This window comes from Nothobranchius furzeri, chromosome 14, assembly GCF_043380555.1.
Source record: "Nothobranchius furzeri strain GRZ-AD chromosome 14, NfurGRZ-RIMD1, whole genome shotgun sequence".
NCBI classification, from domain to species: domain Eukaryota; kingdom Metazoa; phylum Chordata; class Actinopteri; order Cyprinodontiformes; family Nothobranchiidae; genus Nothobranchius; species Nothobranchius furzeri.
In genome coordinates this window covers 18,054,761-18,158,208 of record NC_091754.1, presented here as the reverse complement: position 1 = coordinate 18,158,208, position 103,448 = coordinate 18,054,761, and the positions used below count along the sequence as shown (strand labels likewise).

The following is a 103,448-nucleotide window of genomic DNA, read 5'->3' as shown; positions in this document are numbered from 1 at the left end:
TCACTCAGGTCAGGACTCCTTAACACCCTGATGTCTAATAGTGGACGAGTCTGGCTTTAGCTTGCATGGTGAACATTCCACCTCAGCCCCACCATCATATCGGTCTGCTGGAGATGGTTTGATTACATAAAGACCCCCGTCTGTGTGCTGGTGCAAGAACAGTGGATGCTATTGATCCAGACTGGGTTATATCATCAAAGCAGCAGCTGCTTGTTGGGAATCTGTAGCCTGCTAAATTCAACCACATTCAATTTCAGAGCAAAAAGGTTACCCAACAAAAATATTGCTAAAGATTTCAGCTGAATTTTTCTTGTTCAATTTGCATAATAAACTGATTAAATACAAAAAGGATCATATTCAACCTAAGACTAGCATAAAATCAGCTAATCTACTCATGTATATACGGTGTACAGTGATGTGAATTTCACTAATAAAACTATCTTTGCTTATTCATCCCCCATGGGGTCAGCGGGAACACAACCGGGAGGCTAAAACAAATTAAATCTGATGTTATTCAGGTAAGAGAAGACAAAAACAACATATTGAAATAAAAATGGAATGGCACCATCAAACAGAAGTGATCTAATCTTTATCGAATCTCTCCGGCAGACAGCATCACATTAAGGTGTAAACACGGTCGATGACAAATAACGGTGGAGCGTTTATTAAATTACATGGAGCAGCACAGAGGCATTACTCACACCTCCATCGGGAATCTTTATTGTTGTTATGAGAAAGCATGAGCAGGAATTAAGGGACACATACGTATTCTATGTGATAACAAGCAGATTATAACTGATTTTGTCCTGCTTTTGTTTTCTGTTTGTCCTGGTAAGGATGCACAAACACACAAATCCTCTAACACATGCAGTTTTATAGATTCATTGATTGTGTTATTCCACTGCAGCACATTATAGATGTAATCTGGAGTTTTCCCCCTTTCAGGAATTATGTAGAATTTTTTAGAAACCTGTAATAGTCTCACTCTGTACTGTGATATGATAAAATCAATAGGTCAAACTTTTTTACTAAGCCCCACATCCCGTAGCGCCCCGTGCAATTTGAATTGAGCAGCGCTCAGCATTCGCCAACAGTGTTAGACATCTGCTTACGTACAGATGTCAATCACAGAGCAAGTGCAAGCGTTTGCAGAAAAACCTAGACAGCTGCCGAGTGGGCGACATTTCGCATGGATAATAACTTTTTTTTGGTTCGTTTAATTAAAGCTACAATGGCAAATTTGGAAAATATATTAGATTAAAACTATTTTTTGTCCATGCATCCTAACAACGTTCTAGTATAGTATAGCTATAAATATATTGCGAGGGAAGAAAACGAATAAAGTGGTTCTCTTGCATTTGTCTGCAAACCTCTGCCATTAACATGTTTTGAACCAAAAGCAACCACTGGACCATCCGGTGGTTGGTCTCACTGCAGTTCCCTGGGTCCTCCATTCATTACGCACTTGCATGTCTAGCAACAGAACACCAATGGTGTGAGAGGTTCTCTGCTCAATAACGTCAGAGGAGAAATAGCCGGCTGCTACCACTTCAACTTTAGGACAAACTACCTGAGTCCCAAAAAGAAAAACACAATTTGAAGTCACAGACTAGAAAAGACGTCTGGACCTAGAAAATGGTGACTGGTGTTTAGCACTTTCTCAGATCTTCTGGCAATGTGAATGCCAGTATCAGGCGAATGTGGGCTGGAGATGAAAGCCGATGGGAATGGTGAGAGTTCCGTGACAGTGTAACGATTAAATTTACTTGTTATTTGATGATCCATATGATGTGAGATTCCATTGGAAATATGAAATCAATCTTATGGATCTTTGGATAGTTTAAACCAGAAGATAGGAACTTTTTATTGCAGGGATTACGTAACCACTTCGTATTAACTCAGAGACAAAAGAAAGAGAGTCAAGTTTAAAAAGTTTAAAGATTTATTGCTAAACAAATTAAAACTAGACTAACTTTAACACTAAACGTATGGTGTAACTAAGGTGAAGTAAGACTGATGATGGTGTATGTGTGAGATGTTCAGAACCAGCAAATCTGGAGAAACAGTTAGTTCTGATGGGAGTGAAGATGATGTTTCGCGCTAAGCTTTTGGTTTGGAGATTCATAACACACATTGAGACGCCATTCTGTCGGTCTACGTACCCAGCGGAAGTCCCCGTCTAGATCAGGAGGTGTAGAGGTCCAGCTTGGACCTTTCTGGAGCCGAAGCCTGTAGCCCAGCCGCGGCCGCCAAACAGTCCAGTCTTGAGATACTTCCGGGTCATGACAGTTTTATTGGCATCTAGCAAGACCCAAAAAACGGGTCGATGGTTCAGCTTTTATTCTGAAAGGAACCGTTGCAGCAGGTGGAACAGCAACAGATTTTATCCAGCTTGTCCTTGGTTCTTTCGGCTGAAGAGGAAAGTTACGGATTGGCCACTCCGACAACTTCTCTAGAAAGCTTTGAACTGGAGTTAAAGATGACGTGGGCATAGTTTTATAATTTGGATGTTTTGATTTACGGTTGAATCAAAAAAGGACAGCTTTACCAAGCACCAACAAAACACGCCTCGCATCAGATCTGGAAGGCTCTGATTGGATCAGAAAAAGGAAATGTGTCATGTGATTCTTAACATTACGTGTGATCAGTCTCTAGTGGAAACATTTAAAGTTATGTTACTTATTTTAACTTACTGATCATAAACATTGTCATTTCACAGATTGGTTCACATTTTACTATTGGACTAACACTTTGTTTGATTAGCTTTATTAAAATAGAGTTCTTCTGATTTATAAAAAGAAAGAGTCCTTTGTCTTCAGTCTTCTCTTGAGCTGGAAAGGAAACTGTTTAGGAGCAGAGCATAAGTTCTTGAGCACTATCTCACGCAGATTAGGTTTGTGTCAGAGACTTCTGGTTTGCTTTGAGAAGAGAAAAACGGAGCATTGCCTTTAAGGTCAGAAATGGACAATTCATCACGCTACAACAGTGTTTGCGTTAAAAGGGATACTAGGCACCCCCCTAGTGTCCGTCATTAATTCACTGTGGTTAAACTGAAAATGAAACTTAATTCCTCACCGTGACTTTGTCTTTTAACGCCTTCATCTAACGCTGGAATGTCTCCTCGGACTTCATTAGTTTCTAGAGGAGTGGTTCATCACTAAATCAAACTGTGTTCACCATCAGTAACATGCAGGAGCTATGTTAGAAGCGGACTCCAGCTCCCCCCACCAGCAGGGACCGGAACGGCAACTCTGAAGTTGCAAGTCTGGAGTTGTATTCTGGCCCCAGGAGCCAGTGGGGTCTGAGTGACATTTCATTATCCCTGTAAATGGTCATTTTAGCACATACTGACTCAACAAAATGATTTAAAAATATTAAAACGTTTCATAGCATCTCTTTGAAAGCTAGCTTGCTTTGCAGATTTGCTATTACAGCTTTAAAGATGCAATACATTTTTCTGTCTCTAGATGATGCTCTCTGACAAAAAAAAAACCCTCCAAATGTCTGCATATAGGTAACAGAGAGCAGTTTCCTGCCCCTCCAATCTACTGGTTGAATGTGGAATTACAACTACTGTAAACAATCCTGCAGCAGCCTGCTATAGTTAGCACTACCAACACGCTAAAACTGACATGAGCTAAATTTTACTAAATAAGCCACAAATCAGAAAGCTTCACAGTGTTGGACAAACACTTATTACTCACAAAGTAGCTCAGGAGGTAGAGCGGGTTGTCCTGTAATCTGAAGGTTCGATTCCAGCTCTCACCAGACAATGCTGCTGTTGTGTTCTTGAGCAATACACTTAACCCTGCTGGTGGTGGTCGGAGGGACCAGTGCCGCCTGTGTATGGCAGGCCTTGCCTCTGTCAGTTTCCCAGGGCAACTGTGGCTACATCGTAGCTCATTCCCATCAGCGTGTGAATGTGTGTGTGAATGGGTGAATGACTGATTGTGTTGTGAAGTGTCTTGGGGGGTTGTAGAATCCTAACAAGGCGCTACACAAATACAGGTCATTTACAAGTCCAGTAGCAACAAGGCTAGGCCACCGTCAGCCCACGATTTTAAGGCCTTTTTCAGCTTCTTCAAACTTGTGTAGGCTGCGCTGAAAATAGCTAACAGCCACAATGCAGGTATAACCCCGGGTTTCCACGGGAGCCGTCAGCAGCACGTTACTGCAGCAGCACGTCTTGCTTGCGTAAGCTGCTGCTTGGCCCTTCCCATGAGACGCGAAGCAGCAGGGGAGCAGCTGTCACCGACCGAGCACGAAGTCACACGAGTGACTTCGTCAGTAAACACAACAACAAGCAGGAGAAAATTACAACATGGTTTGTGTTTTATGTTCTGTCCGTTTTATAATCGCCAATACGGACCTGAAAAACAAAGGAGACCGCTAGCTAGGTGATAACTTCTCACGGGGACGCACAGTTAGTAACGTTTTATAAAAGTAAAGCAACCGGAAAGCAGTGCGTTCTTTATTCTGAAAATCTCTGGAGCTTCTCTCCATTTCCGCGTCCAATTTCCTGTCTTTCCTTCCCCAAAAATGTCGAACTTGACCCGTTTCAGAGGCGTCGCGCGTAGAAAATAGAACCAGCGCGTAAAGGCCGCGACATGCTGCTCCTGAGACGCGGCCGACTCGCGCTGCTGACGGCTGCTGACGGCTCCGGTGGAAAAGGTTCTGTTGACCACAGCCGTTCCTATCAGCAGCTATGACGTGCTGCTGCAGTAACATGCTGCTGACGGCTCTCGTGGAAAGCCGGGGTAAGAGTGCACCCTATAATCCCTATCCGCCCCACAGAACTGTTAAGTCCAGAATCTGGCCAGCAGAGGGCTGCAGAGTGGTGTCAAATAAATCTGGTCAAGTTTCTAACTCAACAATCACTGAGATCAACGTTAAAGCTCTAGCTTGAAGTTTAAAAACTATTTAGTGTTACTTTAACAGAAAGCAAACACACTTAGATCAGCATATGAGGTCTAAGGCCTTAAAATCAAAGGGATCAGGCCCATCTTTACATCATGTGATGTGTTTAGCATAAAAGATCTTTTCATCAGCTGTGATCAGCCTCTTTGGACTCAGTGGAATTAAAAGTCCAACCACCAGACTGTCACAAGAAATCACACCACAACTAGTTCAGTTCAGACTGACTCCTCAAAGGCTTATGTGCCTTCTTTTAATTCCAAACAACCAGAGCCACACTCTTCCCATGCTCCCCCACGCTGTCAGCTTCCTGTTTGCTTATTAGGCTTCATATTACAAAACTCCCGTACTCGGATTACATGCTGTTCCCTGTCTGCTCACATTGATTACTTTAAGAAAAAGAAAAAAAAAAACACCCTAAGGACACAAACACAACCAACGTCAACCATTTATGTGGTGAAAAACACACAACCTAAAAATGTTTTCTGTTTAGTTTCTCGTTCCTTTCAGATTCCACGGCATTAGGGATTGGGGCCGACAGTGACTCACTGATCATTCACAGGGGAAAGGTACATTCCTCTGTGTATCCGGAGATCAGGAACGATATGGATTTTGTCAGGAATTCCCCATTTCTATCACTTGCAAAATGATTCAACGATGAGTCTTGTGCTTGTTGCATAGTGTCTCAATGGGATGGCTCATTATTGATAAATAAAAAACTTTCAAAAGTTTCAAACCAGAATTTGTAGTCTAAAGTTTCATTAATGCTCTGTTGGTAGAATTATGTTCTTTGCTATAGTTGGTGGTAATATGAACTACTGCATGGTCTACTGCAGGCGTGTCCTAAATGTAAAGCCTGGGCGGGCATTTGCAGCTCTTGGAGGGATTTTGTGCACCCCCTGCATTTCTAGAGTGATTCATTTGGTCTCTCCAGGCTGTTGATGTAGAAAGATACTTTCTAACATCGTTATGGTCAGATTTGAACTATATTGCGCATTTTAGACATATTTTGATGAGTAAACATGAGAAAAAAGACCACCATAAAAAAATCCCAGGGAAAGATGTTGCGGGATATTGATAGATGGATCGGTGCTGCGTCTGCAGTGATGGGGAGTTGTACCGATCTGTCGTAGTGAAGAGAGAGCTGAGCCGGAAGGCAAAGCTCTACATTTACCAGTCGATTTTCCTTCCTACCCTCATCTATGATCACGAGCTTTGGGTAGTGACTGAAAGAACGAGTCTCTCTGCGTAAGCTGCTGCCACCACAACCTGAAATAGATGAGTGGACATTTTTTGGCCTGCCAGGACTAGTAAATTTGTCTTGAAAAGTTTGAGCATGGCAATAACTTTACGTTTCCTACAGGAATTAAAAAAGGTAAGTGCTAAGTCCTTTATAAAATCAAGAATGTTGTTACAACAATCTAACTTCGGTCTAGGCCTTGCTTGGACAACCCCTTTTCTTATTGTCTTGTTTGGAATTAAATACCATCTCTCCATTCTGAAGCTTTTAACAGAACAATCTGCACCAAAACATTAATTATTCATGGCTTTGTTTACAGACGTCCACCAAGATCTGAGCCATCCCTTTCAGGTACGTGCCTTTTTCATGAGGTAAGCTGAGGGGTTTTATGGTCTTCCAGCCTGTACTATGAGATCTCTTCAAATGATCCCGAATGCAGAAGATTTGGTCTTCAATCAGCTTAAAATATCACATGTCACACCTCTGTTCACTGAGCTCCACTGGCGACCGCTAGCTGCACACATCAAATTCAAATCGCCAGCACTAGCATACAAAGAAAGTCCTGGATGGTTCGGCTCCCATCTACCTGAATTCTCTTGTAAAGGCTTACGTCACGGCTCGGCCGCTACGGTCATCAAGGGATCGTCGGCTAGCAGTGCCTACACCACACTCAGGACAATCCAGACTCTTTTCATGTTTAACTCCACAGATGTGGAATGACCTACCAAGCACTGCCAGAAGAGGGACGTCCTTGTCGATTTTCAAGAAACTCCCAAAGACCCAGCTCTTCAGAGAGCATCTGCTAAACTAGGACCCTCCCTGCAGCTGTCCCCCACACTACTGTCCACTCCTTGTTCACTTCCCTTTATGATTCATTTGGTTGCCTCACTGCCACCTAGGACTGACTGATTCGTGTTTTGTTAGCCTCAAAGGCAACCTGCTTGCTTCATTATCACTAGTAAGTTGCTTTGGACGAAAGCGCCTGCTAATTACGTAAACATGTAAATAAGTATTTCTGTAGAACCAATGGAGATCAACTCCCCTGACTGTGCTTGTGAAAGGTGGGAGTATTCAGTGTGTGAGTACACCTGCTTCCACCAGATACAACAAAGGGGGTCTCACTCTGGGGGGTGGGTGGGACTGAGGGTATGGTCCAATCTAATTACAGACTCCTGGGAAATGACTTCACTGAGTGGACGCCCAACCCACATCTCCTTCAGTAGTAATAAGAAACTAGACTGCTTTGTTTAAGCCAAATAGAGTTTTATTTTATTTCCTTAAGTCGTTGACTCTTCAGCATGAAGAGATAATCAGTCTCTATTTTATCTTTTCTTCAGATCTTCGTGTCTCCTGTAGTCTCTGTAATTGCTGCAGTGCATTAGTCACTGGCATTTCTCTTTTTTTGTGGCTTGAACATCCGTTTCCCTCAAACTCAAGACAAGCTTTAAAGATGAGATCCAGACAAGCACCATCGTGCTCATAACCAAATTAGAAACCAGCATATACCACTGCTCCTCTCATTCCCAGGACATTAAACTGCATCAACAGGCCTCTAATGAGCCACAAAACCAGTGCATTTGCCCTATCTGCACTGGAGATCTCGTCATTAGCCAGTGTGAGCACTCTGACTGAATTCTTTCTGACGTTTTATACTAATGAATGAAGATGCAGAAAGTGGCATTAGAGGTTAGAAATGTGCATCTGTGTGTGTACGAATAGAATAGAAAGTTGCTATATGCAACCATTATGAGTCCTAATGAAAGAGATATGCTAATTCTCTTGTTGCAAACTTCAGAGCTTTCAATAACCACAACCTACATGCAGTAAGGATCACTTCCTGTTCAAAAATAAACTCAAATTCAGAAAACAAATGCAAAAAAGACCCTTGCAAAATAGTCACTATTAGACAAGTGGTTCAGCTATTGCTCTCTGATAGTATTAAAGCGCCATCTAGTGTCTAGCAAAAGGCATGGTATTAAAACTACTTGTTTAAACTTTATATTTTTAAACAAAAACTATGTATTCTTTGCCTAAACATCACAATTATGCCCAACAATTATATTTTAAACCAGAAAAAATTCTTATATGTGTTTTATCAAAGGCAAAAAATAAAAAAAAATGTTAAAGGGTTGGTTAACATGAATTCAAACACTTGTTTTTTGTTTTGTTTTTAAAGGCAGTAACAAAATAATGTCTAAAGCTACAATGACGCAGCCTGTTCCTGAAACGTCAGCTTTGTCATTTTTGCCTTTTCAAACACAAAGGGAATGTAAAGCATGACAGCATGTTGGGTTGTTACCTCTGAGTCATGTACTTTGTGTAATTATCAGTATTAAACCACTACATATGTTGACCTGTCTTGATAAAACCCAAGAAAGTAGCTGGAATAAAGGTTTTAGGCTCTTTAATCTGAAATAATGTGCTTTAAAAAAAGCAGGTTGCATATTTTCTTCTAAAACAAGGAGAATTTTAAATGGAACTTTCCCCTTTATTGTTTGTTTAATTATTTTTGTTGACAAAAAATGTAATAAAGCAGAAATTAAAGTGGAAATATAAATGTAAAATCAGTGTCATGCAAAAATTTTTTAAATAGATATTTCACTAGAAGATGGTGTAGCACAATCCTAATTCTCAATGCTAAATTTTTGTTTTTATTATTAGTAAATTTTATTTATACATTTAGTGTAAATGTTTTTAAAACAGGAGGAAGTGGAGCTAAATATGACGGCCTTTAGGACCCTGCTGCTGCCCAGCTCTGAGAATCACATGATGAGAGCTTCTGAAACAGGCTGGACGCTGAAATGCTGCCTTAGAAAGGTGGAAGCCTCAATCCTACTAAAATAAGAATAATTTATGTCATTAATGTCTGAGCTGTAGATTAAACTCCTCATAAGAGGCAGTGGACATGGCTGCTGCTGCTCTTTTATTGCTTTTTGCAGTGAGCTTTGCCTTTTCATCTGAAAATCTGGTAAGAATGTTCTGTGATTCTTTGAAGTTTAACTACCAGACAATATTTCTATGATCTCAGAATAACACAGAGAGAATTTCCCCAGCAACCTCTCATAAATCTGTTTATGGAAACACGTTTTTAAAGGCAGGATTTCCATGCTTGTCATAATTTTCTGGTAGGTTTCTGCAGAAAGATCTTTTTGCATCGACTACAAAAACAACTGCTTCCTGAAAGATGGGAAGCCTTTTCAGTACATCTCAGGAAGTATCCACTACTCCAGAGTCCCACGCTACTACTGGAAGGACCGTCTTGTGAAGATGTACATGGCTGGACTCAATGCAGTCCAAGTGTAAGCTCATCTGTTGTGATTGATTCTGTTGGTCAAAAGTGATTTCTCTTTAATATAACAAAACTTTCTCCACCGACTGATTAGATATGTGCCTTGGAACTTCCATGAACCGGTTCATGGAGTCTACAACTTCACAGGAGACAGAGACTTGGAGTATTTTTTAAGCTTGGCCAACCAGACAGGCCTTCTGGTGATTCTGCGCCCAGGACCATACATCTGTGCAGAATGGGAAATGGTGAATAAAAAATAACATACATTTTTGTCGCTGTAGAAATAAAGCAGAAATGGGTAAGATGTGGGCATGACCAGATCCAGCTATAGTATTTTTTAAAGAGATAATGTGTAGTTTTTACTGTTAATCTCTGGAAATATCCATTGAAAGAGTGAAAAATAATGGCAGCTTCATAACATATAAACATAGAAATCAGGTATAAAATACATTGCTTTTCAGTATCTTGTGTGGCCCCCACGAGCTTGTGTGCATGCTTGACAACGTCGGGGCATGCTCCTAATGAGACAACGGATGGTGTCTTGTGGCATTTCCTCCCAGATCTGTGAGGGCATACCTGAGCTCTTGTACAGTCTGAGGAGCAACCCGCACTGCCAAGTGGACCGACACATAATGTCCCACAGATGTTCTATTGGGTTTAAGTCAGGGGATCGTGAAGGCCATTCAATTTTTTCAATTCCTTCATCCTCAAGGTACTGCTTGCATACTCTTGCCACACGAGGCCGGGCATTGTTGTGCATTAGGAGAAAACCAGGACCTGCTGCATCAGCGTAGGGTCTGACAGAGGGTTCAAGGATTTCGTCTCGATACCTTATGGCAGTCAGAGCACCATTTCCTAGGAAGTAGAGATCTGTGCGTCCCTCCATGGATATGCCTCCCCAGACCATCACTGACCCACCACCAAACCCGTCATGTTGAACGACGTTGCAGGCAGCATAACGGTCGAGCAGTGCTCAGCCTGTTCCGCCTTGCACAAAGGAGCAGGTATCGGTCCTGCTGATGAGTTTTGAACCTTCTACGGCCCTGTCCAGCTCTCCTAGAATAACCGCCAGTCTCCTGAAATCTCCATGTTCTGGAGATTGTGCTGAGAGACACATTAAACCTTCTTGCTGCAGCACGTGTGGATGTGCCATCCTGGAGAAGTTGGACCACCTGTGCAACTTCTGTAGGGTTAAGGAATTGCCTCGTACTGCCAGTAGAGAGCCAAAACTAGCACGAGTGGAAAACCAGCCGACAAAGATCCAGAGGGAGAAACTTGAAATGACCTCTACATGTTAAACCAGTCCTGTTTTGAGGGTTTTGTTATTGTTGCCACTTTAGTGCACCTGTCGTTAAGTCCATGAACACCAATACAGCTGAAAGTGATTAACAATGCCCTCAGCTGCTTAATCAACCAGGAAATTATCAGACAGGTTTAATTGATTTCATGCCAGGCCCAATAAAAAAAGTGTTCCTTATAAATGTATAATCATTGCTGCTTTGTCTAAAAGTTTCAGAGCATCAGCTAATCGTCCAAAAATGAACTGCTTTCATTAGAAAATACATATTTTCAGAAAAGGCACTTGAGACTTTTCTCTCGCAGCGATGGATTGTGGTTAAGCCATTGCTTCACCCAAGTCTGCATCGCTGCGGACTTGGGTGAAGTGCGGATCAAGGGTGCAAATGGGCGTGACCAACTTCTGCATTTGAGAATCGAGGCACCCAGTGCACTCACACCCCTGGTCAGGATTGCACAATTGAAGGGTGTAAGTGTGAGTATTGGGATTGGGCCCAAGTCTCTGGGTGATGCCATATTAGACGCAATGTTTTCTTCTACGGGAGCCTGTGAGGACAAAACGCGTTTACTGATTTGTAACAAGAGGTCACAAAATTTCGCCATTCATAAACATTGCTGTTTGCACATTTACCTCTTCGCTTGCTCGGGACGAAAGGGGGTCTGATGTGCTTGTGAATTTGCTGGAGGTTGAATGATCTGACGAAGTACTCGTTTGAAAATTGTGCTCCCAGGGATTTTGGACCCTAATGGCCATCAGTTGGTACGGTCTTGTACTGCCCCCTATTGGCAGGAAAAATACACTCTATCACTTTAAAGTGACAAAGCCCTGAAACAGCTGATTCTTGAAGGCACTGAAACGGTCAAGCACAAAACTGTTTAAACCACTTCATGTGAGAGGGATTTAATGAAGAACTGAGAAAACATGTTTTGTTCGATCAACCACATAACTATTTTCACTTCAGAAGATAAGTCATAATACATCTTTTTAAATGTGTCACTATGGAAAAGCTTTTTGAATATGTTGAACCCTTGATTATTACACCTTTAGGTTGTTTATTATAAGGTGATGATGAGATGTTTTTTCTTGACCTTAGTCCATCTTGTATAGAAATCACATGAATTATTTCTGCATTTATTTACATTGTAGGGTGGATTACCAGCATGGCTCCTCCAAAAACCAAACATCGTACTTCGCTCAGCAGACACAGGTAATTCCTGCATGTATTTGTCTGTTTTTTTAATTGGTTTTATTTCCTTCCATTTTCTTTTCACCAGATTACTTGGAAGCAGTCAACAACTGGCTAGCTATTCTCCTCCCCAAAATCAAGCCATGGCTCTACATCAATGGGGGTAACATCATTACCGTCCAGGTAAAGTAATGAGACGGTAATAATTTAGAGCGTGATTACTGGTCTTAATGCAATCCGCTTATTCTTAGGTTGAAAACGAATATGGAAGTTACTTTGCTTGCGACTACAACTACATGCGTCACCTTCGAACAATGTTTCGCTTCTTTTTGGGTGAGGACGTCATCCTGTTCACCACTGATGGAAACACAGACAAGGAAATGACATGCGGGACACTGGACGGATTATATGCCACCGTGGACTTCGGCACAGGTTGGTTTTCTGTGACATTTTAATGAGAAAGCAGCATTTATTTGTAACTGATCTCTATTCTTTTTCAAGACACCAACATAAGTGACGCCTTTAACCGCCAGAGACGATATGAACCTAGAGGACCTTTGGTTTGTTGCACACATATCTCTCTGTCATCAATTAAACATGCAGTGATAATAAATTAAACATGTTTGAATGGCGTTGCAGGTAAACTCTGAGTTCTACACCGGCTGGTTGGACCACTGGGGGGATCGGCATGCTGTGGTTGATGCTCAGAAGGTCAGCAGAGTGCTGGGAGAAATGCTAGCCATGGGGGCCAACGTCAACATGTATGTCTCCCCGAACCCTCTATGTTTGATAGACAATGCTTAAAGTTGGAAACTTTAGTTTTTAGCTCATAATAACAACGCACAAATTTATGGCTTTAGTGAGACGTTACGAGAAAGTCAGAAAATAAATAATTGTCTCTTTTTTTTAAATCCCAGGTACATGTTTGAAGGAGGGACGAATTTTGGCTACTGGAATGGTAAAAAAAAAAGTATCCTCCAGTTACAAGTACCTTCTGTTCTGTTCATAACTTTTATGGACAGGATTTCTAGGCGCAGCCAAGGTGTTGAGGGGTTCTGCTTTGGTAGCCCAAGGATCAGGTCTCTGCTTTTTGCAGATGATGTGGTCCTGTTGGCTTCATCAGACAGTGATCTCCTGCTGGAGCGTTTCGCAGCTGAGTGTGAAGCGGCTGGGATGAGAATCGGCTCCTCTAAATCCGAGACCATGGTCTTGATTCAGAAAAGGGTAGAATGCCTTCTCCGGGTCAGGGATGAGGTCCTGCCCCAAGTGGAGGAGTTGAAGTATCTCGGGGTCTTGTTCACGAGTGAGGGAAAGATGAAGCATGATATCGATAGGTGAATTGGTGCTGCATCTTCAGTGATGCGGGCGTTGTACCGGTCTGTCGTGGTGAAGAGAGAGCTGAGCCAGAAGGCAAAGCTCTTGATTTACCGGTCGATCTACGTTCCTACCCTCACCTATGGTCATGAGCTTTGGGTAGTGACCGAAAGAACGAGGTCGAGGACACAAGTGGCCGAATGAGTTTTCTCCGCAGGGTGTCTGGGCTCTCCCTTAGGGATAGGGTGAGAAGCTCCGTCATCCGGGAGGGGCTTGGAGTAGACCTGCTGCTCCTCCACGTCGAGAAGAAACCAGTCGAGGTGGCTCGGGTCTCTGGTCAGAATGCCTCCTGGACGCCTCCCTGGCGAAGTTTTCTTGGCACGTCCAACTGGGAGACCCTAGGGAAGACCCAGGACACGCTGAAAGGACTATGCCTCTCGGCTGGCCAGGGAACACCTTGGGATTCCCCCGGAGGAGCTGGCCCAAATAGCTGAGGAGAGGCAAGCCTGGGCCTCTCTGCTTAGGCTGCTGCCCCTGCGAACCGACTCCGGATAAGTGGTTGAAAATGGATGGATGGACATATAACTTCATTTATTTTGATCTCAAATAGATCAGATAGCGGCATGCTATTGATCTGTAACCTCTCTCATGAAGGTGCGGATCACGACACCAGGTTCCGCTCAGTGATAACAAGTTATGACTACGACGCCCCGCTGACCGAAGCAGGAGACCCCACAGAGAAGCTGCTGGCCATGAGAGATGTCATAAAGCTGGTACAAATAGTTGATAGGCCACAAACTTACACGGATATCTTGATTGTGAGTAATTAATCATGAGTCCTCTTCAGTTTAGAGAAGTCCCCTCCGGCCCCATGCCACCAGCAACTCCCAAGTTTGCTTATGGCTTTGTCACACTGAAAAAGGTGAGAGAACTTCAGGAAACTTGACATTTTCTTATAAGTGTCTAATCCAGACACATTTTTACAGGTTGGAAACATTAACGGTGTGTTGGACACAATTTCTCCTCTGGGTCCGGTCACATCCAAGTATCCGCTGATGTTCGAAGAGATGAAACAGGTACGATATTGGCCTGATGGCAACGACACAGAAGAGCCTGACCACAGGAAGCCCCTTAAAAACATGGAAACCTTCTAGGCTGTTGTGTCTGCAACCTGTCATGTGTTTTGTGCTCAGTACTATGGTTTCATGCTGTATCGGACTACGCTGCCCCAGGACCTCTCAGAGCCCACGCCACTTATATCTCCACTGAATGGAGTTCATGACCGTGCATATGTGTCTGTCAATGGGGTAAGGGGACCTTTGTCTCACCAGCCAATCAGATTCACTGGTGGTGGTGGTGGGGGGGGGGGGGGGCAGGTAAAGCTGTCCTGTCAACCGTAGGTTATCATGGAATATTTTAAAGTTTATAACTGAATGTGAGTATCTACAAACAGGTTTATCAAGGCCTGCTGGAAAGAGACGCTGTTCTTGTGATGAATGTTACTGGACAGCAGGGGGACATACTGGACATCCTGGTTGAAAACATGGGGAGGGTTAATTTTGGCAGCAAGATAAATGATTACAAGGTAAGGAAAGAACACAAAACTATCCTAGATAACAAACACCTGGTGTTTCAGGTACTGTAAACCAGAAAACTAACATATCAACGACGTTTGGGCATTCCAGGGCCTGATGAGCAACTTGATCTTGGGTAAAGACGCACTGACTGACTGGAAGATCTACCCTTTGGACATTGACGGAGCCATTTCTAGTGGATGGCCTCATTCAAATCAAAAGTCTGTCTCGTCTAAGCAAGCAGCGCTTTCAGCTGGACCAGCTGTCTACATGGGGACCCTACAACCCAATGGCCTGGCATGGGACACCTTCCTCAAGCTAAAAGAATGGACAAAGGTAAGGACTCCAGTGTGGGAATAAAACGTGTTTCCAGGGCAAATTGAATGGCTCACATGTGTGGTTTTGTTATTTGTGATCAGGGCCAGGTTTGGATTAATGGAGTGAATTTGGGACGGTACTGGCCAGCCAGGGGGCCCCAGCAGACCCTGTATGTCCCTGGGCCCCTGCTCAGCACCAGTCTTCCCAACAACATCACACTGCTGGAGCTGGAGGCAGCACCGGCACACCTGAGGGTTATTTTTATGGATTGGCCTCAGCTCAACATCACAGCTGGAAAATCTTGACATTTAACTTTTTGATAAATATACAAAAGAACGATTGTCAAAAAAAAAAAAAACCATTCTTATAGCTTTCGTTCTTAACAGCATGCTGAAGATTTCTTGTAAACTTGTTTTATTGCATTTTGATACATAATTCATCCAAAATGCTGCAGAAAATACAACAAAAATAATTTTGAAATATACTTTTTCCGACCTAAAATCAAGAGCTTCAAACCGCCAAAATGCTGCAGTAGTTTTAATGAGCGAGTCTCCTTCCAATCAGAAGCTTTTTTAAGTGTCAGGTTTTGCCCGAGGGAACGTTTGCTTTTCGATGCGCTTGAACGCAGCGCGGGGAGCAGAATGCATACTCGAGACAGTGAAACGGGATCTTCCCAAGTAGAGACTCACCACACATCCAACACCTCCTGTTGATGAAAGCAACCCCAAAGCATGAAGAGAAGAGAATAACACCAAATTAAAGCACAAAGCTGGAACAATTTGGCTAATTTCAATATGCATCACGATGGAGCCCAGGTAAATGAGTCCTTCTGGGGAACTTACTTGACGTTAGAGAGACCGACTCCTGTTGCAGCTGCTTGCTCTGCCAGCCTCCTTTCTGCTGCCAAAGCTCTCTAAGCAAAACAGAAATGATCAACATACTCGCATATTTAAAAGAAATAAAATCATACACCAGATACATGTTTACCCACCTTTTCTCGATCCGTCAGTGATGCAAATCTCCTTCTTTCTTCTTCTTCCTCTAACTCCTGCTTTTTCTTCTCTTTTTGCTCTTTTTCACGCAGTTTCCTCTGAGCCTTTTGGGCTTTTTTCTTTTCAGCTTTCTTGGATTCGATCTCTTCCATTAGTGGACCCGGGATCTGAGGAGCAGTGTTAAAATATAATCTCCCTGCTTCCGTTTAACACAAGAAACCGGAGAAACGATGCGGCTGAGCTTTACCTGAGCCCTGCTGTAGTCGTACTTATCAGGATTCTCACCCATGTATTTACGGAAGATGTTCCTCGTTTCCTTATCGGGGGTGACAGTGTATGGTGTCTGGCCTTTCTTGTCCCTGTAAGGAGATTAGGTTACTTGTTTAAAATTTTAATTAAAAATAAAAAAATCACAAAGGTTGCACGACCCGATACCTGCAGGCTGGGTCTGCTCCTGCATCTAGAAGCAGCCTGACAACAGCTTTTTGTGCAGCTGCTGCAGCGACGTGCAGCAAGGTGAACCCAGATGAGTCTACTGGCTTGGTCAGGAGGCTTACAGGATGCAGAACCAGAGAAGGGTTGCTCTCCAGCTCTTCACAACTATCTGGCATTTCCTGAGGCAGCTGGAGGAGACTAGACAGAGCACCCACATCGCCAACTTTGCACGCTGTAAACAGTGCATCCCTCAGCCCATATTCGCGTGACTCAACGTCTAGAAAAGCAGAAAGCTAAATGATGAGTTTCATCGTGCTTTTAGAGCTTTACAGCAATGAAATGGTCTTGTCACATCAGTACTAACCATCTTGTTTTTTACTCTGTGCTTTCGTCTTCCTCTTTGTTGAGGATTGAGTGTTTTCTTCTACGGTTGTCGCCTCGTGCTCTTCCTTCTCCTGATTTTCTGCTTCCGTGTTACTTTTTTCTGTTCCAGATGAGGACAGGCTTAACAGTGTTTGTATAATAATCATCCATATGAGTTATTGATCTAAATTAACCTTCTTTTAGCTGTTTTCCCTCCTTCTTTCTCCTCTTCCTCTTCCTGTGCCTGGAGGGATAGATCTCATTCTCCCTGAGGTCCAGAGTTCCTAGAGTGAGCTCCACCATTTCCAACTGGATCTCCCCTCCGTCGTCTGAGCTTTCAGGACCTTCTTCTGGTGGAGGCTGCAGTAAATCTGTATTCAAAAATAAAATGTAGATTTACACATAATCCACCACAGACATTTGACAGCTTTGTTCAACACACCTGCCTCCTGCTCTGGGATTTTTTGGGCTGCAGGTTTCACAGTTCTTTTCCACACCCTCTTATTCGACGGACTCACCACAGAAGACATGTCTGTTTCTTTCCCTGCAGAATGACCATTCTGATTATTCAATAATTACACCCCAGCTGTGCCGAAACGAGCAGACACGCTGTTCATCCCAAATGTGTCATTAAACGTACCATACACGTGAACGGTGGAGAGGACCTGGTGTATGCGCTGCACCTCTCGGAACGTGGCTCTGCGCGTGGCGAAAGGGATGGAACGAATTCGGGGATCTTTTTTCCCCAAAGGAGCTCCACGACCACCGAAGAAGATGGTCTTGTTGTAGCTAGGGGCTCGCACAAATATTGCAGAAGCCTTGTCCAGGTGTTCAGCCCAGGTAACCAGAAGATCTTGAATGTCCTGTAAAAAACGATCAGTAGAGAGAAATTATTGCTTTTATTTCAAGGTGAAGAGGAAATGTGTTCTTACCTTAACGAGGGCGGCTTCGTTGTACCGCCGCAGAGTTGCTCCTGCAGATTTTGCCGTCACGCGGCTCTGAGAATCTCTGAGACCTTGAGTCGTGCCTCTCTTTGCTCGGACCGTGTATCGGTGGAAAGTCTTGTGATGAAGGACTTCTTTTCTGAAATCAATTCAAGGTTTATGTAGTGCTTCACACAGCCAAATAAGACGAACAAAGTGCTTCCCAGCAAAAGACTAGCAATGGGTATTGGCAAGAATCTAGTGATTCGATATATATATTGCAATAGACGTTACGATATGTCACGATACTAAAAGTCAGACAATATTTGCATTTTTTAGACTAAATTTTAGGGATGTGAATCTTAGAGCAACTCACGATTTGATTCGATTCCGATTCTCGGGGTGCCGATTCGATTCAGAATCGATTCTCAATTTATATCGATTCACAATCAGTATTATTAACAAAGTGTGTCAGCTCCAGGATGAACTACTTTGTCGTACAAGTCATTTAAAGCTATGGGACATTTTTATTTGACTTTAAACCGGTCATGCTCCAAAAATGCAAATTTACAAGGTAAAATAAAGTGATTCTAAAACTGTAAACAGAAGCAATCTTTTGACCAAAAGGCAACATTTATTTTTGCTTACCTTGTAAAATATAACAAATCTGTAGTTACCCAACAGTAGCTTTGAAAGTAATACGGTCAAATACTTTTCAAGTATGTGTAGAAACAAGTTACATGAGTAATCCTGAGTACTCATTTATCAACTTAGAAAATAAATATGAGAATATCTCAAATTTCTGAGTATGGAAAAAATTACATTCAAGTGTCCTCTTATCAGCAGATTCAAACACAAACCATCTCAATTTATGGGACCACAAAAGTAAACGGAGTACTGACTCTCCTAGCAAAGATCAAAAAAGTGCATCTCAAACCTGTAACATGCCAAATATTTGAGTTCTTGGAATTGATTCCGAATCTTTATAAATAAGAATCCCGATTCAGACTTGAATCGATTTTTTAAGCAACTCTACTAAATTTAATTTGAAAGCTCAGGCCAGACTCTCCCAAGACATCCCGAGTTACCCTAAGATCTTACTGCTCCATCAGAGTGAAGGTGGTAAAGTCTCCTGCCACCTAGCAGTCGGAGTTTGAATTGCACCACACCAAATTAATTCAGAAAATATGAGCATTTAAATTTCTGATAAAAAAAATATAAATCTACACACGGATTTGAAAAATCGATTTGGTATCATATCATGAAACATTGCGATATTTCAGTGAATGGATATTTTCTAAAATTTTCTTACCAGAAATAAAATGGGAATAGAAACAAAACCTGATTGAACCATAAATGTAACAGAATGCAAATCATATCAGCTTGATGCTAACTGATCATTTACCCGTCTGTCGTGCTTACAAATACATACATGATCAGATAATTACCCTTCAAACACAGCACCAGCAAAGTGTCCTCCCCCAGTCACAAGAATGACCCACACAGTCTTCTGACTTATGGACTTCATGGAGAAAACTGCATCTACCTCTTCTTTTGTCTGAAATATCATAATATTGTATATAACCAGAATAAAAACAATGAGTGATTTAATCTGTATTTGTAATCCTGGTCCTACCTTTCCCATCAATGCTGCTTGATAGACCATTAGATACGCTCCTGCAGAGTTCTGGAACACCACCTTGCTGGAGAGTCGACCAGTCATCGCTGAGCTCTCGTCATCTGTGCCGACATCATTATTCCTTGTTTCCCCACTTTTGCAGGCAAAGTCCTCTTCCTCCGAATCAGACTCTGAGCCTGAGATACTTGACAAATCTCCTGTGAAGCATCAAAAATCATTTAGCCCTCCATCATTCCCACTAAATATAATATCTTCATTTCCTCACCAGCTCCAGTCTTCTTCTCAAACTCCTCGGCCGTGAGGGGATTTAATCCTGACACTTTTTGCCTCAAGTTAAACCGATGCCAGTCAAGCTTGTAGTGCTCCTTCTGCAACACACACACCTCAGCTAGTGTTAATCTATCTTAACACGTTTATTTCTCAAAACAACTGTGTTTAAGGCAACATATCACCTCACCTGTTCCTCACGGTTGACAAAGGCACATCTGCAGGCTGAGCAGACCATTTTGTCTGACACCTCTCTGAGCAAATGGACATCCTCTGGGCTTTTATCCTCCAAACCTGCACGTAAAAAAGCCGATTTAATTGGGTATTATTTGATATGACTCAAACATCTCCACTTATACATACAGTCGGTTCTGAAAGACTCCTTGAAGTCGTGGTTCACCTCTTTCAGGCCAAAAATCTCTTCCTTTGAGCTTAAATCAAAGATGGAGCAGAACTCGGCACAAGTTGTCATTGTGTTTTTGCCTGTTTAGACAAATAAAACGTGACATCAACAAAACATTGTGTTTGGTAAGCATTTGTGACACTGGGTTGTCTAAAATAATTTAATATTTTTATTTAAACACGAAAATAAAAATCATTAAACCTTAAAAGTGCCACCCAGTTATTTTTGACTGAAGTTGGACTTGAGACAGGCACGTGTCCTAAAAATATCGCATTTCCTTTTTACGTTTTTTTGTTCGAAAAGAATATTTTGGTTTCTATCGCAGCCAACATAAATGACAAGTGAATGGTTAAAAATAAAAAATAGCTCACCTTAAAAGGACGAGAGAGCTGGGAGGAAAACGTAAACCTTTCTTCTGACTCATACGGAACGGAAGCCCAGGAAGGACATAAAAGCTTGACTGACGTTTTATAAGTCTGCTGCCGCACCGCACACAGACCAAAGGTCGTAATAGAATTCACAGAATGTTCCACAGCTCGTATCACTAAACTCACAAATAGGAATCGTAGCCATATACACTATGATGTCTCTATGTTTACTATTTATGTCAGAAAGACAGAACGGGTGATGTTCATCTGCGGTTTCCACCCGGACCCTTTTATATGTCACACACAGTAAGTTTTTTTTTTTTTGCAAACAACTTTTGGTTTATTAGTTCCTAGTCAGTTTTTTTTAAAGAACTTTTATTGAACCTTTGTAAAACGAACAAAAACGACTACATTTCAAAAATTGTTAGCAGAATGACATTACAGAGTAGCTCCAAAGTTCGTGTTCATCTTAACTTTCATTTTGTACCTACAATTCAATTTGGTATAGTAAAAAGACAATAAACAAAAACAACAACAAAAAAAAAAAAAACAAAAAACAAAAATAGAACATGAAAGGATACAAATAAGACAGCATGAAAAAACAAATTATGTGAATATAAATAAAGTTTTACAAGGGGGAAGTTAAAGAGCAAACAAGGTCAATTGTTTATATCATCCAAAAAGCAGTTAGAGATTAGTGTTCATAATGAAATCATAAAGCTTTATAGCATTGGGGGTGGACATTTTACCTATGGATCTCAACAGCAGTTTAATTTCATTTTTGAGATTATTCCACATAGGTGGATTTTTGAGATATCGGCATTTGTGTATGAAAAATTTTGTTAAGATTATGAGATTATTAATTAGAAATTCATTATTTTTATCTTTTAGTATAATGCCAAATAAGATATCTTCAACTGTGAAATTGTTTATATAAATTTGATTGGAGTTCAGCCAATCGTGGAGTGATTTCCACATCATTAAAATTTGATCACATTCATAGAAAAGATGTTTAGTCGATTCATCGTTTTGTTTGCATAAGTAACATTTTTCCACATTGAATTTAAATCTAGTTTGTATAAAATGGTTAGATGAGTGAATATCATTCAAGATTTTAAAATGGACTTCTTTATACTTTGGGGGTAAAGAGAATTTTAGATAGTTGGCTCTCAAAACTTTAATTTCTCCTTTTGAAAAGTTGTGTAGTAACGAGAATCGGAGTATTGGGTTTGGATAAAAGGTTTTGTTTAATTTGTTTCTCAGGAAAATATTATTACATTTTTTATTGAAAATTTCTATCCCATCAACTGCTAATATTTTGAGTCTAGGGTTAAATATATAACCGATAGAAGCTTTAACTAGATGAACCAGAGCACTTGGGATATTTTTAATCACCTTATTATATTCATTTTCAGAAATGTCAACATCATATTTGAGATTGAAATTCTTAAGTGAAAGGGTATTTCCATTTTCGTCTAAAATATGTGTCACTGACCAAATTCCTCTGTCCATCCAACTTTTTACAAATATGGTTTTGTTTCTATCCAAAATAGTTCTATTATTCCATATCGGAACATCATGTGGGCTGAAGTTATGTTTGAAAACCATTTTTCCAAAAAAGAGGACTTGTCTGTGGAATTCAGAAAGTTTGAGAGGCAACTTCGGGATTTCAAAATCACATCTTAATAGGAATTCCATTCCTCCAACTTTTTCAAATATAAATTTCGGAATTGTATGCCAAATTTCCTCTCTATTTATTAAGAAGGATTTAAGCCATTTAATTTTTAATACTCCATTCAAATTTTCAAAATCTATAGCTTTTATACCACCATCTTCATAATTCTTAATTAAATCGCTTTTTCGAATGTAGTGATTTTTGTTCTTTCATATAAAATCAAGATTCATTTTATTTATTTCTTTAATAATTTTAGGAGATATGGCCAATGATTGAGCAGGGTATATCAGTCTAGAAATGGATTCCATCTTTGTTAGAAGAGTTCTTCCAAATACTGTCAGATCTCTTTGAAGCCAACTATTTAAAATTTTTTTGTTTTTTTCTACTGTGTTCAGAAAGTTCTTCTGGTTTCTATCACTTGGAACATTTCACACACAGTAAGTAAATGATAGCAAACAAATGATGGAATTTAAAAAAATGTGCACGGGGGATTTTCTTTCAAGTAAATAAACTGAAATGCTGCATAACTTTTGGCTGTTTCGCTAAAGTGATAAATTCTGCAGTATGTTATTTATGTTGTGCTCTTGTCTGTGGCTAATGTTCAACAATTATGCCACAAGAACTCACATTTAACATTATGATCAAAGGGGAACATAGTTTATCTCCTCCATTTCTCTCCTTATTCCTGCTCTGAGTCCCATCTTCCCTTATTACAAGCTTTACTGTTGGAAAGCTGATCCATAATTACGGTAAACAATATTTCTGCTCAAATTTATTTCAGGAACAGCAAAAAGTAAATGAAAAACAGTCTCTGGTATGAAATGAAAATAACTTTATTGATCGTAACACAATATATACACATTTACTGTAATAATTAAAGACGCGTCTAAAAGTGCATGCTAGTAGCCTACAAAAAGAATGCCAAATTATTGTTTCTTTTTCTTCTTTTCTTTGGATTTTCTGGCTGGTATTGGGCTTGCAGCTTGTGCTGTAGATAAACAAATACAGTGTGATGATTCAGATCCAACTTTATCATTGGATAAACAGCTTTCCATACCTGGCTTTTGATTAACCTTGATCTCTGCCAGATGTTCTTTCACCTTCTGGATTTCAGCAGCAAGGCTCCTTGCCTTATCTGCAGCGGTCTTGCTTCTGTCTTCCAAAATACTCATTTGAACTCTTAAAATAGATGTACAAGGTCAATTTGTGCACGTATGATTTTCTTTGAACTGCAAATGGCCTTCCATATTACCTGTCTGATGCAGCCTGATCATTCAGTAGCTCTGAGAGATGAGCTTCCTCTTGCAGAAGACAACCCAGCTGATGTAATGCATCGACCACTTCACCATGCCCCATCATCAGCTCCACTCTTTGTTCAGCTTCACTCCTACTACAATTGAGACAGAACTCATAAGTTGGCTGGCTACGCAAATTTCAAATATTAATTTACCTCGTTATGCAAAGGTAAGCCTTATTTCCTCAACCCAAATGAACACATATACATATACATGCACACACATATATATACACACATGTATGTACACATACATACATACAGTATGTGTGTTAGCAGACGTGCTAATTTGCAACACTTGTCCATAGAACCTTTCTAAAAAGTAGAGTACATTTAAATAAAACACAAAGAGATCAACAATAAATCAAACAGAAAACAGATTAAAATTGCAAACAATTTTCAATAAAAAAGAGTAAAAGAATAAAACAAGGCAATTTGAGCAGCAATGTAAGACTTTGCACACAAGAAAGTCGGTTGCCTGTCTGAACTTCTAACTAGTAAAGAATGACCTCATTACTTTTGTTCACATTCATTGTAATGTTGTGATTGTCAATAAAGTTTTTCCAAATGAAAAAAACTTTATTCAAAACTTAAAAATTATTTATCTTAAAACAACGAAAAGAACCAAAGGACGGGTCTACTTACGTAATTTATTCTTGTTTTTATAAGAAAGAGTTGCTAAAATTTTGTAACACAGACCTGCACTTTGACGTTAGAGGACGTAAAGTCGGGGGGTGGGGGTGTGTGATTGTTTGTTTGACTGGACTGAATTAAAATCTCCACACGAAAATATAAACGGTCATATAAGGTCAGTACCTGTCATTTATCTCCTTTTCAACAACCTGTCTTTTCTGCTGCACTTCATTTAGTTGACGGATGTTTTCTTGGATTTCATGCTGAAGCGCTTCAACCTGCCAAAAAAGTTTTTCTTTAATGGAATCTTAACGACTTTTTTTGTCTGCTCATTACAAGCAGAGAGGTTACGTACCGTGTTATTTTCGTCTGTCGTGTGCGGTTTTTCGAAAGAAGTGGTCATGTTGGATCTAACGTGCAGACATACGCTGCACGCGCTAACATTTTTTGGTTTATGACGGTTACTTCCGCTTCGTCTGTCAGAGCCCGGATAGCTCAGTCGGTAGAGCATCAGACTTTTAATCTGAGGGTCCAGGGTTCAAGTCCCTGTTCGGGCGTCAAAATTTTTCCGTTTTTCTTGCAATGCTATGGAGAATTTTTTGTATCAATATTCATAACTCTGGTTTAAAAAAGTGAAATATTTTAAATAACTTTAATATTTATTTTTGTCTTCTCTGAGCCTTTTAAATGCACTCACAAACGGAATGGAAAACAAAATTATTAATACCGTTCAGACCTATAAGTAAATGCATGTTAGAGGACGATTTAGCTTTCCTTTCCTTTGCAGGGTTGTGGGGAACTGGTCCCTTTACCCAGCAGGTAACAAGTGGCAGCGGACACCCTGGACAGGTGGCAAGGCAGCTTTGTTTGAATGGCACATGTCATACACAGAGGCAATTCAGTGTGCTTTCCATTAGCGAGAATAGCATGAACATTAAAGTAACTTGACTGCACAACTCAAGTACACAGTTCAAATTCAGTTTAAAAAAGACAAAGCTGAAGGGTGAGCAGTTACAGTGCAGACGGTGCAGCACACGACACTTTCATTCAAAGCCTGACAAATACATGAAAGTTTTTGATTTTGATCTAAATGTTACTAAAGTTTGGGTAAATTTGCTGTCATAAGGAAGCTGATTCCATTTGTGTGCAGCATAGTAGCTGAAAGCAGCTTCACCCTGTTTGGTTTTGACTCGACATGTCAGCAGTTCATCACTGTTCCACCAGGACATACAGCTACCGATATTTACTTAAGTCACTCACACATTGGGACAACTTAGCGTCATCGATTTTACCTAACATGCCTGTTTTTGGCTCTTGGGAAGAAACCCAGAGGAAACCCATCCATGTAAGGGGAGAAGATGCAAACTCCATGCAGAAAGACCACAGCCAGGATTCAAACCTGTGACCTTCTTGCTGCAGTGGTGGAAGAAGTACTTGAAATTTTTACTTAAAAGTACAGATAAAGAAGTAAAAAAAAGTACTTAAGTAAAAGTGGAAGTGTCCAAGATTTGGAGTTAAGTAAAGTTTTAAAGTATGCATTTTCAAATGTACTTTAAAGTAAAAAAGTAATAGTATTCAACTAACATTTAATTATGCGTTGTTTGCATACAAGTGTGCTGTCTGACCAGGGGGTTGGACAAAATGCAAATTAAAGTACTTTTACTTTTGAAACTTTGTAGAAAATGTAGTGGAGTATAAGTACAGATAATATTTTTTAAATGTACTGGAATGAAAGTAAAAAGTAGGCCTCAAGAAAATAGAACATTTAATGTTAAAATGGTTGGCGTTTGAATTGCACCAAACGAAACAAATGTTTGCATGTAAATTCTTCCAAAAATTTGACACAGCTTTTGAATATCGATATAATTTTCCAGGAAAAAAAATCACGATATATTGCTGTATTGATATTTTCTTACGTCCCTAATATAAAAAATCATAAAACATTGCTCTTTTTGTTGCTTTACAGATACAGTTTATTAAAACTGGGTTTTAATTATTGAAAATGTAACAATTTAAAGTAGAGATGGACCAATACTGGTGTACAGATACAGATAACGGCAAAACAGATATTGCTGATATGTGCTACAAGTTTCAGATATCTAGATGTTTCCCACCTTATTTGCATGCTAAAAAGTCCCTAATAACAACAGTTGATGTGCATCGTTTCTACACCTCATCAGTTCTGGAACAATGAATGTCAGCAATGGCTGAATCTTAATTTCGTGCTCTGCTCAGTATTAAAATCAAACATTTAACCAAATGTAATTAAAAAATAAATCAATAAGTTGACCAAATAGTAAGTAAAAAAAACTGAAATTATAAAGAAATGTAATGCTGTTTAAAGAATTTATTAAGCAGGAATTTAAATGTACATCTAAATAAAATTCTCCAGAAGTACCGGGCTGGCCACGGATATGCCTGACTTTAAATCTGCTCACCAAAGAGGTATAGTGACAGGTGAAGAAACATTAAAAAAAAGGTAAATATCATCCCAATATATCAGTAGGCAGATATAATAATCTAACTCTAATTTAAGGTTCTACAACTCCATTTTCCAATTAAACTGCTTTATTTTGATCACCTAATTTTTTGTTTTGTTTAATTCTGCACTGATTCTGAATTTCTAACACTGTTTAAACAAAAAAACTGGTGTTTGGTCAGAGCTAAAGTGTAATCCTGTTTGTGGCCAGCCATGCATTTCCAGAGAAACATGAGGCATCTGAGGAATTAGAGAACGTGGATAAGAACATGTTATGATCTGAAATTAGCTGCACAACAGAGCATGTGGACCATGGGTAAGCTTGGATTGAGTAGAAAGAAAACAGCACTCTTAGTAAATGTACACGCCATAGAAATCCCCAAATTGTACCGATCTGGTGCCAAACATTAAACCATTTATTTTAAAGCTACTCATTGAATTTGAGCTGTTATTAAACACAGTAGGACCTCACATTATGCTCCCGTTGGAGATGTTGTTTTTAAAAAAAAACTCATACTAATTAGAGGATTAAAGTCACTCACAAACAAATAACAACATCCCTGTAATTTAGCTGAGATAATCATGGGTATTATGTCTGAACAGCGACTGGGAGCACCTATAAAACCGGGTGTTAGTGTAGGTCCAAATGGCAACACAGGGGACAAACCTGACTGGAGAAGATGGAGCAGATGGCCCTCCTGTGTGTGCTTTCGACTTGCTTCTCAGCTGTGCAAGCTCAGGTAAACACGCAGCGAGAGTCGGTCTCAGGTAGGATTCTTGCATGAACAAAACTCGCTTTTGCTTTTCTTGCAGAATTATTTGCTGAGTCCAAAATGGGTCCCTGTTGGCTTTAGAGGTGAAAACATTTGCTCTTTTTTTTGGGTACAACTTTGGCTCCGTGTGCACACTGACAAACCCTGCTGTTTTTAGAGCGTGAAGAGCGAGGCGATGCAACAGCGATGGATAAAATAATCCAAGCGAATGAGTTCCACGGTGAGTTTTGCCCACACTCTTCCTGTTTGTTTGCAGTTAGGAATGAGTGACAAATAGCTTGTGTTGGTTTAATTTCTGCTGATTTCAGCCACCAGAATCATTGATGGCACTACCACTCTCCGAGAAGGAGACATTGCTGTCTCCTCTGGAAGACGCTCCAAAGTCTGCTTTGCTCGAAGCTGCTTGTGGTCAAAGTCAGTGGATGGACATGTCTATGTCGCATACATGCTCTCCCCTGAATACAGTATGTAAAGTAATTTAATATGCTCAAATAAATGTTGCGATTGATCAGTTATATTCTGTTTTCTGTGCGTTTTTTAATTAATAATTAAAAACAGCTGAAATTGAGGAAAAGCTGATAAAGAAGGGGATGGACAACATCGAGGATGGTACCTGCATCCGTTTTGTTCCTCGTACTCACCAGAGAGACTACCTTGACATCCAATCAAAGTCTGGGTGAGTGATGAAAGGTGTGATTCAACCATCTTGTTGTTTTTAAGGTAATTTAGCAAAACGTTTTGTGTGCAAACGTGCTTCCCAACTTTTTATTTCATATTCTGCGCAATGGTGAATCAAGGTGTTGGTCCTACCTTGGCTCTCGTGGTGGAAGACAGACCGTGTCTCTGCAGAACCCTGACTGCATGCAGGTTGGCGTGATCTCCCATGAATTTATGCACGCCCTGGGCTTCGTGCACGAGCAGTCCCGCTTTGACCGAGACAACTACATCACCATCATGTGGCCAAACATTTGGAGAGGTAATAAAAAATAAAACACACCTACAGTGACATTTAAAAGAAAAAGTTAAAACTATTGTTTTCTATTTGCGTTGCCGCAGCGACTTTAATAGAAAACTATTTTAAAAGCCATGTTTAATTCATTTAAAATAAAGTGCTTTTCTTGATGGTTTTCTAACAGATCGGTTTAGAAACTTTGAGAAGTTCAAAACCGAGAATCTGGACCTTCCTTATGACTACAGCTCCATCATGCACTTTGGGATGTACGTATTGTTGTTTTTTTTTTATCTCTGCACACCGTGACTTTGTTCTTGCATGCTTTACAACACGTGTTCACGCTTAGGTATGCATATTCGATGGACGGAGAACCAACCATCGTTCCGAAGACCAACAGGAACATTAAGCTCGGCCAGGCGTCCTCTCTCAGCCACGTTGACAAGCTGAAAATCAACAGACTGTATCAGTGTGGTCCGTACTAATCGTATACTTAAGTCCGCCTAAAACGCGGTGGAAAATGTTTGACTTTTCTTTGTTTCTCTCTCTGCAGCTGTAAAAGACGATTAGCAACCGACCCAAACTGAACCCGAAAATGAATCCTCTGAGAGCAAATCGAGAATACAAACTTCTGCGACATCCTGCAACGATCCATTCAAGCTTTCTATCAGCGCTAACTTTGTTTAATTCAATTTATCTGTTTAAACAAATCGTGCTGAACGAGTAAGGAGAACAACTTCCTGTGAAACTGGATTAAAGCTTAGTCTTGTCATCTTTATGTTTCCACTCACTTCCTGTAATAAAAAATCATGAATCAAACCCTGCTTGCTTATGTGTTATGTTTTAAAAAGCTCTATAATAGAACAAACGGATAACTAATGATGCAATAATATGAATTAAAGTCACTATTTTATATCTGATAAACCACACCAGATTGTTTAATGAGCAGACGTGTTTAAAACCTTTGAATACAGATATTTCTGTGATAACATAACTGATTTCATAACCGTCACTCTTCCCTGAGTGCTCTTCCTTCATAATTGCCCCTTAATCAAAATAGAAATAGTATTTGGAGAGGGATAAAGTCCTGTTTGTATATATTTACCCACGTGACAAAGTGATTGTTGTTGTTATCTGATAGTATGTCACAAAATCACTGGTTACCAGTTCGCTCATACTCAAAATTGCTGGTCTGACTGGGTGGACAGTCGCGCCAATGATAGCAGCTGCTGAGCTGCAGCACATCCAGCTGCAAAACACCTCTAAGTGTCTCTTTTCTGAAAGTGCTGAGTAATGAAGGTCAGCATGTGGACCACCTGTTGCGGATCAGTAGTGGACTTGAGGAAATTACACCCACTGGATGATGAGAGGTCTTGTGCCGTGCTTCATCACAGAAGAGGGGTCCAATCAGTAGAAAGCTGCAGAGGAGAAGTGGGTATATAGATTCAGTGGAGGTGGCGACTTTTACGTTGCTTCTGCACTGGAAGACGACAAATTCAGACTCAAACATGCAATCTCTGATCCTTCTTCTGGGCGTCTTGTTCGGCTTTCCAGCCCAGGTGGATATGCTACCCGTTAAGGTGAGTAACCTGTGTTTTAAACGCATTTCTCTGCAAACTGGATGTGTTTACGTTTCGTTTTGTGTGACAGAATTCCACTGATGTTCTGGAGGGCAAGCCAAGACCAAAGAGGAAGTACTCTGGTGAGTTTTCTCTCATATACCAGTTATAATATTCTACACTTTTATTGTAATTCAGTCTTCAGAAAGATGAAAAGGAAGCGTTTCTTTGTTTTTCCTTCAGATGAAATTCCAGACTTTGATGACATGACTGCAATGGATCAAATCCTTGTAGTCAACAGCAGTAAGTTTTCACAAACTGATGCCGATCGAGGCTTTTGGGGTGTGTTCTGAACTTTTTGTTTTTAAATCAGGACTGCGAGTGCCCAGAGGACTGTCCTTCAGGGAGGGAGATATTGCCTACTCTTATGCACGGAGTGCCATAAACTGCCCTGACAACACCTGTCTGTGGCCTAAATCCATTGATGGATTTGTTTATGTGCCCTACATCCTCTCGCCCTTATATGGTATCAGCTTTCTAAGGTGTTTCGAAGATGGTTTGGAATCATTAGGTGTTCCAATCAAAGTTTTCCCTTTTCTTATGTAGATGACATGGACAGAATCACCATAGAAACCGGGATGCAGGACATTTCTGCCGGATCATGCGTTAAATTTGTTCCTCGCACTCATGAGGCTAACTTCCTTGACGTCCAGCCTCGATATGGGTGAGAAACGCTCCTTGTTAATTGATTTTTTTGTGTGTTTACGATGATTCGCATAGTACACTATGCTCTCTGTTCCAAGATGCTGGTCGTTTCTGGGACAGACTGGAGGAAGTCAGGTCTTGTCACTGCAGAGTCCTGGGTGCATGTGGGCAGGGATCGCTGCTCATGAGTTCATGCACGCGCTCGGATTTGTACACGAGCAGTCCCGCTCAGACAGAGACCACTACGTCACAATTGTATGGAAAAACATCATGCCAGGTTTGGATTCGGGACAACTTCCCAACAATACATCAACTGCACTAATTTAGGAACTCATTTTAGGTACATTTGATCTAAATTAAACTAATATTTTTGCTTGTTTGATTGTTTTAACAGAACATATCCATAACTTCAGAAAACAGGCAACGAACAATCTCAACAGCCCATACGACTACAGCTCTGTCATGCATTATGGACGGTGAGCTGCTGCTTCATAGCCTAGTGAACTAGACCAAATTCTTGCTTTGCAAAGAATGGTCTAGGCATGCTCCATTGGAACCTCAGCAGCTCCTACCAGGACTCTGGCTAGCCAATCACAGCTCTCTAGAGGGGTTTCAAACACATAAAGAGCTGTGATTGGTCCATAATGGTGGGCCAATCATAGTGCTCTATCTGCTTAGTGAACAAATCACAGAGCTTTATTCGCTTTGTGGGCCAATCAGGGCACTCTATATGCCTGGTGGGTGGGATGATGCAACAGAGTGAAACAAGAGTATGTCACATTCATTGTCCAGTGGAATGCGGAGATCATTTGAAAGACAACGGTAGAACCCGCCCCACAACCGAGAGCCGTCAATGGAGCGTGGCCAGACTAAATAATACATTTATTTAGTCTGGCTTGCCAGGTCTGGCTAGCTGCTTCAGGCAACATAATCATATGTCTTCTGAGATTTTTCGGTGGCATCATTTTATGCATCTCTGATTCAGATACGCCTTCTCTGAAGACGGTGGACCAACAATCATTCCCAGACCAGATCCTTACATTCCAATTGGCCAGCGAGACGGACCAAGTGCTCTGGATCTTCATAAAATTAACACCCTGTATGACTGTGGTAGGTATAATGACACAAAACAACTTTATTATTTAATTATACTCATAATCGCTGATCTCTTATAGATTTTTTTATTTGATTTTCTCTCCAGGTCCTAATGAGTAACTAAATCTCTGTGGAAATCTCTGCTCTAAAGTCCTGCCGAATGTGGAAAATAGTTTATTATCATTCAGGCTAATTCATTTTTAATAGGCAGAATTTTTTTTTGTGTGTGTTTGTGTTTTTAGTTTGTGTCGGCTTTTAGATTGTGTCCACTCATCTTTGGGTACAAATCCATTGATTGCCATCAAACTATTGGATATATCAACTAAAATATGAATTCTATGAATATTCAGCCTCCCCTGTGACAAAGCTTTGTAGATAATAATTTTGTACAATCGTCTGCTCTTTTTGCTTTTGCTTTTTGATTCCTAATAAATAAAATGCAACAGAAAAAAGTTGTGGTCACTTTTACATATGAATCATCTGTGTTTTTCAGCAATAAATGAACAAATCAATTAAATTCTATTATGCTGTATTATTTTTCGCACAAGATCTTAAGAAAATCTTGTACTTTCCCGTTGACATGCCAAATCATCACACATGCATGTGAACAAAATGTATATTTAGACAGGTTTGATTAGGCTTCTATCAATTATTCATTTCTTACAAAAATGCATTTTTTGTGACTTAATGGTGTGTTATTTGTGCCTTTCTCATGTAGCTTTGATACACATTAAATTTACTTATTTTTACATAAACTGGAGGACATCAAAGGAGGAGCATTAGATTTAATGATGAATTCTCATATTTAATTGTATTAGGTAAATTACTTACTGTGAGTATTTCCCATTATTATTATTATTATTATTAGTAGTAGTAGTAGTAGTGTTGTTGTTTGATTATTTTCTTCTAATTGAATCCAGCCCTCTAATGCAAATATATATATATAATTCTACAGATGTTTTTCCATTGACATAGTTTTATTTTGTAGCTCTGCGCTACTTTTGAAAAAGAAAACTGGTTTCCGCTGAAGGGCTGAGCGCGTTTGAGTGACGTCATTTTGATTTCCAGGCTGTTTGTCAGTCTTTTCTAGCTCAATGGAACACAACAGTAACCCTCCATCTAGAATAATCACTATCAATAAAATGAGTGACAAAGAGCAGGTATGTGTGAACTTTTTTTTTATTTAGCTTTTTTTTATTATTTTCAATTCGTTCATGATTAAAAAGTGATTCTCTTCCGAGCACCGCGTTGTGTTTTTCGGCTAATGCTCTTTCTGTTTGCTAACTCGTGTTTTTGGTCAAATGTATCATGTTTATTTACTCCACGAAGCATAACAGTGTTAAATCGGTCGTTTTTTCCCTACGAGAAAGCATGTAGGATGAAAATTATATTATTTAGCTTCTGTGAATTAAGCTAGCTGGCTAAGGCTAACGTGTAGCTAGGCCTCAACTTCTGATTACTTTTGTTGCGATATTGGCAAAGGTCTACCACAACCCGCAAAGAAATACATTAATTTTTAAACCATTCAAGCATTTTTAGAGGTAGCTGTTGCAACTTGAACACATTTTTAGCTGAAATGCTAATTATGCTAATGGAACATGCTAGAAGGAAGTAGACGCTAGGGCTTTTTAAGCCATAAAAATTATCGATGAAAGGCTATAATTTAATCATTTGTAGTGCTTTATTCATGTTAACTGTGTGTTTGGCTGCAACTTCGTGTTTGGGTGATTTGCATTTGGTGAAACGGTCAACGTGTTATTGCATTTATCAGCGCAGAAATGTAAAAATAGAAACTCAAAAGGCCTCAAGATGTTTCCTCTTTCATTTACCTGTCAAAGACGAAGGTGGCACTACACTGACTCGATCCGATCAGACTAGAGGCTGTTTTAAATGCTAATTGTTTTTCAGAACCTATTGGGAAATTGTAATATTTAAGGAGATTATTGAGATAATCTTCAAATATCTATTTCTATAAATTAATTAGCTAAAATAAGGATTGTATGTTTACACCCAGAAATAGTCGGGGTTGAAAATCTCTGTAATGGTTATTTTTTAAATCAGAAGCTGAAATTTGGTAACTTCTAAATGTTCTGATGATGCAAATTTATTTGTCTACTTCTCATTTAGTGACTTGCACAAACATCTTGTGATTGATTGGATATTTGATATATTATTTGGGGAATAAGAATAACTTGTGCCTCGTTTGTTTTAAACTTTTTTCTTAAAATCACACTGAAGATCTTTCGAGTGCTGATGATGGGAAAAAAGTACAAACGAGAGGTGTTTGCATCTTGTGGTCATTTTTGTCTGACCTTGCAGTTATTATTTGTAAAGGGTAAAGGACAAATAAGTGGGTTTATTCTGAAATGTAGCTTATTCACATTCAGTGGTTTGAAATGACGGTGAACCATTCATTTTTATAATTTTTTTATGGATGAATAAAACTCCATTGTTGTGTTTTTTTCTGGTGCGACACGTCTCATGCTTTTGTTACGTTCAGGTTGATAAACTAATTGTGTTTATAATTCTCACTTTTCAGGTTGAGCAGTGATTTTTTAAAGATCCCTGCACCCTCCTTCACTTGCTCGTTTTAAAAAACGCGTTGTAAATTGTTAAACAAAATGTGCCAGTAGGGCGTAGAACCACTGAAAGTGAATTATCTTAAAAAAAAAAAAAAAACTGAACATTTGTAATCTTTCTATTTGTGCTAAAAGATCCTGATAACACATGACTGATAACACATGACAAAGTTGAATGAGCGTGCCCTGTTAACTGTAGTCATATATTCTTCATCTTCTTTTTCATTAAGGTTAAGGTTGGACGAAGAAAATGCAGAAGAAGTCTCATGTCCACTTTATTTTCAGTAATATGAAGCTGAGATGTGTGAAGCTGAATTGTTGAATGCATGCTAAAACATGAGGAGGGAAGAACTATGAGCAGTGTGTGTGAAGGGAGAAGTCAGAAGATTTAAGACAATTGAAGAAAGAAGAATAATGTGAAGTAATGAAGTTACAGAAATGAAGTTAAGGAAGTAATCTGGATAAGGTCACTGCGCTAAGTAATTTTCTGGTCTACTTGTCAAATGCGTGCATGTTTTATTTTGTTGAATACAACACAAATTAAATTTTACAATTGAAAAATTTATTTGAATTGTAATTAAGTTAATGTAATCATTGTTGCTATTATAACCTTGGTTGTACAAAGTAACATTAAACATTTATATTTACAAATCAATTTTTTCTACAAATTAACAGGATATATTTAATTCCTATCTCTTTAGAGACTTTTTAAAAAAATGTTCAATATCACATCTGTGATGATAACTGTGTGTGTGTGTGTGTGTGTGTGTGTGTGTGTGTGTGTGTGTGTGTGTGTGTGTGTGTGTGTGTGTGTGTGTGTGTGTTCAGAAGTCTCGCTCTGCTTCCAGGAGCGTGAGCGCACATGGTTCTGGGAAGTCGGCTAGTCGCTCCCGCTCTAAATCCTGGTCTCGCTCCAGGTCCAGGTCTGGGTGAGTTACGAAGCAGCGCTCAGGTGGACTGGACTGAAACGGCCTTGAACTCGTGTGAGGGTGGAAACATTGTCTCTGTCTCTGCAGATCACATTCCCACCGTGGCTCCCGCAGACATTACAGCCGCTCTCGGTCCCGCTCCAAGTCCTATCACCGCAGATCTCGCAGTCGGTCCCACAGCGGGGAACGTCGGCGCAGAAGCCATAGTCACTCCCCTATGTCCAATCGCCGCAGGCACATTGGCAACCGTGTATGTCCTCATTGTTTAGATACATTTCTTTGAATCTGCTCAGCATGAAATTTATAAGCAGATAAACCTATTATTGACCTAATCTTAATATTGCAACAGGCTAATCCAGATCCAAACGGTTGCCTGGGAGTGTTTGGCTTGAGCCTGTACACCACAGAGAGGGACCTAAGGGACGTCTTCTCTAAATATGGACCCCTGGCAGATGTTAGCATCGTGTACGACCAGCAGTCAAGACGCTCCAGGGGCTTCGCCTTTGTTTACTTTGAGAACACAAACGATGCTAAAGAGGTAAAATAATATTTGTTGATTTAAAGAGAAAAAAAATACCTTTCAGATCTATTATTAAAAAAAATTCCATTGAAGGCTGTGTTGATTTTTGCAGCCAGGAGAGAGCAGAATGCATCTCTGCTAGTAGAATTTAACTGTTAGCATTAGCAACTTCACAACATGGCAGAAGTCCTTCAATCTTATTTGTGAAGATTACACATCAGTGTTGCAGAGCAAACAGAGGCAGTTTAAGAGTCGTTTCTGCCCCTCACTCATCCATCTAACTTCTACTTCTGAAAACAGGAGCGCCAGAGCTTTTTTTCCCCTGAAAATGACTCAAAACATTCATTCTGCAGACCACAACAAATGTATTGATGTGTTGTCTTTTTATGCTGTCAGGCGAAGGAGCGTGCGAACGGCATGGAGCTGGATGGTCGCAGAATCAGGGTGGATTTCTCCATCACGAAAAGACCTCACACCCCAACCCCAGGGATCTACATGGGACGACCCACGTAGTAAGTCAACACAAACATAATATTTACAGCAAATAAGAGAAATATTAATGCTTTCACATCCGTTTTTAGTGGTGGAGGCGGTCCCGGTGGGCCACGGCGCAACTCACGTGACTATGATCGTGGATATGATCGTGGTTACGACAGAGGCGGCTACGATCGCTATGACGACAGAGAATACTACAAGTCGTACAGGTGACAGTCCCTGTCTGTCGGCTTTAGTCAGGATGATTTCATTAGAACATTGATCCTTTTTTTAGGCTCTTATTAAAAGTTTTTTTTTGTGTTTTTAAAGACGCCGCTCTCCATCGCCGTATTACAGAGGAACATACAGGTCTCGGTCAAGATCACGATCATATTCCCCGCGTGAGTGCTCAGAAATCGTCACCTCTTATTGAAACCATCATAGTTGGGATTATTCTAATGAACTTGTTCTCTCTCTCTCTTGCAGGTCGATATTGAGCTGTTCCAAGCGGCTTTAATTCCCTCTCCTCCCATGAACAGGAATTTTTCTGAGAAATATCTTTAACTTTGTACTTTTTTTCTTCTTTAAGGGATAGTTGGGTTTCTTAAACTTAGGAACGTGTGTCTTCAGTCAGTTGAATGTGGCAGAATTTGTTCCAGTTGATCAGTTCTTGTTTATTGTTTTAATTGATGTTTTTTTTAAGTTTTTGAACCCGATGGACCTCATACTCCCATGTTCTGGTCGTTTGGCTTTGAAGACTCCTCACACGTGGCCTGTTGGCGATCGCCAATAGCAACAGTGTGAAATGACGGTATCTGTAATACAGCCTAGTAATGGTGAAGAAACCACTTTATCCCATTAAGATTACAGCTTATACATAATCACAGGAAGTGGTGAAGCAGTCCTCTTATTGTTGTACATTTTAAATGTGAAGGAAAGATTCGTAGTTCTAAATGTGATAATTTATGGTTCACAAACTGAGTGACATCTCATTCTTGAACAAATAAAGAGGGAGTATGTTTTTTTTTTCACCTTGACCTGGTTTTTTAAAATTTATTTATGGCCTTGAGCAGTTAAAAATAACTAAGAATTTAGTAAAGCTTTGTAGTTTACAGTGATGGAATAAAGAAAAAGCTGAGTCTCTAATGTTCTCAATGTTTTTTCACCATATTTAATTATTGGACTCAGTTTATAACAAAGCTCATAAAACTGGTTCAACAACTACCCCTGCTGGTCTACGAGAGCCTCTGAGAAGTCCTAAATCTGCGTCTACTGCATAAATCACTCATTTAAATTAATGAAAGGGCACGATTGTTGACACAGACTTAAATGATTATTTTATTTAACGGTTTATATGCTTCCCTTAAAATTTTAGAATCAACATTTTTTATTGCAAATTGGCAGAATTAAATTAGGGAGAATTATGATTGAAAATAATCACTAGTGTGGTTGTCTAAATCAGGCTAAACATTCAATTTGGGCAAAAATTTCTGTTTTATTTAGTATTAAAATTAAAATGTAATTTATTTCTAGTTTGATTTATGTTATGTTTTTCATGGTTCTCATGTAAGGTAAAAACATGATATTTACTAGGATGCATGTTTATGTCCTTGGCTCAGGTAATTAACTAATATTCTTTATTTTCTAGTTGCAAACAAACTGAGTTAGGCACATTAGGTTACAGCACGCCTGCTGAAAAAGCTGATATTAATTTATTTGAAATGACAGTTGATTTGAAAAAAAAAACCTAATTTTATTATAATAAAAAAATGGATGAATTCCTGAAGTGGGAGCAGAGAGAAGACAAACCAGTAGAGGACCACACCTTGGAAACTGCCTATTTCCATGTTCTACCACATATGTGTGCGTTGCTACACTCGTTCTCTCCAAATGTCACATCCCTTCCACTTGCTGTTCGTTTTCCTTTCAGAGTGGAAACTTTTATGCCTGATTTGATGACATGTTGACCTATTTGGGCAAAAGTTTGAATATCCAGCTCAACAGAAACAAAAAAGCAATCGGCTAATAAGATAAATGAATAATTTCTGTTTAAAAATACGCTTTTTAAAATAAAACTCATACATCAATAGCATTTTTACAATTTGAGATGTCTTTTCCCACTTCCTTGGATGGCACAAAGTGTGTAAGAAGGGCATGCCATCAGGGAAGTAACCCAAGAGCTTTTATTTTTTTGTAAATAAGCCAGTTTGGACATTCCTCTGGCAACTGATGGAAACAGGGCGGGAAGGAATGGTCACTCCGGCTGCTGCTGCTGCTCTCAGCACCACAGTGGGGTGGCAGTAATGCTCCAAACCCTCAGAAAAAAAGAAAACAAAATTAGTCACATGTAAGTCAACAAAGCTCCGCCCCTTTGTAGGCACAAAACTACAACATCCATGTGTGAGCAGCTGCAGCTGCCGCCTTAAGCATGCTTCCCTCCCAAACACACCCATTTACACAACCAGCTCTGCAAATAAAAATGTGCATGGGATCAATGTCTACGAAAGAAGGAAAGACTCCATTTAATAAGCTACAACATTAATCATTTTTATGTACAGTACTGGCCAAAACCTTGGAAACATCTTCTAATTCAATGTGTTGTCTTTATTTTCATGACCATTTACATCGGTAGATTCTCACTGAAGGCCTCAAAACTATGAATGAACACGTGGAGTTGTGTACTTAACCAAAAAAGGTGAAATAACTGAAAACATGTTTTATATTCTATTTTCTTCAAAATAGCCACCCTTTGCTCGGATTACTGCTTTTCACAATTTTGGCACGATGAGCTTCAAGAGGTAGTGCCCTGAAATGTTTTTCCAACAGTCTTGAAGGAGTTCCCAGAGGTATTTAGCACTTGTTGGCCCCTTTGTAAATGGTCATGGTCATGAAAATAAAGAAAACACATTGAATGAGAAGGTGTGTCCAAACTTTTGGCCTGTACTGTATGTGAAATGGATCAAAAACATCAGGAGACAATCCCCTAATTATCATTGTTCAGTGTTTATTCTATAGCATCAAATATTTCAAGTAAGTAGGTACAAAAACTTTATTACCATAAGTAGAAATTCTGGGTATCCGAATGTCAGTGGTGTCATTTCCACACACTTACCTGTATTTTTTACTTCTTACATTCTAAAAACATCACGGCTACAACTATTTTATGTTGGCTTGTCATAAAAAAACCACAAGGACAAAAAGTCCTAATAGTGAATTTGACTGTGGTTGGATAATTGTAAACATCCACCATTACGACACCTTTTTGGTTTTTAACATCCACATGTGGGTCTTTAATGTTTGCATCCCACTAAACTGTGTTCATTTTCAATGAGCATATGTGGTTAATACATGTAGCTTAGTGTTGCCCAAATTTGTCAACGTTAACATTTTTATATGCCATTATATTCAATAAAGCCTTTAAAAAATAAAAAAGTTTTTGAGAGGTGTGGTAGCGTTATAACACGGCTTAAGATTTCACCCTGGATTTAAAAAAAACTTACTTTACTTTTACTTTTATACTTTAAAGCCAAAATTCTGTGTTTTTTCTTTTCTTTTTTTGGTTTTTGTCAGAGGGCACCATCCAGAGGTGGAAAAAATGCTCGCACCTTAATATAGCAATAGCAAATTTGGAAAACAAATTAGCTTAAAAACTTTGTTTTCATGCCTCTTAACAATGTTCTAACAGTATAGCTATAAATATATTGTGAAGGTAAAAAAAATGGTTATTTTGCATTTGTCTAAAAACCTCGGCTAATAACACCTTTTGGACCTAAAGTAACTATTGGACCATCTTGTTGTCGTTTTTGCCGAATCGCCGAACTTCCCTGGGTCCTCCATTCATTACACACTCTCGTCTTTTGCAACAGAACACCACCGGTGTGAGAGATTCTCCACTCTCTAATAGCAGAGAAGGAGAAACAACCAACTGCTACCACTTCAACTTAAGGACAAACTACCAGAGTCCCAAAAAGACAAAAGTGTTTAGATCTCTTTTGTTTTCACTGGTAAGGAGATGTTAAGACTGTCACTTTTTCAAATTTCTAAAAAGAAATCATACATAAATCCTGAAAGGGGGAGGGGGCTCTGGATTGCTGCTTTAATTGGATCACTTTTCTTTTTATACATTTACGTACTTTTGAAACCAGTAGGGGTTGTATTAACTAGCTGGCTAGTCAACTTCACTGCTCTGTACTGACTTTTTATGACTTTCATAGACTAGTCGCTGTCACGTGATAATGACCGACAAGATGGAGTCCTCCAAAAAGACAGCAGGTGATGAGCCCCTGAGCGTCGGGAGGCGACGCATTGTGCCATAGTGTCGGTATCTGACGCCTGCGGTAAAACGGACATTTGACCGAATTGTGACCTTTACCCTCTTGCATTTTAACCTTCCCCTCACCCCCATCCTAACCTTAACCAGCTTGCGCATGCAAAGCTCTGTTTCGCGTTTCATCGTTCCTCTCAAACACGCTTCACGGAAGATTTAGACTGGCATACTGGGTAAAGGTTAGGGTGGGGGTGAGGGGAAGGTTAAATAGCAAGAGGGTAAAGCTCACAATTCGGTGAAATCTCTGTTTTACCGCGGGCGTCAAAAAGTGACGCGCTGTGCCAGAGCGTCACCTCCCGATGTGCGTCGGAAAAAAATACGCTTGGTCACCCATCGTCAGTTTTAGCTGCTTCAGGTGTATGACATCATCAATGAATAGTCAAAGTCAACTGGATTTTCATTACTTGACTGTCAACTTAAAAAAAATTAAGTCATGCAGCCCCTAGAAATCACTACTTTTTACTTTCATTCAAGTAAAAAGCTTGAATTGATACTGCAGCTCCCACAGAAGTGTTTGTAAACCATCTAAACTTACCTGAGTAAAGAATGTAAATATGTTTGACACCCCTGCTAACATCATAATAAAAGTCTTGAGTAATTTAAAGTGGCCCCCTTTCCCCCCAGCCCTCTTTAAAAACTTTCTGAACGCACCCCTGCTCCTAAAATATTACAAATTTTACTCAGTATTCATGTTTTTCCTATATAATAACCCCAAATAAAGATTAAGATTATCAAAAGAAGTCATTTAAACTGGCTAATGATATCCACATGGTACAACAGCTGTGTGGTTTCACTTTCTTTTCTGGGATTTTGCGCACAAAATACAACAAGATCCTCTTTAAAAGATGCTTTAATCACCTGGAACAGGTGCTCGCTGCTGAATGAACCCCGTAAATTCATATTGCGTCACCCATAAATAAATAAATAAAACAAGGATGGGGTCAGTGATAAGTACAGTGACAACGATTTGATTTTCCACACAGTAGCTCCTATTCACACACACAACACCTCCCCCCAGCCTGTAGGGACCCACGAAGGCACGGCCCTTATTATGATTTGATGAAATAACCCCTGTGCCTCCTTCTTTAAGCCCATCCCTTTGCTGAATGCACCCAGTGATCATCATGCCACTTTCATACGCTGCACTTTCCACGCAGGACGCGCAGCAGCCATCCCACATGCACCTCCAAACATTTTTTCTCGTGATTTTTAAGGGAGATTTTATTTAGAGGCGGCGCTTGTTCCGGAGCAGCGTCGCAGCGACACTTTTTTCTCTCTCTTTCCTCCCCCCTCCACCTCCCCCCAATCCCTGTTGAAAGAGTTTGACCAGGGCCAGAGTTTGGTACTGGGGGTCGCTCATTTAGCTCAGTAATAACCTGAAGGGTGATTGCTGTGCTTTTTTTAACCCAGCATTTTTTTTAAATTTATTTTGTATTTAATTTATTTTTTTAAACTCTTGACTATCCTATTAAGATCTGGCAGCCTTTCGAGATTTTTCCTTTCAGATCATGAACAAACTATATGTTGGGAATTTGAGTCCTTCGGTCACTGTCGAGGACTTGAAGCAGCTCTTCGAGGAGAAGACGCTGCCAGCGCCCGAGCAGGTCCTGCTGAAACCCGGCTATGCTTTTGTAGACTTCCCCGATCAAAACTCGGCCATAAAGGCTATTGAGACTCTATCCGGTAAGTGTGCGATGGATTTGATAAGTGATGCTGCAGAGTGACAGGGGGACATAAAACCACATTTAAAAGAAAAAAGGAGAGCACAATAGGGCTAGGGTGCCCGAAATGTGAATTATGCATCACTGATTGTTGTTTTTATTGTTTTGCATGGGACAGTGTTTGCGATCTGTGCCATCAGAGTTGTGGTGAACGCTGTAGTCATGCACGCTCCACGAGCAATTGGATAAATGATCGATCCCAGAACACACGGTGGATTTAGAGCCCGTTTGCTACAAGAAAACACCGTCGTTACGCAATTTACGCGCACAATGACCTTTATTTTTCACCAAGGGGAGAGATTCCGATAGTGCGAGGCTACTTTTTTCCTCTAATTTGAAAATGAGGAGAGAGAAAAAAATCACCCGCTGGAATGTATGGGATGGTCTGGCGGTTCGGGGGTAGGCATAATTATTTTTCACTTATTTTCCATCCTGATTTTATTGAGGTGCGCAGAGCAACGCGAGCGCGGAAAACTTGTCGGAACCGTGTTCCTGTGATGTCTGGCTATGTTTTTACGAGGTGTCTTGGAGGTGGGTCACGGGGGTCCGGAGGAAAGAGCTCAAAAACACGTAGCTGAGGGGGACAAGGTGAGACGCTAATTCCGTGTGCTGCTGCTGCTGCGCCAGGCCACTCGTGTACACGCCGTGTTGGTGAAGCCTCTTCAAAAGGAGCGCTCCAACAAACATGACCCCTCAATACACACTACACAGTGGCTGGAAATTAATAAAAAATCACCTTCCTAACAACACAAACCCAACAAGTCCCTTTAAACCTCCCCCCTTTGGAGCAGAAACAACACAACCTCACTGCTGGGTGTTGTGGGAGTGGAAAGCATGGCTGCCCATCGCTCCCCCCCCAAATATACTACTATATATAAATATACTATTAGCTGCTTCTTTTTTTAAGAGTGGCCCCAATAACATCAACTGTCATTTAAAAATGTCACATTTTAGTTGTTTTATTGTAAATATAAGAGTTAGTCTGCTGCACGCGCGTGGATAGCCACTTCTGCACGCGCTGGTGACGTGATCAAAGTGCTTATGACATATATGATCCATTTCCACCTTCGCAGGTAAAGTTGAATTACACGGAAAGGTGATAGAAGTAGACTACTCTGTTCCCAAAAAGCTAAGGTAGGCCCCACGAGCTCACACACACACACACACACACACACCACACACACACACACACACACACACACACACACACACACACACACACACACACACACACACACACACACACACACACACACACACACACACACACACACACACACACACACACTGTGCCTTGGCCCCATGGCAGAGTGTGACCTGTAGGCTTCCGCTGTGGAATATAGCAAGCTGATTTGCCCGTTTTCTCAAAGTGCTGCGTGATATTTTCTCAGCCTGCTGATGTTTTTGTTGCTTGGTGAGGAAAGCTAATTGTGTGGTGGCAAAACAAATGATTAGAGACAGAAAAAGGGAAGAGTTTGGGTCCCAACATCCGTAGAGAACACATCACAACACAGTGGCTGCTGCCATGTTGCTTGATGTGTGCAGCGAGGCCTGTCCCTCTGAAACACGGACACACACTGCATACATGCAGCTGAATACTGATTAATATTTGCCAATCAAAGCCTTCAACTGCTTCCATTTTCTCCTTTTTTGCTTTTGTGGACGGAAGATTTCTCTTTTTAAGCTCCTGAATATTTATTTTATTAAAAAAAACATAATTCATGCTTCAGTTTTAGATTTTCCACATCTACAAACGCCAGAAACCGTCACGTTTCATTTGAATGTTTGAAAAAACAAGTATTGTCTTGCGTGCATAATGCGTTTAAAGCCCCGTGATCTTTGGCACATTACGCAACCTATTTTACCCAGATATAAAAAAACGCATTTCTATAGGGGAAAAGAGTACATTGCGTGACAAAAAGGTAAATATTCAACCCCCTTGTGGAGGAACACGTGACGTGGTGTGCTCCCAGTGTAGTCCTCCCCCTCCAGTGCACGCCACACTTTTACTGCATTACTGTCCCTTTTTTCTCTCCGCTCTCCTTTTTACAGAATATTAAATGTGTAAAATGCGCATTCATCGAGCTTCCGTGCCCTTTTCTCGATTTATGCGCGTTTATTTATTTATTTATTGAGCTGCAGAAAAAAAGAAGGCGCAACACGGTGTCAAATCGTGCGCCACTCCCCTCAGTTAATGTGCACGTAGGCCATGAAAATGCTGGAGCCCTCATAATGGCTGCCATGGCGGACTCAAGACAGAGCAAAATGTCCATACGGTGCATGTGACTGCCATGTGTCCAATCTGCAGTTTGTGCAGCTGCTGGCTGGACCTGCGAGCGTCCTCTGAAAAGGCCTGAAAGCGAAAAAAATTAAACACATATTCGCCGTGTCGGTGAGCTGCTCAGCAGTGCGGCGTGCGTGCCTTACGTACAGGTGTTGATTTTAAAAATGCACCTCCGTGACTGGATCTACGAGGGCCGCGCTGTCACATCACATCGATTCAAAAATTATTTTTACCACGTAAAACGGTTTAAATGTAAAAACTCGTCTTCATTTCTAACGAGCGTCCGAAGGCGTCAACAACGCAAAGTGGTTTGTGAATCTAGAGTCTAAAGTGAATTAACGTAGTTTATAAAAGTAGTTAGGACATTTAATGCCAATTTATTCTCACACACGCTTTAAACGCACCATGGGTATATTTAGAATAACTATACATTTTAATTTGTGATAATTTAAAAAATACATAAATTGTATAAAATTTTATTTTCATAAAAGTATTGTGTATTTATTGTCTTGTGGGTTTAAAAGAGTGACTGAAAATGACATTTTAGGATGACGGAAGCAGTGTGAACTTGTGAGTTTTCATCACACCTGTAGTCTCTACTGTGTTTGCTGTTGGTTTATTTATTTTGTTTTGTTTAATATTTACCTGTCTCGTAAACATGGACATAAAGTGATGAACAAATAAAATACGTCTGCATTAGCGATGAAAACATTTTTATTTGAGGGACTGGGCCTTTAAATTATGCTGTTTGTAGTTTTTCTTTATATTTTGATGTTTTTTATGTTCTGAATGAGATAACTTCTTTATAACTTTAAAAAATGTTTCTGAGGAAAAAGCAGAATAAGTAGTAGTATTAGTGTTTTAGCAGGTATTCAGTTGTTTTGAACACTTCTTGCATTATATTATTAATGTGAGATCTTTTATAAAAAGGCCAAAACAAATTTGTAGATTAAAAACCTTTTAAATTCTCAAAATCATGCCTTTTGGTCATTTTTAATGTCATGTGAGTGATGTGGTGGCTGAAAATAACTCAAAGTTATTAAATTATTGTTATCAGTAAATTTGATTCAAAAGAGGATTATCACAACATAGGAGAATAATATCCTGCTGAGCCTTTTTGATTTTCTGCATGTTTTTAATTGTGGCTCATTATAAAAAAAATATGAAATATACAAATAATGTGTTATTAATATAAAGCGATGCACACATAGAACTGTGGAGCTATAAATTTGTTTATTTGTTCAACAGCTGACGTAGTAAAAACACCTTTCTCTGCTAATTACGTCTCAGCCTTGACTTTAAATGAAAACAAGATTCATGAATTAAAGCGGTGAACTCAAAAATGAGGGCAAACTTTTCGTTTTACACACATACAAATAACCCATTTGTTCATTTCTTTTGACAAAGGCATAAAAACTAAGACCTGGGTGTAAACATCTGCATTGCACCGTGCAGTGTTGCCCGTGCAGATGTGTGTGTTGGCTTGTCAGCGCCCTCTAAGTCAAAACAGCGAAACACGATAGCCATCAGTTGATCCACTCTGAATCCATTAATACTCCCTAGTTGATCCCGGTTGAAGGGGAGGCTCTCCGGTTAGTCCGCATCCTCATGCCTCCTCCTCCTCACCTGTCCATCAGGAGGAATAAATGATCAGTTTATGGGGAGCAAATTGTTTCTTCTCATCACTTTTTGCCTCCAAACAGATTCACGACCAATTTGTCAGCATGGATTTCTAACATCCACTTTGCAATAAATTCAGGGCTAAGCTTTGATGTAAAAGAAGCAAAGAGAGAACCAGGACCATCAGAAATGTCAAAGAAACTAGCAGCTGCTCATTAGGGGTCACCATGGTAACCACACCCCCAGGAATGCGGTTCAAAAACTGAGCAAACAGACAAACAACTGGAAGTCACACGGAAACATGTCTTCAACTTTAAGGAGCGTAAGAATTTGATGGTCACACATTTGAACTTTTATGTTTCTAAAGTGATTTATGACATCACTTCCTGCTTGGAAGAGAATATTGGTACAGGGAGATCGATGCATGCTGTGCAGTCTGAGGGGATCTGATAGGAAACTAGTTTCGGTAGCAGCGAGAGATGCGCTGAGTGGAAGGAGACAAAATATGTTGACATTTTGATGTATAATTTGATGATTATGCATAAATAAAAATAAAAGACAAAAATTGACAGGTCAAAAGTTTGTGTCAGCTGTCAACAATTCTATGAAAATCATAAAACTTAAAAAGTTCACCTTTCTGTGACACATTTAAACTTGAAATAATGCTTCTGCTGCGAGCTACGCCTGAGCTAGAGGTCTCTGAAGCGGGTGGGGTTTCCTCTCCTGCTTTTGTCAAAATCACCTTGTTGTTTATTGGAATATTTCTGGCAGTTTTTTGCAGATTTTTCATCACAAAATCAAACGAGGACACTTCTCTCATTTGAGCTGCTGGATCTAATGCATGCTATGTTTTTTCCTCAAAAGCTACAAGAAAAGAGTAATTATAGCAATCAGTGTGCATCAGTTATGCATCGAAACCCTTACTGGTGTTTTATTTGTTGTAAATCAACCTGCAGCTTTTGTTTTTGCGGCATTTAGGTTGCTGCTTTTGGAATTAAACACCCTTTAAAAGCTGTAAAGCAGTTCTCTTTTTCTAGAAAGTAGAGTTTCTCTCCTAAAGCGATAACAGATCTGCGTGCACACAGCTTAAGGGAGAAGTTCGGATTGGATGTGAGAGAATAGTAAATCCATTGTGTGCCTGTCAGAGCCATCAGACAGACGTTTGAGCTCCCCGAGAGTTAGAAACACTTTCACATATTCCTTTCCTTTTCACTTTTTCTTGTACTCCAACACTCGTGCGCCTTTCACAGCAACATCTGCGCAGAGTCACTCCTCAAGAAGCCGCTTTTCACATTCCACTGCAACCTGTTGCATGACTAATATGTTGCGGCGGTGCTACACTCATCACAACCGGGGTTTTAATAATCAGTTGCTCTGTAGAGGAGGTGTGGAAGGCGTGGCTCCGAAGGGGAGGATCACTCAGACCTGATGACTTGGTTCATGACTAAGCCTCTGAAAAGAGGAGATCTTGTTTTTACCGGAGAGGAAGTACGAGAATAGGAACCGATGCACTGCTCTTCTGATTTCGTCATAAAAGTCATCATCCATAGCATAAAAGTTACTTCCTGTCACAGACAAGAGTCGTAATGTGTCCCTGATATCTTCCTATTTGTCTGTTTGCACAATTGACGGTGCGATCATCTCCAATCCGAGAGCTGACGGATGTTATTGTGGGCAGATGTCTGAACTAGCCCCCTAAACAGGGTTTGATGAACATGCTGGAAGGCCAAAATGTGCTGGATGGGATTTAACGAGATATAAATCAGGATTATGAGCCAAGTAGTTTGTGTTCCTTTTTCGGAAAATAATTTGGAAGGCGCAACAGCTGCTCGAGCTCCCCTTCCCGCTCAGCATCCTCCTGTTGGTTGTGAAGTGGTGAGGATCCAAATACAGAGAGACAAAGAGATCCAGAAGTCAGTCAGGTGAAGTCGGAACAAAAGGTTTTTATTTTAAAGAGCTGCGAGCAGGACAGGGATGAAACACGCATAACGAAGGAAACGACAAGAGCAACTGAACGAGCAAGTGTGGTACATAAAGGGGAGTGATGAGACAGGGAACAGATGTGATTAATTACTGATTAAAGGTGCGGAGCACTGAAAACCCACGTTTCAATGATTATTTCTGATAATAATCGGTCACTCTGGGTTTTTAATGCAGGCTGAACAGGAATCTATCACCTGCATTGGCTTCTGATAGAAAACAGATGGTGAAAAGCCTTACAATAAGGACAAAAACTATGAAGGACTGGGAGACATGCACAACACCCCCTGTCGTTCAGGCTGTAGCTTCCATGAGTCTGTGTGCGGCATAAGAAACTGGGAGTCACATTGAAATGAGAGGTGGGCTGAAAACCTCCTGTTTGATACGTTTAATGCCTCTCACCCGTCAGCGAGCTCACCGCGGGCTTGTGAGGGTGTGGCGAGCGGAGGGCAGCCGAAGCGCGCAGCAGGTGGCATTTCTCACACGGGCAGACTCCTTCCTTGTGCCATCGTGACCACATGCTACAACTTTAGATCTCTGATGGATCTGAACGGGTGAAAACTGCCAAATGGAGCAAATATCTTTAAAAGGCACGGGAAACTCTCTTAATCAATAAATTTGCAGTGGTCTGTGGAAGGAATGAATGCCTTGCGAGACGTACTCAGGGCAAAAAAAAAAAAACCTCACAAGAGCTTGGATCAGCACAGACAAGCTTGCTAAAGCAGTGAGTGGCAGCAGACGGCAGGTTTTAGAGTCATATTTCCTGATATTTGGACATCTCTCCTCGGATTAGATAACAGTAACGCAACTCTACCACTAACTTGCAACACTGATATTTTATCTCCCCAAAAAACACAACCCTGGAGGAGTTTTTCTGCGTGGTGTGCTGCTAACGCTAATGCTAGATTCAGCCTTCCTCGTCGTGAGCCAAGATGGGTGAGTCCATGAATGTTGAGTGACAGTGTGACGTAGATCTGTCAGGCTTTTCTAATCCTAGAGTCTCACTGTCTTTTTTCTATCAGAAGCTAATGCAGCAGATTGGTGTAGAGGACTATTTTCATGTTCAGCCCGCATGAAAAACTCACAATAACCAATTATTATCAGAAATAATAAACACAGGTTTTCAGAGTTCCGCTTTCATTTTCATAAAAACGTGCAAAATGATGCTGAATTACCACAAAGTGGAAGGTAATGCAAGACGTCTAATCGGTTCAGTGTTGCTGTATCTCTTCATTTTGTCAGCTTCGTTTCCTTCTGAGCTTCTAGACGTCCAAATTGTGACTGAAGTCACATCAATTTTATTGCAAAGGTTTGTCCTGCCGCATGTTCATCCTAGCAGAAGCAGATCGATGTTAAGAAAGAAGCTTTAGCCGCAGTTTAGACATCAATGAATAGATTGTGATCAGAGCTGTAGCATCAGAAAGGCATGCAGCCACTTATGACTTAGATTTTCTTTTAACAGTAAATGATTGAGCTACAAAGAACAGAAAAAACTGGCACACAATGGGTACGTTTTGCAGAATTGCAAGCACTAGTGAAGGAATTTTTGCAACAATCTAAACAGAAACTTAGAAAAAAAAAACTAGAGAGCAATGGGATGCGGCATCCAGGGAGAAGCAGCTCCTCTTCCCACCAGCTTTCACAGTCGAAATAATTGTGTCCTGGCAAGTGTAAAAGCAAATCCACGAGCCAAACTGATCACAGAGTATCACATCCTGAAAGTGAGGATGCCACCTACACTATTCAAATCGAACATTCTTCTCCAGTAGAGCAAACGGGATACTTCAGGAGGTATCGTTCATGTTTCCTGTGTGAGTTTGGCTCTAGAAATCAACTTTATGATCACATGTGACTTTGTTGCTGCAAATGGGGAGAAATCATTATTCTTTTTACGCAGCTCATGTTAAAAGTAAACAACTAATCTACACCCGGGTCCAGCTGCTTCATTCAAAAGTTTTTAACACTTCAGTCTGTACCAATTTCCAGATCAATAACATGCACGGATTGTTTCTGTGCACAACAAACCGAGCACGCAGCTAGGAGATCGTCTTTGGATATCATAGTTTCTGATGTCAGACTCTCTTCAAATGTCGAAAGACAGCGAGGATGTTGTTTTCTGACATTTACAGCATCCTGATGTGCAAGCAGAGCTCCTGGGTGTGTGTGTGTTTACAGGTTGCACTGTATTCTCTTCCAACTGTTCCAGGTTAGATTCTCCCTGTTGCCATGGGAACCTGTTCATCCAGAGGTAAAGAAAGAGAGCTTGAACAGTGGAGGCTTTTTAGGAAATAAATCCAAAGAGCTCCAGCGTAAGCTGCAAAAAAATAATAAATAAAAAAGTTGAGTTTACTGGTGCGGCCTTGTGAGATTCACCCCACGAAGTGAGCACTGATATCAGGATTTCTCGGTTACAGGTTACGTTTTCTACTCCCGGGAAAACGGTGGCTTGTTCCCAGGCTGCAGGCCTGCTGGGTGTGGCTGGCTCTAGTTAAGGGCAGTGCAGTGGTCAGAGTGCTGATTTTATGTGACAGCGAATACTTAAGTTGGTGAGATCCCTAAGGAAAGAAAAATTCATTTTCTTCCCACAAGTGCAGGGGAAGCTGCTGAATTGGCTGTTCGGTGATGTCACAGCCGCAGCCTTTTCCTGACCCCTCTCTTTCATTTCCGTCCTTTTCCATATGTATGTGAGGGAAGCGTGGATCACCCTCTGCTAGCAGAACAAGGCATCCACACAACCTTCATTACAGCCGCACCATTGTGCTTCCTGCGTCTCTGACGGAAGAGGAAGACACGGAGAGGACTTCCGAGTGCAGGATGAACAAATGCTTTTCCTCTCGGAGCGTGCGTTCGCTCGTGTGCTTCTAATCCTGACTGGGGAGAATCCAGCTCTGCTGACAGAGGGTGGCATTCCCCCCGCCCCCCCCCCCCCCCCCCCACTGCCTTGTGATGCTCTGTCCTCTCATGTCCTGTTTCCACAAGGTGTGAGTGCTTCTTCTTCCTCTGCAGATTTAAGCTCGTCTTATTTAAATATATATAACCTACACCGAGCAAGATATTCATTTCAGATAAATATACTCACCTCGTTCTGACCTCTGAAGTTCCGCTCCAGTTCTTTTCGTCAAGAACAAGAGCTTTCACCTCACAGCTCAAACAGGAAGCTCGACATGAAACTCCATCCCGCCTGTTCAAAAACTGTCTGTTCTCCAAGTGGATCTCTGTTGGTTTTTAGATTCCAGGTACAACTTAAAGGTCCCTCATGAACCTGACAGTTAGGGCTTATTATCTTTGTGGATCAAATATATTAGAAGTGTGCTCAAAAAAAAAAAGAACAAATTAAGAAATAAAAGGGTAAAAACTTGTAATTCGTAATGAGAATGAAAAGCTCTCAAACCCTCAAACGAAAATAAAAATTGTTCTTTTTGGCTTGATTTGGATAAAAACTTATGTTACTATTTCAAGTAAAAACAATAGAAGCAATGATAATATTAAAGCTGGGGGTCAAAGCGTGATGTCATCAAGCATCAACCCCTGCTCCCCCCACATCTGGAAGGAGCTGAAAACCACGCCTCACATTGTGCGCACGCATAGCTAGCGCTAGTGGACAAACACACCTGATTCTACCTCCTGAATGATATTCATCGGGTCCTTCTGGAGCTGCTCGTTTTAATCAAATCTGCAGAATTCAAGCAGGAAAACATCTAAAAACAGCAGAATTCCAGCACTTGTGATGCTAGCAAACTTCTGCTAACACTACAATAGGCTAAAACAATTGTCTGATGTAGCGCAAGGTTGAGTGCTATGCTAATCACTTAGCTCCGATACACAAAAGATAAATCCCTTTATTTCCCCTCCCTCTCCTTCCACAGTTAGCTTGAAGTTTACAGTCTGGCAGCTCGAGTTAGCATTCTAGCTAGGGTGGTGTGCATATGAAGTATGAAACATTAGCAACTTTTTATCATAGAACGTGGTCAGATAGAGAGCCTGAAGTCTCTCCCCTTTCCGGTTGGCTCATAGGTCCCTGGAACAACAACAAAAATGAATGTAAGTGTGTCTAAAAGAGCTATTTTCTGATCCGCTTTGCATTTCACACATGTTGTTTTTCAGTTTGAATGAAAAGTAATGTTGTCGTGTGCTTCAACCATGCTTGTCACGTTCTATTATTTTTATTAGCTTGTAAAAATTCGTAATTACTATGACTAAAAATCAGACGTTGGTACGTCGCGTATGATGTCACTATAGAATCTCCTCTCGCCTAGCTTAGCTGCTACTTACCACATGGCGAGATTTATGGTGGTTCATTCCTCCTAGTGATGGGAATTCCGGCTCTTTTTAGAGAGCCGGTTCTTGTGGCTCAGCTCACCCAAGTGAGCTCCCAAGTGGCTCCTCAGATTTTCTGTTGCGTAAAGTACACTTATAACCAAAATAATGCTAAACTATATGTAAAATAATTTACTAATGTAAAAAAGCAATATATCAAATATTTATCATTTCTATAGATTTAATAACTGAACACTTTAAGAAATTTCCACTTTCCGACTGCTGGCGCTCATTTTCACACCGTCTTCATCAGACTCTCCTCCCTCTCGCTCGTCTTTTTCCTCCCCCTCATTCCCTCTTGTCTCCCTCCTCCCACATGTGTGTCTGCTGTGTGTCTGTCTGAGTCTGATCCTCCCTCTTCCCCTCCCCTACTGCTCTGTGTGTGGACATTCTGGACACACAGACCATGTTTACATGCAGCCAATAGCCGGGTTATGATCGGGTTAAGGTCGGTATTCGGGTTTCTGAGCTGATCAGAATAACCCGTTTACAAGCATAAATAGAAAGAGTTACCCCTAACTTGCATAACCCGATTTAAATGCAGACATTGGGGTAGCGTCAGAACGTATGGACTACGTCCAGACGCAATATGCGTCATATTTCGCTGTCTCTGTACTTTCGGCCGTCAACAAGACATAATGTTCATACTTTTCACCAGACCGATGAAGACAGGTTTCCTCGTCACTCCAAAAGAGTGGTGCTATGCCGCGACTTGCCATGTTGCTCCTAACTTGTTGTTTACTTCCGGTGTTCTGGCGCATACAAGACGTCTCGCTACTCAAAAGACCAAGATTCCTTGCGAACAGAGCATGCGCAGAACACACACTTTGATGGGGATATCCCGATATGCGTTTACACGACCAAACATTCGGGTTAGAAAAGGGTTACCCCAGGTGTAGTAACCGGGTTAAAAAAAACCCGGTTATGAGCATATCCGGGTTTTTGGTGGTGTTTACATGGACCTGCGGAACCGGGTTATTGCGAATATTTGGGTTTTAAAAGGGTTACTGGCTGCATGTAAACGCACTCACAGTTACACATGTTGACCAATCGCCTGTAGCTTTCACCAAGGCAGGGGGGGAGGGGGAGGGGAGGGGACGGCTACCAATGGCGAGCCGGCTCCCGTCGTTCACTTCAAAGAGCCGGCTTTTAGAGCCGGTTCGTTCGCGACCGACACATCACTAATTCCTCCTGTAAGAAGGATTCGAAGTTTGCTAAACTCACAGCCCTTTTTTCCTCTGCTCTTCTCCGTGTCTGGTTTGATGATGATGATGCACATTTGTAATCCTACATTTTCTTTTCACTCAAAACCTAAAAGAACTTTTGCCCCTTTTAGAAAATAAGTGCTTTCTTGGCATCATAAAGTGTATTTAAAATTCTCAGACATCATATATGAAATCCAGGGCACATAACAAACAGGATTAGAAAATAGCTTTCTTAGTCCCATTGACTTGTATTCAGTGGTCTGGAGATGGACGTGACCATATTGTCAGAATTAAGGTTTTTGAAGTTACTTTAAAGCTACAAACCCAGGTTTTTAGTAATTATTAACTTTTCATTCAAACATCCCAATTTTTCACACAAGTCACAACATCAGCCATCTCAAGGACACAAGAGAAAACGTGTCCAAATAAAATCCAGTTACATGACATCGCTTTTTTACACTTTCTGTGCATTTGGGCTTTAGTGCTGTTGTGTTCTGCAGCTCTGAGCAGTGGCAGCGCTTGCAGGTTCTCCTGTAGTCTCAGCAGAAGTGCTGTTTTGTGTTTGGCAGTAGCGCTACGCCATGAAGCCTGTTGTTTTACGCAGCTGCGCCTGATCCTGACTCTGATTTGCTGAGCCCAGAGATGAGCTGCGTAATGTGGGCCAGGCAGGTGTTAGGGAGAGTAGGACGACTCCATCTGTCTTCCTGCCAAGCGACCCGGCTCATGCCAGTATCAGTCAGTCACTTTAGCAGAGAAAGACAGAGCATCCTCTGTGTGAGAGTGACCCAAAAGGTGAGATAGGCGCACAAAAAACAGAAGAATAGAAACTTAGGGGACAAAAGTTTGATCTGGGAGTCCTTTTTAAATGTTTATAGCAAAAATCTAAACGTGCGTGGTGGGCCTTTTCTCCTACGGCTGTTGTGGAGCTACAGCAAAGGAGCAAAATGTAAAAAGAGTTCCCAGGAGGAGCTGAATATTCTATCCCTAAATGTTCAATCTCTGCAGACATGCCAGCAGATTCCCTGTGATGTGCTGCTCATCAGGAGAGCTGCTGTTTGTCAGTCTTAAAGCTTTTAAGCTGTCTTATTCTCAATTTTAATAAAAAGTCAAACAGCACGTGCAGAACTGTCAAATGTGTAGAGGTTGCTAAGATACCAGGGGATGGATTGTGTGTTTAGCATGTTGAAGCTACTCGTCTTGTTGCAGGCTTCTGTCTCACGCACGCGAGCCGCGTTATGACGCCGACTGATACCAAGTTTAATAAATATCAAATCCACACAATCAAAATTAAAAGTTTCTGCCCGTAGACACCTGAAGGCGAAAATGTGGCCATCTTTAGCTCACCGGGTTAGTAAATATTTGATGGTGGAGCAGCCATGCGTGTGTTCTTGTAGAAGGGAGGGGAGGTTGAAAAAAAGTTGACGAGGGCTTTGCTGCAAGAAAAGAAGGTTGCAGAAACCTCCTTTTTTATTTGTTCACCTGTGTGCTCGTTCTGTGTCCGCTCAGGTGTTTTTTTATTTTGTATAACGACGGAATTTCAGAAAACGCAGCTGCAGCTCCTCCTCATCCTCCTCCCGTCACACTGCATTTCCACTGCAGCACTTGTCTTCCCTCCGCCTTCCCCCTCCTCCTCACATGTGCATGTGTTGTGTCAGCACACCACCTAGAAAGACGGTGTGTATTATTGTCTCTCGCTTCCTCCCTCCAGCCTGCGACGTCACCGCTCCCCTGGCGGCGCGTGAGGGGGTGTGGATGGCGTACAACTGTATGTCATGTATTATAAGTTGAATGTGAGCCGCCCTATCAGATAGTGTGACAGACGCAGGCGTTACCACCGTTCAGTTCTTAAACAGCACTGTGTGTGTGTGTGTGTGTGTGTGTGTGTGTATTCCTGCCATTACCGGAGTGGGAAGAAGCAGTCCATTTCAGAAATGATGCTATTTCAAGTGGTGTGAGGACCGACTCCAGGCGGCTTGGTTTCCGGTTGTTTGACGCTGCGGTGCAACAGATTACAGAGATGTAGAATGACGAGCTTCAAAAACCGGTTTTGATGTCAGATCGACAGCGGTGGAGACGAGGCGTCAGATGTGCTGCATTTGAAGAAAAAGGGAGAATCCACAACTACCCACATTTGTTCTTTTTTTTTAATTGTTGCAGTCTTTGATGGATACGCGCCCACCTCAAGCATCTGTGGAGCATTTACAGCATCACCACACACTTTAACACAAGTGTACTCTTTTTATTAAACATCAGAGCTTATAACCCAAATATCTCCTGATAAAACAGTTCACTCATGCACCACCGTGGATGTTTATGTTTATTCATTTAGCAGACGCTTTTATCCAAAGCGACTTACAATTTATAACCTATAGGGCATGTTGTGATCTGTGGGGGAAACCGGAGTACCCGGAGGAAACCCACGCATGCATGGGGAGAACACGCAACTCCACGCAGAAAGGCCGCAGCCGAGTTTCGAACCTGCAACATTCGTGCTGCGAGGCAACAGTGCTAACCACTGCGCCACCATGCAGCCCAATGGATGTTAGTTACACTCAGAGGTCCGATCATCAGAACCGACAATGATCTAATAACCGTTTATGCACTTGTGCTGTTCTCAGATCTGTCCGACATGCTTTTGCTTCTCTTAGAGTTGATGTTTGTGAAAGATCTTCGTGTTTCCCTCCAGAAGAGATGAAAGCAGGCCGGCCTTTAACTGCTTGCAGATTTGGTTTGGTGTGTCTGTGAGGGAGCGTTGCAGGCTCAAGCGGGTCTAAAATTAGGGGACTGGATCCTTGAAAGTCCTCTCGTTGTGATTAATGTATTGATTGCGACTCAGGTGGACAACGTTCGTATTAAGAGAGGATTATTTATAGTTAAATGTTGTCCTCGAGGAAAAGTGAAGGTTTCGCTGTGAGATTTGTCGCTATCTTTCATTAGCAAACTTTAATAAGCTCATCTCTTTGTTTTCCTCTTTTCAAATGTGAAAATCTCCACTCACTTCCCCTAATTTGCTCCCTTCATGAAATATTGACACCAACTCTGGGCATTTACTCAAGTGAGGCGAAACTCTATTAATGAGAATATGGAGCAAAAATGTATTTATTTCAGTAATCCAGTTTAGACTGAAAGACCATCTAAAGGCTCAGGAACCCTTTGCAGGTGTTTTGAATTTATTAGCTGATCAGAGTTACACACTGAGTCTAGAATATTGAATCTTTTCATAATATTCAAATTGTCTGAACTTTTGATTGTAGGGTTTTTGTAAGCTGTAAGCCAGAATCATGCCAATTATAACAAATATAGGCTGAAATGTCTGGCTTTGCATGGAATGAGTCTTAGTTTCACCTTTTAGTTTGAATAAATGAGCGTTTGCCACATATTCTAATTTTTGAGTCTCTATCGATCCAGGAATAAAATCTCAGTGAGCATTTATGTAATCTTCCAGAACAAAAAGGCGTCCTTGGATCTCCTCTGAAACCTCGTTTTGACAACGCGGGATCAGGATTTGTTTCAGGATTAAAATCCAACTGGCAAAACGCCACCTCAGCCACTTATGAGTCACATGACTTCAGGTCAGCTGAGGTAGTGGGAGGAGCACTGTAATGTAATTAATGACTCCGCCCATATTCATAGACCTCATAACCACAATACCAGCCAGAAAGATTGAGTTCCACATCCTCAGAATGAGTGCGGTTGTGACCCTAAATGGCTTTTCTCCATCCCACTAACCTGCCTAAGTGCTTTCTATATGCGTAATCCCACTTTGCACTAATCTGTAGCTTCGGCACTTGATTCACTTTTCACAAGTGATCTTACTTTTCCTTGAGTGTGGCTGAATCTGTTATCTTCTAAGTTTAATAAATCATTCAGCCAAATAAATAGAGAATGAGTTGATATTATTTTTTCAATATAAGAATAATATTTCCACTTTATAATAACAGTCATTGAGACAATATTTTGTGGCAGTTCTCCTGTTTATTCTCATCATATTTGCCAGTAAATTATGTATTTTACTTTTTGGGGAACTTTTCTTGAAACCTTTCTCTTTGAATCAATAAATATTTAATTTTAAATAATTTTGTACTAATTATAAAACAATTTTTGCATAGATAAAATGTCAATAAAGTTTCAGAAACACTTTAAACACTAAAGGAATGCAAAGTGCAGCCGTGAAGAGGAGAGAAGAAAGTTTTCCAAATTCGTCTGAAATGAAAGTGAAACTGGTTTTCTGTTCAGTTTCTCTTGCAGTTCTGCAACGTTAAAACCTACCTACCTGGTTACTCCACATACGTATTTCATGAGCATCGTTGAACTCAGAAGAACCCCTGAAGGACTTAGTTGTTCGTCCTTTTATCAAAACTTATTTTGAGCCTGAGAGGGTTAAACACAGCAATGACAGCAGCTGACTTCCAGGGGTGTGCTTCAAAAATACGTGGACCAGAGCTGCCGGTGTTTGTTTCTCAGATGATGAAGCTCCGCTACCATGTGTAGTTTCACTCACTGTAAGAGGATCTTCCCTGTAGACAGGGGGAGGGGAAACGATGTGTGTGTGTGTGTGTGTGCGTGCGTGCATGTGTGTGTAAGCAAGTAAAGCTGGTTGACTCCATAGGCGGCTGGAAGGAGACTGGCAAAGAGAGGCACGATAAGAGATGTTAAGCAGACAGACAGGCAGGCCGAGCAGGTAGTGGACTTGTGTGTTGCTGTAAGTTAACCCCACTGGGGCGAAGACCTTCCAGCTTCACAGTAATAGACCATGGCAGAGCAGATTAGAGGGTGAGTCCTAAAGAAGCACAGCTCAACATAAAGCAACTGGAGCAGCGATGAGGAGCAATGGATCCAGACGGAGAAGCATCAGCGTGAGCTGGTATCCACCTGTCAGCAGCTCCGAGCACTGAGGTGTGTGTGAGGATCAGTGTGTGAGAGCGGTTAGTAACACCAGGGATGGCTGTAGTAATGTGTTATGGTTGTGTACCAGCAGGCTGGACATGCGTTTGTTGAGTGTGTGCTGTGTGTCAGCACATAACCCTTCAGTTCTACCTGAATCCTGCCTGTGTGTGTTATTAGTGTTTTGGTTTTCACTTGGTTTAACTTCATTATGCGACCTCCCTGCAAGAAAACCTCTTTAATTAGCTTTTATGTAATAGAAACGAAAAAGAAGCAGCACTATTTACATCCTTCTATTAACCAGCTGAGTGCACACACACACACACACACACACACACACACACACACACACACACACACACACACACACACACACACACACACACACACACACACACACACACACACACACACACACACACACACACACACACACACACACACACACACACACACACACAAAAGGAGATGAGTGTCAACAGGAAGGCTGTGGCTTTCATTGGTGATGCATGTGTTTCCCTGCTGCTGTGTCACACGTCAGAGACAAGCATGCAGGTAAACCTGCAGAATCCTGATGAGTCCCCACCCACTGAGGTCTGGGAGCAAAGCAGAAACAGGCACCTGAGCGTCACACGCTGAGATAAAACGTTTAGCAACGCTGCGGAGCAGCCGCTTTGCTCGTTCTGCAGCAGTAGTGTGAAAACTGTGTGGTTAGGGAACAATGAAGAATCGCAGATTCGGAGCTTGATTTCCAACGGCCTGGTGGTGTTCGATGATTTCAAGTTTATATCTGGAGGAATAAGAAGGAACTAAGTGTGTTCAGATAGCTGCAGACATATTATTTTTGATTGTAAGCCAAAACGTTCATGAAGCAATCATCTGAACCCAGATTTTGACTTCGACCCTGAAGCGTGTCGGTTTTATTTAAGTGTTTGAGGAACTTCAGTTTGTAGAAACACAGACTAATGCAAGCTCAGGCTTATTCATGTGATTGCTATTTTATTAATTTGGCAGAAATAATATGGTACTCTTGCAGGAAATTTCTTTAGTTGCTTTTGAAATCAGTTACATAGAAAATCCATGTCAGTAATTGTGCAACGTGTAATTGAAAGGTTAGCGTTTTATAAAATCTGCTGTACTTCAGTTTAAATAAATATTGATTGCACATAAACAGAACAAGTTCTAATTTAATACTTTTCACACCGTTGCACAATTTAAACGTGTGATGTGAAGCCTTTTATTTTTCACATTTTATCGATTAAAATCTTCTTTTTGTGGAGTTCTGAAGCTTTCTTTTTTTGCATATTTTAACACAATTCCTGCTAGTTAATTTAGTCCCAGACCTAAAAGAATATCTCGTTTTTCTGTAAAAACAAAGAGCTTCAATTAACAATAAAGTATTTTTGAAATTATGAATTCAAGTCTGCAGATTAAATTTTCCTTTTTAATGAATGCAATTTATTTAAAAGAAACTTTTTGGAGACCTGAAAGAAGTTGTAGGATTCACTGCTAATCAGAAATTTTAACACCCTTGAAAGGACACAACCATCAATTGGTACTTTTAAAATTATTTACATATCTACAAACACATTTTAGATTGTGCATGCAGCTCTGCTCTCACTGCACCACCCAAACAAAAAACAAACAAACAAACAAACAAAAAAAGCTGCAAACCATCCTAAAATAATTAATCAGCAGCTGCTTTTACCTCCAATCATTACCAGAAAATGATCATTTTGTTCAGAAAGCCATTTTGATTGAGTTTAGAAAGAAAAGATTCATTATAGAATTATATACGTACATTTTTTTATTTATTTCAGCCTTTTCTGTTGTAAAGTGAATAATTACATTTTTGACTATCAGTTTCAATTATAATCAAATAAAACTTAGAAATGGCTCCGCTGCAGAGTTTGCTTATTCTTGTGGAGACGAATAAAAAAGAACTCCACACGTCTTTTGTTGCCAACGGATGATAATGTTTGAACACTTCTTGGTTAAATCCTTTTATCTCTGCTCCATGACAAGCACACGGGCCTTCGAGAAGCACTTTGGATGGAAATAAACCGTCTTAATCCAGCAGCAGAAAGCTTGGGGGAGTAGGTGGTGTTGGTGGTGGTGGTGGTGGTGGGGGGGTGCCACGGTAGAGCCGCTGGAGTTTGTAGGGAGGGTGTCCTCCTCGTCGAGGGCTCTTCTGAATATTCTAGACTTGTTGCTCTGTGAGATTTAAGTCTGTTTAGACGCTTAAGAGCTTAACGGCCAAAACAGAAAATGGGTTCAATCAGATTAGATGAACGTGTTATTGGTGTCAAAGGACCACCAGCAGTGGCGTGCCCAGAAAATGTTCATGGGGGCTATTGAGAATTTTAGGGTGGCACCAAATAGTTCTTTGTGGAACTTCTGGTAGAATTTACCCTGTAGTTGTGCATTACTTTGCTCTTTCATTCTTTTTCATGAAAAAAACGATGGACCTATGCATCCAGTACATCACATATGAGGAAAAAGAGTTTAGAAATTGTAGTTACTCTTCCAAATTTTATTGTTGTAGAATTTTTAAACAGTGTTTCAACAAAAATGTTATTTTAAATGGTAAGCCTCAGGGACATACATAAAATGAATGACTAAAAACATTAAAGTGGCAGTGCGTAGTTTTACCTTTAATCTCTGGAAATATCCATCAAAATGTTGTTTAAAATAAATAAAATGATGTCCAGTCGGTGAAAAATATTGGCGGCTTCGTCCCATATAACCATAAAAATTGAGTCTAAAGAACATAAGGAGTGGGTCTAGCATCTTTGGGGATGCCATATTAGACAACATGTTTCCTTCTGGCTGGCTTGGGGTCCTGAGCCTTTCGGATTGGCTGGATATACAACTTTACGACATTACCATGTTCGAAAACATTTAGATAGTAAGAAACATGAATTTAATAACAAAACTGCTAAAATCTTTCCAAAACCTATGTAAAAGAACACAATCGAAAAAGCGATGCAATATATTTTGGCCAAGTGGTATTGCCGTAGTATGATGACGTCATTGGCAGGCGCAGGACCCTGAGCAGGTCTAGAAACTACAGCGCGAGAAAAAACTACAATCAGCATTGCATTCTCTTGATGGAATTAACTGAAGGACAATCAAAGTCTGAGGAGTCACGCCAAGGTTGCATGCTTTCTGCTCCACATGTTCTGCACCCTAGTGCCAGGAAACTACACACTGCCACTTTAATATATTGGCATTTTTGTTTATCTCCTCATTAAAGAAGATGAGTGAATAGTTTGTATAAACCTAAATGTGATTTATTAAGGAGGGTGCCCTCTAGGGTGGCCAACAATTTTCCAGGGGTAATTATGGCCCCCCCGGCCACCCCATAGGAGCACCACTGACCACCAGCTTTTTTTTCTTCCTGACTTACCTGATCGATTTACCATCTTACACTTCAAGTATATATTTTTTAGATTAATCCAGTGATAGCAACATTAACTCGGACTCATTCAGCTGTAAATGGACTTAGATGATCATGTTATGCTCCACTTAGCTCCTATAAAGGAAGCAGAAGACATTAGGGTGACTCATAAAGTACATAGACAGTATTTGTAACACAAGCCTGAATTAGGTGCACATTCGCCCACCCTCAGTGTGATTTATGACCACACAGGTTTTAATTTCATACTTTATCTGAATAGTATCATTGTGATGGCGGTCAGATCGCCTTTCCATCTGAGAAAAATAAGTCCTGCGTCAAAACTGTTTTAGATCTGATGGGAACTTCCTGGGTTTTGTTGTGTCCTCAAGCATGGCCTTCGAGTCTTTTATCAAGAGTAGCAATTTAAAAAATCTGATTTTTCTGAGTAAAAAGGTAAAACTATGCTTATTTTAACTCGGAAATATAATCTGCTTAAGCAATGAGCCGCATGTTCCTGCATGGGTGTGAAACAACAGTTAGGTTTCTGTAATATGAGCTAATTGTGGAGAGAAGCAGGCGGTCGGAACGCTGACAGACAAACAGGAGGCAGGCAGGAGGGAAGTGACAGGTAAACGGAGGGAAACAAACTACCGCTTTCTAGCCCAGATGAGTTCCAGAGCAAGGATGTTGGTGGGAGTTTTTTCAGTCATTCAGTGAGAGACTTCCCCCAGCATCCAGTCAGAGCAAAGACAGAGAGGTAAACAATGTAAAAATAAAAGATTACAGGAAATCACGATGGAAATTTTAATTGCTGGAGCACGAATTCCCAATGATGTGTGTTTTTTGAATAACAAGAGTAGTTCACAAAGTACACCTAATCGATAAGACATTTTTAAAGTTCTTGTAGCTGAGGCATTGGATGGTTCAACACACACAGGTCAAAGATCCGACCCTTAAAAAGATTACATAGCTGGTGATTGGATGGAAAATCATGTGTGCAAACTTCAGCTATAATCAGATCAGCGACTCACTGTTAACATGGCTAATTTGGAGTTTGCATCATTTTTTATCACACCTAAGACCCTCCTCCCATGGCTGCCAAAGCCTGAAGCCAGATTTTATTTTGTGAATAAATTCCCAGAGTTCTAGAGCACACGGCCTTGCAGCATTTCTGCAAAATGTGGATGTTATGTTGTGTTTTTATTTTTTACTCTGGCAAAAATCAGCCTTGAATCTGGTTGCAAAACCCTGTTTTTTGTTTTACGCAAACCCTCCTCTGAAAATTTGAATGCATCATGAGTTGTTTCAATTTAATGCTTTTGTAAACATGTAACCTAATTTATTTATAATTTTATCAGCTTAAGCGCTCCTGATGCCAACAAAAAGAGAAATAAAAAATATTGTTTAGTGAAACCACGCCGCATTTTGCTTATTCATTAAAAATAGGATTCTTTGTTTAAACATCTTTGGTGTGTTCTTGCTGTGTTGAAATTCTAGTTCCATCTTTTAGTTCTTTTTAAAACACAGAAAGGTTTTATTTACCTGCACAGGGGCGTGTCCAGGGAGTGGCCTGGGGTAGCACATGCCACCCTGGGAATCTGATTGGCCACCCCAGGTGCCACCACACTAATTTTCCTTTAAATGGGCTTTTCATTGTCCACAAAAGGCTTGGGGGTAAAACAAAAAAATAAAAACCATTGGTGCCACCCATGCACAAAGTTGTGCCTCACCTGGGCCACTCCATTTTAAAAGATCTGGACACGCCACTGTACCTGCAACGTTTCGTTTGCTGCTGCAAACTTCGTCAGTCTGACCTTTCTGTGTTTTAAAAAGAACTAAAAAATAGGATTCTTTGTTATTCGGTAAATGCACATTTTAATCACATTATCTGAACTGACTGCTGTGGTAAAACTTTGAAGTTTGTTTGAGTTTAATCTTTGCCAAAATTACCATTATGGTATGTTAAAGCCTGCATTTTTAGCTTAATGATCAATTAAACACATTTTATTAACAAGCCAGTGATGCATTTCTTTTGTTTTTGACAGGTGGCGTGTTGGTTTATTCTGGATTTTACAAATAGTTGGTTTTAGCTGTTTCATCTACTACTGAGTGTGGCAAAATAAAATGAAATAATAAAGTGACAAATTTTATAATTAATTAATCAATTACATCAGTGGTTACAATTTTTTTCTTTCTGGATGTCTAATGAATGAAACAACAGGTCTTGCTGCTCTGTTTCTTCTCTGTGGCCTTGAAGCAGAAGGGAGCGGGGAAAGCAGAACAAATCAGGCAGGTGTGGCAAAAAAACAAAACAAAAAACAAAAAATACGAAAATTCGCTAAGCCGCTGAAGGTGCTGCAAAAACAGGCTGACAAAAAAAATCAAGACAAATATCCCAGGTGATAAAAAGGTGGGTGAAACAGGAGATGGTGGGTGGTGAACACAGACAAACTGACAAAAGAAGAAAGAAAGATGAGACTTTATTTACTCTAATAGAAGCTGGCATGAACGCAGGTGAATGAAACCAAACCAACAGAAGAAGTAAAGTCACAGAAAATGAAAACTATTTAAAAAAAAACAACAGAAATCTTCACTAAATCAAAGGATTTTTTAAAGGACCTTTCACCTTTTTATGTCAGAGTTTGAAGCCACGGCAACTCACTAAATATTAGTCCACGTTGAGACTACCAGTATTTCCCAGCTGAAAAAATCTATAATCCATTCTACAGGAACTCCTGATCGAGGTTTATTGAACTTTTTCTCATCCTTCTGTCTACTCAGACAGCCTCACATGCGCGTGCATATTAGTATGCACGCCTGTGCGCAGACTCGGTTCCGTGCTGCATACAGGTGGGTGCAGTAAATATTAGCTTTTCAAATTAACATGGCCACCCTGAGATATTTAAAAGCAGGAATTATGAGGATTTCTTTTTTTCTCTTGGTGGGGCAGACACATTCAGTAAACATTAAGTAACCATTGACGAGAAAGCTCCAGGATCAGGATCGGGGCGTTTGGGTTCAGATTCAGTGCAAACAAACTGGATGTTAGCATACTACCTCGGTGCTTTAGACCTGAGTGTCAACAGCTGACGTCTGTACGTAGGCAGCACATGTGGCGGGATGGCATGTGTTGTGGGCCTCTCCCTGCGCTGGAGACAGATGGAAAGAGCGAACGCGGTGGCCGCAAGCATGCTCAAAACGAGACCTTAGAGGATTGTTGGATGGCAACATGCCCCCTTCAGAAAGCCGAAAAAGGATGCTGTAGCTTGGCATCATGTTTTCTACATCAAGATTATATTTAGTTTAATTACTCAGCGTAAACACAATAGAGAAGTAGGGCCCTTGGAGTTCAGAGGCTATTTATACAGACAGCGCTGAATGAAAGGAGCTTATGGCTTCTACAAAAGGCAGCTGAGAGACGCCAGCATTTGGGGTTGTTTAGAGGTTTTCAGTTGGCCATAAACACTTTTTAGCAATATGCTGCTTTCGCCTGCCCTGTGGTTGTTTACAACAGTGAAAAAGGTGATGTGTTTTACTCTTGTTTGGATTCTGGTTGCCAAAAGAGCTCTTTCATCAAACCACTCGTTTTAAAGCACCGTCAGTGACAGAAAGCCTGCAGGCCACCACGTGATACGACACTCTGGGAATCGGTTTGTTTGTATTTCTCACCACTGTTTATCTCTGTGTGAGAACATACTCAATGGAGGTTAATGTTGTATTCAAGTATTTCGCTGATAAGTCACTGACCTAGATGTAGTAGAAGTTTTTGAGTATAATTTTGACAGAGTTTTGTGAAATCTGGGATTTCTTCACAGTTTTTTAAAGACCAAGTTCACTCATTTGTCAACACATTTGTAGTGGTCTCTGGTATAAATCATCGACATATACATATATGGACAATGGGTTTCCATAGACTCCAATAACACGTTTTTGAAGAAAAATGGGAGGTGGCCACCACCGCCATTTTGACGGTCCGTGTCACAGGTTCCGTCAAGCCCAGACAATTCCACAAAAGGGAAGAGAGGAGGAGCTGAGGGTGGGGCTGTAAGGCTGGGATCAACTGACGACACCCGGTCGAACTAGCTACAAGCTAAACTGAAGCTAACCCAAAGCTAACGCGGAGGTGGGAGCTAAGCTAACGGAGGTAGCAACCTAGCTACAACCGGAGTTAACTGTGCACAACACCAGAGCTTCTGATTCAGAGATACGCCGGGCTGACCGCTGGGTAAAACCGGGTGGAACGCAGAGGTCTCGGAGACCTCCACAAGCCGGCAGTCGCACAGCAGACAAGCGCCGCTGCGATCTGAGATGCGCAGAGCTGCCGCTGGGGAGAACCGGGTGGAAAGGTTTCCATCCCAGAGCTCCACAAGCCGGCAGCCCGCGTAGCAGACAGAAGCCACGATCAGACAGAGATGCACCGAGCTGCGGGGAGGGGAGAACCGGGTGGAAAACATCGGTCTCCCGAGAGCTCCGCAAGCCGATAGTCGGAACCCAGAACCACCAGCATGTTATATTTCAACCCATTTTCTAAAGTGCAGCATTATGTTAAATGCACTGGGTTTTACCCTATTACATTTAAATTTCATGGTTAAACAGTACATGTTAAAATCTAAGCTCAGCTCGGCAGTGACCTAAAATACATAAATATAATTTTACTTACCGAAAAAAATGAAGTGGAGACTCCTTGGATGCTCTATTAGTGCAATTAATGCCACAGCAAGTCATTTTGTCCAACAATTGCATAAAAAATATCCAAAAAAAGAATACACAAACGCTACAACTAATGGTCTAAGTTGAGAGACTGAAAATGACGGAGCAGTTTCCAAGCCAGACCAAGGCTCTACTGAGGCCTTTCCCCGGAGCTAGCTCTGCGGTCACGTGGGTCGGATGCTCATTAATTATACAGAATTTTAGGCTTTTAATACACTTAAACAGAAGAGTGAGAAAAAAATTCACCCCCCTCAGAGTTGTCATGAGTGTAACCTAGATCATTTAAACCAAAAACATGTTTTGGTACCAGGCTGTAAACACGTTTATTTCTGCTGTGAAATTGGTATTTTTAACATGGGAGTCAATGAGGATTTGCTTTCTTCTGACACCAGCCCCCAGTGGATGAGGGTGGAACTGCAATTTATTTCACTTCCGCATTGGACTCAATTTCTGTCCCGCATTGTGGGGGCTTGGTATAAATGAATGCCTTATGAGTGCAGTCTCTTTGGGACAAAAGCTCTGGTGGTCCTGTTTAAGGAAAGTGAGTCAGAGCAGAGATGAGCTGAAGACGACGGGTTTTGAAGTCCTGTTTCCTGATATGTTCATACATCTTGCCTCTGATTGGATAGCAGCACCGCAACTTGTGATGATGCGGTGCTTGGTTGAGAGCTAGCTGAGGGTGATCGGCTTTCACGCTCAAGTCAGCACAAACTTTTTGACTTTCACAGTTTCCTTTAATTTCCTTTTTTGTGTGTGTGTGTCCTGTCTGGCTGTGAAGCAAACAGAATTAATGTCTGAGTGCTGGTGACAAGCCTTACAGATTTACTCTCAGGTGGAGCATCAAAGCGTCTGCTTTTAATGTCACGCCTGATACTTAAAACTTTATTGTTATTGTTTTTGAATGCTTGTAATTCCGACCAGACACGGAGTCAGAGGTGAAAGAGAAAGGAAGAGACAAAAGATGGGTGTTCCACAAAAATAAACAATGATGAACAAGAGTCTGCTTCTAAACCTGCAGAAAGAGACAAAAAAAAAAGGGACACAACAACAATACAAAAAGATCAAGCTATCACTGCGTCAACTTAATTAAGAAATATATAGTCAGCATTGTTTAACTGAACAGTCCCACGATAATAAATCACAGTGCATTAAGTGCCCACCATAGCCTTAAGACATGTGTTGTACGTGCCCAAGTCCATACTTATGAGAGCACCATGTGAGCACCTGTATATGTAAGGTTTCTCTATGGGGGCGTCCAGTAGAGAGTGTAAGGGACCCCAGATCTGCCCCCCAAAGATGCATAGGAGACGGGGGGAGCTCCAAGTCCAGAGATCCAGGAGCTGCCCCAGAGCACAGAAACCCCAGGGAGACTGCAACCAGAAAAGCCCCCTGCCCCCCTCGAGAGGCGCAGAGGATCGCCCCGGCGGGCCACAACCAGCAGCCGGCACAGTCCAGGGAGATATCGGCAGCAAGCCCACAGGCCCACCTGCAGCCTCCCACCCCTAGCCGGCCGAGCCCGGGACCCAGGGGTGACCACCCCCGCCGGAGACCCAGCAGAGCCCAGGGACCCAGACCCCACCAGGCAGCCACCTGGATTGACCAGGCAGATGCCAAAGATCTTAAACCCCCTGACCCGGGAGCCATGAACACTCAGGCAGACAAAGGCACCGCACCCCACACCAGGTGTGGCAGGGGGAGGGGAGACGAAGATCTATATCATCACAAGAAGTCCCAGGAGAGGGGAGGAGTCAAAGGCCCCACCTGACATATACAGTCATACACAAACACAGTCACACACTCCCTCCCTCATGCTCACACATACACATACAACCAAAGACTTACAAAAATGCACGCCGGACACCCACTCATGTTCCCCATATACACCCTATTCACTCTGGTCCCGGTACTGCTGCACACTGGGTACAACCATCACCGGTTCCGAGAGTTTGACCCTTTCTGCTGGGGTGCTGATGAGCACCCCCCCCCCCCCCCCCTTCCCCCAGCGCTGAGCACAGCAATCCACCACTCTAGACCCCAACCGGACGGACGGATCTCCCTCCTAGCCTCCAGCCCCAGGAAGCCAAGCAACAACAAAGGTGTGCAAAGATTTAAAGTTTCTTTTAATTTCCAACAAACTCACAGGAGCCTTACAAAGACAGAGTTTTCATACATAAAAAAGAATAATGGGAGATCTACACCGCCACATCGGGAGTCAGTCAGCTTGTAGCAACAACACACGCTACGGCTCAGGCGAACAAAACCATATAAATGTTATTATTTTTGTTATTTAATTTAATTTGATGTATTTTGATATTTTTAATTATTAAAAAAATCAAACATTAATAAAAAGAAAATTAAAATTGACATTTTCCCATGAAGAAGTTTTGATCTGATAGGGCATTCATTCAGATTACTTGTGCCCATGTAAACTTAGCTACTGTGACGTAGAATTGACTGTCAGGATTTTCTTATTGACTCGTCGATTTTCTATGTCGGCTGATGCAGGAAATAGAGTTGAAAAATAATCTATGTTTAGCCTGCATGATAAGCTCAGAGTGACCAATCATATTTAAAAAATAAAAAGTAAAAATAGATTTCTTAGTGAACTTGGTCTTTAAGTGTATCATTTTAATAAAGAAATTTCAAGTAAAGGAGTACTAACTGAAATCCATATAAATCCGTGTTGTGTCCTTGAACGGCACATTCATTCATTCATTTCCTGCTTTCGGCGAAATTGTCCTTCCTCTCTTTAAAAAGAAGCTCTAACCCAAAAACCTTTTTGCACTTTTTTTTGTATTAACAAAAATCTAACTGGGAGGAATTTGTGCTTGTGTCTGAGCATGTGGATTCAAGGTGCAGAACAGACAAAACGTGCTTGTTTTCCATGGAGATTTCAGCGAGCTTAAATCATCCTTTCGTTGTTGCTACTTGCTACATTTCCCCCTGCGCTCCGGAGGAAGCATCCTCTGAAGTGAACCTAAAAAGTTGTTTTTTTGGAGTAGGTTAGCTAAGCAGTCAGTGCAGCGCTGGAGTCCACTCTCACATTAATGTGGTTAACAGCTTGTGGCTATGGCTGGTTTTTGCAAGTGGTGCTCGCTGCAGAACCACAAAGGCGGAGCTGCACCAGAAGGTGGAGCTGCACCAGAGTCAGCCCCGCCCATTCCAGAATCAGCCCCGCCCATTCCATCAGAGTCAGTCCAATTCCTTCCAGTTGTCAGACTTGATAGCGTTCTGGAATCAAAGAGGGCGTTATAGCTAAAAAATGCAAGATTGAGGACGGAGTTGAGAAGTTAATTGAACAGTTTTTGTAAAGGTTCCATATAATTAAAAATCTAACTTTTGGAACTTTTAATCATGTTATATTGTCATTTCCTCATAAGAAACACGCCAAAGCCATTTTAAGCCTCATTCATGCATTTTCCTCCCATCTCAGCTTCAATTTGGTCTCCTCCCCCGAAGCGGGTCTGGTCTTGGTTCTCAAATCTGGATATTCTGTGAATTTTCTGACAAATTATCTCTGAAATGACTTCTACTGAGACACCGCCAATAAACCATACATCCCATCTCAGAGACAGACTAGGCACCACGATTACACCGTAGGAGTTGTAATAGATGTGGTGGTGTAGTAGTTATGGAATCAGGTTGATATGCAGTTTTGCGCAGGTTCACCTCCCTTTAGTTTAAGTTTTAGGTAGTGTACAACCTCTTTTCTTCATTTCTAGCTACACTTGCCAGTACTATGTTTACAACAATTTACTGGTATACCGTTTAACATATAATGACTAATGTGTTTTTTTTATTTATTTGTTCGTTTATTTAGCCAGTGAGTCCATTTGTGAGCAGAGTTTCGACTAAAATGCTGTTTAGGAACGATCAAATTCAAAGAACTTTTAGAGACATAAATATTTTGCTGAAAATAAACATTACAACTAAAATATAAACAAATTAAAAGTTTCAGCTGGCTAAATAGATTGCTGATGACCCCACCGAGAATCGAACCAGCATCAGCTGAGGGGAAAGCAAAACATAACGCAGATGATCTCGCCACTAGACTACCAAAGGCAATTAGAAAGTCAGACATGCTGTTATACAACACTGCTGTTAGACCGGCTGTGGACAGATATTCGCTAAAAGAAACCTTTTCATTTCGAGATATATTCAGTCTTTGTCATGTAGCAAGTTATATTCATCTTGTTTAATTGGAGCATAGAACATAGCATTAACGACTGTAAACTAGTAACAGCCGTAATTCATGTGGGTCAGGTCAGTTTGCGATAAAGTTGGAAACAAAAACGGAAGTCAGTAGGTAAGCTGAGTTTGCGTGAATGGGCGGGGCTGACTCTGGTGCAGCTCCACCTTATGGTGCAGCTCCGCCTTTGTGGTTCTGCAGCGAGCACCCTCTCGGTTTTTGTGGCTTTGCTGTTTGGGCCGACTCTCCCTCAGAGGCTGCGAGGAAGCGCTGGATCCTATGAGCAAAAATAGATACTCTTCACCACATTCTTTGATTAATTTTTTTAAATCCATCATCTTGACAAGTCAAATTTAATTATTGTTGCTGCTTAAGTTAAAAACATTTAGAATCAATGCATCTTTTTATTAGTTTCTTATATCAAGGTAGTTGTTTTTCTTCTCTGAGGCATAAAACCCACTGTTGTGGTTTGTAGAATAGATATTTATTCTCCTGATAATCAGACATTAAAATTAAGGTTATTATTGCCATCCTATTAATATTAGATGATAGAAATGATGATTTGAGTCGGTCTGTTAATTGTGGCTGATTTCAGATCTGTAGCTGAGCGATGACCTTCCAAGCTTGTTGTTAAAAAGGATGAAATCTAATGTTTTGTCAAAATGTGATTTAAGTCAATGTTTCTCTGTGCTGTGATTGTTTGTGACTGTTTTGTAAAATGAAAATCGCAGGAAAATTAAGAAATTCTCACTCAGAATTACAGAAGTGACAACTAGTTTCTTGAGGTGTGTCATATTTGCAAAAGTTGCTATTTAGAGTGTTTATTGGCAAGACTCTCGACACGGGAGACAATACAATGTTTTAAATTACTACTGGCAAGATGATATTTGTGATTTTTAGATTCAATTGAAAACTCAGACCAGACTCTTCCACGACACATCTCGTGTTGTTGCGAGATCTTTCCGTGAGAAATAAGGTGGTAAAAACCGCTGCCACCTAGCAGTTGGAGTTCAAATTGCACCATGAAATACAGTAAATGCTCGCATGTAAATTCTCAATAAAAAAAATCGATCCACAACTTTTAAGTATCTATTCAGTATCATAACACAAATTTCAGTTTATCATTATTTTTTCCATCCCTAATGCATTTTAATCACATGCTAGTGGGACGGTATTACCAGGATTCAGACCAACACTTCCCTCAGCACCCAGCTGCAGCCCTCTGATTGGTGCCACAGTCCATTTAACCAAACGAGCTGTGAGTTTTACTTCTTACCGGATCCTACAGGTCTGATTCTGCATTTCTGCCCTCGACAAGATGTCTTTGCTCCTGCTGCTGATATTGCAAATGCACGTCCACCATGATCTATATATAGAGTGAACACTGCTGGCTTTGCTGTTAACAAATGACTGTAAGTGTGTGTGAGTTTGTGGTTCAGGTCTGTTAAATTCACTCCGTCTGTGTCTCTCATCTCTGCAGGAGTCGGAAGATCCAGATCCGGAACATTCCCCCCCATCTACAGTGGGAGGTCAGTTTGTCTCTCTCTCTCTCTCTCTCTCTCTCTCTCTCTCTCTCTCTCTCTCTCTCTCTCTCTCTCTCTCTCTCTCTCTCTCTCTCTCTCTCTCTCTCTCTCTCTCTCTCTCTCTCTCTGTGTGTGTGTGTGTGTGTGTGTGTGTGTGTGTGTGTGTGTGTGTGTGTGTGTGTGTGTGTGTGTGTGTGTGTGTGTGTGTGTGTGTGTGTGTGTGTGTGTGTGTGTGTGTGTGTGTGTGTGTGTGTCTTGTCTGCTAACACTCCCATGTGTGTGTCTTCTTGTCTGCTAACACTCCCATTTGATGCTGTCTGCACTCTACGGGAGAACTCACAACATTTCGCCTGGGAATTAAAAATATCAACATCAGAACAGAAAAAAATAACTTATTAGGAAAAGTTACATGTTTAAATTTTTCATTGCTCCAAACCAGACCTGACCTTTGTGTTTCCCTTGTTTTAAAGCTGCTTCTGTCCCTAAATTTACATTTCCTGCCCTAATAAAGACACATAGTCATAAAACACCAGAATGATTTAAGTCACGATGATTTAACCTGAACCAATGAGCCTGTGAAACAGCTGCTGGTGAAGGGAGAAGTTATTCCACCACATGTCAACCTGCCCTAAAAACCAGAGGAGTACTGGTATGACGCTGAAAAAACCTTGCATGTGTGGAATAGAGCACTTAAAAATACGAGATGATTTAGCACTAGAAAGTCCATGGCAGTCATTCTGTTCTGCATTAGCATTTTCATTTACTTTATCAAATAAAAACTTACAGCCTTGCTCATCTCTGACTTTTTCTAAATGAATTTCACGTTTTTTGGGCAAAATACAGACAAAATATCATCATTTCTACCTTTTTCGGTCTGAGGCAGTCATTTTGACCGCCAGAGATTTTCTCGCTGGTTTCCCTTGGGCACTATGAAAATAGAACATCAAGACTGGGACATTTCACAATGAAAAACCATCTTTAGTATTTGATCAGTCTTTTTCTTCCTCATAATTTTGTTATCTTTTACCTTTATAACTAAAATATAAAGGAAGAGAGAAAATGGTGCAGATATGTAAAAGAAATGTGATCGTAGAAATGGCGTTAGAAAGACTGATAACACAGACTCTTACAACTCTAAAAAAATCTATTTATGTGTGATTTTTGGTTGGAAAAACATAATTTAGCCAATTAAATTAATTATGATCCGAAATTATAAACTTACGGTACATGGTCAATTTATCGACCATTAAATGCAGCAGTCAGAATAACTGCTCAAAGCTGCAGTAAAGTAGTCATCATCGCACACGGGTGAATATAATCTCAGCATTTGACCCATCCCTGGAGGGCAACTATTTGGTGGTTTAACCCACCAATCCAACCCCTTAATGCTGAGTGTCAAGCAGGGAGGCACTGAGTCCCATTTTGTAAGTATTTAGTAGGGATGTAAGAAAATATCGATATGGCAATATATCGTGATATTTTTTCCAGCAATATTATATCGATATTCGAAAGCCGTGTATCGGAAATATCGATATGGCAGTATACCGTGATATTTTTTCCTGCGATTTTTACATCGATATTCAAAAGCCGTGGATCTAATTCTTGAAAGAATTTACATGCAAACTTTTGTGTATTTTTGTTTTGTTTTGTGCAATTCAATCGCCACCTGCTAGTTGGCAGCAGTGTGCAACGGGTTTTGTTTCCACCATTGAAATGTAAATCCCTCCATCATGGTTCAGATACCTCATGTTAAACATGTTACGTATCAGTTTGGACTGTTTATTGAACATTCTTACAATAAATTCAGTAAAAAAATTGCTTGTAACGTCTGACTGAATGTATCGCAATATATCGTGATATATCGTATCGTCTCCCCTGTATCGTGATATGTATTGTATCGCCAGAATTTCAAAAACACACATCCCTGGTATTTAGTATGACCTGACTGGATTTGAACCCTGATCTCCCAGTCCCAGGGCAAAACCATACAAGTTTACAGTTCACAGTTCAGTAATGACTGAATGTCAATCATAAAGTGTGTAAAAATTTTAAAAAGTTGCCAGTATAAGACTTGTGTCTCTAACATGAATACTTGTCTCTTCATCAGGTTTTGGACAGCCTTCTAGCTCAGTATGGTACTGTAGAGAACGTGGAACAAGGTACAGAACTCTTCATCAACTCATCATCTTCATCTGGCTTCCACTGTTCTATACATATGTGTCTTTTTAACAACACACACACACACACACACCCAGACCTCCCAGTGAGTCAAGTCTCCCTATGTGACTTCACTTCCTCATTATCATCATCATAACTCCACAAATCTGTGATCTAAACATAACCTGTCTTCTTCGTGTGAATCAGTCTTCATCATCTTGTCTGCCTTTGAGTTTTGGCCTGGAGGCATGAGCCTTTGCATTGGATCCAAGCTCTAAATCGGGTCTACCACCACAGGCTCCTTAGATTTCGCTAGTTTAGATTGAAGTATTGAAGTGGACAGACATGGCAGACATCCAGCCATGATGCGCCTGTGTGTGTTTGATAGTTGCATCTGTTTGGGGATGCTCCGATGTGGTTACAGGCGATGACACTGAAGACGCCTGTGGTGAAGATTCTGTGCTGTCTTGACTGTGTGTGTGGACCATTTTTGCTTTACACACACACGCACGCACGCACGCACGTGCAAGAGTAGTAGAGACAAGCAGTCGGACAAACAACACCTAGAAATGCACACATAGATAAATCTTGGCGCACTCACTCTCTCCACTCATGGTGTCTCTGTGTGTTGAAACAGCCAAGACCAACTACCACCCACTGTTGTCATGGCAGGTGCTAAAAGAGAACCCAGCAGAGAAATTACTCCACTCAGAGTTTCCCAGACGCTGTTAACACAGTTCGCTTCATTCTAACAGCATTTCCTCCTCTCTCCTCTACTCCTCAGCTGAGCTCTTCAAACATCACTAGTTAAAGTGAATGACCAGTATATCCACCTCCACTTGGATCCGCACCCCGTTAGTTGTGGTTTCCGTCCATTTTCCTGTCTCCTGTCACTCCCCTCTTCTTGAGTCTATGCTCTCTGCTCTGGCATTTTTTGGAGAAGTCCCATGTTTGTGTGTGGCACGGGGAAGGTTGTTTGAGGCAGAGCAACGACAGCGTCAGGCATGATGCCAGATTCTGTCCAATCACCCTCCCTAATGCCAGCTGGTCGCTCTTACTGGAGTTAACTCTTCGTAACTTACTGCTTTTCGTTTTTCTCTTTTCTTTTAAATTTGTTTACCCTTACTTTTTTATTTTTTTAAACTATTTCTGATATTGTTAATGCACTTGCATATTTTCCACAAGCTTTGGTAACTGTACTTGCAATTAGAAGGCTCTAAAACCATTGTTTTGACATTTAGGACTCTCACAGAGACGCCTTTTTGAAAAAGTTCTGTTTCTATCGAGGGTCCCTTTTGGATTTGGTGTTTCTTCCAAAAGGTTCTTAAAAAACATTTACCAGCGATCTGTTTACTGAGACGTATAGTGAAGTAGAACGTTAGCTGTGTTTCCACCGGAACTTCAGCGTAAATTTACAGGAACTTCCCAACATGCGTGTCTCCACTTGACCGGGCCAGTCGAACGGCCGTTTTCAGGAGCTTTCTTAATGCCTGATCAGGGGTAGGTACTCGGAATGGCCCGGTGGAGTTGCTGAGCAGAAGTAGGAAAAGAGTTGTTTGCGAAGCAGAACAGAAGCAAAAGAAAATAAGCGCAGATCGCCCTGCTTTAAAATTTTCCCATTGACTCCTGACACTGGAAAAAAGTGCGGAATTCCCCCACAATGACGTAATTCACGAGCTTTGGTTGTCTCAGAGAGCGCCGTAAAAAACAGAGCTTATTCTGATCACTGAACGCCACATTTTACATAACGCAGCTGCTCTCATCCTCCGAATGGGTTAAATTATGATATACTCCGACAGAATACAACTTTTAATGTTATTAATGTTACTGTGGGAGCTTTTTGGCACTTATCAGTGATATCACTCCCTGCCGCATCAGTTGCGATATGCTGACATCTGTGCAAAGTCCTGAAAAAGCTGAATTTAAATTGAGACACAACAGCTAAATTTACCCTTCCCAGAATTGCCCAGAAAAGGTTCCTGTGTTTTAGACACACTTATATTGTAAAGGACTTGTAAAATTACCCGAAGGCTCCGTTAGTGGAAATGCGCCTGAAAGGGCTTCCAATTAGAAGAAATGAATAAAACCCTGAAAATAAAAAGACTTTGCTGTCTTTTCACAAGTACCGGTAATTATAATTTCATCCTGTCAAATATTACCAATGCCATTTGCTTTTTTTTCCATCATGATTCAGAGAGAATGATTAAGCTCAGTCAATCAAGCAGCGAAGTCTGCCTGATGTTCGCTCTTCCCATACATGAAATAGGAATACATGAAGTTGGCTTGAATTGTCCAGCCAGTTTCTAACCTGTGACTCTTGAGTTTATAAAGTCAGAAATACTTGTGTCTTGTTGTCGCACGGAGCACACAATGAACTTCCTAATGGACGTCTCCCTCTGGTTCAGACTTTTAAAGGATGCATGGTCCCAACAGGAGTCACATTTTCAGTGCTGCCCTGAACGGTCTGGACCACATACCTCGCCAAGGTGTGTCTCGGTTGTGCACTTCATTTCATTTAATCAGCGATTACTTGCTTTGTTTGGGCTGCTCTGTCAAACTCAAATCCGTTTTTGTGCGAGTGGCAGAGAGGCCATTGTGTTAAGCAGCTCCTTTCTGTAGAGGAAGCAGCAGGGTCTGGAGCAGAGCCAGTGTGGTGATGGCTATAATGGATTCACACAGACAAGCGGCTTTCTGGGTCACCACGGGAACCTGGACGCGTGTCCGACTCACCTACAGCAACAACGGCGTACAATGTGCATGTGTAAACCTTTTTTTAAATGTGTCTCATGTTTATTTTGTCTTCTTGTCTCACAGTGAACACTGATACTGAAACAGCAGTGGTGAATGTTACATACGCAACCAAGGAGGAAGCTAAAGAGTAAGCAGCACAAACAATTAGAATAGATGTATTCTATTTATTTTCCCTTTTTTGTGTTTTTTTTATTGTGTCTTCTCCAAAGCAGATCTTGCAATACACCAGAAGGCTGTGCAAGACTATTTTATTTCTACTTTTGCACCTCTCATTTGCATCCAAACAAAATGATTGTTTACAAATGAGATTTTTACCAACATTATTTAAAGTTTTTGATGTTTCTTTTATACCAAGCATGTCCAAAATGTGGCCTGAGGGACATTTGTGGCTCTTGAAGGATTCTGTGCTCCCGATTGAATTTCTAGAATGGTGGAATTCCTTCTCTCCAGCAGGATGTTGATGTAGAGTGAAAGGCTTTATGATAAGATTCTTACTAATATGCAGAATTATGCCTATTTTTGAATGATGCAAATAAAATAAAAAATTGTGGCCCACATGGAGTTTTAACGTGACGATTTTGACCCTTCTGTTGAAGAGACTGGACACCTCTGTTATAAACTGCATATTGTATATTATATAAGGTATTATGTACTTGTGTGAAACTTAACGAATGGGAAGAAATTATGGCGCTGTAAGTGTCCTTAATGGATGATTAAGATAAAAAACTCAGAAAATATTTTTCATTTGCTGAGTTGGTAAATTTTTGAAAGAAAAAAAGATGAAATTGTAAAATATTGTATTGTTAGTTGATATAATTGGCATTTACATGTATTGATGCTCACAAAGAATTCCTTTGCAAAAACATTATTTACGTAGACACGCACACATATATTCTGCAAAAGGAGGATCTACCCATCCAGTTAATTTTGTTTTTGTGGTGCCCAAATGTATGCACCTGCCCAATTTTGTTTAAACAATTGTTGCACACTTTCTGCATATCCTACAAACCTTGTTTCACTTCTCATATATCGCTGTGTGTGTCTCCTATATGATATATTAAACTGCAATTTTTTATCATAACAACCAACGATTTATACAGGGAAATTGTGAAGAATAACAAAGCTGCTCAAACTGTAAAAAACATGTTTTAACTAGCTTGTCTTGCAGATTTGCCATGAGCTTCAATAGGATACAGCCAGCATAAATTTAACAACAGAAATTCATGATAAGGATGTTTATGTTATATAAAGGGACTATAAATTTGATTTAAAACACAAACCCTTAAAAAATTATTTAAAAGACCCCTGAAACTAATTCTGGCTGAATGAGTAAAAACATTTAAAAGCATTTAGTTTGAAAATGTGTTTAGATCTTGTTTAGCCATGGCTGAATGGGGAGAGTGGATGTCCACTGATCAGAAGTTGAGGTCCCAGAAGGTCGTGTATTGAATTGTCCGTGGGCAGAATAATGAACCCTGAACGTTTCGGTAGCACTTTCTGTTAGAGTCTCCTAATTACTAAGTACTTACATAGTAATTACATAGTAAGTTAAAGTGTATTATTGAGTTCTTAAACAGTTATTACCATGTAACTCAGGTTCGATTCTAGTTTTTATTTTTATTAATCATTCCCATTAAATACTGCTTTACACAATAATCACACTTTATTACTATCATACACTTTAATTACACAACAATACACTTTAACTTACTATGTATTTACCATGTAAGTACTTTGTTATTAGTGGACTGTAAAAGGAAGCGTTACCAAAGTTTATCCCTGAATGCTGTACTAATGGCATTCCACTGCTCCTCTGGGATTATTTCCCCAACCTTACTTTCCTAGAACATCTTACATTTGGCTAATTCACGTTCAGGTAGCTCTTTTTTTCTATTTTAACCAGCCATGTGACCTGTTATCTGCAGCAGGGGGCTACAGCTACGCAAAAATTAGCCATTAGCAGCATGTCTGTTTGGTTGCTACTGAACCGTGTGGCTCCAATCTTTATATCAAAGTTTTATTGACCCGTTGTTTTATGTCCAGTGAGGAGAAGTTATTTCGAAATATATATTTCTATTGTTCTTTTGCCCAGCCCTAATTATACTAAGGTATTCTCTCCACCTTTAGTCAGATTATATCTGGGAAACAAATTAATCCTTATTCAAAACAAATGTTATTATCTTCCATCAGTATAGTTTAATATTATTTTTCCTTCCTTGGCCAATACTGTGTCTCATTCTTTTCATCTCAGAGCCATTGAGAAGCTGACGGGACACCAGTTTGACGACTACTCCTTCAGCGTGTCGTACATCATGGACATGGACGCAGCTCCACCCATCCAGGCTTCCCGAGCAAAGCGAGGAGGTAGATCTTCTCGGGACCAGGGCCCCCCTCAGCCCGGGCCGTCGGGAGGGTTTGGCTCGCCACGCCTTCGACAGCCCGACTTCCCCCTACGAATGCTCGTGCCTACTCAGTTTGTGGGAGCCATTATCGGAAAGGAAGGCCTTACCATCAAGAATGTCACAAAACAGACTCAATCCAAGTAAGAATGCATCTTTCTTACTTGGTTGCTGCCTTCATTTCCCTTCAAAGTGTCCTGGTTTGTGAAGGTGGACCCTTATTTGTACTTCCAGGGTAGATATTCATCGGAAAGAAAATGCAGGTGCAGCAGAAAAACCCATCACCATCCACTCGACACCGGAAGGCTGCTCCTCTGCTTGTCACATGATCCTAGACATCATGCAGAAGGAGGCCAACGAGACCAAGATGTGAGCCTTCATTGCAACACACACAACAATTCACACGCCTGCAGATAATCCGACCTGAAGCCCGAACATATACAATCCACACAGGAAGATTAGGCATAATGTCTGCAGGGCTATAATCTCATCCTTAAATCTTTGTGGACCACACAGGTCAACACGTGATCACAGCTTAACGTTTAAGAGACCAGGACAACAGATCTAATTGGGTTTGACGCTATTAACGAGATGCCACACCTTTTCCACCTCTCTGAGCCTCTGTTTGGTTTAAGCACCAACCTTTAAAGCTGCATTATGTAATATTTTTGTTAAAATTAAACCGTTTTTTATATCTATATCCAGTGTTCTCATCTCCTGACTAAACCGATTAAATCCAGTGCTTTTGCCGCAATTGCATATATTTTGAAGGGGTCCGGATCAGTACCACCTCGTGAGAATGCATGCTGTGATATCTGCGTGTTCACGAGGAGGCCGTGCTCTCCTTCAGTTAGCCAGTAGATAGGCTAAGCTAACGACTGGAAATGCACATTTGAAGATGAATCCTGCTAGCATGGTTGCTGGTGAAACTGTAAGGCTTATTTTTGGCACTCAGACATAATTTCTGATTGCTTTACAGCCAGGAAGAAGACAAGAAACAAATAAATGTGCGAGTTCTAACATTTACTCCAGGCGTGTTTATAAGTAACTCTACATTACCTCTCTGGTTTGCATTTTTGGATGCCAAAACAAGGTTATTCGTAGGTCTTGTGGAAAAAAAAAATTGGTTTCTTTATTTAAAAAACAAGCCAAGACCTGATCCTTAGGCCACCATATCCCCAGCTTTTATCCCCACACATCACCTCTCAGAACCTTAGATCCACATCTGAAAACCTCCTGGCTGTTCCTCGAACCAGACTGAAAACCAAAGGGGACAGGGCCTTTCAGACTGTTGCACCCAGACTTTGGAACAGTCTGCCTTCAAATCTCCGTCTCTCTAACGCTGTAGAGATCTTTAAAAATCATCTAAAAACTCACCTTTTCATCCAGGCGTTCCCTCCCTAAATGTTTCAAAAAGATGGCTTTGTTTGGGTTCACACCTTCACTTTGTTTATACTCATGATTTTATTTTCTACGTTTATCACTGCTATTGTTTTTCGATGTTTTTATTGGCTAGAGGTATTTGCCCTGATCTTTATCATGTTGTACAGCGCTTTGTGATTTTTATCTGTGAAAGGCGCTATATAAATAAACTTTTACTTACTTACTTACCATTATGGATCCCCTCAGCACCTTGGCTGCACTTAGACATACTGTCCATAAAATGTATGAACAGAATCAGTGACAAATGGTAGCCTTGGCGGAGTCCAACTCTCCTCTCCAGAACCCCCGAATAGACCTTACCAGGGAAGCTCAGGGATCCTGCCCCACCATCAGAGCCAAAATTGTTCCCGCCACACAAAAGTTACCGAACGCAGCCACAGCTGCAGCTCACCGCTCCCCACGGGAATGGGAATTTCACCAATGTGTGATGACTAATGAGACTTTAACTTTAAATGGGTTTGAACGTCGGAGTACTGCAGTTCGTCTGACGGCTACATGTTGCGCTCCCTGCAGCACTTACAAATGCAGTGCAGATTTAAACGGGTGTTTGTCTTTTATCCTACACTCTTTTATCTTACATAACAGAATGCTTTATTTAAGAGAGAATAGAAGTGTTTAAGGGTAAAACTGTTTCATAGCCTTTCAATCACCTTAAAATGAGACACCATGGCTCATTTTCTTCAATCGGAGTGTATTCGACTTGTTTTTGATCATGCCTTGTGTTTGTGCACCAGTGTGCGCTGATGCGTGCCTCCAATTTGACTTGGCTATTTTTATCTGTTGATGTGTAAAACTGTATAACGCACAAAAGCGCATTAGAAAATAAGGTCTGAGGCCTTTGTTTCTTTGCCCACTTTCAGAGGTGGCAAATATAGGATGAAACGGTGCAGATTTATCAGGTCTGAGCTTGTTGTGAGGTTTATTTGACAAAACAGAGCTAAAAAATCAGTTTCAGATGGTTTAATCAACCATTCAAAGCAGAAATCCTTTTTCTTGAAAGCCACAATAACATCCACACCTCATTATTGTGTCGACGTCATGACACCACGCTGCCACGCCTGCAAAAAGGACAAACACACACACACACACACACACACACACACACACACACACACACACACACACACACACACACACACACTCACCTCCACCCTGTGATTTCATCGAGTCTAGACCCACTGAAACCCAAACCACCAAACCCACCCAGCTGTAGCACCCCCACCCTTCATCCCAAACTAATTTCACCCTGCAGTATGGATCTATACTTACAGATTAAAGCATGCCCCAACGTAATGTCCCCCTGCCCAACATAAACACACACACGTGCGCACACACACACCACAACTCAAACCCACATTCACTCCTGCAACTGCCTCTCAAAACAAAATGTTATGATCCAGAGATGTCACTTTAACGCTCAATCTGATGATTATTTACTCTTTTATGTTTTTAGAGGGAATTGAATTAACATATTTAGTATGAATCTAAAACAACTTCCCTTGATTTTTCATTACCAAGTGTAGGACTTAATTTTAGTCTAAATAAAAACAACGTTTAAATTGCTTATAATTAAATTTCTTAGTTTTTTCCATCCTGTACCTAAAATTGTAGACTTGAATAACACATTTGTAAAACCTGGTCTGTTTTTCTTACCCGCCATCAGTACACCACAATATTACAAGATTTATTTTTCTTTCAGAGTCATGGAAAATTATCTGTATTAAACACAACAACAGAAAATGCGACTCACCTTCCATTCCTCCCAAATTACCTTGAGTACAAAATCGTGTTTTCCTCTCAAATATGTATGAACCCACCTGCTTCGGTATGGACATGAAGCACGTGATTCAGGGTGTACGTTATTTTTAATGTAATGTAATCTTTTATCATAATCTTTATTTGGATTTAGCAAAGGATCTTTGCTCTTTATTCCATTTAGCGTGATTCTGTTATGGAAGTCATGGCTGGAAGGGTGTGATTAAGGTTAGAAAACATGATGATTTGTAGTTTCACTGTATTCACTAGTATTTTCTAAAATGTCCTGTTTTCTGCTCTCTAACAGCAGCACTGCTTTCAGATCTGAAGTGTGTCTGACATTGTCGTGTTTACTGTAAACTAGAATCCACATATTAGCATCAAATCAAATACAAAAAACATTTTCAGTTCCAGGAAATATCATGCCTGCTGTGCCAACTGAGAACTTTTCTTATGGGCTTGATTAGTCTCTTGTCTCTGAAATTTAAAACTCTTTACATCATTAAAACCCTCAAATGTTTCTGCAACCGAGTCACAGACACTTGAAAACGTGAATTTTTTAAAGATCTTTTCATTAGGTGGGAAAAAAATCCGACTCAAACCCCAGTTGAATACTTAATGTTGTTGAGTTTTTCAACAAAAGCACAAAAATAAAGGTTTGGATTTGATTTCTTGCACAGCGAAGCTCGAGGACAAGCTAAAGTAGCTCTGAGAGGTAGAAGTAGGCCTCAGTCAAAAGCAAAGGACTCTGGGGGAATAAAAATATAAATATTATTTGATGTTGTCGTGTAACTAGGTAGAAATAAATAACGGAGACGTGTGTAATGGTGCATATGGTATTCGGATTTTTGGTACGGAAGATTTGGTTCGACACAGATTTGTACTGAGTTCCTACGCCACATGGACGTTTGACGTTGTTTTGCATTTTAACCGGCAACACATGCAGTGATGTCCAATTTAAGAAGCCGCATCCTTCAAAACATCCAGCTTACCTGGATGACGCCGGCTGGTGTTGGTGCCACTCCCTAGGTCTTTCGTTGACCGGGAACACTGGAAGTGAACGGCTGTAAAATAGCATTTTATGCATTTTTGTGTTATCTGAGAATTTTTTGCCGGAGAATTCATTGCAAGTAAAGTTTTATTTTAAACGACATTAAAGCTGTAGCCCTTTACACAACCTTTTTTCACTTTGTTCCCTCACCGTACCAAAATTAACCTAATCGTGTTACACACTGAACCGGGATTACAGGTGTGCCATTACACTCCTAAGATTTACATATGAGGTTTTATTGGGATGAGTATAATTATGAATTATCCCTGAATAATATATTTTTCTAGATCACTGCTTTTTTGTCCATCCATATATACATTTTCATCCGCTTATTCAGAGTCAGGTCGTGGGGCAGCAGTCTAAGCAGAGAGGCCCAGACTCCCCTCTCCTCTGCCACTTCGGCTAGCTCCTCCGGGGGAATCCCAAAGCTTTTCCTAGCTAGCCGAGAAACATAGTCCCTCCAGCATGTGCTGGTTCTTCCTTTAGTTCTCCTCCTGGTTGGACGTGCCTGTAAAACCTCACCAGGGAGGCATCCTAACCAGATGCTCGAGCCACATCAACTGACCAAGCTTCTCACTCTATCTCTTAAGGGAGAGCCCAGACACCCTGCAGAGAAAACTCACTTTGGCCGCGTGTTTTCGTGATCTCATTCTTTCGGTCACAACCCAACGTTCGTGGAACATAGATCGACCAGTAAATCAAGAGCTCTGCCTTCCGGCTCAGTAGAGCCCTGCACGGGCCTAAAAACTGAGCCCGTGTCCGGCCCGGCCCGAGGAGATGGAGCCCCAGCCCGACCCGGTCCGAAAAGGTTTTCAGGATTCTCTGGCCCGGCCCGAACCCGAGCCTGACTTTTTTTTTAACCTTTCATAATGTTTTAGCGTGATATAATGCTCAGCGTTCTAATTATCTGTGAGAAGCGTTCTGCAGTAAAAAAAAAAAAAAAAAAAAATACAAAAAGAAAAAAAAAAGGGAAAACAGCATTCAATGCAGCTTTTTTTCTAACAGAGCGTAGGCTATTTTCCGAGCGGCAGATGAAATTTACGAACACTATATTAATTGGATGCGTTTGTAAATTTAATCTGCTCTAAAAATGCGCTCTTGTGCAATTGGAAAAAAAAAGCAGCGTTCTAATTTTCTAACTGCGAGCGCATTTTCAGAGCGGCAGATTAAATAAACGCCCCCAATTAATATCACGTTTGTAAATTTAATCTGCCGCTCTGAAAATGCGCTCTCCAGTTAGAAAACAACCAGCAATGAATGCTGTATTTTTTTTAACTGCAGAGCGAATTTATTCACAGAAAAATAGAATGCTGCCGTTTTCATGAGAATAATCGAATGATTTCTGACATCAGAGTGGACATAAAATGGCATATTAGAATAGGGGCACATGTTTCAATCAGCAGTTTGAGAATTCGTTTGTATAGGCGCGTTTATAAACCACACAGACCTTAACTGAGCTAACGGTGCGTGAGAAGCAGGCAGATGCTGCTGCGTTCAAGTGTTTCAGTTTTTTTTAATGAATTCGATTAAAAATAAAGGCGCCCGGCCCAGCCCGTGTCCGAGGTAATTACACAGTCGTCGGCCCGAGGGCCGGGCTGACCTCCGGGCCTAGGGCTCCAGTGCAGGGCTCTACAGCTCAGCTCTCAATTCACCACGACGGACCAGTACAACACCCGAATCACTGCAGACGCAGGACCAATCCGCCTATTGATCTCACGCCCCATCTTTCCCTCACTCGTGAACAAAACCCCGAGATACTTAAAACTCCTCCACTTCTATATATGTCGCAGCTTTTTTTTGTTAGATTTGTAATGTTTGTTTTATTGCCTGCTGATGATTGGGGTCACGATATCCTGAAAAACTGCATCCAATACATCCCAAGCACATTAGTGATACAATGATACAGGCATGGTATAATGTTTTAGCATTAAACTATGAATCTTTGTGTTTTTGTGTCTGAAGGACGGAGGACATCCCTCTGAAAATCCTCGCCCACAACAGCCTGGTGGGCCGGCTGATTGGGAAGGAGGGTCGCAACCTGAAGAAGATTGAGGAGGAGACCGGGACCAAGATAACCATCTCCTCGTAAGTCGGCAGCATAATCATTTCAAGTGAAAGCAATGAAACCACAGACTACCTAACACACGGACAGTCGTCCCCACCCTTCGTACATGCTCGTAAATCTCCTGACGTGCCGTTGTGGTTAAAAGAGTTGTTACAGAGCTGATGTAAAGAGTTGATTGCAGCTTCTTCTCTCCGGGACATGATATCAGAGAGGAGTTGATTACACCCCATTTAACAGAGCGTGCTCACCAACCTTCCTTCGTTTTGGAGTTGATGAATGGCTCCGTTTTCTGTGAGCTCAGAGGACATAATGAGCCAAGGAACAGGCACAGAGGTAAAGATCGAGAAGAGGAGGGTCTGTTTGAGAAAAGCGTCACAAATGATGTCCTCAGTCTGTAGGGAGGGTCCTTCATGTCTCATAAAACCAGATTGTTTTTGCTTCCAAGTCCAAAGATGATTTTCTATAATATTTGATTTATGGGTTTTGCTTTTAATGTTTTTTGGGAAACAGATTTTTCATTTAAACGAGCATTTAAATCCAGACAAAACTGTCTGACCTCCTGCTGGCTATCATTCCTAGGCCATGCCCTCTGACATGGGAACCCGTATTGCCACAGTAAACAAGAGAACGCTAAACACCAGTCCCTGTTTTCTTGGCCCAAACATCTTTTGTTGTTCATGGCTTCAAATGGCCTTTTTCATTTTGGTACTCTGGTAGTTTGTCCTAAAGTTGAAGTGGTGGCAGCCGGCTCTTTCTCCTTCTATTAGGTTCTTTTATTTATAAGTGGAGCCTCTCACACTAGTGGTGTTGTGTTGCACAATGCGTGAGCAGGTAATGAGCGATGGCCTCAGCGACGTGCAGAAATGAGGCAATTCAGTGAGTGTCATGTTCTGTGTCCCCTTGGTCCCCAGCCCCCTCCTGTTCGTCCTCTGCGTTCCCCTCATGTGTCCCCTTGTGTTCTCCAGCTCCCTCTTGGCTTCCCTCATGTTTCCTCCTAGTCACTCCCGTGTAGTTCTTATTGGTTTGTATTGGTCCTCCTCACCCCTCTAGTCATTAGTTGTTTATCTTTGCCCTTAGTCTTTAGGTTTAGTTATTTAGTGTTCTATAAATTATGGTTTATCTTCCCCTCTGCTTAAGTTCGTTCCCCATTTAGTTTATTAATGGCACCTGTCTTTCCTCCAGACCTCACTCCTCACACCTGTCACCTGTTCCCCTGATTGCTCCCCTCTGTGTTAAAACCCCTGTCTTGTCCCCCAGTGTTTGTTGGTCCATTGTAGTTTGTCAGCGTTGTTTTGTTGTTTCGTTTAAAAAGACATCATAAATGTGTTCCCCCGTCATTTTTATTTATAAAATATGAAGTAAAAACTCCCAGTTTAATTTTCATTCATTTGTCATTAATATGTAGTCTACACCCGTGCGTTAAGTGGACCATCTTCCAGTAAAAGCAAAGCATCCAGCCCACCTCTCCAAATGCGTAAAATGTGCATCACAGCCGCTAGTTAGGCGCGCAGCGCGCACCATCAGCTACGTCAGCCCAGACAAGAGCAGAGCAAATAGAGAAAGAATAGAGGATAATTCTGTCTGGATGTGGATGGAGATTACATTTTACAGCAGCCTGATCATCATTTAAATACGTAAACCATCACCTGGTCCATCAGCATTATTTTAATTGGTGTGTGTGTGTGTGTGTGTGTGTGTGTGTGTGTGTGTGTGTGTGTGTGTGTGTGTGTGTGTGTGTGTGTGTGTTCCGCTTCAAACACTGGTCTAACAAACCAGACCAGCATGTCCAGTAACATATTAATGTTACAATTAAACAGTTTCACTTCATGTAGGCTAGGAACGTTTCACCTGCCGTGGCCCGACCGCTTCTGCTCCACATAAACTTTGTGCGTGATCAAATGTCTCTACAGGTGCTTTCTGAGCTGAAGAGCTATTCTGGATGCGTCATGAGTCTCCATATTAGAGACGGGAACAAGCGCTGTTCAGCCAAAGTTTCATAATTTCATAAAAAGAACATTTTTCCAAGTGACACATTCCTCATAGAGACCGGGTTTCCAGACCGCTTCAGTGGGAGGAAATCTTATTGCATGCACCGTGGTTCTGCACTCCGCTGCGAACCCCTTTACAGATCTTCATCCCACTGTCCACCGTGGGCGCTCCGAGCCACGCTGAACGCAGTGTCCAGTATAAAGCTCTGATGTTCTGATGGGAATCAAGTTACCTCTGCGATGTGCATAACGATTAAAATGTCAGCTCATCCATGCGCATCAGTGCGCGTCGGGGTAATTCTTTCAAAACAACCTACATCCTTGAGTCTATCCGTCAATATGTGGCAGGGTGGAGAAATGAGGGCCCGGGCGGGATTCGATCCCCAGACTCCCGGGTGAGAGTCATACACTCTAACCAGTCAGCCAAAGGGACAACCCCTTGGCCAAGTAGCCAGGGCGCATGATCTATCGGGACACTGTGACAGGACACTCACACTGTCACATCTGATTATGAAACTTTGGCTGAATAGCGCTTGTTCCTGTCTCCAATGTGGCGACGCATCCAGGAGCCGTCTGAGGAGAAGCCCAGAATCTGACATCCTCCAGCTCAGGAAGCGCCTATGATTACGCACAAGCGTGACGCATCTACCCGGTCTCAGTAAGACCGGGTTGGACCTGTTCAGGTTTACGCAGACAATCTTTACATTTAGAATTGGCATACAGATGTTAATGCAGTAAAATATAAAGCATTTTATTTAAATATCCATTCATTATTTTACAAGCACAGAGAGCCGCATCAGATGGATGGAAGAGCCGCGTGCGGCTCCAGAGCCGCCGACACCTGTGCTAGCCTACTTTATTGTCCCCAGCAATTTTTATACCCCACTCAAGTGTATGGTTATTGTCCCCAGCAATTCTGAAAACAAACTGACGCCCTTGGACCACCGGATGGTCCAATTGTTGGTTTAAGACCAAGCCACGTTGTTGGCTGAGGTTTTTAGACAAATGCGACAGAACATCTTAACTGCTTGTTTTTTTTTTATATCCACAAGCTATTTATAGCTATATGTAGCTAGTTGGAAAATAACTGCACTATGTGAAAGGAAAGGAATTATTTTATAGTTAGTTATGTCTAATCGACTGAAAATGTGCGTATGTAAGAGTTTCTAACTTTTGAGCAGCTTTAGTGCCAACATCCAAGTCAGGATGGCTGTGGGAAGTTTCCAGTTTCTCTGACTGGGTACTGATCACATGCAAAGATGAAAAGCAGTCATGGTTGTTTGTGGTCATTATTCACTCAAGCTGTTTTTAAAGATTAAGTAGCATTTTGGATTTTAGCTGATTTGGGATCATTTGAGCATTTACACACACACACACACGCACACACACACACACACACACACACACACACACACACACACACACACACACACACACACACACACACACACACACACACGCAGAGCATCATCATGTTTGTATCTCCGTCTCAGGTTACAAGATTTAACCATTTACAACCCTGAGAGGACCATCACGGTGAAGGGGAGCTTGGAGGCTTGTTGTAAAGCTGAAGAGGAGATCATGAAGAAGCTGAGGGAAGCCTATGAGAACGACGTTGCTGCTATAAATGTAAGGTCACCTTCTGCAGGCCACCTGATGGTTTGTGTTGGCATGACCGTCAAGTGACTCATGCAGACTTGACAGGTAAACGGCGGAGACGAATAAACTCTGGGATGATATCGCCTTCCCTTCAGTGTGCGTTACCAGCAGCATTTATTAGTGAGGCTTGCTCGGTAAACAGATAAGAGTAAACGATCGCTGAATAGCTCATTAGTGAGTTGAGTGTTTGAGCTCAGCATGTCTCTGTGTGTATGTGTGTGTGTGTGTGGAGAGCCTCTGAGTCACGCTCACTTCCCCGCTGTGTGTGTCTGTGTTCCTGTTGTAGCACACTGCGTTTCCCAGCATCATCTGATATCTGTAGGCTGCTCTTTCACCCAGCTCCTCTTTCACACTACACCATGACATCAGCAGCGTTGCAGCCGCTGAGGTCGAGCTCAGACAGAGAGAGACAGGAGGAGTATTGCATGCTCCACGATCGTTGTTGCACTGAAGAAATGCACAGATGAACTCTGATAAAGTGACAACTAATGATCCTCATAATAAAAAAACAACTAGAGAAGCAGAATTAGGTTGCTTTATTATTGATCTAATAGTTAAGTTAGGTTATCCTCTAGGTTGCGGTAAACTTGCTCTTGGCTGGCAGGAGCATCCCCGACACCTGTGAGGGTCAAGTGTCGGCTCTGTGGTGAGCCGATGGGGCCCTCTAGTGTGATGCTGTGGAAAGTACAAACAGCTTTCATGGATGCAAGAAGTCAGACTGCAGGTTCTTGTTACAAAACAGGAAAAGCTGACTTGACTTTGTGGTGTTGCAGCAGCTAAATACCAATTAGGAAAACAGAAAAGTGAAAAATTCATAAGAATATTGAGCATCAATCTGCAAAATATAATTTACAGAAGAACAAAAATGTCAAAGAGTCCTAAGTTGTTGAAATTTGATGTTGTGAATCATTTCTCACAATATAAATTTATATGTAGAGATTTTTGCATTAAGTCAGTCTTGTAAAAAATACGTAAAGGTACAGTTTTTGTTCTTAGGAAAAGCTGTTCAAGCAAGATACATGTTGTAAACAAACAATTCAAAGGTCTGACCCCTTTTTTTCAGATTCCCCTTAAAGTCACAGAATCTGATGGTTGCAGAAAATGTAAAACATCGTTGTCGGTACCAGATCTGTTCGGGCAGCCAGATCGGCTCAGGGTCCTGTGTCTGCCAAACACGTCACAGTAGATGATTGGCTGAATGTAAGACTTACGCAAGTTACAATACCACGTTCGCAAAAGTTATGTTAGCACGTTGACAAAGACGATTTTGATTGGTCAGAACAAATGTACAGTTGTAGTCTTAGTGGTTGTAGTCCTGTAGTCCAAAAATCAACACTTTTCGCAGAAAATATGTTTGAATTTTCAAAGGAAATTTAAAATAAAAGCAAAGATATCCACTGATAAACGGTGACCCTCTAAAGATCTTGGTTTTGATGAAATGGGGCAAAATAAATTCTAAGGACTTTGTTGAAAAGACAGCAAGCAACATTTTGAATGAATGAATGAATGAATGTATTTACAAAACAACTAAGAAAATATACAGACAAATTCCCCATTTATACAAACAGATAAGGCTTCACATATAAGAACTGTTGTTTTTTGGCAGTCTGATGTTGGTTTTATGCAGTTTCGCATTCTTTACAAAACAAAGATAATATGGTGTTTTATTAACAAATTACAATTATAAAGAAAACATTTAGGTGTTAACAAACAAGAATTTATTAACAAATCTGCTGATGTCTTTCCAAAACGTACAGTATGTGTGAAAGATGAGTGGATTGGCCGTAATGTGACGTCATCAGCAGGCGCAGGAGACCGAGCCGCTCTGGTACCGACACCGGCTTAGGACAACTCGGCTGAGCTGCTACGGTCAAACTTTCCAGAACCAACTCGGAACCGAACCTTCTCCCAATGGCCTCATGTCCCGTTGCTCTCACCAGTGTTAGTATGCTAGCATGTGTAGCGTGTGGTTCTTCTTGAGTGAGAAACTAGGCCGTTTTTAGCATTTTCGGATTATTTGGAACTCCAAAATCACAATGAGCTCAGTGCCATTGACAATCCGGGCAAACTCTTTCTGCTTGCTCACAGCTAACGACAGAGTTGAGGCTTAGCTGCATTCCCAGATAACAATCCATCACCATCACCTAAAATTTTCCCAAGAAAAACCGAACCAGATTGTAACCAAAACATGCAAAACAACTTCTTAAATGAGATTCGCGAACAGAACGGGGTATTCCGTCTGTGACAACAGGCAACAACTTGCTTAACTTCGTGTTTGTCTGCTTCTCTGCCCAGAAAGATTGGTTCGTGCACAGTTCTGTGCAGCGTTTGATGGATGGGCTACGATCTAATCATTTAGAAGGGGGACCAGCACTGGATTGGATGATGTTTTCCCGGGATTATACATTTCAGAGGCGATTTGAAATTATTTATTAAAAAAAAACATTAAATTTACTGGTTGCCACCAGTATGTGAAGAACATTTTAATCAAAATGGCAACAAAAAAAAGCCACAAAAATATCTTCGATGCTACCTTTAAAATAGTATTTAGGAAATAGAAATTTCTCGTACACATTTAACATTTTCTTCTTATATTTTCTTACCACTGAAGCTGTGCAAGCTACAAGGCTTCCTATGGATCTTTATGGTCAAAATCCGAGCTTCTTCTCTGAACTCCTTCAAAACCTCATTTTAAAATTTTAACCCATCAATGTTTTTTTTGTGCCTTTTCTCATGACCGAAGTCTTTATTTCTGTCTTTCGGCACAGCAACAGGCCAACTTAATCCCAGGCCTGGGCATCTTCTCCTCGGGCCTGCCGGTGCTGCCCCCTTCTGCTGGACCACGAGGTGCAGTGTCCCCTGTAGTACCAGCGGGATACAACCCATTCTTAGTGAGTCCTCTCTTTCTGCCATAAAAGGTTTCAGGAGGAAGAAAAATCATCCTAAAAAAAAACTGGTTCTATGTGGAGCGTTGACTCAAGTTTTCCAACTCGCTGCTGTTTGAAACACGCAGAATTCCCCGGTCTTCTCCAGGGATGAGTCAGTTTGTCTAAAACAAAGTCTCCACTCACAGCCCAATGAGGTCTGGGTCTGAGACATTGTGTGAGAATGCTCACAAAGTGATCGGTGTGTGATTCACTGTGTGTGTGTGTGTGTGTGTGTGTGTGTGTGTGTGTGTGTGTGTGTGTGCGGCGCGCGCGTGTGTGTTTTAATGGCCTCTTTGTCTATTACAGAGTCACTCTTCACATCTTGGGGGTCTGTACGGAGTTCCTCCTGCAAGTGCCATGCCTCACCAGCACTCAGTAGGTTCATGTGGCGTTTTATGGGGAATGTACCATACTGCTGTCATGGTCCGTGCAGCAAAATGCATCAAAAATGAAAAAAATTTAACATGTGAGGCTGTAAATAGTAGGAGATTACAGATATTCAGTCAGCTTTCCCACCAGAACACCACAAGTATGTCTGGCAGTTGACTTTTCAGCCCAGAGTTTTCCCGCAGCTCGTAAAAATTCAATTTACAAACCTCAACTACATGAGTGTTACCATGCGAGGGAAAACAAAAACACATACACTACTAATAGCAATAATTCCAGACACAAGCAGAAGAGGACGCTTACCCTCTTGGTGTTATGCAAGCCATTTAAATAGTTTTTATCTGAAATCCTTTATTTTTTTTAGTAAAATATCTTTTATGTTTTTTCAGCAACAGGCTCCAGAACAGGAGGTCGTCTACCTCTTTATTCCAACTCAGGCAGTCGGGGCCCTGATAGGCAAAAAGGGCCAGCACATCAAACAACTCGCTCACTTCGCTGGGGCGTCCATCAAGGTGGGTTTCCTGCACGCTGACGCTGCTTTTGGTATTTATCGAGAATGCAAAAGAAAGATGCCGATTTTTTTTCTTCAATTTGCTTGCGTGAGTCAACAAATGTGAGGAAAAACGTGCCGTGATTTTTATTTTAAAGCTTCTCATCTGTCGTTAAGCAGATGTTATTAAACTGGAAATGACTGCCTGCTGAGTCAGCAGCACTCCGCTGACCACAGCTGGGGCAGATGTGGTGATTAGAAAGAGGAAATGACTCAGATTACACAAGCAGAAGCAGTTTATCAGTTAGAGTCTTAAATAATCTTTCTGTGTTTTTGAGTATTTGCCAGATGACTGGGCACTGAAGCGCTTTCTGATTAATTAAGAGCAGGGGCTGATGTGTGACTTATCTCTTTATGTTTACATCAGATCGCCCCAGCTGAGAGCCCAGATGTTGCTGAGAGGATGGTTATCATCACTGGAACTCCAGAGGCACAGTTTAAGGTAAAACCACCCACCTCACGTGCAAGAAATTAAAACAAAATCTGCAAATCCACATTTCTGACCTGTATTATTAGTTAACAGCAGCGGATCGCTGTGTGTCCCCATCCTCCCCAGTCTCTCCTTGCCTCATACCCTCCTTTGTATTCCAGGCACAAGGTCGGATATTTGGGAAGCTGAAAGAGGAGAACTTCTTCTCAGGAAAGGAGGAGGTCAAACTGGAGACGCACATCAAGGTTCCCTCGACAGCAGCCGGCAGGGTCATTGGCAAAGGTGGCAAAACGGTGAGTGGCCGCTTATTTGAACTTTATATTTTAACATTTGAGATAAAAAAAGGCGGTGAACGTGTCAGATGTCGCTCTTTTTTGTGTGTTTCTGTGAGGTAACATGGTACTCTTTCTGACAGTGAGTAATGTCTGTGAGGCTGGAGGTGAAACTGAAGGTGAGATCCTAATCTCTGGATTGTGTGTCTGTGTTTCAGGTAAATGAGCTGCAGAACCTCACGAGCGCAGAGGTCATTGTGCCGCGGGACCAAACTCCTGACGAGAACGACGAGGTCTTTGTGAAAATCAGCGGGCATTTCTTTGCCAGTCAGGTACGCACAAAGTCAGTCGACACAGGTTCCATTAGGTCTCTCGCTCAAATGAGAGAGAAAAAAAATGAAATTTTAGGTGTCTTTGTGTCAATTTAGATGTTGTCACACACTTTTGTGATCAAATAAGGAAACATTTATTGATTTGAGTCTTTTCTGCTAAATTGTTTTTAGTTAAAGTTAATCAAAGGTGATCTGACAAAACCTTGAACTTATTTTGAGAAAATGGGGAGTCTAATGTTATCACAGCCAACTTTAAACCAACTTTGTAACTTTATGCGAGACACTAAACTCTAATTGGCTCACCTCTGTAAATTTCCAGGACGGCTTATGTTCCTTCTCACCCTGTCTCACCTCGAAAATAATTAGCCAGAAAAAAACGATCACATCTACGAATTGAAAAAATGCAACAACAAAAAAATCATTACAAAATATTAAATATTGTGGCTCATAATTCCTTCTTCCAAATTTATTACATGGCTTTTTTTTTATTAAACATTCCAGGCAGATTCTTCCTTATCTGTTGTCATGGAGACCAACTGCTGTTATGGATGATAATAGCTACACATCTACAGTGGGGCAAAAAAGTATTTAGTCAGCCACCGATTGTGCAAGTTCTCCCACTTAAAATGATGACAGAGATCAGTAATTTTCATCATAGGTACACTTCAACTGTGAGAGACAGAATGTGAAAAAAAATCCATGAATTCACATGGCAGGATTTTTAAAGAATTTATTTGTAAATCACTGTGGAAAATAAGTATTTGGTCAATAACAAAAATTCAACTCAATACTTTGTAACATAACCTTTGTTGGCAATAACAGAGGTCAAACGATTGCTATAGGTCTTTACCAGGTTTGCACACACAGTAGCTGGTATTTTGGCCCATTCCTCCATGCAGATCTTCTCGAGAGCAGGGATGTTTTGGGGCTGTCGCCGAGCAACACGGACTTTCAGCTCCCTCCACAGATTTTCTATGGGGTTGAGGTCTGGAGACCGGCTAGGTCACTCCAGGACTTTCAAATGCTTCTTACGGAGCCACTCCTTTGTTGCCCGGGCGGTGTGTTTGGGATCATTGTCGTGTTGGAAGACCCAGCCACGTTTCATCTTCAAAGCTCTCACTGATGGAAGGAGGTTTTGGCTCAGAATCTCACGATACATGGCCCCATTCATTCTGTCCTCAACACGGATCAGTCGTCCTGTCCCCTTAGCAGAAAAACAGCCCCAAAGCATGCTGTTCCCACCCCTATGCTTCACAGTAGGTATGGTGTTCTTGGGATGCAACTCAGTATTCTTCTTCCTCCAAACACGACGAGTTGAGTTTATACCAAAAAGTTCTACTTTGGTGTCATCTGACCACATGGCATTCTCCCAATCCTCTGCTGTATCATCCATGTGCTCTCTGGCAAACTTCAGACGGGCCTGGACATGCACTGGCTTCAGCAGCGGAACACGTCTGGCACTGCAGGATTTGATTCCCTGCCGTTGTAGTGTGTTACTGATGGTGACCTGTGTTACTGTGGTCCCAGCTCTCTGCAGGTCATTCACCAGGTCCCCCCGAGTGGTTCTGGGATTCTTGCTCACTGTTCTCATGATCATTTTGACCCCACGGGATGAGATCTTGCGTGGAGCCCCAGATCGAGGGAGATTATCAGTGGTCTTGTATGTCTTCCATTTTCTGATAATTGCTCCCACAGCTGATTTTCTCACACCAAGCTGCTTGTCTATTGTAGATTCACTCTTCCCAGTCTGGTGCAGGTCTACAATTATTTTCCTGGTGTCCTTCGAAAGCTCTTTGGTCTTGGCCATAGTGGACTTTGGAGTCTGACTGTTTGAGGCTGTGGACAGGTGTATTTTATACAGATAATGAGTTCAAACAGGTGCCATTAATACAGGTAACAAGTGGAGGACAGAAAAGCTTCTTAAAGAAGACGTTACAGGTCTGTGAGAGCCAGAGATTTTCCTTGTTTGAAGTGACCAAATACTTATTTTCCACCCTGATTTACAAATAAATTCTTTAAAAATCCTGCCATGTGAATTCATGGATTTTTTTTCACATTCTGTCTCTCACAGTTGAAGTGTACCTATGATGTAAATTACTGACCTCTGTCATCATTTTAAGTGGGAGAACTTGCACAATCGTTGGCTGACTAAATACTTTTTTTGCCCCACTGTAGGTCTCCGTGGCAACCGAGCAAACACTAGTATAGAGTTTTTGGAGCTCCCATTTGTCTAATTGTATTTTCTTGAGGGAAGAGTGTTTGCCCATTGCACAGAAAACTTGTTATAGCTAATTTTTCTTCTCAGGATGCAAAATATCTAAGGCCCTGTTCACACGGCAGGATTTTCAATTATCGGACAATTAAAGCATGCGGTTATAAAAAGAAACATCACAGATATACCAGCTCTCCCTTAGAGATAGGGTGAGAAGCTCGGTCATTCGAGAGGGGCTCGGAGTAGACCCGCTGCTCCTCCACATCGAGGATGTGCCACCAGTTGAGGTGGCTCAGGCATCTGGTCAGGATGCCTCCTGGACGCCTCCCCGGGGAGGTGTTTCGGGCATGTCCTGCCAGCAGGAGGCCCCCGGGTCGACCCAGGACACGTTGGAGAGGTTACATCTCCAATCTGGTCCGGGAACGCCTTTGGGTCCTGCCGGAGGAGCTGGTGGAGAAGGCCGCCGAGAGGAGGGTCTGGAGCTCCCTAGTTGGGATGCTGCCCCTGCGACCCGGACCCGGATAAGCGGAGGGAGACGACGACGACGGTGACGATGTTTTCAGAGGATAAGCTGGTGAAGTTTTCCGGGTACGTCCAACCAGGAGGAGACCTAAAGGTAGACCCAGGACACGGTGGAGGGACTATGTCTCTCACCTGGCCAGGGAATGCCTTGGGATTCCTTGGAGGAGCTGGCCCAAGTAGCTGGGGAGAGGGAAGTCTGGGCCTCTCGCCTTAGGCTACTGCACCCGCGACCCGACTCTGGATAAGCGGACGAAGAGACCGACTGACCGAGATAAAACGGGACTTTAAAGTAAACAAACATGGCGGAAGAGGAGCTTGCCACGCGCTTCTGTCACCTCCGTTTCTGATTGGCTATATGTCACATTCAACAGGCGGAACATTCTTTGGTCATACCGAGACAATCCAACGCACTTAAAATCCTGGTTTTATGATCCGAGCAGCACTGATGTGTTTCCGAGTGACCCAGATCTCTCTTGAGGGGCTTTTCCACCAGAATCAAAAATACTGTATGATGTCCACAAACCGTAGTATGTAGCAGTTAGCTGCTGTTGTGGTCATTGGGTGTGTCTCCACCAGCCATGAAGTGTTGTGTCGCTTCTCTAAGTTTACACTTCCAAGTCTTATTTTCTACGCGCTACGCTTCCCGAACGTGTCAAGCTCAGCAGTTTAGATCGAGCCAGAAAGGAAGTCAGACATGAGAGCGGCGTAGAACATCTGTAACTTTCAAAACAAAATACACGTGCAGATTTCTTGTTGCTTAACTACTAAAAAGACATCATCACCTGTGACACCTCTGCAGCCGAGGTATGAAAACAGACCTTTTTGGACACGTGTTGCTGTCTTTCTTCTTGTCTGTGCTCACGTGGTCTTGGAATAATCCTGTGATTTTGTGACAAGCTGCGTGGAACACTTTATCTGCCAATTTTTGTCTGAAATGTTTCTTGATGTAAAGATATGTGCTGATGAGCTTGTGGGGAATACGCGCCCATTACTTTTCCGCCACTTATGCGTCTAGTGGAAAGACCAAGTTAGCACAACACACACGGCAGGAATATCTGCTAAGATTATCTTTAGAGCCATTACAGGAAATGGGTGCATCTTTAAGAATGGGAGAATCGGGTTGAAAATCTGCATGATTTTCCTTTGTGTGAACTGGGCTTAAATGTGTGTTTCAGTGACTTTTACACAAAGACTCAACTAGGCTGTAGTTGGTGCTTGGTTCCATCTAAATTCCAATTCCCTCCGGCAGACTGCACAGAGGAAGATCCGGGAGATCATTCAGCAGGTCAAACAGCAGGAACAGAAGCACCAGCAGGGCGCAGCCGTGTCACCACATCACTCCAAGTGACCAGCAAGGTGGCTCCAGCAGGCGCCAGCCAATGAATGTAGCCCTCCCAGATGGACAGAGACCTACCCAGGCTAAGGCCAAGGCCAAGGGGGGACATGCAGGGCTGACCAACAGCACTGGGATCAAAACCAAAGAACTTCGCTATGGGGGGAAACAAGTGAGAGAGCCAAAGGCTGAGGGCGTCGCATGCACTGCCAGCCCTGCGAGAGCAGAGCAGACAGGGTAGGAGAAACTGTACTGATGCTACATAATGGAAAGACCAAAAAAAAAAAAAAAAAGAAGAAAGGATGATGGAAACAGCATAAAAATCGGAAACTGTTGACTCATTCGTAAAAAAAAAGAAGGTAAAACAGGAAATACGTCGCCCTGCATAACGTTATCTCTTTAGTTGGACTAATATACGCCTAACAAACAGATCGAACAAATAAAGTCTTTTAACACGAGCGCACACGAGGCATTTTGACTGACATAGTGAGTTAGAACCAGAGTGACCAAGGGCACCTCCTTGTCTGAGGTATTTAGATCATCAGATTAAATATCCTTAGCAGTATTAATTCAGACTAGAGACGTACACTGACACACACTTAGATCAAGCGTTGTTGTTTCTGATTTAATCCAAACAACAGTTCGGCTAAGTGCAGTTTTTTAATGGTTATCTTGTTCAGGAGACTGAACTGTGAAAGCCACGCAGAGCAGTTCTTTAGTTTGTTTGCAGTTCAGAATTAAAAAAAAAATCATAAAAATAATGCCCTCAGTAGCTATGATGAACGAGTTTTTGTAACAAGCCTGTGTGTGTGCCAATGCAAAAGATAACGCCTCTTTCAGATGGCTCTCTTTTTTGAAAGTTGTTTTTCTTTTCTGCTAACTTCTGCTTCACTTTCTTGTCACTTTGGTCATCCAGCGATGTGTTTTTAATCGGTTACAGATTTTTGTTGATGTGGAGAAGCGGTTTTGTTTCGTAGCCTTTTGATGACATTGAACTGACTGCCACTTAAATGCAACAGAGGGGGTTTTTAATTTTACCTTTGCAGGTAGTTTCACACTCCAATGCCTGTACAGCGATGTCTAAATTCAGTCTTGTCCAGATGTTTAAAAAAAGGCATTATTCTCGATAATCAGAGCAAAACTCGATGTCCTAGATTCAAGAAAAAAAAAAAAGATAAAGCATGCACCTTTGTAAGTGAGCGACCTTTTGTTTTGAATGTGCATCGACACACGCTTGGACTTAAGGGGACGACACACGGTGTGAGGTGAGGGCCCAGATGTGGGACGGGTGTGGTGGAAGGAGGCGGGGCTATTGTATGACCTGTGGAACACACACGGCCGTGAAACGTGACCGCGTTTGGCTTTAAACCTCTCTTGTCAGGGAGCTTCTTCTAAAAAAAACGGCATGACAGCTGTGAATGTACAATATGCAGCCTTTTTTTTTAGAAAACCACCCCTGCCGTGTCCAGCAGGCTGGCCCAGCGGCACACGACACTTGCAGATTGTCACCCTCACTCTTGCTCTTTCTGCTTATTTTTTGGCTTTTTACTTCTTCTTTTTTAAAAATAATTTCTGTTGAGCTGGCCAACTGCCCTGCGAGCACGCTGGACATGCAGGTCATGGTGTCCTTTTGTGCTTTACTTTGGAGACCATGGAAGCTTGTTGCCTTATTTTGTCACCCCTCAGACAACGCCCATCAGCTTCATCTTCCAGACGCAAGGTTATTGCCAATTCGCACAGCTTCCTTCACGTGTTATCAGCGTGCGTGTGTGTGTGTTTGTGTGCGTGCGCATATGTGTGTGTGTGTATATATATAAAAAAAGAGTAAAAATAATATTTATGAATCTATTTTTTTCCTATTTTGTGATGAGATCTATTGATAAGAAACAAAAAGAAAACAAAGTCCTTCTTTTTTCCCTCAGTGGGACACTGCCATATTATTTTGAAGGGAAGTGTTTATTTTCTTGAAAACTAGACTATGAATAATATAAAAACCTGAAAAACTAGGAGAAGAATAAAGTGAACCACCGCGTTAACTTTGGATGTGAACAGTGCGCATGTCAGTATTGTGATCTACCTCAGGCTTCAGGGTACCTCAGTCCAATCTTTCATTTCCCCTTTTTGTATGCCTTGTTAACTGATCATTTTGAGCGTTTTTAATTTCCTTTTTTAATGAAATGAGAAGATCTGCAGTAATGTCTACACTCTTCAGGTCCAGCCGACTAGTGAAACTTTGTATAAACCATATTCTGTTGGACTGTTTGACTTCTACAAGAAGATAAACGATTAAGTTGATTTAAGGAGAAAAAAAGAAAAGAAATGAAGAGCAGGATCTTTGGGGTACATCCCTGCCCGATGTGGTTCTGAATGTGGATGTGTACTGAATTCACCACCAGAGAAAGACAAAACACACAGAAACTAACCAACTATACCTCCTGTTTTTTGTTCCCAACTTGACCTTCAGGTTATTTTTAAAACTGTACGTGAGAAACTATGAAGTTTATGAGAGAAGATTTTTTGAACAACCTGACTTAATCTTTACCAGCATGATCTTGGATTCATTTGAAGAAGGAAAAAAAAGAAAGAAATCAGCAAAAATACACTGACGGGACATCCAAACGAGGTGTAAAACCCAAGTCTTCTGTGTAGGATGTAAAACAACTCTAGTCGTTGAAATGTCACTGTGTGCAACAAGAAAACTGTATATCTGTAAACATGTACTATAGAGTCTCACGTAACTGCATCGTTTCCCGTCTCTCTCTCTGTCTAACACCAGTTTGGCCCTGTGTCGGCATAGTCGGTGGGAAAGTTCGGAGCGTCGCAGCTTTTCCTCAAACTGACCTCTGAGCAGATTTCCCACCCGTCTGCTGATCTGACTTCTTGGTGTGCTGTACATTTCAGAATCCATGGCTGAGTTTAGCTACTAAAATCCAACGTAGGGCAAAGAAATAGAAAAAAATATATCAATTTAGGAAAAAGTGTCTTTTGGAGACGTTGTTTGTAACTTGATTTGTACTTTTGGAGACTTTTGTCATCAGATGAGGCGGATCATCTTTTTGTCCCGATGAACACAAAACTTGCAGTAAAAAAAACATTTATAGAAAGGTCTATCAAACTCACACAATGCCTGAGGCTGCAGCCTCCCCCACAGCCGGTACAGTACCTCATACTGATGATAAAGTTCACCGGACCTGATCAGGGTCCCCCGACCTGACCGATGTCCCGTGACTCCTGCGGTGGTCTGTATCACTTTAGTAGAGCATGTGTTGAAGAAAACAGCTTCTCATTGTAGCACTGAAAGTTGTCACTTAATCTTTTTGTCCAGATAAGTTTCTCCTGTGTGCAGAGGACGCCTTGGGCCTCTGTCTCTCGTGTTTTTGGCTCTTTTGAATCACCGGTTTCCCTCTAGTTGGGGGCTGAATAACATCCTGGTTGCTATGAGGGTGAATCTGTAAGCAGGGTATCTGCAGGTTTAAGGGAGACAAATTTAAGATTTTTTAAGACCTTTTTAAAGGCCACTGACCAAATTTAAGCTATTTTTTTAAATTAAATTTAAGCTATAATTTCCGGCTATTGCCTGGAACCGGTGCTAACCACGTTGTGAACGTGGGATTAGCCATCCAGTTACCATTAATGTTGCACTTCCCCATGGTGCAAACTCCCACTAGCATGCTCATCTAAAAATAGCCCCCTTTCACAACCAACCGAATGTGTACGGTTCCACTTACGCCAATATCAAACACAAAAAATGCTGAACTAACTAGAAATTCACGAAAATTTTATGGAAATAAAAGAATCTTGTTTATTAGGTCTTTGGTAATTTAAGACCTTTGGAAACTATTTAAGGATTATTTGTCATTTTTAAGGCCTTAAATTTGGAAAAGCAAATTTAAGACTTTTTAAGGACCTGCGGATACCCTGTGTAAGGATGGTAGTAATCTTTATTTTTATTATTATTTCTAAGGACTGGTATTTCTAGGTTTTGTGGGGTGTTGTTAGGAATTAATTTTTCAGTACCAGCGTACCACAACTACACACATCACTGTAGAGTCGGATCACACGGTGTTTGAATAGCTATGGCTTCCGTTTGTTTTCTGATGATCCGGTTTTCTCGTCATGATTAAAGGATGTAGTCTGGTGCAGTAGCTGGGATTTCATAATTTCCAATCCTGTTAGATCACTACCAATGTTACTAGTTGTTAATCTGTGGTGGAAAAAAAAATAACCTAGCTAGGACTTTGAACTGATCTTGGAATTAAAATCGGAGAGCAAAGCAAAAATAAAAAAGGGTTTTCTTTTGTTAAGATGAAGGGTTAAGAGGGTAAACGGGCCTGAAAATGTGCTCTATATGTGGGAAGAAAAAAAGAGTGATTCAACACCATTCAAAACATTATGGGTCAGGTGATGAAGGATTTAATCCGGTCACATGTATGCAGAACCACTGCAGTGTTTTGTTTTTATCTGATTTTCTTGTTAAATGCAAAGCATTGCATGAGATTGATGCAGCTGATGGAGGACGTACGACACGTCAAACAGCACTAATCTTACATGGATCTGACTCTTAACTGCATATCACTATTTGGGAGGTTCTTTTGGTTTCCTCAGTAGGTTTAAAAACATAACCCTCAAGTCCAACATGACCCACAGGCCAAAAGGCTCCAAACACCTCAAGCTAATCTGTGACTGTGAGCCGGACGGACGAGCTACGTCGCTCTGGTAACAGCTGAGCTGTTGTTTTGAGTTGTGAATGAACTGTATTGCTGAGCAACCTGGATCTGAGCAATAAAGATTATTTGAAAGAGAAAATTTTGCCCATGTTTTTATTATTTCAATAACTATTTTTTTTTTTTACACCTGTGAAAGAATGAT

General features: G+C 41.2%; 7 protein-coding genes and 1 non-coding gene across 13 annotated transcripts; 6 read left to right on the top strand and 2 right to left on the bottom strand.

The window, feature by feature from the left end:
- Positions 1-8,913: 8,913 nt before the first annotated feature.
- Positions 8,914-15,474, top strand: glb1l (galactosidase, beta 1-like). Its single transcript, XM_015966646.3, has 16 exons — positions 8,914-9,122; positions 9,284-9,453; positions 9,538-9,688; positions 11,887-11,947; positions 12,015-12,109; positions 12,178-12,358; positions 12,428-12,486; positions 12,566-12,687; positions 12,844-12,884; positions 13,895-14,013; positions 14,088-14,162; positions 14,227-14,316; positions 14,434-14,547; positions 14,694-14,825; positions 14,926-15,150; positions 15,234-15,474. The coding sequence occupies exons 1-16, from the start codon at positions 9,060-9,062 to the stop codon at positions 15,435-15,437; spliced, it is 1,902 nt and encodes a 633-aa protein (XP_015822132.1). The 5' UTR covers positions 8,914-9,059; the 3' UTR covers positions 15,438-15,474.
- A 55-nt stretch (positions 15,475-15,529) lies between these two features.
- Positions 15,530-20,662, bottom strand: ankzf1 (ankyrin repeat and zinc finger peptidyl tRNA hydrolase 1). The gene is made up of 16 exons (XM_015966644.3): positions 20,526-20,662; positions 20,115-20,234; positions 19,942-20,045; positions 19,750-19,852; positions 19,482-19,681; positions 19,294-19,403; positions 17,855-18,005; positions 17,563-17,785; positions 17,365-17,466; positions 17,117-17,293; positions 16,924-17,043; positions 16,560-16,836; positions 16,372-16,483; positions 16,124-16,291; positions 15,975-16,045; positions 15,530-15,838 (listed from the first exon to the last, which is right to left on the bottom strand). The coding sequence occupies exons 2-16, from the start codon at positions 20,221-20,223 to the stop codon at positions 15,712-15,714; spliced, it is 2,154 nt and encodes a 717-aa protein (XP_015822130.1). The 5' UTR covers positions 20,224-20,234; positions 20,526-20,662; the 3' UTR covers positions 15,530-15,711.
- A 2,352-nt stretch (positions 20,663-23,014) lies between these two features.
- Positions 23,015-24,624, bottom strand: LOC129164962 (uncharacterized). Its single transcript, XM_054747003.2, has 5 exons — positions 24,480-24,624; positions 24,308-24,402; positions 23,450-23,587; positions 23,255-23,376; positions 23,015-23,185 (listed from the first exon to the last, which is right to left on the bottom strand). Exons 1-5 carry the CDS (start codon positions 24,525-24,527, stop codon positions 23,124-23,126), a joined length of 465 nt encoding a protein of 154 aa, XP_054602978.1. The 5' UTR covers positions 24,528-24,624; the 3' UTR covers positions 23,015-23,123.
- hce2l2 (high choriolytic enzyme 2-like 2) lies at positions 24,206-29,144 on the top strand. 2 transcript variants are annotated; one of them, XM_015966654.3, is made up of 10 exons: positions 24,206-24,299; positions 27,207-27,343; positions 27,417-27,459; positions 27,534-27,596; positions 27,685-27,840; positions 27,935-28,052; positions 28,174-28,352; positions 28,513-28,594; positions 28,675-28,799; positions 28,879-29,144. In XM_015966654.3, exons 2-10 carry the CDS (start codon positions 27,284-27,286, stop codon positions 28,893-28,895), a joined length of 843 nt encoding a protein of 280 aa, XP_015822140.1. In that variant the 5' UTR covers positions 24,206-24,299; positions 27,207-27,283; the 3' UTR covers positions 28,896-29,144. The 2 variants fall into 2 exon arrangements, with proteins under 2 accessions (XP_015822140.1, XP_015822141.1); XM_015966655.3 differs by lacking the exon at positions 27,417-27,459 and having other exon boundaries at positions 27,207-27,371.
- Positions 24,609-24,681, top strand: trnak-uuu (transfer RNA lysine (anticodon UUU)). The gene has a single exon. It is a non-coding gene; the product is annotated as a tRNA-Lys (tRNA).
- A 474-nt stretch (positions 29,145-29,618) lies between the features above and the next one.
- Positions 29,619-31,911, top strand: hce2l1 (high choriolytic enzyme 2-like 1). Its single transcript, XM_015966658.3, is given in 10 exon segments — positions 29,619-29,706; positions 29,709-29,905; positions 29,976-30,027; positions 30,128-30,187; positions 30,258-30,410; positions 30,491-30,608; positions 30,688-30,866; positions 30,984-31,065; positions 31,575-31,699; positions 31,791-31,911. Coding segments are annotated over 10 exon segments (1,068 nt in total). The 3' UTR covers positions 31,805-31,911.
- Positions 31,912-32,706: 795 nt separating this feature from the next.
- tra2b (transformer 2 beta homolog) lies at positions 32,707-37,217 on the top strand. 2 transcript variants are annotated; one of them, XM_015966657.3, is made up of 8 exons: positions 32,707-32,844; positions 35,092-35,192; positions 35,280-35,442; positions 35,542-35,730; positions 36,109-36,221; positions 36,294-36,416; positions 36,517-36,587; positions 36,673-37,217. In XM_015966657.3, exons 1-8 carry the CDS (start codon positions 32,779-32,781, stop codon positions 36,681-36,683), a joined length of 837 nt encoding a protein of 278 aa, XP_015822143.1. In that variant the 5' UTR covers positions 32,707-32,778; the 3' UTR covers positions 36,684-37,217. The 2 variants fall into 2 exon arrangements, with proteins under 2 accessions (XP_015822143.1, XP_015822142.1); XM_015966656.3 differs by having other exon boundaries at positions 36,109-36,224.
- Positions 37,218-41,835: 4,618 nt separating this feature from the next.
- Positions 41,836-98,879, top strand: igf2bp2a (insulin-like growth factor 2 mRNA binding protein 2a). Of its 4 annotated transcripts, none has more exons than XM_015966648.3 (16): positions 41,836-42,196; positions 43,308-43,368; positions 72,304-72,352; positions 74,454-74,505; positions 77,318-77,381; positions 79,506-79,796; positions 79,888-80,022; positions 85,865-85,987; positions 89,449-89,584; positions 92,383-92,505; positions 92,848-92,916; positions 93,318-93,440; positions 93,846-93,920; positions 94,070-94,201; positions 94,399-94,512; positions 98,496-98,879. In XM_015966648.3, the coding sequence occupies exons 1-16, from the start codon at positions 42,022-42,024 to the stop codon at positions 98,592-98,594; spliced, it is 1,821 nt and encodes a 606-aa protein (XP_015822134.1). In that variant the 5' UTR covers positions 41,836-42,021; the 3' UTR covers positions 98,595-98,879. The 4 variants fall into 4 exon arrangements, with proteins under 4 accessions (XP_015822134.1, XP_015822136.1, XP_015822137.1 ...); XM_015966650.3 differs by having other exon boundaries at positions 98,422-98,535; XM_015966651.3 differs by lacking the exon at positions 92,383-92,505.
- Positions 98,880-103,448: the final 4,569 nt, after the last annotated feature.

What these genes read in the sequence shown, in the direction of transcription:
- glb1l (XM_015966646.3), top strand. Translation starts at nt 9,060, where the DNA reads ATGGCTGCTGCTGCTCTTTTATTGCTTTTTGCAGTGAGCTTTGCCTTT. An exon ending in GAATTTTGGCTACTGGAATG is followed by an intron (nt 12,885 to 13,894) that starts GTAAAAAAAAAA and finishes TCTCTCATGAAG; the next exon opens with GTGCGGATCACGACACCAGG. An exon ending in GCAAGATAAATGATTACAAG is followed by an intron (nt 14,826 to 14,925) that starts GTAAGGAAAGAA and finishes TGGGCATTCCAG; the next exon opens with GGCCTGATGAGCAACTTGAT.
- ankzf1 (XM_015966644.3), bottom strand. Translation starts at nt 20,223, where the DNA reads ATGACAACTTGTGCCGAGTTCTGCTCCATCTTTGATTTAAGCTCAAAG. An exon ending in GGAGTCTTTCAGAACCGACT is followed by an intron (nt 20,046 to 20,114) that starts GTATGTATAAGT and finishes TTTTACGTGCAG; the next exon opens with GTTTGGAGGATAAAAGCCCA. An exon ending in AATCCCAGAGCAGGAGGCAG is followed by an intron (nt 17,294 to 17,364) that starts GTGTGTTGAACA and finishes TTTTGAATACAG; the next exon opens with ATTTACTGCAGCCTCCACCA.
- LOC129164962 (XM_054747003.2), bottom strand. Translation starts at nt 24,527, where the DNA reads ATGACCACTTCTTTCGAAAAACCGCACACGACAGACGAAAATAACACG. An exon ending in GAAAAGGAGATAAATGACAG is followed by an intron (nt 23,588 to 24,307) that starts GTACTGACCTTA and finishes TCTCAATTGTAG; the next exon opens with TAGGAGTGAAGCTGAACAAA. An exon ending in CAAGGTTAATCAAAAGCCAG is followed by an intron (nt 23,186 to 23,254) that starts GTATGGAAAGCT and finishes GTTTATCTACAG; the next exon opens with CACAAGCTGCAAGCCCAATA.
- hce2l2 (XM_015966654.3), top strand. Translation starts at nt 27,284, where the DNA reads ATGGAGCAGATGGCCCTCCTGTGTGTGCTTTCGACTTGCTTCTCAGCT. An exon ending in CATGCTCTCCCCTGAATACA is followed by an intron (nt 27,841 to 27,934) that starts GTATGTAAAGTA and finishes AATTAAAAACAG; the next exon opens with CTGAAATTGAGGAAAAGCTG. An exon ending in GACATCCAATCAAAGTCTGG is followed by an intron (nt 28,053 to 28,173) that starts GTGAGTGATGAA and finishes TGGTGAATCAAG; the next exon opens with GTGTTGGTCCTACCTTGGCT.
- tra2b (XM_015966656.3), top strand. Translation starts at nt 32,779, where the DNA reads ATGGAACACAACAGTAACCCTCCATCTAGAATAATCACTATCAATAAA. An exon ending in AAATGAGTGACAAAGAGCAG is followed by an intron (nt 32,845 to 35,091) that starts GTATGTGTGAAC and finishes GTGTGTGTTCAG; the next exon opens with AAGTCTCGCTCTGCTTCCAG. An exon ending in GAATACTACAAGTCGTACAG is followed by an intron (nt 36,417 to 36,516) that starts GTGACAGTCCCT and finishes GTGTTTTTAAAG; the next exon opens with ACGCCGCTCTCCATCGCCGT.
- igf2bp2a (XM_015966648.3), top strand. Translation starts at nt 42,022, where the DNA reads ATGAACAAACTATATGTTGGGAATTTGAGTCCTTCGGTCACTGTCGAG. An exon ending in TGTAGAGAACGTGGAACAAG is followed by an intron (nt 74,506 to 77,317) that starts GTACAGAACTCT and finishes CTTGTCTCACAG; the next exon opens with TGAACACTGATACTGAAACA. An exon ending in ACGACGTTGCTGCTATAAAT is followed by an intron (nt 89,585 to 92,382) that starts GTAAGGTCACCT and finishes CTTTCGGCACAG; the next exon opens with CAACAGGCCAACTTAATCCC.